Consider the following 129,272-nt stretch of genomic DNA (forward strand, 5'->3'; position numbering starts at 1 on the left):
CATTTGCCACCACTCAGCCCATTCACCCAATCTATCAATACCATGTTGTAGTTTCATGCTGTCCTCAAAACTAACGACAGAGCTGCCCGATTTTGTATCATCTGCAAACGTGAATGTGTCCATCAATCAACCCAATCGAATCCCTACTCTGAAACCCCTGGGGAAAAACCAAATCAACAAAAATGCATTAACTCAGATTAAAACAAACACCCCTTTATCTAAAATCAATTATTGGCCTGCATTCTCAGCATATCAGCTGCCTGGTGCAGGCAAATCAGCACCGTGTAAACAAGCTGATTTCTAAACATACCCCACATAAGAAACATAGTAAAAAAATATATGTCTTAAAGGAACAGAATCATCGCAGTGTGTTTGTGTGGGTGGGTGTATGTTTGTGTGTGGGTGTGTGAGTGTGAGTGTGGGTGTGGGTTTGTGTGTGTATGTGTGTGTTTGTGCGTGTGTGCGTGCGTGTGTGGGTGTGTGGGTGTGTGGTTGTGTGTGCGTGTGGGTGTGTGCGTGTGGGTGTTTGCGTGTGGGTGTTTGCGTGTGGGTGTTTGCGTGTGGGTGTTTGTGTGTGTGGGTGTTTGTGTCTGAGGGTGTGTGTGTGTTTGTTTGTGTGGGTGTTTGTATGAGTGTATGAGGGTGTGGGTTTGTGTGTGTGTGTTTGTGTGTGAGCGTGTGAGTGTGTGGGTGTGGGTGTGTTTGTGTGTGAGGGTGTGTGAGGGTGTGTGTGTGTGCATTTGTGTGTGTTTGTCTGGGTGTGGGTTTTTGTGTGTGAGTGTGTGAGGGTGTGGGTTTGTATGTGTTTGTGTCAGTGGGTGTGTGTGTGTGTGGGTGGGTGTGTGTTTGTGTGTGTGTGGGTGTGTGTGTGGGTGTGTGTGTGGGTGAGAGTGGGGACGGGTATGTGTTTGTGTGTGAGTGTTTGTGTGGGTGTTTGTGCGGGTGTTGTTGGGTGTGTGTGTGGGTGTGTGTGTGTGTGCGTGTGTGTGTGGGTGTGGTTTGTGTATGTGTTTGTGTGTGTGTGTGTTTCTGTGTGGTTGTGTGTGTGTTTGTGTGTGTGTTTGTGTGTGTGTTTGCGGGGGTGTTTGTGTTTGGGTGTGTGTGTAGTGGGTGTTTGTTTGTGTGGGTGTTTGTGTGTGTGTGGGGGGGTGTATTTGTGTGTGTTTTTGTGTGTGTGTGTGTTTGTGTGTATTTGTGTGTGTGTGTGGGTGTTTGTGTGTGTGGGTGCGTGTGTGGGTGTGTTTGTGTGTGTGTGTGTCTGTATATGTGTGTTTGTGTGGGTGTTTGTGTGGGTATTTGTGTGTTTGTGGGTGTGTGGGTGTGTGCGTGTTTGTGTGCGTGTTTGTGTGCGTGTTTGTGTGGGTGTTTGTGTGTGTGGGTGTTTCTGTGTGGTTGTGTGTGTGGGTATTTGTGTGAGAGGGTGTGTGTTTGTGTTTGTGTGGGTGTGGGTGTTTGTGTGTGTGTGTGTGTGTGTTTGTGTTTGTGTGTGTTTGTGTGTGTGTTTGGGTGTGTGTGTAGTGGGTGTTTGTTTGTGTGGGTGTTTGTGTGCGTGTGTTTGTGTGTATTTGTGTGTGTGTGTGGGTGTTTGTGTGTGTGTTTGTGTGGGTGTTTGTGTGTGTGGGTGCGTGTGTGGGTGTGTTTGTGTGTGTGTGTGTGAGAGTGGGTGTGTTTGTGTGTTTGTGTGTGTGTGTGTTTGTGTGTTTGTGGGTGTGGATGTGTGGGTGTGTGCGTGGGTGTCTGTGTGTGTGTTTGTGTTTGTGTGGGTGTGTGTTTGTGTGTGTTTGGGTGTGTGTGTTTGGGTGTGTTTGTGTGTGTGTGTGTGTGTTTGGGTGTGGGTGGATGTGTGTGTTTGGGTGTGTTTGGGTGTGTGGGTGTGTGTGTGTGTGTGTTTGGGTGTTTGGGTGTGTGTTTGGGTGTGTGTTTGGGTGTGGGTGTCAATTTGCGGCTGGGAATTATGTGAGGTGAGAGTGACTGTCCTTGACATCCAGGCAGCATTTGACCGATTGCGGTATCAAGGACCCGAGTAAAACTGGAGTCAATGGGAATCGGGGAGAAAACTCTCCACTAGTTGGAGTCATAGGGCGGCACGGTGGCACAGTGGTTAGCACAGCTGCTTCACAGCTCCAGGGACCTGGGTTCGATTCCCGGCTTGGGTCACTGTCTGTGTGGAGTTTGCACATTCTCCTCGTGTCTGCGTGGGTTTCCTCCGGGTGCTCCGGTTTCCTCCCACAGTTCAAAGGTGTGCGGGTTAGGTTGATTGGCCAGGTTAAAAATTGCCCTTAGTGTCCTGAGATGCATAGGTTAGAGGGATTAGTTGGGTAAATATGTAGGGATATGGGAGTAGGGCCTGGGTGGGATTGTGGTCGGTGCAGACTCGATGGACCGAATGGCCTCTTTCTGCACTGTAGGGTTTCTATGATTTCTATGATTTCATACCCGGCACAAAGGAAGATGGTTGTGGGGGTTGGAGGTCAATCATCTCAGCTCCAGGACATCACTGCAGGAGTCCCTCAGGGTCAGTGTCCGAGACCCAACCACCTCCAGCTGCTTCATCCATCACCTTCCTTCCATCATAAGGTCAGAGTGGGGATGTTCGCTGATGATTGTACAATGTTCAGCACCATTCGCAACTCCTCAGATACTGAAGCAATCCATGTTCAAATGCAGCACGACCTGGACAATATCCAGATTTGGGCTGACAAGTGTCAAGGAATATTCATGCCACATAAGTGCCAGGCATTGACCATCTCCAACTTTAGAGATCCAAACCATTGTTCCTGGAGATTCAATGGCATTGCCATTGTTGAGTCGCCCATTATCAATATCCTGGGGGTTACCATTGACAAGAAACTGAACTGGGCTCTTTATATAAATACTGTAACTACACAAGGAGGTCAGAGACAAGAATCCCATGGTGAGTAACTCACTTCCTGACTCCCCAAAGACCATCTACCAACCACATGGCATAGTTTTAAATTGAGGGGTGAGAGATATAGGACAGATGTTAGAGGTAGGTTCTTTCCTCAGAGAGTAGTAAGGGCGTGGAATGCCCTGCCTGCAGCAGTGGTGGACTCGTCAACGTTGAGAGCGTTCAAGTGGTTATTGGATAAACATATGGATGATATTGGAATAGTGTAGATTAGAGGGGCTTTAGATTGGTTTCACTGGTCGGCGCAACATCGAGGGCCGAAGGGCCTGTACTGCGCTGTAATGTTCTATGTTCTATGTTCTAAATCACGAGTGTGATGGAATATTTTTCACTTGCCTGGATGAGGGCAGCTCTAACAACACGGCGACGTGGTGGCACAGTGGTTAGCACTGCTGCCTCACAGCGCCAGGGACCTGGGTTCAATTCCGGCCTCGGGTGACTGTCTGTGTGGAGTCTGCACGTTCTCCCCGTGTCTGCATGGGTTTCCTCCGGGTGCTCCGGTTTCTTCCCACATTCTAAAGATGTGCAGGTTATGTTGATTGGTCATATTAAATTGCCCCTTAGTATCCCAAGATGTGTAGGTTAGATGGATTAACCATGGTAAATGTGTGGGGTTATGGGGTTAGGGTGGGGGGTGGATTTGGGTAAGATGTAGGAGAGTTGGTGCAGACTTGATGGGCCGAATGGCTACCTCTGCACTACAGAGATTCTATGAAGAAGCTTGATACCACCTAGGACTAATCAGCCCATTTGATTGGCATCTGTTCCAGAAACATTCATTCCCTCCACCACTGATGCACAGTGGCAGCCATGTGTACTGTTTACAAGATACACTGGAGGGAATCGCCAAGGCTCCTTCAACAGCACCTTCCAAACTCACAACCTCTACCATCTAGAAGGACAAGGGCAGCAGATACATGGGAACACCACCATCTGGATGTTCCTCTCCAAGTCACTCACCATCCTGACTTGGAAATATATCGCCGCTCCTTCACTGTCATTGGGTCTAAACTCTGGAACTCCCTCCCTAACAGCACGGTGGGTGTACCTACACCTCAGGGACTGCAGCGGTTCAAGGCGGCAGCGCACCATCACCTTCGCAAGAGTAATTAGGATGGGGATTAAATGCTGGCCCAGCCAGCGGCACCCACATCCCGTGAATGAATTTTTTAAAATGGCCGCTGAGACTGTGATATTGTGATATTGCAGAGAGAATGTTTGGGGGAGTGGGAGCTACCTTCAAATTCGCTTATTCAGGAGATAAGAACAAGACTCCCATCCTCTCGAAGAGATGCTGTTTGCTTTTATTTGGTGCTTGCTGGATTTTCCGCTGCTCTGTCTGATGTGTGGTTTCTGCATTGATCACATCTCTCTGAAAGTGATGAGTAATCTCTTTCAGTTGCTGAGAGTGGGATGTGGGTTTGGGCGATTTTATCAGACAAGTTACTGCGTCTATTCCAACAGAAATGATTCAATGACGCTCCAACTTTTCATTTCTGCTCCTTACTCAGCGGCATCTGACCATTCTTCAACTTCTCTTTCAAACACCTCAGGTTACTGTGTTCAGTGATCATTTCCAGGTGTGACATCTTGTTTACACAGATTCTCTTCTCTCCCCATTCCACACACATCTCTCGGCTCTGCTTCTCTCCCTCTCTCTCTGCTCTCCCTCTGTCTCTCTCTCTTTGTCTCTCCCTCTCTCTCTCTCTGTCCCTCCCTCTCTCTCTCCCTCTGTCTCTTTCCCACTCTCTCTCTCCCTCTGTCTCTCTCTCCCTCTCTCTCTCTCCCTCTGTCTCTCTCTTGCTCTCTCTCTTCCTCTCTCTCCCTCTGTCTCTCTGTCTCTCCCCCTCTCTCCCCCTCTCTCCCCCTCTCTCTCCCTCTCGCTCCCTCTCGCTCCCTGTCTCTCTCTGTCTCTGTCTGTCTCTCTCCCTCTCTCTCTGCTGGTGATTCTCCCAGCAGTGCAGCAGGCCAGGAAACTCAAGTGGAGGCCGTTTCGTGGGATCCCCACTGGACGCCACGGTCTCTGTGTATCTCCGGGCGCCAAATTTCCGATGTTGTCTCCTTCAGAAATCGGCATGGAACTGTATTTAAATTAGGATTTGCATCCCATTCGCATGCCCAGGGCGGAAGTCTCCGGGCCTGTTAACATCTCCCAACCCCTGCCAGGAGTGATTCACTCCAGCTCCCCCATGAGCAGGGAGTTGACAGCATGACCCCCCCCCTGGAGTGAAGGGGGGCCATGGAGACCCCCAGGAGGTCGGGGGTAAGGGGAGGGTTTCCCCTGGGCATTGCCTGCCTGGCTCGCTGGCACTTCCCACCAGGCATTGAGCAGTGCCAAGGGGTGGGGCCTAGGGGTGGGGACAAGGGGGTGAGGCCAGATGGGGTGGGACGTCCTGGGGCGGGGCTTATGGGGGAGGGCCTCTGGGGGAGGATCGTGGGGGTGCGGGGTCCCGCTGCCACAATGCACTAGGCAGTGACAGAGGAAGGGATGCCAGCGATTGGGGCTGGCTGCGATGGGGGTGGGGGGTGCGGGGGGTGGGGGTCGTCGGGACAGGGAGTGACAGTGGGGGGGGCAAGATCAGGATTGCATGGGGGGTTGGGAGATCGAGGCGGGCCTGGACACATCAGGGGGCCAGCGATCGGGCCGTGGGGGGAGTTGGCGGGACAGCGAGGTTTGTGGGGCTGGCCAGTGATCGGGAGGCCGGCAGTGCGGGGCCACTGCCTGCAGTGAGAGTGGAGTCAGACACTTTAGGAACATTTAAGCGGTTATTGGATAGGCACATGGAGCAGAACCAGGATGATAGGGAGTGGGATAGCTTGATCTTGGTTTCAGATAAAGCTCGGCACAACATCGTGGGCCGAAGGGCCTGTTCTGTGCTGTACTGTTCTATGTTCTATGTTCTATGTGCGCCAATCTCGGTGCTGCCAGATCAGCGCATGCGCAGTGGCGCACTCAGCGCTGTGCTGCCGGCCTCTCCAGCGGGAATAGACCCCGCACCCACTGATTTTCAGCGTGAGTCTCACTGAGGCACTCGGCAGCACAGACTGCGGGAGATTCATCCTGAAAATCCCGCTGAGAAAACCAGCGGGATTTACTCCAGTGTTCACGCAAATCCGACGCTCGGAATTTTTTTGGGAGAATTCCACCCTGCTCGAGTACCGTCCTCTGAATGAAGTCGGACCCTTTGTTGATGCCACAGCTTTCTGGGCATTTCTGCACCTTGGAGTTGGCCTCTGAGTGTTCGATTCCAGCAGTGTCTGCTCCATTCTCCTGACAGAATCACTCATCTTTTCAACGTTTTCTGATCTGATATTCCATGAATCTGTCCACTTGGAGCAGATGCTTAACATTGATAAATATTCCCAAGGCAAAGCCTCAGGGATCTCTCACATCCCCGTCACAACCCCTTTTCAAACATTTCAGACTTCCACTTTCAGAGGGAAGATGGCCACAATGAAAGAGAGATTTGTATTTATAAAATATCCATAAGATCCTCAGTGCCCTGGAGCTTCCGACAGACAATTAAATATTGTTGGAGTGGAGTCAAAACACAGGAGCCAATCAGAGCACAGCAAGATCCAGCTCTGGGGATATTGGTGGAGCAGCCATTTTGTGAGGAATACAGATCCATTTGGGAACAATTGTGGAGCCCACTGCCTGGATGCCGACTTCACTAAATCAAAGAAGCTTTACAGAAGGAGGCCATTCAGCCCATCAGGTGTACACTAGCTTTCTGAAAGAGCATTCCACCTAATCCCAATCGCCCCCACCTTATCCCTGTAATCTTGTACATTCCCTCTTTTCAGATAGCAATGCAATTCCATTTCAAATACCGTGATCAAGGCTGCCACCACCACCACTCTCTCACGTGCTTGTTTCAGCCTCATAGATACATAGAAACCAGAAGCAGGATGAGGCCATTCGGCCCTTCGAGCCTGCTCTGCCATTCATCTTGATCATGGCTCATCATCAAATTCAATATCCTGATCCCCCCCGTTCCCCCCATATCGCTTGATCCCTTTAGCCCCAAGAGCTATATCTAATTTCTTCTTGAAATCAGACAATGTTTTGGCCTCAACTATTTTCTGTGGGAGTGAATTCCACACATTCACCATCCTCTGGGTGAAGAAATTTCTCCTCACTTCAGTTCTAAAAAGTTTAGCCCTTATCCTCAAACTATGACCCCTAGTTCTGGACTCCCCCACCATTGGGAACATTCTTTCTGAATATATCCTGTCTAACCTTGTTAGAATTTTATAAGTTTCGATGATATCCTCTCTCACTCTTCTAAACTCCAGTGAATATAATCCTAACCGATTTAGTCTCTCCTCACATGACAGATCTGCCATCCCAGGAATCAGCCTGGTAAACCTTTGTTGTACCCCCTCTATAGCAAGGAGATCCTTCTTCAGATAAGGACACCAAAACTGCAAACAATACTCCAGGTGTGGCCTCACCAACACCCTATACAATTGCAGCAAAACATCCCTATCCCTAAACTCAAATCCTCTCGCTATGAAGGTCAACATACCATTTGCCTTCTTTACTGCCTGCTGTACCTGCACGCTTACTTTCAGCAACTGAAAGTAAGTGCACAAGGACTCCAAGGTCTCGCTGAGTATCCACCTCTTTCAATTTAAGTAATAATCTGTCTTCCTGTTATTGCTACCAAAGTGGATAACCTCACATTTATCCACATTATACTGTATCTGCCATGCTGATGCCCACACACTCAGCCTGTCCAAATCATGCTGAAGCATCTCTGCATCCTCCCCACAGCTCACCCTCCCACCCAACTTTGTATCATCTGCAAATTTGGAGATAATACATTTAGTTCACTATAATGTGAACAGTTGGGGTCCCAGCACAGACCCCTGCGGAACCCCACTAGTCACTGACTGCCAATCAGAAAAAGACCCATTTATTCCAACTCTTTGCTTCCTGCCTGCTCACCAGCTTTCTATCCATCTCAAGACATTACCTGCAATCCCATGTGCTTTAACTTTACATAGTAGTCTGTTATGTGAGACCTTGTCGAAAGCCTTCTGAAAGTCTAAATAAACCACATCCACGGGTTCTCCACGGTCAACTCTACTAGTTACATCCTCAAAAAATTCCAATAGATTCGTGAAGCATGATTTCCCTTTTGTAAATCCATGCTGACTTTGTCTGATTATACCACTGCCTTCCAGATGCTGAGTTATGAAATCCTTGATAATAGAGCAACTTCCCCTGTACCGACGTTAGGCTCACTGGTCTATAGTTCCCTGTTTTTTCTCTACCTCCCTTTTTGAATAGTGGGCTTACATTAGCTACCCTCCAATCTGTAGGAACTATTCTAGAGTCCAAGAATTTTGCAAAATAACCAGCAAGAATATACTATTTCCAGGACCACCTCCCTAAGTACTCTGGGATGAAGATTATCAGGACCTGGAGATTTATCCACCTTCAATCCCATCAATTTTCCCAAAACCATTTCTCTACTAATGCTGATTTCCTTCAGCTCCTCACTAAAACTTGTTTCTCTCAGAACTTCTGGTACATTATTCATGTCTTCCTTTGTCAAGACAGAAGCAAAGTATGAATTTAATTCTTCAGCTATTTCTTGATTCCCCGTTATGAATTCTCCTGTTTCTAACTGTAAGGGGCCTATCTATAGAAACTATACTTATACCTATAGAAACTATACCTATAGAAACTTTAACAGTCAGTTTTTATGTTCCCTGCTAGCTTACTTTCATATTCTATTTTCCCCAGAGAGAGAGAGCGAGAAAGAAACAGAGGGCAGGATTCCCAGCAGTGCTCAACCCAAAACCAAGCAATCCTGCCCAAGGTCAACAGACCATTGCATGGTCCATCAGCCCCCCCACCTCTCCCAACTCCCCCACCCCCCAACCCCCACCCACAACCGCCACCGCTATGATTCCCGGGGCAGGTGGTACAGAGAGAGAGAGAGACAAAGAGAGAAAGAGTGAGAGACAGAGAGAGAGACAAAGAGAGAGAGAGAGAGAGAGAGACAGAGCGAGAGTCAGAGAGAGAGAGAGACAGAGCGAGAGTCAGAGAGAGAGACAGAGACAAAGAGACAGAGTCAGAGAGGTATATCAGTGACTGGGATGCAGTGTGATTGGATGATGTGATTGTCATGGTTGAATATTCTGAGAAATGGGTGGGAGGTTTACAGACATCAAAACACTGAATGATTTATGGCCCAGAGACAGCCATTCAGCCCATCATGTGTGTGTTGGAAGACAGTGCTAGAATTATGCGAATGTGGGTCTGGTATGGCTCCTAATTGATAGAAGCTGTCTTGAGGTGGGAGACGTGGGTGCACCTTCTGTGGCTAGATGTTCAATTGTCTGTAAATGGCATTTGGAGATGTATTCACAGATTGTGACCACTTGTGTGAAGTTATTGAAATTCTTGCGGCAGTGCGGTAGACACAATGCAATGCTCCTCTATTGCATCGAGCTTCGCGTGGCAGCAGCAACTGAGAACATTGGGCCCCGTACTAATGCCTGTATCCAAAGCAGTGCAGTTCGAGTGGACTTACCTCAAATGTTTGAATAAGCAAACAGCAACAAGTTAGTTTGTAATCAGCATTTTCATCAGTCCATGGTTTAACCATCAGTACTGATCCTCTGACAGTGCGGCACTCCCTCAGTACTGATCCTCTGACAGTGCGGCACTCCCTCAGCACTGACCCTCTGACAGTGCGGCACTCCCTCAGCACTGACCCTCTGACAGTGCGGCACTCCCTCAGTACTGATCCTCTGACAGTGCGGCTCTCCCTCAGTACTGACCCTCTGAAAGTGCGGCACTCCCTCAGTACTGATCCTCTGACCGTGCGGCACTCCCTCAGTACTGACCCTCTGACAGTGCGGCCCTCCCTCAGTACTGACCCTCTGACAGTGCAGCACTCCCTCAGTACTGACCCTCTGACAGTGCAGCACTCCCTCAGTACTGAGCCTCTGACAGTGCGGCACTCCCTCAGTACTGACCCTCTGACAGTGCGGCACTCCCTCAGTACTGACCCTCTGGCAGTGCAGCACTCCCTCAGTACTGACCCTCTGACAGTGCGGCACTCCCTCAGCACTGACCCTCTGACTGTGTTTATTGGGATCGAATTGTGTTGCTGATTGACTTTAGCAGTGTCAATGTGATGGTGATATGATGATATCAATGTTCTGACTCTCCATTCACTCCTGTTGCTGTTGCAGACTCCTCAGTGGAACCTTTCATCCTGAGCTGTTACCGAAAGAGGAGCCACGTTGATGAACCCCTTCACTGCAGCTGGTCCGCGGGAACGAAGCTGGTACAGAGCAGATTGTGCTACTGGTCAGTGCCAAGGGTCAGCGGCGACAGAGGCAGACATTGGCCAGAGTGTCGCTGACACAGATCAGAGTTATAAACTCAGGAAGGGAGAATACCCCAAAGAGAGTCTCAGCGCTCTGACAGCTTCACGTAGTATTTACACAAGAGTCGCCTGGCTTGTCTCATTTACACCCCATTGGAGCCGGGCTCTGTGAGGATGAGGGGGCAGTGGGAGGGAGAGGGGCAGTGGGGGGGGTGAGGGGGCAGTGGGGGGGTGAGGGAGCAGTGGGAGGGTGAGGGGGCAGTGGGAGGGAGAGGGGCAGTGGGGGGTGAGGGGGGGTGAGGGGGCAGTGGGGGGTGAGGGGGCAGTGGGGTGGTGAGGGGGCAGTGGGGGGGGTGAGGGGGGAGTGGGGGGGGGTGAGGGGGCAGTGTGGGGGGGTGAGGGGGAAATGGGGGGGTGAGGGGGCAATGGGGGGGTGAGGGGCAGTGGGGGTTTGAGGGGCAGTGGGGGGGATGAGGGGGCAGTGGGAGGGAAAGGGGGCAGTGGGAGGGTGAGGGGGCAGTGATGGGGGTGAGGGGGCAGTGGGGGGGGTGAGGGGGCAAAGGGGGGGTGAGGGGCAGTGGGGGAGTGAGGGGGCAGTGGGGGGGTGAGGAAGCAGTGGGAGGATGAGGGGGCAGTGGGGGGGTAAGGGGGCAGTGGGGGGGTGAGGGGGCAGTGGGGGGGGTGGGGGGGCAGTGGGGGGGGGTGAGGGGGGCAGTGGGGGGGTGAGGGGGCAGTGGGGGGGTGAGGGGGCAGTGGGGGGGTGAGGGGGCAGTGATGGGGTGAGGGGGCAGTGGGAGGGGTGAGGGGGCAGTGGAGGGGGTGAGGGGGCAGTGGGAGGGTGAGGGGTCAATGGGAGGGTGATGGGGGCAGTGGGAGGGTGATGGGGGCAGTGGGAGGGTGAGGGGGCAGTGGGAGGGTGATGAGGGCAGGGGGAGTCCATTATTAAGGATGAGGTTCCGGAATATTTGGAAATGCATGGTAAAATAGGGCGAAGTCAGCATGGTTTCGTCAAAGGGGGGTCATGCTTGACAAATCTGTTAGAATTCTTTGAGGAGGCAATGAGCATGTTAGACAAAGGAGAGCCAGTGGATGTTATCTACTTGGATTTCCAGAAGGCCTCTGCACAGGAGGCTGCTAAGTAAGTTAAGAGCCCGGGGTGTTAGAGGCAAGGTACAGGAATGAATAGAGGATTGGCTGACTGGTAGAAGGCAGAGAATGGGGATAAAGGGGTCTTTCTCAAGATGGCAGCCGTTGATTAGTGGTGTGCCTCAGGTGTCAGTGCTGGGACCACAACTTTTCACAATATACATTAACGATTTGGAGGAAGGAATTGAAGGCACTGTTGCTAAGTTTGCAGATGATACAAAGATATGTAGAGGGACAGGTAGTATTGAGGAAGCAGGGGGGCTGCAGAAGGACTTGGACAGGTTAGGAGAGCGGGCAAAGAAGTGGCAGATGGAATACAATGTGGAAAAGTGTGAGTTTATGCACTTTAGTAGAAAGAAGAGTTGTCGGTTATTTTCTAAATGGGGAGAGAATTCAGAAATCAGAAGCACAAAGGGACTTGGGAGTCCTTGTTCAGGATTCTCTTAAGGTTAACGTGCAGGTTCAGTCGGCAATTAGTAAGACAAATGTAATGTTAGCATTCATGTCGAGAGGGCTAGAATACAAGAACAGGGATGTACTTCTGACGCTGTATAAGGCTCTGTTCAGACCCCATTTGGAATATTGGGAGCAATTGGGCCCCGTATCTAAGGAAGGATGTGCTGGCCTTGGAAAGGGTCCAGAGGAGGTTCATGAGAATGATCCCGGGAATGAAGAACTTGACGTATGAGGAGCGTTTGAGGACTCTGGGTCTGTACTCGATGGAGTTTAGAAGGATGAGGGGGATTGAAGCTTACATGATACTGAAAGGCCCTGGATAGAGTGGACGTGGGGAAGATGTTTCCATTAGTCGGAGAGACTCGGATCCGAGGGCTCGGCCTCAGAGTAAAGGGACGACCCTTTAAAACAGAGATGAGGAGGAATTTCTTCAGCCAAAGGGTGCTTAATCTGTGGAACTCATTGCCACAGAAGGCTGTGGAGGCCATGCCATTGAGTGTCTTTAAGGGGGAAATAAATAGATTCTGATACACTGATGATGTCAAGCGGCATGGTCAGAGCGAGAGAGTGGTGTGGAGATAGAGGAACAGCTATGATCGTGTTGAACACTGGAACAGGTTCGAGGGGCTGAATGGCCTCTTCCTGTTCCTATTTTCAATGTTTCTGTGTGTCCGAGGGGAGGTCCAAACTTAGGCTGGGAAGTGAATTTGTGGATGGAAATCAGTCCCCAACTCCTGAATCCCCAACTCAGCAACTCTCCACTTGGACCTCAAAAAGCCCAGCGAGAAAGTCTGGCACCCGGTGTGATAGACGGTGCAAGAGGGAGGGTGGACAGGGGGATAGAGAAGGGGGGAGCTCAGACCAAAGGATTGAGATGTGTTTACTTTAATGCCAGGCGTATAGTGAGTAAAGGGGATGAGCTCAGAGCGTGGATCGATGCCTGGAAGTGTGATGCGGTGGCCATTACGGAGACTTGGTTGTCTCAGGGACAGGACTGGATACCACAGGTGCCGGGATTCAGATGTTTCAGGAAGGACAGGGAGGGAGGCTAAGAGAGGGGGGGGGGGGGTGGAGTGGCACTGCTGATCAGGGATAGTGTCACAGCTGTAGAGAAGGTGTACGCTGTGGAGGGATTGTCTACAGGGTCTCTGTGGGTGGAAGTTCAGAGTGGGAAGGGGTCGATCACTTTGCTGGGAGTTTTCTATAGGCCGCCCAATAGTAACAGGGAGGTGGAGGAGCAGATAGGGAAACAGATCCTGGAGAGTTGCAATAATAGCAGAGTTGTTGTGATGGGAGACTTTAATTTCCCAAACATAGATTGGAATATCCCGAGGGTAAGGGGATTGGATGGGGAGGAGTTCATTAGGTGTGTTCAGGAGGGTTTCCTGACACAGCATGTGGACAAGCCTACAAGAGGAGAGGCTGTACTCGATCTGATACTGACCCAATGAACCTGGACAGGTGTCAGATCTCTCAGTGGGAGAGCATCTTGGGGATAGCGATCATAACTCTATCTCCTTTATGCTTGCATTGGAAAAAGAGAGGATCAAGCAAGCGAGGAAAGCATTTATATGGAGTAAGGGGAAATATGAAGACATAAGGCAGCAAATTAGAGGAGTAAATTGGAAGGAGGTATTCTCGGGGAAATGTACTGAAGAGAGGTGGCAGTTTTTCACAGAATGTCTGTCTAGAGTTCTACAGGACAACGTTCCGAGCAGACAGGGAGGAGTTGGTAGGTTAAAGGAACCGTGGTGCACAAAAGCTGTGCGGGACCTAGTCGAGAAGAAAAGGAAAGCATACAAAAGGTTCAGAGAGCTTGGCGAAGATAGGGATCTAGATGAGCATACGGCTTGTAGGAAGGGACTAAAGAAGGAAATTAGGAGAGCCAGAAGGGGTCATGAGAAGGCCCTGGCAGGTAGGATTAAGGAAAACCCTAAGGCGTTTGATAAATATGTGAAGAGTAAAAGGATGAGACGTGAAGGAATAGGGCCTTTAAAAGGTGAAGGCGGGAAAATCTGTACGGAACCAGTAGAAATGGCAGAGGTGCTTAATGAGTATTTTGCCTCGGTTTTCACAGAGGAGAAGGACCTGTGGGCTTGCGGTGGACTGAAAAGATTGAGTATGTGGACTTTAACAAAGAGATTGTGCTGGAATCTTTGAATGGCATCAAGATAGATAAGTCGCCGGGTCCGGATGGGATGTACCCCAGGTTTCTGTGGGAGGCGAGGGAAGAGATTGCAGAGCCTCTGGCGATGATCTTTGCATCGTCGATGGAGACGGGAGAGGTGTCGGAGGATTGGAGGATTGCAGATGTGGTTCCTATTTTCAAGAAGGGGAATAGGGATAGCCCAGGAAATTACCGACCGGTGAGTCTAACCTCAGTGGTTGGTAAACTGATGGAAAAGATTCTGAGGGACAAGATTTATGAGCATTTAGCGAGGTTTAGTATGCTCAAGAATACTCAGCATGGCTTTGTCAAGGGCAGATCGTGCCATATGAGCCTGGTGGAGTTCTTCGAAAATGTGACTAAACACATTGACGAAGGGTAAGTGGTAGATGTGGTTTATATGGATTTTAGCAAGGCGTTCGATAAGGTCCCCCATGCAAGGTTTCTTGCAAAAGTGAGAGGGCATGGGATCCAAGGGGCTGCTGCCCTGTGGATCCAGAACTGGCTTGCCCAAAGGAGGCAGAGAGTGGGTATAGATGGGTCTTTTTCTAAATGGAGGTCGGTCACCAGTGGTGTGCCCCAGGAATCTGTTCTGGGACCCTTGCTGTTTGTCATTTTCATAAATGACCTGGATGAGGAAGTGGAGGGATGGGTTGGTAAGTTTTCCGACGACACGAAGGTTGGTGGGGTTGTGGATAGTCCGGAGTGATGTCAGAAGTTACAGAGGGACATAGATAGGATGCAAGACTGGGCGGAGAAGTGGCAGATGGACTTCAACCCAGATAAATGCGTAGTGGTCCATCTTGGCAGGTCAAATGGGATGAAGGAGTACAATATAAAGGGAAAGACTCTTAGTACTGTAGAGGATCAGAAGGACCTTGGGGTCCGGGTCCATAGGACTCTAACATCGGCCCCGCAGGTGGAGGAGGTGGTTAAGAAGGCGTATGGTGTGCTGGCCTTTATCAATCGAGGGATTGAGTTTCGGAGTCCGGGGATAATGATGCAGCTATATAAGACCCTCGTCAGACCCCACTTGAAGTACTGTGCTCAGTTCTGGTCGCCTCATTCCAGGAAGGATGTGGAAAAGATTGAAAGGGTGCAGAGAAGATTTACAAGGATGTTGCCTGGATTGAGTGGCATGCCTTATGAGGATAGGCTGAGGGAGCTCGGTCTTTTCTCCTTGGAGAGACGTAGGATGAGAGGAGACCTAATAGAGGTACATAAAATGTTGAGCGGCAGAGATCGGGTGGACTCTCAGAGCCTTTTTCCCAGGGTGGAAATGGCTGCTACGAGAGGACACAGGTTTAAGGTGCTGGGGGGAGATAAAGGGGAAATGTTAGGGGCAAGTTTTTCACACAGAGGGTGGTGGGCGAGTGGAATCGGCTGCCGTCAGTGGTGGTGGAGGCAAACGCAATAGGGTCTTTTAAGAGACTCCTGGATGGGACATGGGACTTAATAGGATAGAGGGTTATAGGTAGGCCTAAAAGGTAGGGATATGTTCGGCACAACTTGTGGGGCCGAAGGGCCTGTTTTTGTGCTGTAGTTTTTCTATGTTTCTATAAGCCTCTCTTTATAACTCAAACCACCAAGTCCTGGTGGCATCCTAGTAAATCTTTTCTGCACTCTTTCCAGTTTAATAATATCCTTTCTATAATAGGGTGACCAGAACTGTACACAATATTCCAAGTGTGGCCTTACCAATGTCTTGTACAACTTCAACAAGACATCCCAACTCCTGTATTCAATGTTCTGACGAATGAAACCAAGCATGCTGAATGCCTTCTTCACCAGTCTGTCCAGCTGTGACTCCACTTTCAAGGAGCTATGAACATGTACCCCTCGATCTCTTTGTTCTGTAACTCTCCCCAACGCCCTACCATTAACTGAGTAAGTCTTGCCCTGGTTCAATCTACCAAAATGCATCACCTCGCATTTATCTAAATTAAACTCCATCTGCTATTCATCAGCCCACTGGCCCAATTGATCAAGATCCCGTTGCAATCGGAGATAAACTTCCTCACTGTCCACTATACCACCAACCTTGGTGTCATCTGCAAACTTACTAACCATGCCTCCTATATTCTCATCCAAATCATTCATATAAGTGACAAATGACAGTGGGCCCAGCACTGATCCCTGAGGCACACCGCTGGTCACAGGCCTCCAGTTTGAAAAACAACCCTCTAAAAGCACCCTAAGCCAATTTTGTATCCATTTAGATACCTCACCCTGGATCCCATGAGATTTAACCTTATGCAACAACCTACCATGTGGTACATTGTCAAAGGTCTTGCTAAAGTCCATGTAGACAACATCAACTGCACTGCCCTCATCTACCTTCTTGGTTACCCCTTTTAACAACTCAATAGCATGCAGAGACACTCGTAGTTTGCCTTGGGTTTTGAAGATCTCTTTTCTTTATTCATTCATTTATTGCCTAATTGCCTCTTTAGGAGATGATGGTGAGCTGCCTTCTTGAACCCGCTACAGTCCCTGAGGTGTTGGTGCACCCACGGCGCTGTTACAGAGGGAGTTCCAAGATTTTGACCCAGTGACAGTGAAGGAGCGGCGATATATTTCCAAGTCAGGATGATGAATGACTTGTAAAGGAACCTCCAGTTGGTGGTGTTCCCAGGTATCTGCTGCCCTTGTCCTTCTAGATAGTAGTGGTCACAGGTTTGGAAGGTGCTACCTCAGGAGTTGCTGCAGTGCATCTTGTAGATGGTACACATGGCTGCCATGGCGGTGGATGGTGATTGTTTATGGAAGGGGTAGCAATCAAGCGGGGCTGCTCTGTCCTGGATGGTGTTGAGCTTCTTGAGTGTTGTTGGAGCTGCACCCATCCAGGCAAGTGGAGAGTGTTCCACCACACTCCTGACTTCTGCCTTGTAGGTGGTGGACAGGCTTTGGGGATTCAGGAGATGAGTTACTCACCACAGGGTTTCTAACCTCTGATCTGCTCTGGCACGCCCAGTTCAGCTTCAGGTCAACAGTAACCCCCAGGATGTTGATAGTGTGGGGTTCAGAGATGGTGAATCTATTGAATGACAGGGGGTGATGCTTAGATCCCCCCTTGTTGGAGACGGTCATTGCCTGACACTCCTGTGTACCTGTTGGCGGGAATCAGGTTATCTATGATTTCCCCTCTTTGAGTCATAAAGTCATAGAGGTTTACAGCATGGAAACAGGCCCTTCAGCCCAACTTGTCCATGCCTCCCTTTTTTTTTAAACCCCTGAGCTAATCCCAATTGCGCGCATTTGGCCCATATCCCTCTATACCCATCGTACCCATGTAACTGTCTAAATGCTTTTTAAAAGACAACATTGTACCCGCCTCTACTACTACCTCTGGCAGCTTGTTCCAGACACTCCACCCTCTGTGTGAAAACATTGCCCTTCTGGACACTTTTGTATCTCTCCCCTCTCACCTTAAACCTATGCCGTCTAGTTTTAAACGCCCCTACCTTTGGGAAAAGATATTGACTATCTAGTTGATTTATGCCCCTCATTATTATATAGACCTCTATAAGATCACCCCTCAGCCTCCTACGCTCCGGAGAAAAAAATCCCAGTCTATCCAGCCTCTCCTTATAACTCAATCCATCAAGTCCCAGTAGCTTCCTAGTAAATCTTTTCTGCACTCTTTCTAGTTTAATAATATCCTTTCAACAAGACGTCCCAACTCCTGTATTCAATGTTCTGACCGATGAAACCAAGCATGCCGAATGCCTTCTTCACCACTCTGTCCACCTGTGACTCCACTTTCAAGGAGCTATGAACATGTACTCCTAGATCTCTTTGTTCTGTAACTCTCTTGTTGGTTCCCTCACCACCTGCCGCAGTCCCAGTCTAGCAGCGATGTCCATGCTGTACATGCCACCCTCAGTGCTTCCTCCAAGTGGCCAGGAGGTTTGCTAGTGTCACATGGGAGGATTTAAACTAGTGTCACACGGGAGGATTTAAACTAGTTTGGCAGGGGGGTGGGAACCAAAGCAAAGTTGAATTAGCTGAAGGGGAACCAGAGAGTAGGGCCAGTAAGACTCAGAGAAAGAGCAGGCAGGGTGGGATTGCTAATCAAAGAGGGTCTGGTGGACTGAAGTGCATTTGTTTCAATGCGAGAAGTGTAACAGGTAAGGCAGATGAATTTAGAGCTTGGATTAGCACTTGGAACTATGATGTTGTTGCCATTACAGAGACTTGGTTAAGGGAAGGACAGGATTGGCAGCTTAACATTCCAGGGTACAGATGTTTCAGGCAGGATAGAGGGGGATGTAAAAGGGGTGGGGGAGTTGCACTACTGGTTAAGGAGAATACCACAACTCAGTAAGCTTTAATGTACTGATGGATAAAGATAAGTGTAGTCCTCAAGTTAAGGTGCTAAATTGGGGGAAGGCTAATTACAACAATATTAGGCAGGAACTGAAGAATGTAGATTGGGGACAGATGTTTGAGGACAAATCAACATCTGGCATGTGGGAGGCTTTCAAGTGTAAGTTGATAGGGATTCAGGACCGGCACATTCCTGTAAGGATGAAGGATAAGTATGGTAAGTTTCGCGAACCTTGGATAACGAGAGATATTGTGAACCTCGTCAAAGAGAAAAAAGAAGCATTTGTCAAGGCTAGGAGGCTGGGAACACACGAAGCAAGTGTGGAATAAGAACATAAGAACTAGGAGCAGGAGTAGGCCATCTGGCCCCTCGAGCCTGCTCCGCCATTCAATAAGATCATGGCTGATCTTTTCGTGGACTCAGCTCCACTTACCCGCCCACTCACCGTAACCCTTAATTCCTTTACTGTTCAAAAATTTATCTATCCTTGCCTTAAAAAGGATACAAGGAAAGTAGAAAGAAGCTTAAACAAGGAGTAAGAAGGGCTAAAAGGGGTCACAAAAACTCATTGGTCAGCAGGATTAAGGAAAATCCCAAGGCTTTTTATACATATATAAAGAGCAAGAGGGTAGCGAGGGAGAGGGTTGGTCCACTCAAGGTCAGCGGAGGGAATCTATGCGTGGAGCCAGAGGAAATGGGCGAAGTATTAAATGAGTACTTTGCGTCAGTATTCACCAAAGAGAAGGACTCAGTGGATGATGAGTCTGGGAAAGGATGTGTAGATAGTTTAAAGTTAAAGTTAAAGTTAATTTATTAGTCACAAGTCGGCTTACATTCACACTGCAATGAAGTTACTGTGAAAATCCTCTAGTTTGAGTCATGTTGAGATCAAAAAGGAGGAGGTATTGGGGTTCTTGAGAAACATTAATGTAGACAAGTCCCCAGGGCCTGATGGGATATACCCCAGAATACTGGGAGAGGCAAGGGAGGAAATTGCTGAAGTCTTGAGAGAAATCTTTGTATCCTCACTGGCTACAGGGGAGGTTCCAGAAGATTGGAGAATAGCCAATGTTGTTCCTTTGTTTAAGAAAGGTAGCAAGAATAATCCAAGTAATTACAGGCCGGTGAGCCTTATGTCAGCTGTTGGGAAATTGTTGGAGAGGATTCTTTGCGACAGGATTTACTCCAACTTGGAAATAAGTGGACGTATTAGCAAGAGGCAACATGGTTTTGCAAAGGGGAGGTCGTGTCTCACTAACTTGATCGGGTTTTTGAGGAAGTGACGAAGATGATTGATGAGGGTAGGGCAGTGGATGTTGTCTACATGGACTTCAGTAAGGCCTTTGACAAGGTCCCTCATGGCAGACTGGTACAGATGGTGAAGTCGCATGGGATCAGAGGTGAGCTGGCAAGGTGGATACAGAACTGACTCAATCATAGAAGACAGAGGACAGCAGTGGAAGCGTGCATTTCTGAATAGAGGGCTGTGACAAGTGGCGTTCCTCAGGGATCAGTGCTGGGACCTTTGCTGTTTGTAATATAGATAAATGATTTGGAGGAAAATGTAACTGGTTTGATTAGTAATTTTGGGGGTGACACAAAGATTGGTGGATTTGCAGATAGCGATGAGGACCATCAGAGGATACAGCAGGATATAGATCAGTTGGAGACTTGGGCGGAGAGATGGCAGATGGAGTTTAATCTGGACAAATGTGAGGTAATGCATTTTGGAAGGTCTAATACAGATAGGAAATATACAGTAAATGGCAGAATCCTTAAGAGTATTGATGGGCGGAGGGATCTGGGTGAACAGGTACACAGGTCACTGAAAGTGGCAATGCAGGTGGAGAAGGTAGTCAAGAAGGCATACGGCATGCTTGCCTTCTTCGGCCGGGGCATTGAGTTTAAAAATTGGCAAGTCATGTTGCAGCTTTTTAAAACCTTAGTTCGGCCGTACTTGGAATATAATGTTCAATTCTGGTCACCACACTACCAGAAGGATGTGGCGACTTTGGAGAGGGTACAGAAAAGATTTACCAGGATGTTGCCTGGTATGGAGGGCATTAGCTGTGAGGAGAGGTTGGAGAAACTTGGTTTGTTGTCACTGGAACGATGGAGGTTGAGGGGAGACCTGATAGAAGTCTACAAGATTATGAGAGGCATGGACAGAGTGGATAGTCAGAAGCTTTTTCCCAGGGAGGAAGAGTCAATTACTAGGGGGCACAGGTTTAAGGTGCGAGGAGCAATGTTTAAACGAGATGTACAAGGCAGGTTTTTTACACAGAGGGTGATGGGTGCCTGGAACTCGCTGGTGGGGGAGATAGTGGAAGCAGATACGGTAGTGACTTTTAAGGGGCATCTTGACAAATACATGAATAGGATGGGAATAGAGGGATATGGTCCCCGGAAGGGTAGGAGGTTTCAGTTCGGTTGGGCAGCATGGTCGGTGCAGGCTTGGAGGGCCGAAGGGCCTGTTCCTGTGCTGTAATTTTCTTTGTTCTTTGGTGTTCAACATGGAGGAATACTGATTCATCAGCCAAAGGAGGATGGTACGTGGTAACCAGTAAGAAGTTTCATTGCCCATATTTGACCTGTGCCTCAAAGCTTCATAGAGTCCAGAGTCAATGTCGAGGACTCCCAGGGTAACACCCTCCCAACAGTATACCACTGTGCCACCACTTCTGGATGGAGGGTTGTGTCTGGGACATTACCGGCAACATTCCTTGGGGATGACTTTGTCAGGCTGTTGCTAGACCAGTCTGCGTGACCGCTCTCCCACAAGGAGGACTTTACCGCGTTGACAAGGCTGTGTTTGCCGTTTGTGTTCCCTGTGCCTGGGCCGATGTTGGGTGGTTCCTCGAGTTTTATTCCTTTGAGGGTTTGGAATGATATTTCAGAAGTATGTTAGAATGTTGCTGTGGACCTGGAATTCACATGTAGGCCAGCAGATTTCCTTCCTTTATTGAATTCAAATTTCACCATCTACCATGGTGGGATTCGAACCGAGATCCCGGAGCACTATCCTGGTTCTCTGGATTTCTGACCCAGCGACAATGTCACTGAGCCACTGTCTCCCAACCCCCTGTCCAATGAGTTACTGGTCGATTTGTGGAAAGGTCAGAGAAATGGTGTCGAGCAGAATGTGTCGGGGTGGCACAGTGGTTAGCTCTGCTGCCTCACAGCGCCAGGGACCCGGGTTCGATTCCCAGCTTGGGTCATTGTCTGTGCGGAGTCTACACATTCTCCCTGTGTCTGCATGGGTTTCCTCCGGGTGCTCCAGTTTCCTCCCACAGTCCAAAAGATGTGCTGGTTAGGTGCATCAGCCGTGCTAAATTCTCCCTCAGTGTGCCCGAACAGGCGCCGAAGTGTGGCGACTCGGGGATTTTCACCGTAACTTCAATGCAGTGTTAATGTAAACCATGGTTGTGATAATAAATATACTTTAAACATTGTTTCTATCCACAGACTACACCAAGGTCAACAAAGGATTTTCCTGATCAATAGCTGATTTAAGACGCTGGAACTCTGGCCACTTTTCTACTTTACTTTTTTCCTCTTCTTAGGCTTTCAATCTCTTATTTTTCAGTTGTGACATGTGCAAGACGTGCAAGTTGTTTGAGGCAGGCAATGAGAGCCGGTACACAGTGCCCCGTGATGACCTGTACCTGGCAAAGAACCTGACCTTCTGGGTGGAGGCAACAACCGGGGACTCAACAGTTAAATCGGAAAAGCTCTACATTGTACCGAAGACCACAAGTGAGTTGGACTCTTGTTGTTGTGTCAGGATCCATTCCTCTTGCTGTGGGTCAGTGGTTCAGGAATGGGACAATCGCCACTCGGGATTTCCGGATCAGTGGGAATCACTACTTAAAGCATGACCAAGTATTGCTGCATGGACAAGGCCTGTGATTGGCTGGATTCATTTATAGTCAAGTCTAAAGTGAGGTATAGTTATTTGGAAACTTGGAATTCATGGGTTGGCGGGGGTGCAATTTCCTAATTATCTTTGGGTTGTGGGTTTAAAACAAAAAGATGATGTAATTTGCACACATAGGTTCAAAATAATAACAGGTTTATTGAGGAGCTGCTGCCTGTACATGAATCAAAAAGCAGGAGCCTGTGAAACATCCCTTACGATATCACCATCAAATCATGTGACCCATCCTAACAGCAATCAGGCAACCACTTAAATATATAACTGGGGTGGGGGGGGGGGGGGGGGGGATGTAAACGCAGTGGTTGATGTCCAAAATCCACTTCACATGAGCTAGAACCTCTGTTGCCCCTCTCCAGATCCCTGTTGTAATTTTGCCAAAGGTTTCCTTAGATAGGAACATTGAAATTAGAAACAGGAAGAGGCCATTCGGCCCTTCGAGTCTGCTCCTCTATTCATCTTAATCATGGCTGATCATCTAATTCAATATCCTGACCCCGCCTTCCCCCCATATCCTTTGATCCCTTTAACCCCAAGAGCTTTTTTCTAATTTCTTCTTGAACTCAGACAATGTTTTGGCCTCAACTACATTCTGTGGGAGTGAATTCCAACATTCACCACCCTCTGGGTGAAGAAATTTCTCCTCACCTCAGTTCTAAAAGGTTTATCCCTTATCCTCAAACTATGACCCCCAGTTCTGGACTCCCCCATCATTGGGAACATTCTTTCTGAATCCACCCTGTCTAACTCTGCTAGAATTTTATAAGTTTCTATGAGATCCCCCTCACTCATCTAAACTCCAGTGAATATAATCTTAACCAACTTAATCTCTCCTCATGTGACAGACCTGCCATCCCAGGAATCAGCCTCGTAAACCTTCGCTGTAATCCCTCTATAGCAAGGACAACCTTCCTCAGATAAGGACACCAAAACTGCACCCAATATTCCAGATGTGGCCTCACGAACACCCTGTACAATTGCAACAAAGCATCCCTATACTCAAATCCTCTCGCTATGAAGGCCAACATACAATTTGCCTTCTTTACTGCCTGCTGTAGCTGCGCGCTTACTTTCAGCAACTGATGCACGAGGACTCCAAGGTCTTGCTGAGTATCCACGTCTCTTAATTTACATCCATTCAAGTATACTCTGTCTTCCTATTATTGCTACCAAACTGAATAACATCACATTTATCCACATTATACGGCATCTGCCTACATAGACAGCCTGTCCAAATCACACTGAAGGATCTCTGCATCCTCCTCACAGCTCACCCTCCCACCCAACTTTGTATCATCTGCAAATTTGGAGATAATACATTCAGTTCCCTCGTCCAGATCATTAATATATAATGTGAACAGTTGGGGTCCCAGCACAGATCCCTGCGGTACCCACTAGTCACTGCCTGCCAATCAGAAAAAGATCTATTTATGCCAACACTTTGCTTCCTGTCTGCTCACCAGCTTTCTATCCATCTCAAGACATTACCTGCAATCCCATGTGCTTTAACTTTACATAGTAGCCTGTTATGTGAGATCTTGTCGAAAGCCTTCTGAAAATCTAAATAAACCACATCCCCTGGTTCTCTTTGGCCAACTCTACTAGTTACATCCTCAAAAAATTCCAATAGATTCGTCAAGCATGATTTCCCTTTTGTAAATCCATGCTGACTTTGTCTGATTATACCACTGCCTTCCAGATGCTGAGTTATGAAATCCTTGATAATGGAGCAACTTCCCCAGTACCGACGTTAGGCTCACTGGTCTATAGTTCCCTGTTTTCTCTCTACCTCCCTTTTTGAACAGCGGGCTTGCATTAACTATTCTCCAATCTGTAGGAACTATTCCAGAGTCCAGAGAATTTTGAAAAATAACCAGCAAGAATATACTATTTCCAGGGCCACCTCCCTAAGTACTCTGGGATTATTTGGATGGGTGTAAATTGAGAGAGGTGGATACTCAACGAGACCTTGGAGTCCTTGTGCATCAGTCACTGAAAGTAAGCATGCAGCTACAGCAGGCAGTAAAGAAGGCAAATGGTATGTTGGCCTTCATAGCACGAGGATTTGAGTATAGGGATAGGGATGTTTTTTGCTACAATTATATAGGGTGTTGGTGAGGCCACACCTGGAGCATTGTGTGCAGTTTTGGCGTCCTTATCTGAGGAAGGATGCCCTTGCTATAGAGGGAGTGCAGAGAAGGTTTACCAGGCTGATTCCTGGGATGGCAGGTCTGTCTTAGAGGAGAGACTAATTCGGTTAGAATTATATTCACTGGAGTTTAGAAGAGTGAGAAGGGATCTCATAGAAACTTATAAAATTCTATCAGGATTAGACAGGGTAGATTCAGAAAGAATGTTCCCAATGGTGGGGGAGTCCAGAACTGGGGGTCATAGTTTGAGGATAAGGGGTAAACCTTTTAGAACTGAAGTGAGGAGAAATTTCTTCACCCAGAGGGGGGTGAATGTGTGGAATTCACTCCCACAGAAAGTAGTTGAGGTCAAAACATTCTGATTTCAAGAAGAAATTAGATATAGCTCTTGGGGCGAAAGGGATCAAGGGATATGGGGGAAGGGGGATCAGGATATTGAATTCGATGATCAGCCATGATCAAAATGAATGGCGAAGCAGGCTCGAAGGGCCGAATGGCCTCCTCCTGTTTCTAAGTTTCTATGTAAGTCAGTCAATGGTCCTCTTTTCCTCAGGCATTGTCTCGCTGGTATTGACTATTCTCATGGCAAAGGGAACATAAACTGATAAACTGAAATAGCCTCAACAACCACCTGTGGGGAGTGTGGCTCCATCATTGCCGATCTGAACAAATTGATGAACAGAGGCAGCTGGGAACAGGGAACAACATTATAAAGAAAAGCACAACTTGAATTAAGATTAATACTCCTTTATATAAACGCTTCCCGTTTCAGTCAGGTATGACGCACCTCGGAGAAAGGACATTTCACTGGCAAGGGCAGCAGGACGGCTTACACTGAGCTGGCAAAATCCGGAGCTCGGAAAGATCTCCAATCAAATTCGGTATCGAAAACTGCACTCAGGAAAGTGGAACCAGGTAAAAGGAAACATTGGGAGAATTTTCCCATCCTGCCTGCCATGGGAATCGCCGCGGGCAGAGGGTGGTCCATGCAAAGATCTGCTGACATCGGGCGGGAATTTTCTGGTTTTGGGGCGAGCACGGCCGGAAAACCCCGCCCTCTGTCTCCCAAATGATTTAACAAGGAACAGACTTTCTCCGTTCTCTGCCACAGTAATAGTTTACAAATCAGCACAGCAATGTTTTTCATTTTGTTTATACAACTGAAGGATATAAACAGGCCATCAAACACTCCCAGGACAGGCACAGCACACGGTTAGATACTGAGTAAAGCTCCCTCTACACTGTCCCCATCAAACACTCCCAGGACAGGTACAGCACGGGCTTAGCTACAGAGTAAAGCTCCGTCTACACTGTCCCCATCAAACACTCCCAGGAGAGGTACAGCACGGGGTTAGATACAGAGTAAAGCTCACTCTACACTGTCTCCATCAAACACTCCCAGGACAGGTACAGTACGGGGTTAGATACAGAGTAAAGCTCCCTCTACACTGTCCCCATCAAACACTCCCAGGACAGGTGCAGCACGGGGTTAGATACCGAGTAAAGCTCCCTCTACACTGTCCCCATCAAACACTCCCAGGACAGGTGCAGCACGGGGTTAGATACAGAGTAAAGCTCCCTCTACACTGTCCTCCATCAAACACTCCCAGGACAGGTACAGCACGGGGTTAGATACAGAGTAAAGCTCCCTCTACACTGTCCCCATCAAACACTCCCAGGACAGGTACAGCACGGGGTTAGATACAGAGTAAAGCTCCCTCTACACTGTCCCCATCAAACACTCCCAGGACAGGTACAGCACGGGGTTAGATACAGAACAAAGAACAAAGAGAATTACAGTACAGGAACGGGCCTTTCGGCCCTCCAAGCCTGCACCGACCACGCTGCCCGACTGAACTAAAACCCCCTTCCCTTCCGGGGACCGTATCCCTCTATTCCCATCCTATTCATGTATTTGTCCAGACACCCCTTAAAAGTCACTATCGTATCTGCTTCCACTACCTCCCCCGGCAGCGAGTTCCAGGTACCTACCACTCTCTGTGTAAAAAAGCTTGCATCATACATTTCCTTTAAACCTTGCCCCTCGCACCTTAAACCTGTGCCCCCTAATAATTGACTCTTCCACCCTGGGAAAAAGCTTCTGACTATTCATTCTGCCCATGTCACTCATAATCTTGTAGACTTCTATCAGGTCGCCCCTCAACCTCCGTCGCTCCCGTGAGAACAAATCAAGTTTCTCCAACCTCTCCTCATAGCTAATGCCCTCCATACTAGGCAACGTCCTGGTAAATCTTTTCTGTAGCCTCTCCAAAGCCTCCACGTTCCTCTGGTAGTGTGGCAACCAGAATTGGACACTATATTCCAAGTGCGGCCAAACTAAGGTTCTATAAAGCTGCAATATGACTTGCTAATTTTTAAACTCAATGCCCCAGCCGATGAAGGCAAGCATGCTGTATGCCTTCTTGACTACCTTCTCCACCTGCGTTGCCACTTTCAGTGACCTGTGTACCTGTACGCCCAGATCCCTCTGCCTATCAATATTCTGAAGGGTTCTGCCATTTACTGTATATTTCCTATCTGTATTAGACCTTCCAAAATGCATTACCTCACATTTCTCTGGATTAAACTCCATCTGCCATCTCTCTGCCCAAGTCTCCAACAGATCTATATCCTGCTGTATCCTCTGATGGTCCTCATCGCTATCTGCATATCCACCGACCTTTGTGTCGTCCGCAAACTTACTAATCAAACCAGTTACATTATCCTCCAAATCATTTATCTATATTACAAACTGCAACGGTCCCAGCACTGATCCCTGCGGAATGCCACTTGTCACAGCCCTCCATTCAGAAATGCACCCTTCCACTGCTACCCTCTGTCTTCTATGACTGAGCCAGTTTTGTATCCACCTTGCCAGCTTACCTCTGATCCTGTGTCTTCACCTTCTGCAACAGTATGCCATGACGGACCTTGTCAAAGGCCTTACTGAAGTCCATGTAGACAACTTCTACTGCCCTACCCTCATCAATCATCTTCGTCACTTCCTCGGAAAACTCGATCAAGTTCATGAGACACAACCTCCCCTTCACAAAACCATGTTGCCTCTTACTAATGCGTTCATTTCTTTCCAAGTGGGAGTAAATCCTGTCTCGAAGAATCCTCTCCAATAATTTCCCTACCACTGATGTAAGGCTCATCAGCCTGTAATTACCTGGATTATTCTTGCTACCTTTCTTAAACAAAGAAACAACATTGGCTATTCTCCAATCCTCCGGGACCTCCCCTGTAGCCAATGAGGATAGAAAGATTTCTCTCAAGACCCCAGCAATTTCCTCCCTTGCCTCTCTCAGTATTCTGGGGTATGTCCCATCAGGCCCTGGGGACTTGTCTACCTAAATGTTTCTCAAGGACCCCAATACCTCCTCCTTTTTGATCTCATTATGACTCAAACTATCTACAGAGCAAAGCTCCCTCTACACTGTCCCCATCAAACACTCCCAGGACAGGTACAGCACGGGGTTAGATACAGAGTAAAGCTTTCTCTACACTGTCCCCATCAAACACTCCCAGGACAGGTACAGCACGGGATTAGATACAGAGTAAAGCTCCCTCTTCACTGTCCCCATCCAACACTCCCAGGACAGGTACAGCACGGGGTTAGATACAGAGTAAACTCCCTCTACAAAACTGGCTTGGTCAAAGAAGACAGAGGATAGCAGTGGGAGAGTGCGTTTCTGAATGGAGGGCTGTGACTAGTGGCATTCCTCAGGGATCAGTGCTGGGACCTTTGCTGTTTGTAATATATATAAATGATTTGGAGGAAAATGTAACTGGATTGATGAGTAAGTTTGCGGATGACACAAAGGTTGGTGGACTTGCGGATAGCGATGGGGACCATCTGAAGATACAACAGGATATAGATCAGTTGGAGACTTGGGCAGAGAGATGGCAGATGGAGTTTAATCCGGACAAATGTGAGGTAATGCATTTTGGAAGGTCTAATACAGATAGGAAATATACAGTAAATGGCAGAACCCTTAGGAGTATTGATAGGCAAAGGGATCTGGGTGAACAGGTACACAGGTCACTGAAAGTGGCAACGCAGGTGGAGAAGGTAGTCAAGAAGGCATACGGCATGCTTGCCTTCATCGACCGGGGTTTTGAGTTTAATAATTGGCAAGTCATGCTGCCGCTTTGTAGAACCTTAGTTAGGCCGCACTTGCAATATAGTGTTCAATTCTGGTCACCACACTACCAGAAGGATGTGGAGGCTTTGGAGAGGATACAGAAAAGATTTACCGGGATGTTGCCTGGTATGGAGGGCATTAGCTATGAGGAGAGGTTGGGGAAACTTGATTTGTTCTCACGGGAGCGACGGAGGTTGAGGGGCGACCTGATAGAAGTCTACAAGATTATGAGGGACATGGGCAGAATGAATAGTCAGAAGTTTTTTCCCAGGGTGGAAGAGTCAATTACTAGGAGGCACAGGTTTAAGGTGCGAGAGGCAAGTTTTAAAAGAGATGTACGAGGCAGAGTTTTGACCACAGAGAGTGGTGGGTGCCTGGAACACGTTGCCGGGGGAGGTAGTGGAAGCAGATACGGTAGTGACTTTTAAGGGGCATCTTGACAAGTACATGAATAGGATGGGAATAGAGGGATATGGTCCTCCGAAGCGTAGGGGGTTTTACTTAAGTCGGGCAGCATGGCCGGTGCAGGCTTGGAGGGCCGAAGGCCCTGTTCCTGTGCTGTGATTTTCTTTGTTCTGTGTTCTTTCTTTGTTCTTTGCACACTGTCCCCATCAAACACTCTCTGGACAGGTACAGCACAGGGTTAGATACAGAGTAAAGCTCCCTCTATACTGTCCCCATCAAACACTCCCAGGACAGGTACAGCACGGGGTTAGATACAGAGTAAAGCTCCCTCTACACTGTCCCCATCAAACACTCCCAGGACAGGTACAGCACGGGGTTAGATACAGAGTAAAGCTCCCTCTACACTGTCCCCATCAAACACTCCCAGGACAGGTACAGCACGGGGTTAGATACAGAGTAAAGCTCCCTCTACACTGTCCCCATCAAACACTCCCAGGACAGGTACAGCACAGGGTTAGATACAGAGTAAAGCTCCCTCTTCACTGCCCCCATCAAACACTCCCAGGACAGGCACAGCACGGGGTTAGATACAGAGTAAAGCTCCCTCTACACTGACCCCATCAAACACTCCCAGGACAGGTACAGCACGGGGTTAGATACAGAGTAAAGCTCCCTCTACACTGTCCCCATCAAACACTCTCTGGACAGGTACAGCACAGGGTTAGATACAGAGTAAAGCTCCCTCTATACTGTCCCCATCAAACACTCCCAGGACAGGTACAGCACGGGGTTAGATACAGAGTAAAGCTCCCTCTACACTGTCCCCATCAAACACTCCCAGGACAGGTACAGCACGGGGTTAGATACAGAGTAAAGCTCCCTCTACACTGTCCCCATCAAACACTCCCAGGACAGGTACAGCACGGGGTTAGATACAGAGTAAAGCTCCCTCTACACTGTCCCCATCAAACACTCCCAGGACAGGTACAGCACGGGGTTAGATACAGAGTAAAGCTCCCTCTTCACTGCCCCCATCAAACACTCCCAGGACAGGCACAGCACGGGGTTAGATACAGAGTAAAGCTCCCTCTACACTGACCCCATCAAACACTCCCAGGACAGGTACAGCACGGGGTTAGATACAGAGTAAAGCTCCCTCTACACTGTCCCCATCAAACACTCCCAGGACAGGTACAGCACGGGGTTAGATACAGAGTAAAGCTCCAGAGAGAGAGAAACCCTACAGTGCAGAAAGAGGCCATTCGGCCCATTGAGTCTGCACCAACCACAATCCCACCCAGGCCCTACCCCCATATCCCTACATATTTTTACCCGCTAATCCCTCTAACCTACGCATCTCAGGACTCTAAGGGGCAATTTTTAGCATGCCCAATCAACCTAACCCGCACATTTTTGGACTGTGGGAGGAAACCAGAGCACCCGGAGGAAACCCACGCAGACACGAGGAGAATGTGCAAACTCCACACAGACATGACCCAAGCCGGGAATCGAACCCAGGTCCCTGGAGCTGTGAAGCAGCAGAGCTAACCACTGTGCTACCGTGCTGCCCTCTTCACTGCCCCCATCAAACACTCCCAGGACAGGTACAGCACGGGGTTAGATACAGAGTAAAGCTCCCTCTACACTGTCCCCATCAAACACTCCCGGGACAGGTACAGCACGGGTGCGTCATTCTAAAGCAAGTATATTCATTCTTGGCTAATAGCTGAACCCGCAGATCTGTCATCATTCCCTGACAGATAATTTTCACCATTAAATCTGCCTGTGCAAAAACTGATAGTCTTGAATAAAATTAAAATTCATTGATTTTTAACAGTAATTCCGTTTAATCTGATCTCTTTTTGCAGACAATCTGTAATTCGAGTGAATCGAAGGCACAAGGTAATGTCCTCAGAATCAAAATCAATTTCCCACTCCGAATTAAGCTTCTTGAGCAGTTTAACTCTGACAGAAAGAACCGCTGCGGTGGGAGGGTTCGGGGACCAGAAGGATTTGATAGTTTTTCAATTCAATGACTCTGTTTTTGACTCCTTTGTGATGTTTTCAGACAATTGCACAATACATCTGGAATCTCCTTCATTCTACACCCTCCAGATGCGAAGGATTCTCCAGGCCAACGGAAGCATCTGGAGTGAATGGAGTAAAATGATCTTCATTCCGGCAGGTTACAAAACTGGAAATATCTTCATCAGAAAACACAGCAGGACAGTGTGCTGGTTTGGTTGGGGTGGCGGGCAGTCAAGTCAGGGGTCATATGAGGTTGGGTTTGGTTAATGAGTCATTATTTGAATAAGTCCTGAATGTATTGTCATTGGCTACAAGTGCAGTTCGAGAGGATTGGAGAGTAGCCAATGCTGTTCCAGTGTTTAAGAAGGGCAGCAGGGATAATCCAGGAAATTACAGGCCGGTGAGCCTTATGTCAGTGGTAGGGAAACGATTGGAAAAGATTCTAAGGGACAAGATTAACTCACATTTGGAAACAATTGAATTTATTAGTCACAGACAGCATGGTTTTATGAAGGGGAGGTCTTTGTTCTTTGAATCACAAAATGAGGGGTCAGGGTGGAAAGCTCAGGGTGGTGGGGTCAGGGTGGGGGGGTCAGGGTGGGGGGGTCAGGGTGGGGGGGTCAGTGTGGGGGGGTCAGGGTGGGGGGGGTCAGGGTGGGTGGGTCAGGTTGGGTGGGTCAGGGTTAGAGGGTCAGGGGTGCGAGTCAGGGTGGGGGGATCAGGGTTGGGTGTCAGGGCAGGGGGATCAGGGTGGCCGGGCCAGGGTGGAAAGGTCGGGGTTGGAGGGTCAGGGTTGGGTGTCAGGGTGGGTGGGTCAGGGTTGGAGGGTCAGGGTTGGAGGGTCAGGGTTTGGTGGGTCAGGCTGGGTGGGTCAGGGTTAGAGGGTCAGGGGGCGAGTCAGGGTGGTGGGGGGGGCAGGGTGGAAAAGTCAGGTTTGGAGGGTCAGGGTGGATGGGTCAGGGTTGGAGGGTCAGGGTTGGAGGGTCAGGGTTGGAGGGTCAGGGTTGGAGGGTCAGGGTTGGAGGGTCAGGGTTGTGTGTCAGGGTGGAAAGGTCAGGGTTGGAGGGGTCAGGGTTGGAGGGGTCAGGGTTGGAGGGGTCAGGGTTGGAGGGGTCAGGGTTGGAGGGGTCAGGGTTGGAGGGGTCAGGGTTGGCTGGGTCAGGTTTGGGTGGGTCAGGGTGTGTGCATCAGGGTTAGAGGGTCAGGGTGGAAAGGTCAGGGTTGTGTGTCAGGGTGGAAAGGTCAGGGTTGGAGTGTCAGGGTTCGGGGTCAGTGTTCGGGGTCAGAGTTGGGGGGGCCGGGTGGGTGGGTCAGGGTTGGAGAGTCAGGGTGGGGGGGGCGGGGGGGGGGGGGGATGGGGGGGGGGGGTCAGGGGGGGGCGGGTCAGGGTGGAAAGGTCAGGGATAAGGTCAGGGTTGGGGGCTCAGGATGGGGGGCTCAGGATGCGGGGGGTCAGGGTGGAAAGGTCAGGGTTGGGGGTCAGGGTTGGAGGGTCAGGGTGGGGGTCAGGGGAGGTCAGGATTGGGAATCAGGTTGGAAAGGTCAGCGTGGGGGTTAGATTGTTTATAAACGTGAATAAACTGGCCGCTGACTGTCTTGGGAAGGCTGTTCCTGCACGGTTAATGTTCACAGTTTCTGACAGACAGGAATAACAATCAAGTGATTTTATTTCTTTATCAGAAATTATCCAAAGCCTGCGGCTTCACTGGGAATTTATCGATGAGGCCGGTCGTAACTGTCCTGGCCAGAGGAATGTGAAACTGCAATGGCAGGTGAGCTCGGCTGGTGAACTGACCTCTCCCTCTTTGCCTTTCCTTCTCCCTACTTGTCTCTCCTGTCTTTGTGGGTTTTCTCTTTCGGCGCAATTTTCCCGCCCAGCTTCACTGGCCGAGTAACGCAGTGGGGCAGGAAATATCAGCGGGAGTCGAAAAGTCCAGTTCCTGCCGGTAGCCGCGAGGTCGCGAATCTTCCGAACCATGTTTCTACACAATCAGCCTGGTGCCAGGGAACAGCGCAGGTTGATTTCAATATTCAGCATCTCATTTCAATGTGTTTAGCGAGCTCCAGACACGTTTGCTTGGGTTTACTTGGCACTCTGACCTTGCCGGTGAAGGCTCCCATCAGCGTGGATTTTCCCCAGCAGCGGGGACCAGATGTGATGGATTCGTTGGTAGGAATGGAGGTCATTGAGACCCCCCCCCAGGGCAGGGGGGCTGTGCCCCTTGGATGGTGCCAGCCTGGCATTGGGCAGTGCCAATGGGGCAGGACCAGATGGGGGGGAGGAAGGAGGGGAGGGCAGGAGGGAAATCTGCATCAGCCGGCGGGGGGGGGGGGGGGGGGGGGGGGGGTGAGGGCTAATGGCGGGGCTGGCGTTCAGGGGTTGGGTGACGATGTCCAGAATGCGCGACACTGGGAGATTGACACATGCCCACTGGCCTTCTGAGCAGTCTGCTACTGGTCTCTCGAGCGGGATTGGATCCCCCCCTCACTGCTGTGAGTCGCCTGACGGCCTCTGTATTGCAGAGAGTGCCATAAATTCGTGAAACTCAACTTGCTCAAAAAATGTGCGGCAAAACCTCCTGTTTTCCCACCCATTGAATCGTGCCGCCCCTCCCCCCCCCGACCCCATGTCTCTACCTCTCTCTCTGAATCTTCCTCCGTCTCTGAACATCGCTGCCCATCTCCCACTCTGTCTCTCTCTTTCCCCGTGTCTCACAGCTCAGGAGCAGAATCACAGATTCCTACAGTGCAGAGGGGTCCTTTGGCCCATCGAGTCTACATTGACGCACTGACCTACCCACCTAATGCCACTTGCCAGCACTTGGCCCATAGCCTTGAATGTGCAGGAAAAATAGGGTTGTTGTCGTGGGAGACTTCAATTTCCCTGGTATAGACTGGAAATCGTGTAGGGCTGGGACTCTGAATGGGGAGGAATTTGTAAAATGCGTACAGGAAGGTTCTTTGGAACACTATGTAGATAGCCCGACTAGAGAGGGGGCTATACTGGACCGAGTACTGGGGAATGAGCCCGGTCAGGTCTTCAAAGTTTCAGTAGAGGAACATGTGGCAAATAGTGACCACAATTCTGTTAGCTTTAGGATAGTAATGGAAAAGGATGAGTGGTGTCCCAAGGGTAAGGTGTTGGATTGGGGGAAGGCTAACTTTAGTGGGATTAGGCAGAAATTGGCAGCTGTTGATTGGGAGAGGCTGTTTAAGGGTAAATCCACATCTGGCATTTGGGAGTCTTTTAAGGAACAGTTGTTAGGGCTGCAGGATAGGCATGTTCTTGTAAAAAAGAAGGATAGGAAGGGTAGGATTCGAGAACCGTGGATAACCAGGGAAATTGAGGGATTGGTCAAAAAGAAAAGAGAGGCATACGTTAGGTCCAGGCAGCTAAAAACGGAGGGAGTTCTGGAGGAATACAAAGAAGACCATAAGACCATAAGACCATAAGACATAGGAGCGGAAGTAAGGCCATTCGGCCCATCGAGTCCACTCCACCATTCAATCATGGTTGATTTCAACTCCATTTACCCGCTCTCTCCCCATAGCCCTTAATTCCTCGAGAAATCAAGAATTTATCAATTTCTGTCTTGAAGACGCTCAACGTCTCGGCCTCCACAGCCCTCTGTGGCAATGAATTCCACAGACCCACCACTCTCTGGCTGAAGAAATTTCTCCTCATCTCTGTTCTAAAGTGACTCCCTTTTATTCTAAGGCTGTGCCTTAGAAAGTAGGAAAGAACTCAAACGAGGAATTAGAAGGGCAAAAAGGGGTCACGAAATGTCCTTGGCAGACAGGATTAAGGAGAATCCCAAGGCATTTTATTCATATGTTAGGAACAAAAGGGTTGTCAGGGAAAAAAATCAGACCTCTCAGGGACAAAAGTGGGGAATTATGCTTGGAGCCCAAAGAAGTAGGGGAGATCCTAAATGAATACTTTGCGTCGGTATTCACAAAGGAGAGGGATGTGTTGACTGGGAGTGTCTCAGAGGGGAGTGTTGAACCGTTAGAGAAATCTCCATTATAAGGGAGGAAGTGTTAGGTTTTTTAGAGAATATAAAGACTGACAAATCCCCAGGGCCTGATGGAATCTATCCAAGGCTGCTCAGGGAGACGAGACATGAAATCGCTGGGCCTCTGACACAGATCTTGGTCTCGTCACTGGACACAGGTGAGGTCCCAGAGGATCGGAGGATAGCTAATGTGGTCCCGTTATTTAAGAAGGGTAGGAAGGATAACCCGGGAAATTATAGGCCAGTGAGCTTGACGTCCATGGTAGGGAAGTTGTTGGAGAGGATTCTTAGAGATAGGAAGTATGCGCATTTGGAAAGGAATAAACTCATTAACGATAGCCAGCATGGTTTTGTGAGAGGGAGGTCATGCCTCACTAACCTGGTGGAGTTTTTTGAAGAAGTGACTAGAATGGTTGACGAGGGAAGGGCCGTGGATGTCGTCTATATGGACTTTAGTAAAGCGTTTGAAAAAGTACCTCAAGGTAGGTTGGTGCAAAAGGTTGGATTTCATGGGATAAAGGGGGAGGTGGCTGGATGGGTGGAGAACTGGCTTGGTCACAGAAGACAGAGGGTGGTTGTGGAAGGGTCTTTTTCCGGCTGGAGGCCTGTGACTCGTGGTGTTCACAGTAAGAGTTTTAACAACACCAGGTTAAGGTCCAACAGGTTTATTTGGTAGCAAATACCATTAGCTTTCGGAGCGCTGCTCCTTCGTCAGATGGAGTGGAAATGTGCTCCCAAACAGGGCACAGAGACACAAAATCAAGTTACAGAATACTGATTAGAATGCGAATCCCTACAACCAACCAGATCTTAAAGATACAGACAATGTGAGTGGAGGGAGCATTAAGCACAGGTTAAAGAGATGTGTATTGTCTCCAGACAGGACAGCCTGCAAGTCCAGGAGGAAGCTGTGGGGGTTACTGATAATGTGACATAAATCCAACATCCCGGTTTAGGCCGTCCTCATGTGTGCGGAACTTGGCTATCAGTTTCTGCTCAGTCGTGACACAACACACGACAGCGCAGAGTCGCTGAGCAGAAACTGATAGCCAAGTTCCGCACACATGAGGACGGCCTAAACAGGGATGTTGGATTTATGTCACATTATCAGTAACCCCCACAGCTTCCTCCTGGACTTGCAGGCTGTCCTGTCTGGAGACAATACACATCTCTTTAACCTGTGCTTAATGCTCCCTCCACCCACATTGTCTGTACCTTTAAGATCTGGTTGGTTGTAGGGATTCGCATTCTAATCAGTATTCTGTAACTTGATTTTGTGTATCTGTGCCCTGTTTGAGAGCACATTTCCACTCCATCCGACGAAGGAGCAGCGCTCCGAAAGCTAATGGTATTTGCTACCACATAAACCTGTTGGACTTTAACCTGGTGTTGTTAAAACTCTTCCTGTGTTCACCCCAGTCCAACGCCGGCATCTCCACATCATGACTAGTGGTGTTCCGTAGGGCTCTGTATTGGGACCTCTGCTGTTTGTGATTTATATAAACGATCTGGAAGAAGGTGTAACTGGGGTGATCAGTAAGTTTGCGGACGACACGAAATTGGCTGGACTTGCAGATAGTGAGGAACATTGTCAGAAGCTACAGATGGATATCGATAGGCTGGAAATTTGGGCAAAGAAATGGCAGATGGAGTTCAATCCAGATAAATGCGAAGTGATGCATTTTGGTAGAGCTAATGTAGGGGGGAGCTATACGATAAATGGCAGAACAATAAAGGGTGTAGATACGCAGAGGGACCTGGGTGTGCAAGTCCACAGATCCTTGAAGGTGACGTCACAGGTGGAGAAGGTGGTGAAGAAGGCATATTCCATGCTTGCCTTTATAGGATGGGGCATAGAGTATAAAAGTTGGGGTCTGATGTTGCAGATGTATAGAACGTTGGTTCGGCCGCATTTGGAATACTGCGTCCAGTTCTGGTCGCCACACTACCAGAAAGACGTGGAGGCTTTAGAGAGAGTACAGAGGAGGTTTACCAGGATGTTGCCTGGTATGGAGGGGCTTAGTTGTGAGGATAGATTGGGTAAACTGGGGTTGTTCTCACTGGAAAGACGGAGGATGAGGGGAGACCTAATAGAGGTGTATAAAATTATGAAAGGCATAGATAGGGTGAACGGTGGGAAGCTTTTTCCCAGGTCAGTGGTGACGTTCACGAGGGGTCATAGGTTCAAGGTGAAGGGGGGGAGGTTTAACACGGATATCAGAAGGACATATTTTACACAGAGGGCGGTGGGGGCCTGGAATGCGCTGCCAGGCGAGGTGGTGGAGGCGGGCACACTGGGAACGTTTAAGACTTATCTAGATAGCCACATGAACGGAGTGGGAATGGAGGGATACAAAAGAATGGTCTAGTTTGGAACAGGGAGCGGCGCGGGCTTGGAGGGCCGAAGGGCCTGTTCCTGTGCTGTATTGTTCTTTGTTCTTTGTTATGACATGCCAAGTACTCATTCAGGTACTTTCTAAAGGATGTGAGGTATCCCGCCTCCACCACCCTCCCAGGCAGCACATTCCAGACCGTCACCACCCTCTGGGTAAAAAGATTTTTCCTCAAATCCCCCCCAAGCCTCCCACCCCTCACTTTCAACTTTTGTCCCCTTGTAACTGACCTTTCAGCTAAGGGGAACAGCTGCTCTCTATCCACCCCCCTCATAACCTTGAACACCTCAATCAGGTCGCCCCTCAGTCTTCTCTGCTTGGTGGGCAGCACGTTGGCACAGTGGTTAGCACTGCTGCTTCACAGCGCCAGGGACCCGGGTTCGATTCCAGGCTTGGGTCACTGCCTGTGCGGAGTTTGCACGTTCTCCCCATGTCTGCATGGGTTTCCTCCGGGTGCTCCGAATTCCTCCCACAATCCGAAAGACGTGCTGGTTAGGTGGATTGAGCGTGCTAAATTCTCCCTCAGTGTACCCGAACAGGCGCCGGAGTGTGGAGACCCGGGGATTTTCAGAGTAACTTCATTGCAGTGTTAATGTAAGCCTACTTGTGACCTTACTAAATGAACTTTAATCTTAAACTTTAAAACAACCCAAGCCTCTCTTTATAACTTCAATGTTCCATCCCAGGCCTGTGTGAGTCTCCTCACACAGTGCAGAAGAGTCCTTTCGGCACACCGAGTCCGCACTGACACGTGAGAAACACCTGACCTCCCCCTAAACCCATTCACCAGTACATGGTCCATGGCCCTGAATGTTGTGACATGTCAAATGCTCATCCAGGTATTTTAAAAATCCTCTCTTGTTGGAGATGGTCATTGCCCGGCAATTGTGTGGCATGAAGGTAACTTGCCACTTGTCAGCCCGAGCCTGGATATTGTCCAGGTCTTGCTGCATTTGGACACGGACTGCTTCAGTATCTGAGGAGTCGCGAATGGTGCTGAACATTGTGCAGTCGCCAGCGAACATCCCCACTTCTGACCTTATGGTGGAAGGAAAGTCATTGGTGAAGCAGCTGAAGATGGCTGGGTCTAGGATGCTAGTAAGTTTACCCCAGTCCAACGCCGGCATCTCCACATCTAGGACACTACCCTGAGGAACTCCTGCAGTGATGTCCTGGAGCTGAGATAATCCAACCACCACAACCAGCTCCCTATGTACCAGGGATGACTCCAAGCAGCAGAGAGTTTCCCCCTGATTCCCATTGGTTCCAGTTTTGCTCGGGCTCCTTGATGCCACACTCAGTCGAATGCGGCCTTGATGTCAAGGGCTGTCACTCTCACCTCACCCCTGGAATTCAGCTCTTTTGTCCATGTTTGAACAAAGGCTGGAATGAGGTCCTTGGCGAAACCCAAGCTGAGTGTCCATTGGCAAATTTTACAGCTTTTCTTGCTGTTTTTTACATCAAAGGTGGCCATTAATAAATCCAAAAGGGAACTCAGAAGAAACATTTAACCAGGACTGTGAGAATGTGAAACCTGTTACCACAGGGAGTGATTAAGGTGAGTGACCTGGATATAGTTAAGGGGAACCTAGTTAAACACATGAGAGAAAAAGAAAGAGAAGATGTTTTCTTTTTGATTCTGGCTTCACTAACAATGGAACTGTTTTCTTCAGCCCCTCACTCAACCCAACGTCAGAGTGACCAGCTACAGCCTCATCTTCCAACCAGCTCTCAATGAAAGCAGCTTCACTCAAAAACTCCACAATAGTTCCAGCTACCAGACCGCTATCTCACTGGCACCGTACAACATATCAATCGTCGCCTTTAATGGAGTGGGAGCTTCACAGACTGAGACTGTCTCCATCCCTGCTGCACCTCCTAAAGGTACAAACCAGCCTACTGACACCAGGGGTTGAGGCATAATGGATAATTCGCAGGCAGGTTCCGATTCTTGATGCAGCTTGTTTACAGTATTGTAAATCTCTGACATAATCCAAGTGTGAAGATATCTTGCCATGCAAGACACATGTCAAAGTACAACATCTGTATGTCCCTAACTGAGCAGCTGTGAGGCCACAAAGTGGCTGCATTGAGCTATAGACAAGTGGGCCAGGATTTAACAGTCCAACCTGCCACTTCAGGAATCATCACAGGCCAGGTGGACTGTTAGTTTCAAACAGGACTTAGCATCTCGACGTGGTTGCTCCTGGAGAATTCCAGCCACGGGATGGGTGAGCAGCTGGGAGGCAGATGGAGTCTCAATTCTGGGAGTGTGAAGTTATTCACTTTGGCAATACGAAGAGAAAAGTCAAATAGTTTTAAAAGTAAGCAATTTCAAATATTTTCAGAGAGACTTGTGTGTGCTTGTACAAGAAACACAGAAAGATAACCGACAGGTAGAGCAAGCGATGAGCAAAGCCACTGGCTTGTTAAGTTTTATTGCAAGGAGATTTGAATACATGGATAAGATGTTTTGCCACAATTGTACAGCAGATTGGTGAGATCACACCGAGAATCCAGTCCATAGTTTTGATGTCTATATTTAAGGATGGATATATTTTCTTTCAAGGGGATACAACAAAGGGTCACTAGATTGGGTCCTAGGATAAGAGGCAGAGTGAACATATTCAACATGCTGAAGGGTTAGACCCTTGTTTCTCCTGGGGGGGAAATTGAGAAATTGCTGAACTCTTCCAGTCCACTCGTGCCAAGAATCATTCTGGACATGACCAGAAAATTCAAAAAGCAGTCAAAGGTCTGTTGACTTTGGGCAGGATTTTCCAGCCCCAGGAGTGTCGAGACTGGAAAATCTCATCGACTGTCTCAAGATAAGAAATCAAACATTTAGAACTGTGATGAGGAGGAGTCTCTTCACTCAAAAGAATCTTTGGAATTCTCTACCTCACAGGGTTGTGAATGCTTCATTGTTGATATATTCAAGATTGAAATAGAATTTTGGTCTCGGGGAATTAAGGAAAATGGGGAGCGGGCCGAATGGCCTACTCTTGCTCCTATTCCTTAGTTCTCATCATTTTCAATGACTCTTTAGGAATTGATACCTATTGACTGGAGAGTGGGGATGATGCCTGGGGATTTATGTGCCGTGTTAAGCCAAGGGCACTGCAATATAACAGACAGTTTGAGGTCACGTGGTTCCTACAATATCTCAGTTCATTAAAGGATTTTGAATCCAGGGCTGGCGGGCAGCTTAAACTCTCTCTGATGCTGGAAGTTGGGGCCACACAGGTGGTCAGGAGGATGACTTTCTGCCGGTCGTCCCCTTCTATCCCGTTTGCCCGGCAGAAATATCTCACTCTTTCAGCGTACCAGGGTCAACCCTCCAGACCCACAGCATATCTCCCCGTCACTGTCCTATTGGGTTCATTGAAAGATCAGGCCGTCTGAAACATTTCTTCTTCCTCGTGGCCGAGGTAGTGAGTCAGGGAACCCGACTGGAACACGGGGAGGTCAATCACTGATTTCCCATGTACCTTCTGGGGTTTATCACTGTGACCCGGGCCACACTGACACAGCTTATTATGGGTGAGTAACAGCCCATCTCAGCCCCTCTGTGCAGAGACGACACCCCAGCTTCTGTATCTCGATTTGTCAAAGGAATCAAATGAGCAATAAAATTTTTACTTGGGAACCACACAGAATTAAACTTCAAACACCAGAAATATCCCGTTTACTGAATATTACCCAGGAACACCCAGAAACCCACACCGTCCCAGCCCCAAACCCTAAGATCAGAAACTACTCCCCCCGTCATTGAGATCAGAGGTGTCCCACAACAATCCTTGGGATCAAAGAGCCTCTCCCACCTTCGGGATTATCCAGAGGTGATTTGGAACTCTGCTCCAACTGTTGTTCTTGTTTGTCGCTCACTTCCTTCACTGTCACACATTTGTACAGAAACGTTGCAGCTGAACCTTACAGTCCCGAATAATCGCACGCTGAAAGTGTCATGGATTGATCACAATGACAGATTCTATTGCGTTGTCGTGGAGTTGGTGTCAGTGAGAACTCTAAGCACCACCTGTCAACCCAGAAAGGAACTGAAAGACAGGAACAACAGAAGTAAGTGCATTTCGATCGCTACTGTCCCCAAACCCTAAAGCGAACACTAACTCCAAACCTAACCCTAACCCTAACCCTCACCCTAACCCGAACCCTAACGCAAATCCGAACTTTGCGATGAGCAAACCTAACCCTAACGCAAATCCTAACCCTAACCCTACCCTAATGCAAATCATAACCCTAACGCTAAACCTAACCCAAACCCTAACTCTAACCCAAACCCTAACTCTAACCCAAACCCTAAGCCTAACCCGAACCCGAAACGGAACCCTAAACCGAACCCTAACCCTAACCCCAATGTCCCCTAACCCTAAGCCCGAACCCTAACGCAAATCCGAGCCCTAAACCTACCTCTAACCCTAACCCCAAACCTAACCCGAACCTAACACCTAACCCTAACCCTGTCAATCTAGAAAGGAACTGAAAGACACGAACAACAGAAGTAAGTGCCTTTTGATCGCTACTGTCCCCTAACCTTAACCTTAACCCTAATGCAAATCCTAACCCGAAACCTAACCCTAACCCTAACCCAAACTCTAAACCTAACCCTAACCCTAACCCCAACCCTAACCCTAACCCTAACCCGAACCCTAAACCTAACCCTAATGGCTTTCAATCGCAACTGTCCCCTAACCCTAACCCAAATCCAAACCCTAACCCTAAGACTAATGTCCGCTATCCCTAACCCTAACCTGAACCCTAACCCTAACCCTAACCTGAACCCTAACACTAACCCGAATGGCTTTCAGTCGCAACTGTCCCCTAACCCTAACCCTAACCCTAAGACTAATGTCCGCTATCCCTAACCCGAACCTGAACCCTAACCCTAACACTAATGGCTTTCAATCGCAACTGTCCCCTAACTCTAATCCTAATCCAAACCCTAACCCTAAGTCTATTGTCCCCTAACTCTAACCCTAACCCTAAACCTAATACTAACCCTATCCCTAACCCTATCGCTAAGCCGATCCCGAACCCTAATTCTAACCCCCAACCCCAACCCTAACCCTAAACCTAACCCAACCCTAACCCTAACCCTAACGAAACCCTAACCCTAACGAAACCCTAACCCTAAACCTATCCCTAACCCAAACCATAACCAAAACCCGAACCCTAACTGGTCCCTAATCCTAATCCTAACCCTAATCCGAACCCAATCCCTAAACCAAACCCGAACCCTAAACCTAGTCCTAACCCTATCCCTCACCCAAAATCTAACCCCAAACCCGAACCCTAATTCAACCCTAATCCCTATCCCTAACCTTAACCCTAACCCTATCCCTATACCTAACCCCAAAACCTAACCCGAACCCTAACCCTAACCCTAAGCCTAACCCTAACCCAACCCTAACTCCAACCCTAACTCCAACCCTAACCCTAATGCCTTTCGATCGCTACTGTCCCCCAACCCTAACTCTAACTCTAAACCTAACCCTATCGCTAAGCCTATCCCTAACCCTGATTCTAACCCCTAATCCTAACCCTAACCCGAAACCGAACCCTAATCCTAACCTTAACCCTAACCTTAACCCTAACCTTACCCTTAACCCTAACCTTAACCCTAACCTTAACCCTAACCTTAACCCTAACTTTAACCCTAACTTTAACCCTAACTCTAACCCAAACTCTAACTATAACCCTAACCCTAACTATAACCCTAACCCTAACTATAACCCTAACCCTAACTATAACCCGAACCCTAAACCCAATCCTAACCCTAACCCGAACCCTATCTATCACCCAAAATCTAACCCCTAACCCTAACCATAAACCAAACCCGAACCCTATCCCTTACCCAAAATCTAACCCCTAACCCTAATTCAAACCCTACCCTATCCCTATCCCTAACCCAACCCTAACCCGAACCCCAAAAATAACCCCAAACCTAACGCTAATGCCTTTCGATCGCTACTGTCCCCGAACCCTAACCCTAACCCGAATCCCAACACTAACCCTAAGCCTAACCCCCCGATACCTAACCCGATACCGAACCCAAACCTGAACACTAACCCTAAGCCTAACCCGAACCCCAACCCAAACTCCAAACCTAACCCAAATGCCTTTCGATCGCTACTGTCTCCTAACCCTAACTCTAACCCTAAACCTAACCCTAACCCCATCCCTAAACCTATCGCTAAGCCTATCCCTCACCCTAATTCTAACCCCTACCTTAACCCTAACTCTAACCCTAACCCTAATCCTAACCCTAACTCTAACCCGAACTCTAACCCTAACCCTACACCTAACCCGAACCCTAACTCTAACCCTAACTCTAACCCTAACTCTAACTCTAACTCTCACCCTAACCCTAACCCTAGCCCTAACCCTACACCTAACCTGAACCCTATCTCTAACCCTAACTTTAACCCTAACTTTAACCCTAACTTTAACCCTAACTTTAACCCTAACTTTAACCCTAACTTTAACCCAAACTTTAACCCTAACTTTAACCGTAGCCATAACCGTAGCCATAACCGTAACCATAACCGTAACCATAACCCGAACCGGTCCCAACCCTAATCCTAACCCTCCCCCTAAACCTAACCCTAACCCGAATCCTAACCCGAAACCTAACCCTAACCCTAACCCTAACCCCTAACCCTAACCCTATCCCTCACCCAAAATCCAAGCCCTAACCCTAACCCTAACCCGAATCCTAACCCGAAACCTAACCCTAACCCTAACCCCTAACCCTAACCCTATCCCTCACCCAAAATCCAAGCCCTAACCCTAACCCTAACCCTAAACCTAACCCTAACCCTGTCCCTATCCCTATCCCTAACCCTAACGCCTTTTGATCGCTACTGTCCCCTGACCCATCCCTAACCCATCCCTAACCCTAAACCTAACCCTAAACCTAACCCTAACCCTATCGCTAAGCCTATCCCTAACCCTAATTCTAAACCCAAACCCTAACCCTAACTCTAACTCTAAACTGAGCCCTAACCCTAACCCTAAGCCTAACCCTAACTCTAGCCCCTAATATGAACCCAAACCCAAACCCAAACCCTAACCCTAACCCTAAACCCTAACCCAAACCCTAACCCTAACCCTAAGCTGAATGCTAACCTTAACTCTATCCCTCACCCTAACCCTAATCCTAACTCTAACCCGAACCTTAATGTCCCCTAATCGTAACCCTAACCCTAACTCTAACTCTAACCCTAACCCTGCCACTGACCCTAGCCCTAGCCCTGACTCTAACCTTAACCCTGACCCTAACCCTGCTCAGCTATCAAGATGTCTCACCATCTGTGTCAGTAAACTCATCCCACTATTCCCATCATTCTGTTCTGCTGTTGAGACATGGGGTAAATTTTCCCAGCCCGCCTGCCACGGGACTCGGAGAGGGGCAGAGGGGGAGGGGGGGTCCATGCAAAAGTCCATTGACCACGAGTGGAATTTGTTGGTTTTGGGGCAAGCGTGGCTGGAAAATCCCGCCGATAGTCTTCAACAGGCCTATTTCTTGCAGCGGGGAGTGTATTTGTCCCAGCAGGGGGTGTATTTCTCCCAGCGGGGGGGTGTATTTCCCGCAGCAGGGGGCATATTTCCCACAGCAGGGGGCATATTTCTCGCAGCGGGGGGCGTATTTCTCCCAGCAGGGGGCGTATTTCTCCCAGCAGGGGGCGTATTTCTCCCAGCAGGGGGTGTATTTCTCCCAGCGGGGGGGGGTGTATTTCCCGCAGCGGGGGGCATATTTCTCGCATGGGGAGGGTGGCCTGATGTTGACCGGTGGTGAGATCTTCTGGTGCTGCTGGTGTCAATTGGATTCCCCATTAGCTCCAGTGCATGTCATCTGGAAACCCACGGTGCGGGTGCACCGTCAACTGGAGCTGAAGATCGTGTCAGCATGAACAGTTAGAAAGTTCTGGACTAAGTATCTAAATCCCTTCATATTGCTGTGAATGTATTTTCTGGGATCTATCGTGTCTCTAACAGTGAGTTGTTATTTGCAGGGATGTTACAGAAGGTGTTTGAGGGCCTGGAACCCTTGAAGCTTTACCAGGTCACCATTCACACCAACGGTTCCAGGAAGGGCAGTAAGTGCCAAAGTATGAGTGGCTACACCATTGGATCAGGCACAGTCTGCACTCAGGAACTACGTAAGTTGCAAGCTATGTCATCAGCCCAAAGTCTTCCTGATGATGCAGCCTATTGTAGCCAGGGTCCATTGGGCAATGGCAGTAATGAATCAAGGGTTGTGTCTCTCAGTTGCCTTTGTGAAGAGTTTTTCCTCTGTGGGGAACACGTAGCTCAGGATCCTGGTTCTGTCCAGTTGCCCAAGATATCACCATGACTCTGTGTGAGGTGGGTAACTCCTAATTCCAATTCTCTTCCCGCATCGTAAGGCCGATAAAGCCCACTGGGTGAAGGGTGTCACAGAATGAGGTGGGACAATCTCAAGAATTCATTATAAAAGAGGGTAGAGTTAACTCATCCTCTCCAATCATAAACCCTTGGGACAGGCATATATTTCTCATTTTTGTTGGTTGAAAACCTGGAACTGGAGATCTTTAAAAATGGCAAGGTTGTGGAAAATCGCTCCTGGATTGTGGGTCGTCAGATCAGTAATCAGGGGGTGATGAATGCCTTGATCCTCCTCTGTTGGGCTTTGTTTTGTGGGTGGAATTTCTCCTCGTGCATTCGATGATTCGATGATCCTTTTTATTTTTAGCACCAACCCAAGGTCCCAGCAAAGTCAATCTGACCAAGATCAGGAAAAGCTCGATATACCTCGAGTGGGAGGAGTTGTCACTGGGACAGTGTCAGGGCAGCTTGCAGAAATACCTCATCATCTACAGAGACTACCGGAATCACACTCACAGTAAGAAACATTCGCACTTTCCAAAATAACTCCCATTGCAATACGGCCGAGAGAGAGCAGGGGCCCAGTGCACAGTCCACAGCAGGGCAGGTCCAACACTACACAGAGCACAAACCCAGCTCCCTGCCTCATGCCTCCTTCTGTTGGGTATGTGTGCAGGATTGTATCGGGTGTTTGTGTGTGTGTGCTGGATTATGCTGAGTTTTTATGTGTGTGTGCATATGGATGTGTGTGTGTGCGTACATGCGTGTGCAAATATACATGTGTGTGTAGGATTGTCAGGTGTCTGTGTGCATGCGTGTGTTTGTGGGTAATCAAGAGAAAAAGTACTGGGAAAATGAAGGGATTCGATCTGTCGGAGCTGATGTCTAGAACTGATGTTTGGAGCTGATATTAAGAGCATAAGAACTAGGAGCAGGAGTAGGCCATCTGGCCCCTCGAGCCTGCCCCGCCATTCAATAAGATCATGGCTGATCTTTTTGTGGACTCCGCTTCACTTACCCTGCCCGCTCACCATAACCCTTAATTCCTTTACTGTTCAAAAATTGACCTATTCTTGCCTTAAAAACATTCAATGAGGTAGCCTCAACTGCTTCACTGGGCAGGGAATTCCACAGATTCACAACCCTTTGTGTGAAGAAGTTCCTCCTCAACTCAGTCCTAAATCTGCTTCCCCTTATTTTGAGGCTATGCATCCTAGTTCTAGTTTCACCCGCCAGTGGAAACAACTTCCCTGCTTCTATCTTATCTATTCCCTTCATAATTTTATATGTTTCTATAAGATCTCCCCTCATTCTTCTGAATTCCTATGAGTATAGCCCCAGTCTACTCAGTCTCTCCTCATAAGCCAACCCTCTCAACTCCGGAATCAACCTAGTGAATCTCCTCTGCACCCCCTCCAATGCCAGTATATCCTTTCTCAAGTAAGGAGACCAAAACTGTACACAGTACTCCAGGTGTGGCCTCACCAGCACCTTGTGCAGCTGCAACATAATCTCCCTGTTTTTAAACTCCATCCCTCTAGCAATGAAGGACAAAATTCCATTTGCCTTCTTAATTACCTGCTGCACAGGTGCTGACTTGACGATAATGCTGATCTCCAGTGCTGATGTCCAGTGCTGACGTCCAGTGCTGGTGTCTAAAGCTACGTACTAAAGAAAGCTGCCGATTCTGGAATGGTGTCAGCGACCTGGAATTTAACAAATGTAACACAATTCAAGAAAGGAGGGAAGAGAAAAGCAGGAAGTACAAGCCATCAGCCTAAAGTCCATCATCAGGAAAATGCTGGAATTTATCACAGAATTCTCAACAATGCACTTGGAAAATCAGAGCAGAATTGGATAAATTCAACACGGTTTTACAAAAGTGAAGTTATGTTTGGTCAATTTGTTAGAGTTTTTTTTGGTAGATAAAGGGGGACCAGGAGATGTAGTATATTTGCATTTCTGAAGCCATTCGATAAGATTCTGCACAAAAGGTTAATAAACAAGATGAGGATTTGGGGGAGATATATTAGCATTGGTTGGAGAATTGATTAGCAAAGGTAGAGAGTGGGGATAATGGGGCACTTTCTAGTTGGCACGCTGTGTCTAGTGGAATGGCACAAGGATCAGTGCGAGGGACAAGTCATTTACAATCTCTCTTAATGACTGAGATGGAGAGACAGAGGCCGGGGTTTTACTGGATCACTCTGCCCATCGGTGGGCAGAGAGCGAGAATCAGGATTGCGCCTGATTTCTCCACTCTCACAGTTTTACGAGAGCTGGAAATGGGTGAGAGGCTGAATAGAACATAGAACATAGAACAGTACAGCACAGAACAGGCCCTTTGGCCCACGATGTTGTGCCGAGCTTTATCTGAAACCAAGATCAAGCTATCCCACTCCCTATCATCCTGGTGTGCTCCATGTGCCTATCCAATAACCGCTTAAATGTTCCTAAAGTGTCTGACTCCACTATCACTGCAGGCAGTCCATTCCACACCCCAACCACTCTCTGCGTAAAGAACCTACCTCTGATATCCTTCCTGTATCTCCCACCACGAACCCTATAGTTATGCCCCCTTGTAATAGCTCCATCCACCCGAGGAAATAGTCTTTGAACGTTCACTCTATCCATCGCCTTCATCATTTTATAAACCTCTATTAAGTCTCCCCTCAGCCTTCTCCGCTCCAGAGAGAACAGCCCTAGCTCCCTCAACCTTTCCTCATAAGACCTACCCTCCAAACCAGGCAGCATCCTGGTAAATCTCCTCTGCACTCTTTCCAGCGCTTCCACATCCTTCTTATAGTGAGGTGACCAGAACTGCACACAATATTCCAAATGTGGTCTCACCAAGGTCCTGTACAGTTGCAGCATAACCCCACGGCTCTTAAACTCCAACCCCCTGTTAATAAAAGCTAACACACTATAGGCCTTCTTCACAGCTCTATCCACTTGAGTGGCAACCTGGAACTCGTTGCCGGGGGAGGTAGTGGAAGTGGATACGGTAGTGACTTTTAAGGGGCATCTTGACAAATACATGAATAGGATGGGAATAGAGGGATATGGTCCCCGGAAGCGTAGGGGGTTTTAGTTCAGTCGGGCAGTTTATTTATTAGTGTCACAAATAGGCTGACATTAACACTGCAATGAAGTTACTGTGAAAATCCCCCAGTCACCACACTCCGGCACCTGTTCAGGTTACACTGAGGGAGAATTTAGCATGGCCAATGCATCTAACCTGCATATGTTTGGACTGTGGGAGGAAACTGGAGCACCCGGAGGAAACCCACACAGACACGGGGAGAACAGCCAATGGCGGGCTACCTCTGCCCCCGGCCAATGGCAGGGTGGGCTGTCCCTGCCTCTGGCCAATGGCAGGCTGTCCCTGCCTCCAGCCAATGGCAGGCTGCCCCTGCCCCTGCGGCTGGATGGTACACCACGGGAGAGGCCATGCTAAGGATCGATCTATGCTAAGGAAGCCTGTATCGATGCAGCCAGAGTTAATGTTTGGAGTCTGTATGACTCTTTTTTGAGAGAAACTCTCTGTTTCTCTCCCCACAGTCGCTGCCAGACCTGCCGAGTTTCTGTTTTTATTTCAGATTTCCTGTAGCCACACTATTTTGCTTTTACATAATTAACAGAAAATAACAGAATCACCATCAAAATACAAAATTAATTGTACTTAAAATAAACAAAATAGTAAATTCTAATGTTAAACATTCAGCTTTACTCTTCACTCTCCCCCAAGACACACCAACATTGAGGTTATTTACAGCTGCAGAGATTACAGCGTGCTGCTTTTAATTCTACTCAGTCCCAGCGATTGTCTCGTGTCTGTGACTCTGGATGTTTTCATCTCTTGTTCTCACGACTTTCCCAGTGCGTTGCTTCCTTTTGCCACAGGACACTGACGTCAGTGCAAATTCTTTTCACCAGTTGGAAGCTAGAACAATTCTTTCAACATCTGCTCCCTCCCAAAATCCAAACTGAGATTAAGCCTCACCCACATTCCACACAGTGAAAAATGAAGCCAGCCTCTGCTGAGACTGCACGCTGCACCAACTGCCTAACTACCTGTCATTTACTCTGGCGACATTCTCCCAGTGGCAACAAAACTATTTCTCATTTGGAGGATTACTAAAGGTTTTTTCTAACGAAACAAATCCTCCGTTTTTGAGTTTTGCCTTACACGGAAGAGCAGCTCCCATTTGCAGACTGCATCACGGAGGATAATTTAGCATTTATTCTACTTCAGGTGTGGGCCTGGCTTTAGCTCCTGATGTCCAAGGAGTTACAAACGATATCAGATCCAGCCTCCCGGCATTTCTCTCAGTCTTGCTTGCTGGCGATGCAAAAACTGAATTCAGAGATCATCTCAAAACAAAGAACCTTATTAAATACCCCCCATCTCCATGGCAATATGACATGCAAGGCAAATTAAATGCAAATGAACCACCTTTAATTACAAAGCTTCGCTTAATAGCTGGGAAACCACATGAATATTTCTTTACTGGAAATAGCCACAGACATTCTGGGTAGGATTTTCCAGTCTCACCAGTAGCACGCATCACAGAATCCTGACAGTCAGAAGGAGGTCATTTGGCCCATCAAGCCTGCACCGACTCTTCAACAGAGCGTGCCGCCTATCCCTATAACCCCATGTATTTACCCCGCTAATCCCCCTAACCTACACATCTTTGGACACTAAGGGACAATTTAGCATGGCCAATCAACCTAACCAGAACGTCTTTTGCACTGTGGGAGGAAAGCGGTGCACCCGGAGGAAACCCATGCAGACACGGGGAGAAAGTGCAAATTCCGCACAGGCGGTGACCCAAGCCGGGAATTGAACTGGAGTCCCTGGCACTGTGAGGCAGCCATGCTAACCACTGTGCCACCGGGAATGGAACTGGGGCCCCTGGCGCTGAGAGGAAGCCATGCTAACCACTGTGGCGCCCAGAAGATGAGGAAATTTAGAGAGTGGTCAAGAGTTGAATGCTCTACAAATGTTCCCATCCTGCCCCAGGTGCTGCCCCAGGTGCTGCCCCAGGTGCTCCCTCAGGTGCTCCCTCAGGTGCTCCCTCAGGTGCTGCCCCAGGTGCTGCCCCAGGTGCTGCCCCAGGTGCTCCCTCAGGTGCTCCCTCAGGTGCTCCCTCAGGTGCTGCCCCAGGTGCTCCCTCAGGTGCTCCCTCAGGTGCTCCCTCAGGTGCTCCCTCAGGTGCTCCCTCAGGTGCTGCCCCAGGTGCTGCCCCAGGTGCTCCCTCAGGTGCTCCCTCAGGTGCTCCCTCAGGTGCTGCCCCATCAACAGTAAACACGGCCACATGTCTCCAGTTCTTTAGCTGAGTAAAGGCCAATCGCTGTTTTCTGAATTTACCTGTCTGTTAATCTCTGAAGCCAACATGGCTCCTACCTTTTAACTGTAATAAACCCTATTGAATTGTAATCTTGTTCATCCGTTTCCCAATCAGATGTCTCCATTCTCCACAGTCAAAGCGTTAATTCCTAAAACTAAAAGTAATATTTGCAAACAAATGAACTAGACTTTCACGATACAGGAAATATTCCCCTTGGAGGCAGTATGGCAACTGGATTGGTCCCGAGGATAGTTGTGAATCTTTGGAATTTTCTACCCCGGAGGGTTGTGAATGCTGTATTGTTACATTTATGGCTGGGGTATTGTGATGAGGAGCGGGGCAGGAAAGTTTCAGCAGAAGTGCAGCCATGATCGTGTGAAGCAATGGATTGAACTCGGGGAAGTGAAACGTCCATTCCTATTTCCATTTCTTATGTTCTTGGATTGTGTCTGGTGTGTTTCTTGCTCAATGAATCTTCTCTGATTCTGTTTTGTTATCAGCTGCTACAGTTAACTCCTCAACTCTAAGTTTCACCTTGCTGAATCTAAATGCCTCGACTCTGTATACTGTGGAGATCTGTGGCGTCACCACTGCTGGAATAGGAGCCAAGACTCTCCGAAACTTCCAAACCAAGGAATACGGTAATGTAAACTGTAGCCTAGTGCCTGTGATTAATCCCTGTCTAATCGCACAACAAGGGCTGACTTACATCAGCCCATCCAGTTTGCACCTTCTCTGTGTAAAACCTATGTATACAAGCAGACCCAGTGTGTACAGGTATGTACAATCAGACCCAATATGTACAGGTGTGTACAAGCACTCTCAATGTGTACAGGTGTGTACATGCAATCTCAATGTGTACAAGCACTCTCAATGTGTACAGGTGTGTACATGCAGTCTCAATGTGTACAAGCACTCTCAATGTGTAAAGGTGCATACAAGCACACCCAGTGTGTGTAAGTGTGTACAAGCATTCTCAATGTGAACCGGTGTGGACAAGTTTGAAAGAACAGTTTCTCAGTGTAAGCTTCCCTGCCTGGTGGCAGTTTGTGTATCTTATAAGTCAGGCCACTCAGCCCCATGTCCATTCTGATATTAGAAATTCCAACATCCATCTAATTTCCCATATGACTATGCTGACAGTCACATGATATGATGATGATGGACTTAGTGACCACAGGAGAGAGGAGGAGAACACGCAGAGAGAAAAAGCTTTGGGAACGAGGACCCAAAATCCCTCTGAATCCCACCCCAAATTCCTCAGCTCATTGATTCCAAAGTGTGATTTGCTGAACTGTTCCTCCCCAAGGTCCTGCCTTCCCACCTCCCCCTGCAGCACGCCCTCCCCATTTTGGACTTTCCCTCAGGGAGAAAGCTTTCAGACACAATTTACTTCCACTGTTGCTCAGTCCCAACTCTGCTCAATCCTGATGACCGTCCCTCAGTCAATCCAGTCACAATAAACTGACAATTCATCCACTCACCCCATAGCCCCAGCCCCATCACAGCCTCACCCCATTAACATCTCACCCTGATTCCCCTTCACCCTGCTGACCCCTTCACCCTGATTCCCCATCACCCTGCTGACCCCTTCCAACTGCTGACCCCGCCCCCTGCTGACCCCGCCCCCTGCTGACACCTCCCCCTGCTGACCCCGCCCCCTGCTGACCCCTCCCCCTGCTGACCCCGCCCCCTGCTGACCCCGCCCCCTGCTGACCCCGCCCCATGCTGACCCCGCCCCCTGCTGACCCCGCCCCATGCTGACCCCGCCCCCTGCTGACCCCGCCCCCTGCTGACCCCGCCCCTGCTGACCCCTCACGCTGCTGACCCCTCACGCTGCTGACCCCTCACGCTGCTGACCCCTCACGCTGCTGACCCCTCACGCTGCTGACCCCTCACCCTGCTGACCCCTCACCCTGCTGACCCCTCACCCTGCTGACCTCTCACCCTGCTGACCTCTCACCCTGCTGACCTCTCACCCTGATACCCCCTCACCCTGATACCCCTCACCCTGATACCCCTCACCCTGCTGATCCCTCGCCCTGCTGACCCCTCGCCCTGCTGACCCCTCACCCTGCTGACCCCTCGCCCTGCTGACCCCTCACCCTGCTGATCCTTCGCCCTGCTGATCCTTCGCCCTGCTGACCCCTTGTCCTGCTGACCCCTCACGATGCTGACCCCTCACACTGCTGACCCCTCACGCTGCTGACCCCTCACGCTGCTGACCCCTCACCCTGCTGACCCCTCACCCTGCTGACCTCTCACCCTGCTGACCCCTCACCCTGCTGACCCCTCACCCTGCTGACCCCGCACCCTGCTGACCCCTCACCCTGCTGACCCCTCACCCTGCTGACCCCTCACCCTGCTGACCCCTCCCACATCAGATTACAACTTCTTCAGATTCCCCTCCCCATTGCTATCTGATCAAAGACAGAGGGTGGTGGTGGAAGGAAAATTTTCGGACTGGAGGCAGGTTGCTAGCGGAGTGCCACAGGGATCAGTGCTTGGTCCTCTACTATTTGTGATTTTTATTAGTGACTTGGAGGAGGGGGCTGAAGGGTGGATCAGTAAATTTGCTGATGACACCAAGATTGGTGGAGCAGTGGATGAGGTGGAGGGCTGTTGTAGGGTGCAAAGAGACATAGATAGGATGCAAAGCTGGGCTGAAAAATGGTAAATGGAGTTTAACCCTGATAAATGTGAGGTGATTCATTTTGGTAGGACTAATTTAAATGTGGATTACAGGGTCAAAGGTAGGGTTCTGAAGACTGTGGAGGAACAGATAGATCTTGGGGTCCATATCCACAGATCTCTAAAGGTTGCCACTCAAGTGGACAGAGCTGTGAAGAAGGCCTATAGTGTGTTAGCTTTTATTAACAGGGGGTTGGAGTTTAAGAGCCGTGGGGTTATGCTGCAACTGTACAGGACCTTGGTGAGACCACATTTGGAATATTGTGTGCAGTTCTGGTCACCTCACTATAAGAAGGATGTGGAAGCGCTGGAAAGAGTGCAGAGGAGATTTACCAGGATGCGGCCTGGTTTGGAGGGTAGGTCTTATGAGGAAAGGTTGAGGGAGCTAGGGCTGTTCTCTCTGGAGCGGAGGAGGCTGAGGGGAGACTTAATAGAGGTTTATAAAATGATGAAGGGGATAGATAGAGTGAACGTTCAAAGACTATTTCCTCGGGTGGATGGAGCTATTACAAGGGGGCATAACTATAAGGTTCATGGTGGGAGATATAGGAAGGATGTCCGAAGTAGGTTCTTTACTCAGAGAGTGGTTGGGATGTGGAATGGACTGCCTGTAGTGATAGTGGAGTCAGACACTTTAGGAACATTTAAGCGGTTATTGGATAGGCACATGGAGCACACCAGGATGATAGGGAGTGGGATAGCTTGATCTTGGTTTCAGATAAAGCTCGGCACAACATCGTGGGCCGAAGGGCCTGTTCTGTGCTGTACTGTTCTATGTTCTATGTCATCACTTCACTCCATTATCTGTTATCCCCTCCCTAATGCTCCCTCGCCACATGATACCCTCACCCTAGTAGCCCCTCCCCTCATGAACCCCTCACCCTATTTAGCCCCTCCCCTCATTAACACTGCACGCTATTAGCCCCTCCCCTCATTAACCCCTCACCCTATTAGCTTCTCCCCTCATTAACCTCTCACCCTATTAGCCCCTCCCCTCATTAACCCCTCACCCTATTAAATCCCTCATCCTATTAACGCCTTGCCTCATTTACCTCAACACAGACCCCATCAATCCCCCATCCAAAAACCCTGACTCCATTGAACTGGAGAATCCCTGCAGTGCAGGAGGAGGCCATTCGTCCATCGAGTCTCCATTGACTCTCTGAAAGAACACCTCCCATCCTATCCCCATACATTTAGCATGGCCAATCTCCCTAATCTACAGATCTTTGAACACTGCAGGGCAATTCAGCATGTCTAATCCCCCTAACCTGCACATCTTTGGTGAGTGGAGGAAACCGGAGCACCCGAAGGAAACCTATGCAGACATGGGGAGAACGTGCAAACTCCACACAGACAATGGCTCAAGGCTGGAATCGAACCCGGGTCCCTGGTACTGAGTCCAGTCAGTACTCTCATCACCTCACCAATGTTCTGGCACCCGGTATCCCAGTGAGCTTTGGGCCAGTGATTATAAGACGTTTGCTCCCAATTTCCCAGTGGATCACTGATCTTTGAAAAGTTTTCACCAAAGTTCCAGAGAACAATTTGGGCATGACCCATGACCCATGACCCACTCATATCTGACAGAATCGCCAAAACCTGGCAAAGCAAGATGGGCTTTTATTGGCTGAAGGCTGCTGGGTGATTAACTGATTGAATATTTTGGTGAATTCCAGATGAGAATGAGTTGGCGATGATGATCAGCGTGGCGTCGCTCGCCATCATGGCTGCCGTCTTCCTCACTGCTTCTCTGTGTCATTGCATCATCAGGAGGTAAAGCAGCCAATGGACATCTCCCTCCAAACACACACCCACACCCGCACACACACACACCCGCACACACACACACCCGCACACACACACACCCGCACACACACCCGCACACACACACCCCCACACACACCCCCACACACACCCCCACACACACCCCACACACACCCCCACACACACCAGCACACACACCAGCACACACACCCCCACACACACCAGCACACCCCCCCCCTGCACACACACCGCACGCACAGCCGCACACACGCCCCCACACACACCCGCACACACACCCCCACACACACACCCGCACACACACCCGCACACACACCCGCACACACACCCCCGCACACAACCCCCCACACACACACGCGCACACACACCCGCACACACACCCGCACACACACCCCCGCACACACCCCCGCACACACCCCCGCACACACCGCCGCACACACCGCCGCACACACCGCCGCACACACCGCCGCACACACCGCCGCACTCACCGCCGCACACACCCCCGCACACCACTCCGCACACCCCTCCGCATACCCCTCCGCACACACACCCGCACACACACCCGCACACACCCCCGCACACCCCTCCGCACACACCCCCGCACACACATCCGCACACACACCCACCCACACCCGCACACACCCACACTCACCCGCACACACACAAACCCACACACATACCCACCCACAAACACACACCCGCAGACACACCCACACTCACTCACGCACACAGACCCACACTCACACACGCACACTCACACACACACTCACACACTCACACACACTCTCACACACACACTCTCACACGCACACTCACACACACTCCCACACACACACTCTCACACACACACTCTCACACACACACTCACACACGAGATCCTAACATCATAAACTTTATTCTGTTTATTTTTTCAGGACAATTCAAAATCTCTTTCCAAAAATTCCTGATCCTGTCAACAGTCTCGCTGTCAAATCCATGCGCAGTTCTGTTAATGTCAATGTAAGTTTCAATCTTCATTAAAGTAGGAGCTCGATTAGAGACATTTCCATAAAGATCGGAAGATTCTACCTGACCTTCACATCAAAGCTTTCCCTGGATGCAGCGCGAGGGTACCGGGACACTGCCCCAAACCGGAGACTGAAAACTAGCTGTACCTGTCCTGGGAGTGTTTAATGGGGGACAGTGTAGAGGGAGCTTTACTCTGTATCTAACCCCGTGCTGCACCTGTCCTGGGAGTGTTTGATGGGAGACAGTGTAGAGGGAGCTTTACTCTGTATCTAACCCCGTGCTGTACCTGTCCTGGGAGTGTTTGATGGGGGACAGTGTAGAGGGAGCTTTACTCTGTATCTAACCCCGTGCTGCACCTGTCCTGGGAGTGTTTGATGGGAGACAGTGTAGAGGGAGCTTTACTCTGTATCTAACCCCGTGCTGTACCTGTCCTGGGAGTGTTTGATGGGGGACAGTGTAGAGGGAGCTTTACTCTTTCTCTAACCCTGTGCTGTACCTGTCCTGGGAGTGTTTGATTGGGTCAGTGTCGAGGGAGATTTACTCTGTATCTAACCCCATGCTGTACCTGTCCTGGGAGTGTTTGGTGGGGACAGTGTAGAGAGAGCTTTACTCTGTATCTAACCCCGTGCTGTACCTGTCCTGGGGGTGTTTGATGGGGGACAGTGTAGAGGGAGCTTTACTCTTTCTCTAACCCTGTGCTGTACCTGTCCTGGGAGTGTTTGATTGGGTCAGTGTCGAGGGAGCCTTACTCTGTATCTTACCCCATGCTGTACTTGTCCTGGGAGTGTTTGATGGGGACAGTGTAGAGAGAGCTTTACTCTGTATCTAACCCCGTGCTGTACCTGGGAGTGTTTGATGGGACAGTGTAGAATGAGCTTTACTCTGTATCTAACCCCGTGCTGTACCTGTCCTGGGAGTGTTTTCTGGGGACAGTGTAGAGGGAGCTTTACTCAGTATCTAACCCCATGCTGTACTTGTGCTGGGAGTGTTTGATGGGGACAGTGTAGAGTTAGCTTTACTCCGTATCTAACCCCGTGCTGTACCTATCTTGGGAGCTTTTCTGGGGACAGTATAGATGAAGCTTTACTCTGTATCTAACCCCGTGCTGTACCTGTCCTGGGAGTGTTTGATGGGGGACAGTGCAGAGGGTGCTTTACTCTGTATCTAACCCCGTGCTGTACCTGTCCTGGGAGTGTTTGATGGGGGACAGTGCAGAGGGTGCTTTACTCTGTATCTAACCCCGTGCTGTACCTGTCCAGAGTGTCTGTGGCTGATTTACACCTGGTAGAGTCTTGTGTGTGTGTGTGTGTGTGAGGGTGTGTGTGTGAGGGTGTGTGTGTGAGTGTGTGTGTGAGGGTGTGTGAGTGAGCGTGTGTGAGTGTGTGTGAGTGTGTGTGAGTGTGAGTGTGTGTGTGTGTGTGTGTGTGAGTGTGTGTGTGTGTGAGTGTGTGTGTGTGTGAGTGTGTGTGAGGGTGTGTGTGTGAGTGTGAGTGTGAGTGTGTGTGTGTGTGAGTGTGTGTGTGTGTGAGTGTGTGTGTGTGTGAGTGTGTGTGAGGGTGTGTGTGTGAGTGTGAGTGTGTGTGAGTGTGAGTGTGTGAGTGTGTGTGTGTGAGTGTGAGTGTGTGTGAGTGTGAGTGTGAGTGTGTGTGAGTGTGAGTGTGAGTGTGTGTGAGTGTGAGTGTGAGTGTGTGTGAGTGTGAGTGTGTGTGAGTGTGAGTGTGTGTGTGTGTGAGTGTGAGTGTGTGTGAGTGTGTGTGTGTGTGAGTGTGAGTGTGAGTGTGTGAGTGTGAGTGTGTGTGAGTGTGAGTGTGAGTGTGTGTGTGTGTGAGTGTGAGTGTGTGTGTGCGAGTGTGAGTGTGAGTGTGAGTGTGTGTGAGTGTGAGTGTGTGTGTGCGAGTGTGTGTGTGTGCGAGTGTGTGTGTGAGTGTGTGTGTGTGTGAGTGTGTGTGTGTGTGAGTGTGTGTGTGTGTGTGAGTGTGTGTGTGTGTGTGCGAGTGTGTGTGTGTGTGAGTGTGAGTGTGTGTGTGTGTGTGAGTGTGTGTGTGTGCGAGTGTGAGTGTGTGTGAGTGTGTGAGTGTGTGTGAGTGTGTGAGTGTGTGTGAGTGTGAGTGTGTGTGTGTGTGTGAGTGTGTGTGAGTGTGTGAGTGTGTGTGAGTGTGAGTGTGTGTGAGTGTGTGTGTGAGTGTGTGAGTGTGAGTGTGTGTGTGTGAGTGTGAGTGTGTGTGTGTGAGTGTGAGCTGGGTCTGATCTGTTTTTCCTGGCTGTATGTTATTCTCTCTCTAGTCGAAGCTTTCTGGGTTATTTTGAAATTCTGTAGACAGATTCCACGCAGCACCATTGGTTCCTGCGTTTACAGAACTTTCCGGTTACTGGAGACAAGGCAGATTTCCTGAGTGCAAACATGTGGATATTGTTTCAAAAACTGGAAATGCTGGGGGCAGCTTCTGTGGAGAGAGGAACAGAGTCAACGTTTTGAGTCTGTGGGAATCTTCTTCAAATACAGACTGGAAACATTAACTCTGTTTCTCTCACCACAGACCTGCTGTGTTTTCTGTTCCAGCAGAGGCAGTATTTTTGCTTTAGTTTGCGTGTGTGATGTTCTAACTGTGCAATAATCGCTGTGCTGTTGTAATCTGGTTCTCATAGAGTCATAGAGGTTAACAGCATGGAAACAGGCCCTTCGGCCCAACTTGTCCATGCCGCCCTTTTTTAAAAAAACTCCTAAGCTAATCCCAATTGCCCGCATTTGGCCCATATCCCTCTATACCCATCGTACCCATGTAACTATCTAAATACTTTTTAAAAGATAAAATTGTACCTGCCTCTACTACTGCCTCTGGCAGCTCGTTCCAGACGCTCACCACCCTCTGTGTGAAAAAATTGCCCCTCTGGACACTTTTGCATCTCTCCCCTCTCACCTTAAACCTATGCCCTCTAGTTTTAGACTCCCCTACCTTTGGGAAAAGATATTGACTATCTACCTTGTCTATGCCCCTCATTATTTTATAGACCTCTATAAGGTCACCCCTCAGCCTCCTGCGCTCCAGAGAAAAAAGTCCCAGTCTATTCAGCCTCTCCTTATAACTCAAACCATCAAGTCCCGGTAACATCCTAGTAAATCTTTTCTGCAATCTTTCTAGTTTAATAATATCCTTTCTATAATAGGGTGACCAGAATTGCACACAGTATTCCAAGTGTGGCCTTACCAATGTCTTGTACAACTTCAACAAGACATCCCAACTCCTGTATTCAATGTTTTGATGAAACCAAGTATGCCGAATGCCTTCTTCACCACTCTCTCCACCTGTGACTCCACTTTCAAGGAGCTATGAACATGTACCCCCAGATCTGTTTGTTCTGTAACTCTCCCCAACGCCCTACCATTAATTGAGTTGGTCCTGCCCTGGTTCAATCTACCAAAATGCATCACCTCGCATTTGTCTAAATTAAATTCCATCTGCCATTCGTCAGCCCACTGGCCCAATTGATCAAGATCCCGCTGCAATTGGAGATAATCTTCCTCACTGTCCACCATGCCACCAATCTTGGTGTCATCTGCAAACTTACTGACCATGCCTCCTATATTCTCATCCTAATCATTAATATAAATGACAATAAATGGTTCTGTTTAATTCCTGCAGCATTGGGCAGGTTTTTCGGATGACCATGATGTTACAGATGTCCTTGTGGTCCTGGTTAATGTACAGAGTGATGCTAACAACCCTCTGTCCAGCCAGCACACTGAGGATGAAATGAAGTCAATGCTGGAGGAAGTGGACCTTTGCACCAATCGCAGTTCCTTTAGCTCTGAGAGCAATGCCACATTCGCATATAAACGGCAAATGGGGAGTCCTGTGGGAACAGAGGATGAATCCAGTGAGAGAGAATTGAAGGAGGATCTGCAGACTGAAGCGGTTAATAATGACAATTCATCTCTCTGTCAGCACATTTACTCTGGATCGGCTCTGAATCTTTGTGGGAATATGATGTCACTGCTGACTCTGTATGATCAGAACCTCACCGAGGAAGTGCCAGTGAAGGACCCGGCCGATTGAACCTCCAACTCACTCTGTGCCAATGTGGCCAAGGGACAGATTGCTCCTGTTTCTAAATTCCAGCCTTTCTCAGTTACTCATCTCATTGCCAGGAGACATTGTTCTGAATGTTACTGACCATTCACAAAGAGGGAAGCAGTGGGGGCAGAATTACCCGTCACAGTCTCACTGCCAGGATTGTACAGGTAACAGGAGAGGCATCACCAGCCCGTGCCCCCATTGATAATTAAATGCCACTCAAGGGCTTTGTTCCAGCGCTGCTCGGGTTTACCAGGCACTGGGAGAGAGCTGTGCCCACCAGCTTAACACTGACACGTGCTGCTCTGTGGGAAAGAAGGCTTGGATTTGCCTGTTTAATGGGTTTACAAAGTGTTAAACAGAATTAAAAGCACAGAAACAGGAAACTCTGCTCGGTGCTGCTTTACTCCCACCCCCTCGACTCCTTATCTCTCTATTCCTCTCTCCCTCATTGGTTTATCCAGTTTCCTTTTAAGCTAATCAACATTTTTCACCCAAACCACTCCCTGTGGGAGCGAGTTCCACATTCTCAGCACTCTCCCAGTAAAGTTTCTGTAAATTCCGCCTTTATTGATTATTATATTTATAATCTCCAGTTTTGAATAAAGTAAAATCTCTTCATTACATTTACCATAAAAATCCTTTCATCCTTTTAAAGATTTCAATCAAATCATCCTTCATTCTTCTCTTCTCAAGAGCAAAGAGGTCAGTGATGTTGCAGGAGAGGTTAACAGGTTATGCAGAGTGAAACAGGTTGAGGGGGTGAATTTTGAGCCATTCACACCAACAGGATTTTCCAGTCCCGCTGCGATGAATGGAGATTTGGCTGAGTGCCAAATTCTCCATCCTCGCTGGCAGTGTGTGAGAGAGCGTCAGATCCATTGATAAGTTCGTTTTTCGTGAGACTCTTCTGTCCCTGATACAAAGGCAAACACCAACTGTTGTCCAATTCAAAAGTTCTTCATTTGTCTTACATATGCAAGCTGGCAAACTTTTGCTACGTAACTTCCACTCAGTGCTGGGAGTCAGTTAGCAAAAGCCCCCCGAAGCAACAAGACTGACCCCTTTTATACAGTTTACAATCCCATCAGGTAGATGTGATTTCAAACAAGACTTAAACACACATCACCCGATTCAATCAAAAACGAGTAGTTACAGGAATTGCTGCATAAGAAAGAACATCCTATTAAAATACACATTTACTACTTACAACCCCCACCAATCAGAACATAAGCATAATGTCTTTAGGATATGCCATTTGTTAGCACAAAAGAGAACATTATCACGTACTCAGCTAGACTCGCACCCCAGCCGGGCTCAGCAAGCTGGAGCCTGTGGTTAACCTGTTTTGTCAGTTTGCTCCCATGAGCTGTTTCTCTGCCGTTCTTGCAAGCCCAATAGTTCACCTTGCCCTCTACAGTGGACATTAACTCTTTAATATCTCACCACCAACCCAAAAGCAAAGTGAAGCTGGTCTCAGGCAGGCGAGTGCCGAGGTCGGCGGGTTCGAAGGTCCACCTCGGTTCTCTGGGACTTTATTCCAGCTGTGTCATAAGATTTTAGGTGTTCTTGCACTCACCCCTCACACCCTACCTTCCCCCCCCCTTCTCGTGCCTACAAGCCAACTGGGTGGCCAACTCATGCCAGCCTCCGCACGCCACCCACCCACCATGGCCTCTTATAGCCACCCGCCAACTCATGCCAGTTCACCCAGTATCTACCCTGGGCAGATCTCAGGAATCAAATGATGATGAAATAAAATAAAATTCTAAAAATTAAATACAGATTTCACTGAACGGATTTGATAATAAATAATACACCTCTTTATTAAAGCCCATTCTAAAAAATGTCAAGGCTTAATCTGTTATAAAGCCAAACAAAGTCAGTCAGGAGAGCATGAGCAGTTGGGAGAGACAGAGTCAGAGAGAAAGTGGTTCTGCCATCCTGCAGAGTACAAAGAACAAAGAACAAAGAACAATACAGCACAGGAATAGGCCCTTCGGCCCTCCAAGCCCGCGCCGCTCCCCGGTCCAGGATTGAATCCTGAATCCAGGATCCCCGCCCAATTTAGTAGAGGAAAGAGAGGAGAGTAGGAGTGGATACATTGATTTATCCACTTTCACACTACATTAACGTGGAGGGTGTGGCAGAGATACTAAATGAATACTTTGCTTCTGTCTTTACCAGATTAGAAGGATGGGACAATGGCCCAGTTGAAAATCTGGGTGTTGAGTAACTGAGCAGTATAGCGATAAATAAAGAAGAGGGGCTAAAAAGGCTGGCAGCTCCCAGTAGGGAAGTCACCAGCGTCGGATGGGATGCATCCCAGATTGCTGAGAGAGATAAGGGAACAAGTTGTGGAGCTGTTGACAGAAATGTTCCAGGCTTCTCAACATAGGATTAGTCTCGGGGGATTGGAGGATTGCAGACGCAATGCCATTGGTTAAGAAAAGGGCAAAGGAAACTCGGACCTGTCAGCTTGACATCAATAGCGGGAAAACTGATGGAGGCAATAACACCGGATAAATAAGTTCATGTAGACAGTCAACATGGCTTTGTTAAGGATGGGTCATGTCTAAGAAATTTAACTGAGTTCTCTGACGAGGTGACACAGGCAGTGGATGAGGGGAGTGCCGTGGATGTTGCATATTCGGACTTTCAGAAAGCATTGGATACGGTGCCACATGGTGGATTGTTTGGCAAATTAGAAATGTTTGGGATCATGGGTCCTTGGCAGCATGGATTAGAAGTTGTCTCAGAGATAGAAGCAGAGGGTCGGTGTAGGGGAGGCGATGGCCTCGAGGTGTTATTGCGAGACTGTGAGGTGAATTTCAATGCAGCAAAATGTGAAGTAATGCATTTTGGTAGAAGAAACATGGGGAGACGATCCAGGCTCAATCCAGGTACAACTTTGAGAGGAGTACAGGAGCAGAGGGACCTCAGGGTTCAAGAGCATCATTCTCTGAAGGTGGCCGGGCAAGTTGAAACACTTGTTAAGAAAGCTGATAGGATCCTTGGCCTTATATATAGATGGAAGTCATGATGTGAAGATGCCGGCATTGGACTAGGGTAAACAAAGTAAGAAGTCTCACCACACCAGGTTAAAGTCCAACAGGTTTATTTGGTAGCAAAAGCCACTAGCTTTCGGAACAGGCTGTTTCTTCGTCAGGTGGGTGGGAGTTCTGATCACAAACAGGGCACAAAGACACAAACTCAATTTACATGAATAATGATTGGAATGTGAGTCTTTACAGTGAGTCTCACATTGGAATGTGAGTCTTTTTTAAGATTAGCTGTAAAGATTAGCTGAATGAGCTTCATTAATCGAGGGATTGAGTTTAGGAGTTGGGAGATAATGCTGCAGCTTTATAGGACCCTGGTTAGACCCCACTTGGAGTACTGCGCGCAGTTCTGGTCACCTCATTACAGGAAAGATGTTGAAGCCATTGAAAGGGTGCAGAGGAGATTTACAAGGATGTTGCCTGGATTGGGGGGCATGCCTTATGAGGATAGGTTGAGGGAGCTTGGTCTCTTCTCCCTGGAGAGACGAAGGATGAGAGGTGACCTGATAGAGGTTTACAAGATGTTGAGAGGTCTGGATAGGGTAGACTCTCAGAGGCTATTTCCAAGGGCTGAAATGGTTGCTACGAGAGGACACAGGTTTAAGGTGCTGGGGGGTAGGTACAGAGGAGATGTCAGGGGTAAGTTTTTCACTCAGAGGGTGGTGGGTGAGTGGAATCGGCTGACGTCGGTGGTGGTGGAGGCAAACTCGTTGGGGTCTTTTAAGAGACTTCTGGATGAGTACATGGGATTTAATGGGATTGAGGGCTATAGATAGGCCTAGAGGTGGGGATGTGATCGGCGCAACTTGTGGGCCGAAGGGCCTGTTTGTGCTGTGGCTTTCTATGTTCTATGTTCTATGTTCCTGGGAGAGGGGTGGAGGCGGATTCCATTGGAGGCTGCAAAAGAGAGCTGGATAGATATTTGAAAGTGATGAATTTAGAGGGTATGGAGATAGTGCAGACACGATGGGCCCAATGGCCTCCTTTGCTGTAAAATTCTATGATTCTATAATGGAGTTGTAGCTTTTTTAAAAATCTGGCATAAAGTTAAGATGAAAGTCTTTTAACTAAAAGATGAATGCCGAGTTCAATGATAGAATGTTTCGAGGAGTGTGAGTGAGGGCAGTGCAGTTGATGCAGTCGACATGGACTTCAGTAAGGCTTTTGACAAAGTCTCGCTTGAGAGACTTACCAAGATGCTAAGAGCCCACAGGGTCCAGGACAAGTTGGCAAATTGGATTCAAAATTGTTTTAGTGACAGGAGGCAGAGGGTGATGGTCGAAGGTTGTTTTTGTGACTGGAAGCCTTTGTCCAGTGGTAGAAACATAGAAACTTAGGAGCAGGAGGAGGCCATTTGGCCCTTCGAACCTGCTCCACCATTCATTACGATCATGGCTGATCTTCCAACTCCATTGCCTAATCCTGCTTTCTCCCCATAACCTTTGATCCCATTCACCCCAAGTGCTATATCCAGCCGCCTCTTGAATACATTCAATGTTTTGGCATCAACTACTTCCTCTGGTAATGAATTCCACAGACTCACCACTCTTTGGGTGAAGAAATGTCTCCTCACCTCCGTCCTAAATGGTCTACCCTGAATCCTCAAACTGTGACCCCTGGTTCTGGAGTCCCCCACCATCGGGAATATCCTCCCTGCATCTACCCTGTCTAGTCTTGTTAGAATTTTATAAGTCTCTGAGATCCCCCCTCATTCGTCTCAACTCCAGCAAAAACAATCCTAACCTGGTCAATCTCTCCTCATACATCAGTCCCGCCATCCCCGGAATCAGCCTGGTAAACCTTTGCTGCGCTCCCTCGAGAGCAAGAACATCCTTCCTCAGAAAAGGAGACCAAAACTGCACACAATACTCTTGGTGTGGCCTCACCAAGGCCCTGTATAATTGCAACAACACATCCCTGCTCCTGTACTCCTGCTCCTAGTTCTTATGTACTCAAAACCTCTTGCAATGAAGACCAACATGCCATCTGCGTGTGTTCCGCAGGGATCGGTGCTGGGTCCCTTGCTGTTTGTAGTGAACATTAATGATCTAGACAGGAATGTGGGTACGATCAGTAAGTTGGCAGATCACACAAAAATTGGTAGTGTGGTAAATAGCGAGGAGGAAAGGCTTAGGTTACAGGACGATATAGACAGGCTGGTCAGATGGGCAGACCAGTGGCAAATGGAATTTAACCCTGAAAAGTGCGAGGTGATACATTTTGAGAGGACTAACAAGACAAGGGAATACACAATGAACGGTAGGATGCTAGGACAGAGGACCAGAGGGACATCGGGGTGCATGTCCAAAGATCCCTGAAGGTAGTAGGACAGGGGGATAAGGTGGTTAAGAATGCATTATGGGATACTTGCCTTTATTAGCCGAGGAATAGAATATAAGAGCAGGGAGGTTATGATGGAACTGTGTAAAATGCAGCATGGTAGCACTTGGCACAGTGGTTAGCACTGCTGCCTCACAGCGCCGGGGACCCGGGTTCAATTCCAGCCTTGGGTCACTGTCTGTGTGCATTTTCTCCCCATCTCTGCGTGGGTTTCCTCCGGGGGCTCCGGTTTCCTCCCACAGTTCTAAGATGTGTAGGTTAGGGGGGGATTGGCCATGCTAAATGTTAGGTCACAGCTGGAGTACTGTGTGCAATTCTGGTTGCCACATTATAGGAAGGATGTGACTGCACTGGAGGGGGTGCAGAGGAGGTTCACCAGGATGCTGCCTGGGATGGAGGGTTTCAGCTATGTAGGGAGACTGGTTAGGCTGGGATTGTTTTCCCTGGAGCAGAGAAGGCTGAGGGGGACCCAATCGAGGTGTACAAAATTATGAGGGACATAGATAGATGAGGGAGGACAGGAAGAAATCTTTCCCCTCAGTTGAAGGGTCAATAACCAGGGGGCAGAGATTTAAGCTAGGGAGATTTAGGGGGGATTTGAGGAAAAACTTTTTCACCCAGAGGGTGGTGGGAATCTGGAACTCTCTGCCTGAAAGGGTGGTAGAGGCAGGAACCCTCACAACATTTAAGAAGCATTTAGATGTGCACTTGAAACGCCATTGCACACATGGCTACGGAGCAACTGCTGGAAAATGGGATGGGAATAGAAAGGTACTTGATAGCCAGCACTGACACGATGGGCCAAAGGGCCTCATTCTGTGCTGTAAAACTCTATGACTTTATGGTTCTAACTTCTATTCAAAGCTCATATCAAAGACAGTTGATCCTTTAATAGGCTCTTCCACCTTTAATTAAGCTGTGAATAACATCTTTCCCCTCTCCCCCACCACACATCCCATCCCTGCCACCCCCCCACTGGCATCATTGTATCTTTTGGAAATCAGCCAAACATTCATAAAGATTCCTTAGGGAAATATCATTGAAATTGCTATGATGTGGAGATGCCGGCGTTGGATTGGGGTGGGCACAGTAAGAAATCTCACAACATCAGGTTAAAGTCCAACAGGTTAAAATTGTTAAAATTAAAATTGCTAGAACATAGTTTTTTAAACTCCTGCAGACACTAACAGCTGAATTCTTTTTCAATTTTAAAGGGCTGGAGATTTAAATAACTTCAGATCATGGCAGTTAAACAGACAATATCCACACTTCAAGAGCCATTACCTATACCTGATAAATTTGTGACTCCCCCATTGTGAGTTATGGCCAATAATAGGATCTTTGGAACTTACTGCTGAGTTCAAAAGGCGCAGCTGAGTACAGGTTTCTCTTGGATGTGAATCACATCCCGCCCCCTTTCCCCTGCCAACAGAAAATTGGATCTGTTAGAAATGGGGTCGGGACTCCCGTACAAAGCCCCAAGCTCCATTTCTGAAGGTTTACTGAGTCTTCCCGAATCCAGGAGAATCCAGCCAGTGATGCCTCATCGGAATTTTCAGCTCCAAATCCATTCCTCCTCCTCTTTAATATTCGCACCCATCATCCCAAACTCACCCTGAATAAACACCGATTTATCATTGGGTTGAGGGGATGCTTTGGGTTTAAGCCAATGCCCCCACCCCCTCCACCGCCCGTGTGGGGCAAGAGTTATGATGTTAATTGATTTATAAGAAACGTTAATTCTCGGAAAGGGTGAATCATTTCAATTGGTTCAAAGTTTAAACGCAACTGAAAGTTGAAACAAAATAGTGAAACCAATCTCATTTCAGAAAATGGAATCAACGCTGTGGTTGACGCTTGTGGTCTGACCCAGTTAATGAATTAATCTGATCAGCAACTCGCTGTCCCAGTATCTCTGCCTCTTTCTCACTCAACCAGTTCCTCTCACCGCGTTTCTCTCCTTAACAAGAAAGAGAAAGAAAATAAGGCAATTATAAACCGATCAGTTTAATATCTGTTGTAGGAAAGTGATTGGAATTTATAATTCATGACAAAGTGACTGGGGGTCGATTAGAGAGAGACATCAGGGTTCTGTAAAGGTGATTCTTGCGAGAAGTAGCTGACGTGGCCAGGGGAATGTTAATGGAAAATAAAAACAGAAGCTGCTGGATAGGTCAGCAGGTCTGGCGGCATCTGTGGAGACACAGGGTGGGATTTTCCAGCCACGCTCGCCTCAAGACCGGAAAATCCTGCCCGAGGTCAAGGGATCTTTGCACGGTCCGTGTCCGGCCCGCTCCCATTCCCGAGGCGAGCGGGGTGGGAAAATTCCAGCTAGAGAAACAGAGTTAATGTTTTCAATCCATATTCCCCTTCTACAGAACAGGAGAAATGTGGTGAATTCTGTAGCTGGAGAGGGGGTGGAGCTGGGGGACAGGGATAGGTCGGGGCAAAGGAAAGATTGACAAAAATGTCAGGGACACCAGGCAAAGGAGGTGTGAATGGCGCCATGAAGGAGTAAAGAGTGTGAATAGTGGCAAAAAGGTAGGAGAGCAAAAACAGGAGAGGCCAGTGCTCAGTGGAAACTAAACGAGGGATATGTGGCCAGGGTGGGGAAGGGGAGGGGGGGTGAAAGGGGGAGGGGAGAGGGGAGAGGGAGAGGGGAGGGGGTTGGAGGGGAGCGGTTGTGTTAGGCAAGCCAAGGGCACCAAAAAAAAAGTTGGTGGGGCAAGTTCACAAGTCGAAAGTGCTTGAACTCAATGTGGGGGCTGCAATGCGTAAACTTTGAGTGGGGTTGGGGGGTTCCAGGGGAGGAAAGTCCTCCCCCCTACCCACCTTTCCCGCTGTCAGGTCCCTCGATCAGGCTCCAAGTGCCTCTGAATGAGGGACTCTACCCCTCAGGCCCCACAAACCCTCCCACACCCCATCTTCACCCCCACCCCACCCCAAGGGACAACAGGAGGCCACGTGTGCTGCCCGGTGATGACAGGCCCAGCCACTGTTAATATCAAAGGCCTGAGTTCCTTAAATAGTCGTTAATTCCCCACTGATGCTGGGATGAAAAGTTAATCACGGGCTTTGCCGTCCCAGATTTCATTCTGGTGGAGATGGAAGGTAGCGGGAAGCTCGCACGCAGCCTCCAGCCTGATTAAATCCCTCCCCACCTCCAAACACGCCACAGAGAGGGCAGATGATTCTCCTCCAGACACTCGAATTGTTGATGAGTGATGCCCACATGGGGCAGTGTTTAGGTCTCAGGTGTTTATTTTATTTATTAACAACTTAAATAACTTGACAGAGAGTGATCGTTTCAGCTTACCCAATTCCACAAAGACTGCTGGAATACACAAGAACATTAGAAATAGGATAAGTAGACCATTTGGCCCATTGCACCTGCTCTGCCATTCAATTCCATCGCAGCCGATCTTGGGCTCCATGTCCATTTTCCCACCCACTCCCTGGATCCTTTAATTCCCCAAGAGACAAAAGCTCTGTCTGTCACAGTCTAAAATGTATTCACGGTGGAGTATCTACAACCCTCTGGGGTAGATATTTCCAAAAGTATTCTGTTTTTCTATTCTTGTGACCAAAGTTAATAACTTTGCACTTACCATAGAACCATAGAAAATTACAGCTCAGAAACAGGCCTTTTGGCCCTTCTTGTCTGTGCCGAACCATTTTTTGCCTCGTCCCACTGACCTGCACTTGGACCAAATCCCTCCACACCCCTCTCATCCATGAACCCGTCCAAGTTTTTCTTAAATGTTAAAAGTGACCCCGCATTTACCACTTTATCCAGTAGCTCATTCCACACTCCCACCACTCTCTGCATGAAGAAGCCCCCCCCCCCCCTAATATTCCCTTTAAACCTTTCTCCCTTCACCCTTAACCCATGCCCTCTGGGTTTTTTTCTCCCCTAGCCTCAGTGGAAAAAGCCTGCTTGCATTCACTCTATCTATACCCATCAAAATCTTATACACCTCTCTATAATCTTATACACTTCCCTACATTGTACACTTCTCTACATTATACTCCATCTCGCCCACTATCTCTGTATCTCTTTGCAGTCTCTGTGTGTTCTCCACACAGCTTACATTCCCATCTACCTTAGCATCATCATCATAGATACATTGCTCCCTGTCTCTGCAATGTCACTGACCCTATTCACTGAAAATGCCCCATTTACATCTACTCACTACCTTCTATCTGTTAACCAATGATTTCTCTGATAATATTAAAATATTATCCCCAGTTCCACGAGCCCTTTTCTTCCTTATGAACCTTTTCAAAAGCTTTTTGTAAATCCAGGTATATTACACCTACTTATTTCCATTTATCACCCTTCCTCGTTACATCCCCAAAAAACTCGAATAAATTTGTCAAGCAGGATTTCCCTTCAGTAAAACCACGATTTGTTCCAATCATTTTGAACTTTTCTCAGTCCCATTGAAATGTAATAGATTTAAAAAATAATCAGAAAGGTTGGTGGAATGTCTGACTGACAGCTAAAGAGCTGGAATATGAAGCGGTTTTGGTCTTGCTTCAATTTAGACCACGTTAGACAACAACAAACAAAGAACAAAGAACAATACAGCACAGGAACAGGCCCTTCGGCCCTCCAAGCCCGCGCCGCTCCCCGGTCCAGGATTGAATCCTGAATCCAGGATCCCCGCCCAATTTTCCAGCCTATCTACATACCAATATCCTATCCACCGAGCTGTCCCTCACAGCTACGATGCTTTGTTCATTACAACCTATTAACTTACCCCCACCCCCCCATTCCAGACCATGTGATCTCCAGGGAGAGGCGAAAACCCAGAGTGAAAAACCCCAGGGCCAATATGGGGAAAAAAAATCTGGGAAATTCCTCTCTGACCCCCTGAGGCGATCGAAACTAGTCCAGGAGATCACAATGGCCCCGATCGGAAAATGCTTCCCAACGCTAGTCATTTCCACTTCCACGAACACCATATGAATTCCCTGCCCCCGAGACAGGTTCCCAACTATCCGCAGTCTCACTCTGTACTGGCACCAGCAAGATGATCATAGAATGAAGCCTTGAAACGAGAAACCAGGAACAATTAGCCCGCGCCGCTCCCTGGTCCAAACTAGACCACTCTTTTGTATCCCTCCATTCCCACTCCGTTCATATAGCTGTCTAGATAAGTCTTAAACGTTCCCAGTGTGTCCGCCTCCACCACCTTGCCCGGCAACACATTCCAGGCCCCCACGACCCTCTGTGTGAAATATGTCCTTCTGATATCTGTGTTAAACCTCCCCCCCTTCACCTTGAACCTATGACCCCTCGTGAACGTCACCACCGACCCGGGGAAAAGCTTCCCACCGTTCACCCTATCTATGCCTTTCATAATTTTATACACCTCTATTAAGTCTCCCCTCATCCTCCGTCTTTCCAAGGAGAACAACCCCAGTTTCCCCAATCTCTCCTCATAACCAAGCCCCTCCATACCAGGCAACATCCTGGTAAACCTCCTCTGTACTCTCTCCAAAGCCTCCACGTCCTTCTGGTAGTGTGGCGACCAGAACTGGACGCAGTATTCCAAATGCGGCCGAACCAACGTTCTATACATCTGCAACATCAGACCCCAACTTTTATACTCTATGCCCCGTCCTATAAAGGCAAGCATGCCATATGCCTTCTTCACCACCTTCTCCACCTGTGACGTCACCTTCAAAGATCTGTGGACTTGCACACCCAGGTCCCTCTGCGTCTCTACACCCTTTATGGTTCTTCCATTTATCGTGTAGCTCCTCCCTACATTATTCCCACCAAAATGCATCACTTCGCATTTATCAGGATTGAACTCCATCTGCCATTTCCTTGCCCAAATTTCCAGCCTATCTATATCCTTCTGTAGCCTCTGACAATGTTCCTCACTATCTGCAAGTCCTGCCAGTTTTGTGTCGTCCGCAAACTTACTGATCACCCCAGTTACTCCTTCTTCCAGATCATTTATATAAATCACAAACAGCAGAGGTCCCAATACAGAGCCCTGCGGTACACCACTAGTCACAGGCCTCCAGCCGGAAAAAGACCCTTCCACTACCACCCTCTGTCTTCTATGACCAAGCCAGTTCTCCACCCATCTAGCCACCTCCCCCTTTATCCCATGGGATCCAACCTTTTTCACTAGCCTACCATGAGGGACTTTGTCAAATGCTTTACTAAAGTCCATATAGACAACATCCACGGCCCTTCCTTCGTCAACCATTTTGGTCACTTCTTCAAAAAACACCACCAGGTTCGTGAGGCATGACCTCCCTCTCACAAAACCATGTTGACTATCGTTAATGAGTTTATTCCTTTCTAAATGCGCATACATCCTATCTTTAAGAATCTTCTCCAACAACTTCCCCACCACGGACGTCAAGCTCACCGGCCTATAATTACCCGGGTTATCCTTCCTACCCTTCTTAAATAACGGGACCACATTGGCTATCCTCCAATCCTCTGATTCTATGTTTCTATAGCATGCACTGTCCACGCCTTAGAAAGGATATATTGGCTTTGGAAAGATGTAGCATAAATTCACCAGAACGTTACTGGGGCTCCAATGGTTAAATGATGAGAAGTTTGTATTCCATGTTTTGTCCTCCCTCCTCACACACCCCACCCCATAACCCCCACACACCAATCCCCACACCCACTTCCAACCCCCCACACACCCACTTCCAATCCCCAATGCACTCCCACCTCCCCAGCTCAACTCCACTAACACTCACCCCCCCACACCCGTCACTATATACCCTATACACACCCCCAAACCATTCTACACAACGCCCAAGCTCCAGATACACCCACATTAGGCACATACAAGTCCCAACTCTCACCACGTACACAGACCCAACCCTATCCCCACCTTCGATCTGACCTGTTAGTTGCTGCATTGCTTTGTTTTCTCATATGCTGCTTCCACTGTTTAACCTGAATATAATCCTGTCAGCTTCACCAGCTCGACACCACAGTTTTCAGATTTGCCTGGTGCAATTCCTGGCAAGACAAACTACACTTTTAGAGTCGTAGAGATTTACAGCATGGAAACAGGCCCTTCGGCCCAACTTGTCCATGCTGCCCGTTTTTTAAAAAACCCCTAAACTAATCCCAATTGCCTGCATTTGACCCATATCCCTCTATACCCATCGTATCCATGTAACTGTCTAAATGTTTTTTAAAAGATAAAATTGTACCCGCCTCTACTACTACCTCTGGCAGCTTGTTCCAGACACTCACCGCCCTCTGTGTGAAAAAATTGCCCCACTGGACACTTTTGTATCTCTCCCCTCTCACCTTAAACCTATGCCCTCTAGTTTTAGACTCCCCTACCTTTGGGAAAAGATATTGACGATCTACCTTGTCTGTGCCCCTCATTATTTTATAGACCTCTATAAGGTCACCCCTCAGTCTCCTACGCTCCAGAGAAAAAAGTCCCAGTCTATTCAGCCTCTCCTTATAACTCAAACCATCAAGTCCCGGTAGCATCCTAGTAAGTCTTTACTGCAATCTTTCTAGTTTAATAATATCCTTTCTATAATAGGGTGACCAGAATTGCACACAGTATTCCAAGTGTGGCCTTACCAATATCTTGTACAACTTTAACAAGACGTCCCAACTCCTGTATTCAATGTTCTGACCGATGAAACCAAGCATGCCAAATGCCACCTTCACCACTCTGTCCACCTGTGACTCCACTTTCAAGCAGGGTTCATTGTCTGGTTTGATGGCATTGGTAGAATGTGTGGATACAGAATATGGTTATATATGTTGTAATCTGCCTTTAAGGGATAACAGCGTGACATCACTAGAAGGGAGGTGTGTCATGTGATCCAGTCTCAGTTTTACTTTGGCCTGTAAGCAGAGCGCAGCACACACAGCTCTGCTGCTGGTGGCTTCAAGCTTTCTTTCCATGTATATGTGTTCTCATGTGCCCCATCTTAATAAACAAATCCGTAAAGTATTTACTCAATCCCTTGTGAATGATTGGTGTCTTTATATTTTTATAGAAACCTAGTACAGTACACGTCCACTTCCGCTGATGGTCCACAGCTCTTCATGAATGCCCAGCTGCTGGAGATGTTTGTTCTGAATCCATTGTGTGATCTTAAGAACATTAGACTAGGAGCAGGAATAGACCCAATGGCCCATTGAACCTTCTCCACTATTCAACTTTCCCGTCCGCTCTCCAAATCCCCTCTGAGAGCAAAACGCCGTCTATCCCAGTTTTAAATGTATTCAATGATGGCACATCCCCAAACCTCTGGGATGGAGAATTTCAAAGATTCGCAATGCTTAGAGTGAAGAACCTAGTACCACACATCACCATGAAAATGGCCTTCAGTGGGAAGATGGGGCTTCATCGCTACAAGGACGGTGCAATGGTTACTCCTGCCAATACCACCATGGGCACAAATCCACAACAGGTAGATTGGTGAGGGTATGGTCAACTCACTTGTCCTTCTTGTTGGTTCTCTCATCACTTGCCGCAAGTCGTATCTGGCAGATATATTCCCCAGGACTCAGCCTACTCAGTCAGTAATGACACAACTGAGCCACTTCTGGTGATTGGCATCGAGAACCTTCACCCAGAGGATGTTCTGCACCCTTCCAATTAATATTCAACATCGAGGGATACTGATTCATTCGCTGAGGGGGCGGCAAAATGAATAGGAGGAAAGCAGCATGAGGTTTCCTTGCCCAAGTCTGACCTGGTGCCATAAAACATTGTGAGATCTGGAGTCAATGTTGTGGACTCCTGGGGCAATTCCCTCCCCACTGTGTAGCACTGTGTTGGGTCTGTCCTGCTGGTGGAATGGTGGAGGAGGGAGAGAATAGTGAACGTTTGTGGATGGGGTGCCAATCAAGCGGGGCTGCTTTGTTCTGGATGGTGTTGAGTTTTATGAGTGTTGTTGGAGCTGCACCCATCCAGGCAAGTGGAGAGTATTCCATCACACTCCTGACTTGTACCTTGTAGATGTTGGACAGGCTGTGGGGAGTCAGGAAGTGAGTTATTCCCCACAGAATTCCCAGCTTCTGACCTGCTCTTGAAGCCATAGTATTTACATGGCTAGTCCCGTTCAGTTTCTGGTCAATGATAACCCCTTCAGGATGTTGATAGCAGAGGATTCAGTGATGATAATGTCATTGAATGTGAAGGGGAGATGGAAAGGCAAAACGCTATCCATCAGAGGCAGCGTGGTTTTATGAAGGGCAAATCATGTTTGACTAATTTGCTAGAGTTCTTTGAGGATGTAACAAGCAAAGTGGATAATGGGGATCCTGTAGATGTAGTATATCTGGACTTCCAGAAGGCGTTTGATAAGGTGCCACACAAAAGGTTAATTCACAAGGTTAGATCACATGGGATTAGGGGTAATTTATGAGCTTGGATAGGTGACTGGCTGATGGACTGAAGACAGAGAGTCGGGATAAATGGGTTGTTTTCTGGATGGCAGAAAGTAACTAGTGGGGGAGTCACAGGGTTCTGTCCTTGGGCTCCAGCTATTTACAATCTATATTAATGACTTCATAGAATCATAGAACCCCTACAGTGCAGAAGGAGGCCATTCGGCCCATCGAGTCTGCACCGACCACAATCCCACCCAGGCCCTACCCCCACATATTTACCCACTAATCCCTCTAACCTACACATCTCAGGACTCTAAGGGGCAATTTTTAACCTGGCCAATCAACCTAACCCGCACATCTTTGGACTGTGGGAGGAAACCGGAGCACCCGGAGGAAACCCACGCAGACACGAGGAGAATGTGCAAACTCCACACAGACAGTGACCCGAGCCGGGAATCGAACCCGGGACCCTGGAGCTGTGAAGCAGCAGTGCTAACCACTGTGCTACCGTGCCGACTTGGATACAGGGATAGAGGCTCTGTAGCCAAATTTGCCGATGACACAAAAATAGGCGGGACAGTAAGTTGCAGTGAGGAAATAAGAACCTTACAAATGGATAGAGATAGGTTAGGAGAGTGGGCCAAAATGTGGCAGATGGAGTTTAATGTGGATAAGTGTGAGGTCAGGCATTTTGGTTGGAAAAATGGGAAGGCGACTTATTATCTAAATGGGAGAGACTTCGTGGTGCTCCGGTGCAGAGGGATCTGGGTGTCCTTGTTCATGAGTCACAGAAAACTAGCAGCAGGTACAGCAGATAATAAAGAAAGTGAATGGAATGTTGGCATTTATAGCTAAAGGAATAGAATATAAAGGTGAGGAAGTATTGCTGCAACTATACACGGCATTGGTGAGGCCGCACCTGGAGTATTGTGTACAGTTTTGGTCCCCGTATTTGAGGAAAGATGCAGTGGCATCGGAGGCAGTTCAGAGGAGGTTCACTAGACTGATTCCAGAGATGAGGGGTTTGTTGTATGAAGAGAGATTGAACAGTTTAGGCCGATACGCGCTGGAATTTAGAAGAATGAGGGGACATCAAATTGAGGGATACAAGATGATAAACGGTCTGGATAAAGTAGACGTGGAGCGGATGCTTCCTCTTGTGGGACATTCTAGGACGAGAGGCCATAGTCTTAGGATAAGGGATAGCAAATTTAAAACAGAGTTGAGGAGAAACTACCTCTCCCAAAGGGTTGTGAATCTGTGGAATTCGCTGCCCCAAAGTGCGGTGGATGCAGGGACAGTGAGTAAGGAGGAGTGAGACGGATTTTTAATTGGTAATGTGTTGAAGGGTTATGGGGAGAAGGCAGGAAAATGGGGATGAGCCATTCGAATGCTGGAGCAGACTCGATGGGCCGAATGGCCTAATTCTGCTCCTATATCTTATGAATTTGAACTTCTTTTCTGGAAGAAAAACAACCCCAACTTCTCTGATCTATCTCGCTAACTGAAGCTCTTCAATCCTGGGACTGTTGTCCTGAATCTTTCCTGCGCTCTCTCTACAATGAGTTTATAATCCAGCTGCTTCACATCTCTACCCAGTCCAGGTGTTAACGGCTGGGAATTTGACCACTGTCACACCCCCACACAAGCTGAGATAGCTCCAGGCCAACAAACTCTTTCAACTTTCAATGCAACTCAGGCTCCAAAGATCAGCTTTAAAATATTCACAAATATTCACGTAGCTTTGATGAAAGCATTTCAGTGTTCCCCTTGCAAATGCTTTCTTGCTGCGTTTTATCTTGCTTCAACATGTGCCCTCAGACTGCCAGCCTCTCTGGGAATCGCTTGGAGCTCTGCTCCTTCACTGACCGCCTTTATTGACACGCTTACCCAGTGTTTTGTTTGTGCAGATTAGCTCGTACTGGGTGGATATCTCGCTGGAGGAGTTCCCACCTCCTGCTCACTGTAACCAAGAATCTTCCCGAGGAAAACATTTCTTTGTTGTTTGAGAGTTGAACTGAATCGATCCCTGATTGGACCTCATACCTGCAGCAACAAATCGCTAAATAAGGGAACTAAAGCCACATAAACTAAAGAGGAATAAAAAAAGAAATTATCGATGTCAAAGCACGCTCACACTCGCTCACGCTCACACGTGCTCACGCTCACACTCGCTCACACTCGCTCATACACGCTCATGCTCACACTCGCTCACACACTCGCTCATGCTCACTCACACTCACGCACACTTGCTCAAACACACTCGCTCACACTCGCTCACACACACTTGCTCAAACACACACTCGTTCACACTCACGCACGTTCGCTCATGCTCACGCTCGCTCACACTCACACACTCGCTCACACACACTCGCTCACACACACACACTCGCTCACACTCACACACACACACACACACACTCACTCACACACACACTCACTCACACACTCACTCACACACACACTCACTCACACTTGCTCACACTCACACACACACTTGCTCATACACACTCACTCACGCACACTCTCACTCACGCACACTCGCTCCGCACACACACGCTCACTCGCTCACTCACACTCGCTCACTCAGACTCGCTCACGCACACACTCGCTCACACACGCACACTCGCTCACACACGCACACTTGCTCACACTCACTCGCTCTTCACACACACACTCACTCACGCACACACTCGCTCACTCACACACACTCGCTCACTCACACACACTCACTCACTCCGCGCACAGACGCTCACTCACACACACTCACTCACGCACACTCTCGCTCATGCACACACTCGCTCACGCACACACTCGCTCACGCACACACTCGCTCACGCACACATACTTGCTCACTTACACACACACTCACTCACACACTCTCACTCACTTACACACTCTCACTCACTTACACACTCTCGCTCACGCACACACACACACTCGCTCATTCACTCACTTGCTCACTCACACGCTCGCTCACACTCGCTCCGCACACAGTCACTCACACACACTCACACTTGCTCACACACATGCGCACTCGCTCACTCACGCACACACTCGCTCACTCACACACTTGCTCACTCACACGCTCGCTCACTCACACGCTTACACTCACACCCGCTCTGCACACACTCGCTCACACACCCGCACACTCGCTCACGCACACACTCGCTCACCCGCGCACACACACACACCCGCTCACACACGCACACTCGCTCACTCACACGCTCGCTCACACACTCGCTCACACACACGCACACTCGCTCACTCACGCACACACTCGCTCACACACGCACACACTCGCTCACACACGCACACACTCGCTCAAACACGCACACACTCGCTCACTCACTCACACATGCACACTCGCTCACTCGCTCACACACTCGCTCGCTCCGCACACACTCACTCACACGCACTCATGCACACTCGCTCACTCACGCACACACTCGCTCACACACGCACGCTTGCTCACTCACACGCACACACTTGCTTGCAAGCACTCGCTCTCACGCACACTTGCTCACTCACACGCTCGCTCACAATCACACTCGCTCCGCACACACTTGCTCACACACACACGCACTCGCTCAGACACACACTTGCTCACTCAAATGCTCGCTCACACACTAGCTCACACTCACACTTGCTCTGCACACACTCGCTCACACACACGCACACTCGCTCCGCACACACTCGCTCACACACACGCACACTCGCTCACACACACGCACACTCGCTCACACACACGCACACTCGCTCACACACACGCGCACTCACTCACACACACGCGCACTCACTCACACACATGCGCACTCGCTCACACGTGCACACTTGCTCACACACTCGCTCGCAAGCACTTGCTCACACACACACACGCTCACACACGCGCACACTCGCTCACACACGCGCACACACTCACTCGCACACACTCGCGCGCAAGCACTTGCTCGCACGCACACACACCCGCTCACACATGCACACACATTCGCTCACGCACACGCTCATGCACATGCTCACACTCGCTCACGCGCACACTCGCTCGCACTCACCTACTCGCTCACACACTCGCTCACACACTCACACTCACTCACTCACACACACACTTACGCTCATACTCGCTCACAAGCACACACACTCGCTCACACTCCATATCTCCAGGCTAATACTCTGGGGTCAGAGGTTCAAATCTCACCCCAGCTGATGGAATTTAAATTCAATTAATAAAACTGGAACTGAAAGCGAGTTTCAGTAACAGCGACCAGGAAACTGTCAGCAACTGTTGTCAAAACCCATCTGGGTCACTAATGTCCTTTAGGGAAGGAAATCTGCTGTCCTTACCCGGTCTGGCCTATACGTGACTCCAGAGCCACAGCAATGTGGTGATTCTGAAACAGCTGAGTGGGACTCTCAGGTCAAGGGGCAATTAGGAATGGGCAACAAATTCAAGCCTGGGCACAAGAAAAACATTCACAAACACACAGCATTTAACACTCACTCTGACACACTCTCCCTCACACACTCACTCTGACACACTCTCCCTCACACACTCACTCTGACATACTCTCCCTCACACACTCACTCTGACATACTCTCCCTCACACACTCACTCTGACACACACTCCCTCACACACTCACTCTGACACACTCACTCACACACTCCCTCTGACACACTCACTCACTCTGACACACTCTCCCTCACACACTCACTCTGACATACTCTCCCTCACATACTCACTCTGACATACTCTCCCTCACACACTCCCTCACACACTCACTCTGACACTCACTCTGACACACTCACTCCCTCTGACACACACTCACTCTGACACACACTCCCTCACACACTCACTCTGACACTCACTCTGACACACTCACTCTCCCTCTGACACACACTCACTCTGACACACTCTCCCTCACACACTCACTCTGACACACACTCACTCACACTGACACACACACTCTGACACACACTCACTCACACACTCACTCTGACACACACTCACTCACACACTCACTCTGACACACACTCCCTCACACACACACCCTCACACACTCACTCTGACACACACTCCCTCACACACACTCCCTCACACTCTCACTCTGACACACACTCACTCTGACACACTCCCTCACACACACTCACTCTGACACTCACTCTGACACACTCACTCACACACTCCCTCTGACACACACTCACTCTGACACACTCTCCCTCACACACTCACTCTGACACACACTCACTCACACACTCCCTCACACACAGCATTAAACTCACTCAGTCTCCTTTGTGTCGGAATGGTTTTATTCCATTCTCGGTCGGGAGTGGGAATTCCGTTGGGAAGAGTTGAGAGGATCCTTCCTGTGCCAGTGAGTCTGACAGCAGAAGGAAAGTGTGTCACTGAGAGGAAGAGGAAACGGGACTGAAGCAGTGAGAATCCTTCAGTAAAAGTTCGGCAATGCTGAGAGTGAGTGAGTCAGAGTGGAGCCTCCCACCCAGCCTGACTCCACCTGCTTCGGATCAGAGGGATCCGCTCCTGCAGGTAGCGAGAGGGACCCTCCATCCACACCCAGGGAATGGGAATGTGTCCCGTGTCCCCACAAAGCAGCGCCTGAGCCCCGGGATTCAGGCAGGATCGGCTGCAGCTCCCCCCCGGCTGCAATGCCTCTGCTCTGGGTTACTGCCTGGCTGCTCCTCGCTGCCACAGGTGTCCAGACAGGAGCCCAGGAGCAGCACAGAAAATGGTTGCAGATTGAAGCTGTGAAAAGGGGAATTCTGGAGGCGCTGGGATTGGAAGAGCCGCCAGTAATCAGAAAACATGGGAAGAGGGGGGAGGAGGAGAGGATGTACCAGCTTTTCCTGCAGAGAGGAAGCAGCAGCCAGCGGAACTCCTCCAGCTCCGGCAGATCACTTCATGTCCTCCCAGTGCAGAGTGAGTACTTCACCCAACAAATCCACATCCTGCATTCCATCAACTCAGTTACTGCACAGTCAGAGAGAGAGAGAGTGTGACAGAGAGAGAGTGACAGTGAGAGACAGAGTGTGACAGAGAGAGAGAGACAGAGAGAGTGTGACAGAGAGAGAGTGTGTGACAGAGAGAGAGTGTGTGACAGAGAGAGAGAGAGAGTGTGACAGAGAGAGTGTGACAGTGAGAGAGAGTGTGACAGTGAGAGAGAGTGTGACAGTGAGAGAGAGGGAGTGTGACAGAGAGAGCGTGACAGAGAGAGAGAGAGAGAGTGTGACAGTGAGAGAGAGAGTGTGACAGAGAGAGAGTGTGTGACAGAGAGTGTGTGACAGAGAGAGAGAGTGTGACAGTGAGAGAGAGTGTGACAGTGAGAGAGAGGGAGTGTGACAGAGAGAGAGAGTGTGACAGAGAGAGAGAGAGAGTGTGACAGTGAGAGAGAGAGTGTGACAGAGAGAGAGAGTGTGACAGAGAGAGAGAGTGTGACAGAGAGAGAGTGTGACAGAGAGAGAGAGAGTGTGACAGAGAGAGAGAGAGAGTGTGACAGAGAGAGAGAGAGTGTGACAGAGAGAGAGTGACAGAGAGAGAGAGTGACAGAGAGAGAGAGTGACAGAGAGAGAGAGTGACAGAGAGAGAGAGTGACAGAGAGAGAGAGAGAGTGACAGAGAGAGAGAGTGACAGAGAGAGAGAGTGACAGAGAGAATGACAGAGAGAGAGTGTGACAGAGAGAGAGTGACAGAGAGAGAGTGTGACAGTGAGAGAGAGTGACAGAGAGAGAGAGAGTGTGACAGAGAGAGAGAGAGAGAGTGTGACAGTGAGAGAGTGTGACAGAGAGAGAGTGACAGAGAGAGAGAGAGTGTGACAGTGAGAGAGAGTGACAGAGAGAGAGTGACAGAGAGAGAGAGAGTGTGACAGTAAGAGAGAGTGACAGAGAGAGAGAGTGTGTGACAGTGAGAGAGTGTGACAGAGAGAGAGAGTGTGTGACAGAGAGAGAGTGTGACAGAGAGAGAGTGTGTGACAGAGAGAGAGAGTGTGACAGTGAGAGAGAGAGTGCGACAGAGAGAGAGAGTGCGACAGAGAGAGAGAGTGTGACAGTGAGAGAGAGAGTGTGACAGTGAGAGAGAGAGTGTGACAGAGAGAGTGTGACAGAGAGAGAGAGAGAGTGTGACAGAGAGAGAGAGTGTGTGACAGAGAGAGAGAGTGTGTGACAGAGAGAGAGAGTGTGACAGAGAGAGAGAGTGTGACAGAGAGAGAGAGTGTGACAGAGAGAGAGAGTGTGACAGAGAGAGAGAGAGTGTGACAGAGAGAGAGAGTGTGTGACAGAGAGAGAGAGAGAGAGTGTGTGACAGAGAGAGAGAGAGTGTGTGACAGAGAGAGAGAGAGTGTGACAGAGAGACAGAGAGAGAGAGTGACAGAGAGAGAGAGAGAGTGACAGAGAGAGAGAGAGTGACAGAGAGAGAGAGAGTGTGACAGAGAGAGTGTGACAGAGAGAGAGAAAGTGTGACAGAGAGAGAGAGAGTGTGACAGAGAGAGAGAGTGTGACAGAGAGAGAGAGAGTGTGACAGAGAGAGAGTGTGTGTGACAGAGAGAAAGAGAGTGTGTGACAGAGAGAGAGTGTGTGTGACAGAGAGAGTGTGACAGAGTGTGTGACAGAGAGAGAGAGAGTGTGTGACAGAGAGAGAGAGAGTGTGACAGAGAGACAGAGAGAGAGAGAGAGTGACAGAGAGAGAGAGAGAATGACAGAGAGAGAGAGAGTGACAGAGAGAGAGAGAGTGTGACGGAGAGAGTGTGACAGAGAGAGAGAAAGTGTGACAGAGAGACAGAGAGAGAGAGAGAGTGACAGAGAGAGAGAGAGAATGACAGAGAGAGAGAGAGTGACAGAGAGAGAGAGAGTGTGACAGAGAGAGTGTGACAGAGAGAGTGTGACAGAGAGAGAGAAAGTGTGACAGAGAGAGAGAGAGTGTGACAGAGAGAGAGAGTGTGTGACAGAGAGAGAGAGTGTGTGACAGAGAGAGAGAGTGTGTGTGACAGAGAGAGTGTGACAGAGTGTGTGACAGAGAGAGAGAGTGTGTGACAGAGAGAGTGTGTGTGACAGAGAGAGTGTGACAGAGTGTGTGACAGAGAGAGAGAGTGTGTGACAGAGAGAGAGAGAGTGTGACAGAGAGAGAGAGAGAGAGAGTGTGTGACAGAGAGAGAGAGAGAGTGACAGAGAGAGAGAGAGTGTGACAGAGAGAGTGTGACAGAGAGAGAGAAAGTGTGACAGAGAGAGAGAGAGTGTGACAGAGAGAGAGAGTGTGACAGAGAGAGAGAGAGTGTGACAGAGAGAGAGTGTGTGTGACAGAGAGAAAGAGAGTGTGTGACAGAGAGAGAGTGTGTGTGACAGAGAGAGTGTGACAGAGTGTGTGACAGAGAGAGAGAGAGTGTGTGACAGAGAGAGAGAGAGTGTGACAGAGAGACAGAGAGAGAGAGAGAGTGACAGAGAGAGAGAGAGAATGACAGAGAGAGAGAGAGTGACAGAGAGAGAGAGAGTGTGACGGAGAGAGTGTGACAGAGAGAGAGAAAGTGTGACAGAGAGACAGAGAGAGAGAGAGAGTGACAGAGAGAGAGAGAGAATGACAGAGAGAGAGAGAGTGACAGAGAGAGAGAGAGTGTGACAGAGAGAGTGTGACAGAGAGAGTGTGACAGAGAGAGAGAAAGTGTGACAGAGAGAGAGAGATGTGACAGAGAGAGAGAGAGTGTGACAGAGAGAGAGAGAGTGTGACAGAGAGAGTGTGACAGAGAGAGTGTGACAGAGAGAGTGTGACGGAGAGAGAGTGACAGAGAGAGAGAGTGTGTGACAGAGAGAGAGAGTGGACAGAGAGTGTGACAGAGAGAGTGTGACAGAGAGAGTGTGACAGAGAGAGTGTGACGGAGAGAGTGTGACAGAGAGAGAGAGTGTGACAGAGAGAGAGTGTGTGACAGAGAGAGAGAGAGTGTGACAGAGGAGAGAGAGTGTGTGTGACAGAGAGAGTGTGACAGAGTGTGTGACAGAGAGAGAGAGTGTGTGACAGAGAGAGTGTGTGTGACAGAGAGAGTGTGACAGAGTGTGTGACAGAGAGAGAGAGTGTGTGACAGAGAGAGAGAGAGTGTGACAGAGAGAGAGAGAGAGAGAGTGTGTGACAGAGAGAGAGAGAGTGTGACAGAGAGAGAGAGTGTGTGTGACAGAGAGAGTGTGACAGAGTGTGTGACACAGAGAGAGAGAGTGTGTGACAGAGAGAGAGAGTGTGACAGAGAGAGAGAGAGAGTGTGTGACAGAGAGAGAGAGTTGTGTGACAGAGAGAGTGTGACAGTGTGTGTGACAGAGAGAGAGAGTGTGGGTGTGACAGAGAGAGAGAGTGTGACAGAGAGACAGAGAGAGAGAGAGTGACAGAGAGAGAGAGAGAATGACAGAGAGAGAGAGAGTGACAGAGAGAGAGAGAGTTGTGACAAGAGAGAGTGGTGAAGAGAGTGTGACAGAGAGAGAGAGAGTGTGACAGAGAGAGTTTGTACAGAGAGAGTGTGACAGAGAGAGAGAAAGTGTGACAGAGAGAGAGAGAGTGTGACAGAGAGAGAGAGAGTGTGACAGAGAGAGAGTGTGTGACAGAGAGAGAGAGAGTGTGTGACAGAGAGAGAGAGTGTGACAGAGAGAGTGTGACAGAGAGAGTGTGACAGAGAGAGTGTGACAGAGAGAGGAGAGAGTGTGACAGAGAGAGAGAGTGTGTGACAGAGAGAGAGTGTGTGACAGAGAGAGTGTGTGACAGAGAGAGAGAGAGTGTGTGACAGGAGAGAGTGTGACAGAGTGTGTGACAGAGAGAGAGAGTGTGTGGTGACAGAGAGAGAGAGTGTGTGACAGAGAGAGTGAGACAGGTGTGTGACAGAGAGAGAGAGAGAGAGTGTGACAGAGAGAGAGAGTGTGTGACAGAGAGAGAGAGTGTGTGACAGAGAGAGTGTGACAGAGTGTGTGACAGAGAGAGAGAGAGAGTGTGACAGAGAGAGAGAGAGTGTGGACAGAGAGAGAGAGTGTGTGACAGAGAGAGTGTGACAGAGTGTGTGACAGAGAGAGAGAGGTGTGTGACAGAGAGAGAGAAGAGTGTGTGACAGAGAGAGAGAGTGTGTGTGACAGAGAGAGTGACAGAGTGTGTGACAGAGAGAGAGTGTGTGTGTGACAGAGAGAGAGAGTGTGACAGAGAGACAGAGAGAGAGAGTGAACAGAGAGAGAGAGTGACAGAGAGAGAGAGTGTGACAGAGAGAGAGAGTGTGACAGAGAGAGAGAGTGTGACAGAGAGAGAGATGTGTGACAGAGAGAGAGGAGAGAGTGTGACAGAGAGAGTGTGACAGAGAGAGAGAGGTGTGACAGTGAGAGAGAGGAGAGTGTGACAGAGAGAGAGAGTGTGACAGAGAGAGAGAGAGTGTGACAGAGAGAGAGAGAGTGTGACAGAGAGAGAGTGGTGGACAGAGAGAGAGTGTGACAGAGAGAGAGAGAGTGTGACAGAGAGGAGTGTGACAGTGGAGAGAGAGTGGTGACAGTGAGAGAGAGGGAGTGTGACAGAGAGAGAGAGTGTGACAGAGAGAGAGAGAGTGTGACAGTGAGAGAGGAGAGAGAGAGTGTGACAGAGAGAGAGAGTGTGACAGAGAGAGAGTGTGACAGAGAGAGAGAGAGTGTGACAGAGAGAGAGAGAGAGTGTGACAGAGAGAGAGAGTGTGACAGAGAGAGAGTGACAGAGAGAGAGAGTGACAGAGAGAGAGAGTGACAGAGAGAGAGTGACAGAGAGAGAGAGTGACAGAGAGAGAGAGTGACAGAGAGAGAGAGTGACAGAGAGAGAGAGTGACAGAGAGAGAGAGTGACAGAGAGAGAGAGTGACAGAGAGAGAGAGTGACAGAGAGAGAGTGTGACAGAGAGAGAGTGACAGAGAGAGAGTGTGACAGTGAGAGAGAGTGACAGAGAGAGAGAGAGTGTGACAGAGAGAGAGAGAGAGTGTGTGACAGTGAGAGAGTGTGACAGAGAGAGAGTGACAGAGAGAGAGAGAGTGTGACAGTGAGAGAGAGTGACAGAGAGAGAGTGACAGAGAGAGAGTGTGACAGTGAGAGAGAGTGACAGAGAGAGAGAGTGTGTGACAGTGAGAGAGTGTGACAGAGAGAGAGAGTGTGACAGAGAGAGAGAGTGTGACAGAGAGAGAGAGTGTGACAGAGAGAGAGTGTGACAGAGAGAGAGAGTGTGACAGAGAGAGAGAGTGTGACAGTGAGAGAGAGAGTGTGACAGAGAGAGAGAGTGCGACAGAGAGAGAGAGTGTGACAGTGAGAGAGAGAGTGTGACAGTGAGAGAGAGAGTGTGACAGAGAGAGTGTGACAGAGAGAGAGAGAGAGTCTGACAGAGAGAGAGAGTGTGTGACAGAGAGAGAGAGTGTGTGACAGAGAGAGAGAGTGTGACAGAGAGAGAGAGTGTGACAGAGAGAGAGAGTGTGACAGAGAGAGAGAGTGTGACAGAGAGAGAGAGTGTGTGACAGAGAGAGAGAGAGTGTGTGACAGAGAGAGAGAGAGTGTGACAGAGAGACAGAGAGAGAGAGTGACAGAGAGAGAGAGAGAGAGTGACAGAGAGAGAGAGAGTGACAGAGAGAGAGAGAGTGTGACAGAGAGAGTGTGACAGAGAGAGAGAAAGTGTGACAGAGAGAGAGAGAGTGTGACAGAGAGAGAGAGTGTGACAGAGAGAGAGTGTGACAGAGAGAGAGTGTGTGTGACAGAGAGAAAGAGAGTGTACCAGCTTTTCCTGCAGAGAGGAAGCAGCAGCCAGCGGAACTCCTCCAGCTCCGGCAGATCACTTCATGTCCTCCCAGTGCAGAGTGAGTACTTCACCCAACAAATCCACATCCTGCATTCCATCAACTCAGTTACTGCACAGTCAGAGAGAGAGAGAGTGTGACAGAGAGAGAGTGACAGTGAGAGACAGAGTGTGACAGAGAGAGAGAGACAGAGAGAGTGTGACAGAGAGAGAGTGTGTGACAGAGAGAGAGTGTGTGACAGAGAGAGAGAGAGAGTGTGACAGAGAGAGTGTGACAGTGAGAGAGAGTGTGACAGTGAGAGAGAGTGTGACAGTGAGAGAGAGGGAGTGTGACAGAGAGAGCGTGACAGAGAGAGAGAGAGAGAGTGTGACAGTGAGAGAGAGAGTGTGACAGAGAGAGAGTGTGTGACAGAGAGTGTGTGACAGAGAGAGAGAGTGTGACAGTGAGAGAGAGTGTGACAGTGAGAGAGAGGGAGTGTGACAGAGAGAGAGAGTGTGACAGAGAGAGAGAGAGAGTGTGACAGTGAGAGAGAGAGTGTGACAGAGAGAGAGAGTGTGACAGAGAGAGAGAGTGTGACAGAGAGAGAGTGTGACAGAGAGAGAGAGAGTGTGACAGAGAGAGAGAGAGAGTGTGACGAGAGAGAGAGAGTGTGACAGAGAGAGAGTGACAGAGAGAGAGAGTGACAGAGAGAGAGAGTGACAGAGAGAGAGAGTGACAGAGAGAGAGAGTGACAGAGAGAGAGAGAGAGTGACAGAGAGAGAGAGTGACAGAGAGAGAGAGTGACAGAGAGAATGACAGAGAGAGAGTGTGACAGAGAGAGAGTGACAGAGAGAGAGTGTGACAGTGAGAGAGAGTGACAGAGAGAGAGAGAGTGTGACAGAGAGAGAGAGAGAGAGTGTGACAGTGAGAGAGTGTGACAGAGAGAGAGTGACAGAGAGAGAGAGAGTGTGACAGTGAGAGAGAGTGACAGAGAGAGAGTGACAGAGAGAGAGAGAGTGTGACAGTAAGAGAGAGTGACAGAGAGAGAGAGTGTGTGACAGTGAGAGAGTGTGACAGAGAGAGAGAGTGTGTGACAGAGAGAGAGTGTGACAGAGAGAGAGTGTGTGACAGAGAGAGAGAGTGTGACAGTGAGAGAGAGAGTGCGACAGAGAGAGAGAGTGCGACAGAGAGAGAGAGTGTGACAGTGAGAGAGAGAGTGTGACAGTGAGAGAGAGAGTGTGACAGAGAGAGTGTGACAGAGAGAGAGAGAGAGTGTGACAGAGAGAGAGAGTGTGTGACAGAGAGAGAGAGTGTGTGACAGAGAGAGAGAGTGTGACAGAGAGAGAGAGTGTGACAGAGAGAGAGAGTGTGACAGAGAGAGAGAGTGTGACAGAGAGAGAGAGAGTGTGACAGAGAGAGAGAGTGTGTGACAGAGAGAGAGAGAGAGAGTGTGTGACAGAGAGAGAGAGAGTGTGTGACAGAGAGAGAGAGAGTGTGACAGAGAGACAGAGAGAGAGAGTGACAGAGAGAGAGAGAGAGTGACAGAGAGAGAGAGAGTGACAGAGAGAGAGAGTGTGACAGAGAGAGTGTGACAGAGAGAGAGAAAGTGTGACAGAGAGAGAGAGAGTGTGACAGAGAGAGAGAGTGTGACAGAGAGAGAGAGAGTGTGACAGAGAGAGAGTGTGTGTGACAGAGAGAAAGAGAGTGTGTGACAGAGAGAGAGTGTGTGTGACAGAGAGAGTGTGACAGAGTGTGTGACAGAGAGAGAGAGTGTGTGACAGAGAGAGAGAGAGTGTGACAGAGAGACAGAGAGAGAGAGAGAGTGACAGAGAGAGAGAGAGAATGACAGAGAGAGAGAGAGTGACAGAGAGAGAGAGAGTGTGACGGAGAGAGTGTGACAGAGAGAGAGAAAGTGTGACAGAGAGACAGAGAGAGAGAGAGAGTGACAGAGAGAGAGAGAGAATGACAGAGAGAGAGAGAGTGACAGAGAGAGAGAGAGTGTGACAGAGAGAGTGTGACAGAGAGAGTGTGACAGAGAGAGAGAAAGTGTGACAGAGAGAGAGAGAGTGTGACAGAGAGAGAGAGAGTGTGACAGAGAGAGAGAGAGTGTGACAGAGAGAGTGTGACAGAGAGAGTGTGACAGAGAGAGTGTGACGGAGAGAGAGTGACAGAGAGAGAGAGTGTGTGACAGAGAGAGAGAGTGTGACAGAGAGAGTGTGACAGAGAGAGTGTGACAGAGAGAGTGTGACAGAGAGAGTGTGACGGAGAGAGTGTGACAGAGAGAGAGAGTGTGACAGAGAGAGAGTGTGTGACAGAGAGAGAGAGTGTGTGACAGAGAGAGAGAGTGTGTGTGACAGAGAGAGTGTGACAGAGTGTGTGACAGAGAGAGAGAGTGTGTGACAGAGAGAGTGTGTGTGACAGAGAGAGTGTGACAGAGTGTGTGACAGAGAGAGAGAGTGTGTGACAGAGAGAGAGAGAGTGTGACAGAGAGAGAGAGAGAGAGAGTGTGTGACAGAGAGAGAGAGAGTGTGACAGAGAGAGAGAGTGTGTGTGACAGAGAGAGTGTGACAGAGTGTGTGACACAGAGAGAGAGAGTGTGTGACAGAGAGAGAGAGTGTGACAGAGAGAGAGAGAGAGAGTGTGTGACAGAGAGAGAGAGTGTGTGTGACAGAGAGAGTGTGACAGTGTGTGTGACAGAGAGAGAGAGTGTGTGTGACAGAGAGAGAGAGTGTGACAGAGAGACAGAGAGAGAGAGAGTGACAGAGAGAGAGAGAGAATGACAGAGAGAGAGAGAGTGACAGAGAGAGAGAGAGTGTGACAGAGAGAGAGAGAGTGTGACAGAGAGAGAGAGAGTGTGACAGAGAGAGTTTGTACAGAGAGAGTGTGACAGAGAGAGAGAAAGTGTGACAGAGAGAGAGAGAGTGTGACAGAGAGAGAGAGAGTGTGACAGAGAGAGAGAGTGTGTGACAGAGAGAGAGAGTGTGACAGAGAGAGTGTGACAGAGAGAGTGTGACAGAGAGAGTGTGACAGAGAGAGTGTGACGGAGAGAGTGTGACAGAGAGAGAGAGTGTGACAGAGAGAGAGTGTGTGACAGAGAGAGTGTGTGACAGAGAGAGAGAGTGTGTGTGACAGAGAGAGTGTGACAGAGTGTGTGACAGAGAGAGAGAGTGTGTGACAGAGAGAGAGAGTGTGTGTGACAGAGAGAGTGTGACAGAGTGTGTGACAGAGAGAGAGAGAGAGAGTGTGACAGAGAGAGAGAGTGTGTGACAGAGAGAGAGAGTGTGTGTGACAGAGAGAGTGTGACAGAGTGTGTGACAGAGAGAGAGAGAGTGTGTGACAGAGAGAGAGAGAGTGTGACAGAGAGAGAGAGTGTGTGTGACAGAGAGAGTGTGACAGAGTGTGTGACAGAGAGAGAGAGAGTGTGTGACAGAGAGAGAGAGAGTGTGTGACAGAGAGAGAGAGTGTGTGTGACAGAGAGAGTGACAGAGTGTGTGACAGAGAGAGAGTGTGTGTGTGACAGAGAGAGAGAGAGTGTGACAGAGAGACAGAGAGAGAGAGTGACAGAGAGAGAGAGAGTGACAGAGAGAGAGAGTGTGACAGAGAGAGAGAGTGTGACAGAGAGAGAGTGTGACAGAGAGAGAGAGTGTGTGACAGAGAGAGAGAGAGAGTGTGACAGAGAGAGTGTGACAGTGAGAGAGAGTGTGACAGTGAGAGAGAGGGAGTGTGACAGAGAGAGTGTGACAGAGAGAGAGAGAGTGTGACAGTGAGAGAGAGAGTGTGACAGAGAGAGAGTGTGTGACAGAGAGTGTGTGACAGAGAGAGAGAGAGAGTGTGACAGAGAGAGTGTGACAGTGAGAGAGAGTGTGACAGTGAGAGAGAGGGAGTGTGACAGAGAGAGAGAGTGTGACAGAGAGAGAGAGAGTGTGACAGTGAGAGAGAGAGTGCGACAGAGAGAGAGAGTGCGACAGAGAGAGAGAGTGTGACAGTGAGAGAGAGAGTGTGACAGTGAGAGAGAGAGTGTGACAGAGAGAGTGTGACAGAGAGAGAGAGAGAGTGTGACAGAGAGAGAGAGTGTGTGACAGAGAGAGAGAGTGTGTGACAGAGAGAGAGAGTGTGACAGAGAGAGAGAGTGTGACAGAGAGAGAGAGTGTGACAGAGAGAGAGAGTGTGACAGAGAGAGAGAGAGTGTGACAGAGAGAGAGAGTGTGTGACAGAGAGAGAGAGAGAGAGTGTGTGACAGAGAGAGAGAGAGTGTGTGACAGAGAGAGAGAGAGTGTGACAGAGAGACAGAGAGAGAGAGTGACAGAGAGAGAGAGAGAGTGACAGAGAGAGAGAGAGTGACAGAGAGAGAGAGAGTGTGACAGAGAGAGTGTGACAGAGAGAGAGAAAGTGTGACAGAGAGAGAGAGAGTGTGACAGAGAGAGAGAGTGTGACAGAGAGAGAGAGAGTGTGACAGAGAGAGAGTGTGTGTGACAGAGAGAAAGAGAGTGTGTGACAGAGAGAGAGTGTGTGTGACAGAGAGAGTGTGACAGAGTGTGTGACAGAGAGAGAGAGAGTGTGTGACAGAGAGAGAGAGAGTGTGACAGAGAGACAGAGAGAGAGAGAGAGTGACAGAGAGAGAGAGAGAATGACAGAGAGAGAGAGAGTGACAGAGAGAGAGAGAGTGTGACGGAGAGAGTGTGACAGAGAGAGAGAAAGTGTGACAGAGAGACAGAGAGAGAGAGAGAGTGACAGAGAGAGAGAGAGAATGACAGAGAGAGAGAGAGTGACAGAGAGAGAGAGAGTGTGACAGAGAGAGTGTGACAGAGAGAGTGTGACAGAGAGAGAGAAAGTGTGACAGAGAGAGAGAGAGTGTGACAGAGAGAGAGAGAGTGTGACAGAGAGAGAGAGAGTGTGACAGAGAGAGTGTGACAGAGAGAGTGTGACAGAGAGAGTGTGACGGAGAGAGAGTGACAGAGAGAGAGAGTGTGTGACAGAGAGAGAGAGTGTGACAGAGAGAGTGTGACAGAGAGAGTGTGACAGAGAGAGTGTGACAGAGAGAGTGTGACGGAGAGAGTGTGACAGAGAGAGAGAGTGTGACAGAGAGAGAGTGTGTGACAGAGAGAGAGAGTGTGTGACAGAGAGAGAGAGTGTGTGTGACAGAGAGAGTGTGACAGAGTGTGTGACAGAGAGAGAGAGTGTGTGACAGAGAGAGTGTGTGTGACAGAGAGAGTGTGACAGAGTGTGTGACAGAGAGAGAGAGTGTGTGACAGAGAGAGAGAGAGTGTGACAGAGAGAGAGAGAGAGAGAGTGTGTGACAGAGAGAGAGAGAGTGTGACAGAGAGAGAGAGTGTGTGTGACAGAGAGAGTGTGACAGAGTGTGTGACACAGAGAGAGAGAGTGTGTGACAGAGAGAGAGAGTGTGACAGAGAGAGAGAGAGAGAGTGTGTGACAGAGAGAGAGAGTGTGTGTGACAGAGAGAGTGTGACAGTGTGTGTGACAGAGAGAGAGAGTGTGTGTGACAGAGAGAGAGAGTGTGACAGAGAGACAGAGAGAGAGAGAGTGACAGAGAGAGAGAGAGAATGACAGAGAGAGAGAGAGTGACAGAGAGAGAGAGAGTGTGACAGAGAGAGAGAGAGTGTGACAGAGAGAGAGAGAGTGTGACAGAGAGAGTTTGTACAGAGAGAGTGTGACAGAGAGAGAGAAAGTGTGACAGAGAGAGAGAGAGTGTGACAGAGAGAGAGAGAGTGTGACAGAGAGAGAGAGTGTGTGACAGAGAGAGAGAGTGTGACAGAGAGAGTGTGACAGAGAGAGTGTGACAGAGAGAGTGTGACAGAGAGAGTGTGACGGAGAGAGTGTGACAGAGAGAGAGAGTGTGACAGAGAGAGAGTGTGTGACAGAGAGAGTGTGTGACAGAGAGAGAGAGTGTGTGTGACAGAGAGAGTGTGACAGAGTGTGTGACAGAGAGAGAGAGTGTGTGACAGAGAGAGAGAGTGTGTGTGACAGAGAGAGTGTGACAGAGTGTGTGACAGAGAGAGAGAGAGAGAGTGTGACAGAGAGAGAGAGTGTGTGACAGAGAGAGAGAGTGTGTGTGACAGAGAGAGTGTGACAGAGTGTGTGACAGAGAGAGAGAGAGTGTGTGACAGAGAGAGAGAGAGTGTGACAGAGAGAGAGAGTGTGTGTGACAGAGAGAGTGTGACAGAGTGTGTGACAGAGAGAGAGAGAGTGTGTGACAGAGAGAGAGAGAGTGTGTGACAGAGAGAGAGAGTGTGTGTGACAGAGAGAGTGACAGAGTGTGTGACAGAGAGAGAGTGTGTGTGTGACAGAGAGAGAGAGAGTGTGACAGAGAGACAGAGAGAGAGAGTGACAGAGAGAGAGAGAGTGACAGAGAGAGAGAGTGTGACAGAGAGAGAGAGTGTGACAGAGAGAGAGTGTGACAGAGAGAGAGAGTGTGTGACAGAGAGAGAGAGAGAGTGTGACAGAGAGAGTGTGACAGTGAGAGAGAGTGTGACAGTGAGAGAGAGGGAGTGTGACAGAGAGAGTGTGACAGAGAGAGAGAGAGTGTGACAGTGAGAGAGAGAGTGTGACAGAGAGAGAGTGTGTGACAGAGAGTGTGTGACAGAGAGAGAGAGAGAGTGTGACAGAGAGAGTGTGACAGTGAGAGAGAGTGTGACAGTGAGAGAGAGGGAGTGTGACAGAGAGAGAGAGTGTGACAGAGAGAGAGAGAGTGTGACAGTGAGAGAGAGAGTGTGACAGAGAGAGAGAGTGTGACAGAGAGAGAGAGTGTGACAGAGAGAGAGAGTGTGACAGAGAGAGAGTGTGACAGAGAGAGAGAGAGTGTGACAGAGAGAGAGAGAGAGTGTGACAGAGAGAGAGAGTGTGACAGAGAGAGAGTGACAGAGAGAGAGAGTGACAGAGAGAGAGAGTGACAGAGAGAGAGTGACAGAGAGAGAGAGTGACAGAGAGAGAGAGTGACAGAGAGAGAGAGTGACAGAGAGAGAGAGTGACAGAGAGAGAGAGTGACAGAGAGAGAGAGTGACAGAGAGAGAGAGTGACAGAGAGAGAGTGTGACAGAGAGAGAGTGACAGAGAGAGAGTGTGACAGTGAGAGAGAGTGACAGAGAGAGAGAGAGTGTGACAGAGAGAGAGAGAGAGAGTGTGACAGTGAGAGAGTGTGACAGAGAGAGAGTGACAGAGAGAGAGAGAGTGTGACAGTGAGAGAGAGTGACAGAGAGAGAGTGACAGAGAGAGAGTGTGACAGTGAGAGAGAGTGACAGAGAGAGAGAGTGTGTGACAGTGAGAGAGTGTGACAGAGAGAGAGAGTGTGACAGAGAGAGAGAGTGTGACAGAGAGAGAGAGTGTGACAGAGAGAGAGAGTGTGACAGAGAGAGAGTGTGACAGAGAGAGAGAGTGTGACAGAGAGAGAGAGTGTGACAGTGAGAGAGAGAGTGTGACAGAGAGAGAGAGTGCGACAGAGAGAGAGAGTGTGACAGTGAGAGAGAGAGTGTGACAGTGAGAGAGAGAGTGTGACAGAGAGAGTGTGACAGAGAGAGAGAGAGAGTCTGACAGAGAGAGAGAGTGTGTGACAGAGAGAGAGAGTGTGTGACAGAGAGAGAGAGTGTGACAGAGAGAGAGAGTGTGACAGAGAGAGAGAGTGTGACAGAGAGAGAGAGTGTGACAGAGAGAGAGAGTGTGTGACAGAGAGAGAGAGAGTGTGTGACAGAGAGAGAGAGAGTGTGACAGAGAGACAGAGAGAGAGAGTGACAGAGAGAGAGAGAGAGAGTGACAGAGAGAGAGAGAGTGACAGAGAGAGAGAGAGTGTGACAGAGAGAGTGTGACAGAGAGAGAGAAAGTGTGACAGAGAGAGAGAGAGTGTGACAGAGAGAGAGAGTGTGACAGAGAGAGAGAGAGTGTGACAGAGAGAGAGAGAGTGTGACAGAGAGAGAGTGTGTGTGACAGAGAGAAAGAGAGTGTGTGACAGAGAGAGAGTGTGTGTGACAGAGAGAGTGTGACAGAGTGTGTGACAGAGAGAGAGAGAGTGTGTGACAGAGAGAGAGAGAGTGTGACAGAGAGACAGAGAGAGAGAGAGAGTGACAGAGGGAGAGATAGAATGACAGAGAGAGAGAGAGTGACAGAGAGAGAGAGAGTGTGACAGAGAGAGTGTGACAGAGAGAAAGTATGTCAGAGAGAGAGAGAGAGAGAGAGAGAGTGACAGAGAGAGAGAGAGAATGACAGAGAGAGAGAGAGTGACAGAGAGAGAGAGAGTGTGACAGAGAGAGTGTGACAGAGAGAGAGAAAGTGTGACAGAGAGACAGAGAGAGAGAGAGAGTGACAGAGAGAGAGAGAGAATGACAGAGAGAGAGAGAGTGACAGAGAGAGAGAGAGTGTGACAGAGAGAGTGTGACAGAGAGAGTGTGACAGAGAGAGAGAAAGTGTGACAGAGAGAGAGAGAGTGTGACAGAGAGAGGGAGAGTGTGACAGAGAGAGAGAGAGTGTGACAGAGAGAGTGTGACAGAGAGAGTGTGACGGAGAGAGAGTGACAGAGAGAGAGAGTGTGTGACAGAGAGAGAGAGTGTGACAGTGAGAGAGAGGGAGTGTGACAGAGAGAGTGTGACAGAGAGAGAGAGAGAGAGTGTGACAGTGAGAGAGAGAGAGTGTGACAGAGAGAGAGTGTGTGACAGAGAGTGTGTGACAGAGAGAGAGAGAGAGTGTGACAGAGAGAGTGTGACAGTGAGAGAGAGTGTGACAGTGAGAGAGAGGGAGTGTGACAGAGAGAGAGAGTGTGACAGTGAGAGAGAGAGTGTGACAGTGAGAGAGAGAGTGTGACAGAGAGAGAGAGTGTGACAGAGAGAGAGTGTGACAGAGAGAGAGAGAGTGTGACAGAGAGAGAGAGAGAGTGTGACAGAGAGAGAGAGAGTGTGACAGAGAGAGAGTGACAGAGAGAGAGAGTGACAGAGAGAGAGAGTGACAGAGAGAGAGAGTGACAGAGAGAGAGAGTGACAGAGAGAGAGAGTGACAGAGAGAGAGAGAGAGTGACAGAGAGAGAGAGTGACAGAGAGAGAGAGTGACAGAGAGAGAGAGTGACAGAGAGAGAGTGTGACAGTGAGAGAGAGTGACAGAGAGAGAGAGAGTGTGACAGAGAGAGAGTGATAGAGTGTGACAGTGAGAGAGAGTGACAGAGAGAGAGTGACAGAGAGAGAGAGAGTGTGACAGTGAGAGAGAGTGACAGAGAGAGAGAGTGTGTGACAGTGAGAGAGTGTGACAGAAAGAGAGAGTGTGACAGAGAGAGAGAGTGTGACAGAGAGAGAGAGTGTGACAGAGAGAGAGTGTGACAGAGAGAGAGAGTGTGACAGAGAGAGAGAGTGTGACAGTGAGAGAGAGAGTGTGACAGAGAGAGAGAGTGCGACAGAGAGAGAGAGTGTGACAGTGAGAGAGAGAGTGTGACAGTGAGAGAGAGAGTGTGACAGAGAGAGTGTGACAGAGAGAGAGAGAGAGTGTGACAGAGAGAGAGAGTGTGTGACAGAGAGAGAGAGTGTGTGACAGAGAGAGAGAGTGTGACAGAGAGAGAGAGTGTGACAGAGAGAGAGAGTGTGACAGAGAGAGAGAGAGTGTGACAGAGAGAGAGAGTGTGTGACAGAGAGAGAGAGAGAGAGTGTGTGACAGAGAGAGAGAGAGTGTGTGACAGAGAGAGAGAGAGTGTGACAGAGAGACAGAGAGAGAGAGTGACAGAGAGAGAGAGAGAGTGACAGAGAGAGAGAGAGTGACAGAGAGAGAGAGAGTGTGACAGAGAGAGTGTGACAGAGAGAGAGAAAGTGTGACAGAGCGAGAGAGAGTGTGACAGAGAGAGAGAGTGTGACAGAGAGAGAGTGTGACAGAGAGAGAGTGTGTGTGACAGAGAGAAAGAGAGTGTGTGACAGAGAGAGAGTGTGTGTGACAGAGAGAGTGTGACAGAGTGTGTGACAGAGAGAGAGAGAGAGTGTGTGACAGAGAGAGAGAGAGTGACAGAGAGACAGAGAGAGAGAGAGAGTGACAGAGAGAGAGAGAGAATGACAGAGAGAGAGAGAGTGACAGAGAGAGAGAGAGTGTGACAGAGAGAGTGTGACAGAGAGAGAGAAAGTGTGACAGAGAGAGAGAGAGAGAGTGACAGAGAGAGAGAGAGAATGACAGAGAGAGAGAGAGAATGACAGAGAGAGAGAGAGTGACAGAGAGAGAGAGAGTGTGACAGAGTGTGACAGAGAGAGAGAAAGTGTGACAGAGAGACAGAGAGAGAGAGAGAGTGACAGAGAGAGAGAGAGAATGACAGAGAGAGAGAGAGTGACAGAGAGAGAGAGAGTGTGACAGAGAGAGTGTGACAGAGAGAGTGTGACAGAGAGAGTGTGACAGAGAGAGAGAAAGTGTGACAGAGAGAGAGAGAGTGTGACAGAGAGAGAGAGAGTGTGACAGAGAGAGAGAGAGTGTGACAGAGAGAGTGTGACAGAGAGAGTGTGACGGAGAGAGAGTGACAGAGAGAGAGAGTGTGTGACAGAGAGAGAGAGTGTGACAGAGAGAGTGTGACAGAGAGAGTGTGACAGAGAGAGTGTGACGGAGAGAGTGTGACAGAGAGAGAGAGTGTGACAGAGAGAGAGTGTGTGACAGAGAGAGAGAGTGTGTGACAGAGAGAGAGAGTGTGTGTGACAGAGAGAGTGTGACAGAGTGTGTGACAGAGAGAGAGAGTGTGTGACAGAGAGAGAGAGTGTGTGTGACAGAGAGAGTGTGACAGAGTGTGTGACAGAGAGAGAGAGTGTGTGACAGAGAGAGAGAGAGTGTGACAGAGAGAGAGAGAGAGTGTGTGACAGAGAGAGAGTGTGACAGAGAGAGAGAGTGTGTGTGACAGAGAGAGTGTGACAGAGTGTGTGATACAGAGAGAGAGAGTGTGTGACAGAGAGAGAGAGAGTGTGACAGAGAGAGAGAGTGTGTGACAGAGAGAGAGAGTGTGTGTGACAGAGAGAGTGTGACAGTGTGTGTGACAGAGAGAGAGAGTGTGTGTGACAGAGAGAGAGAAAGTGTGACAGAGAGACAGAGAGAGAGAGAGTGACAGAGAGAGAGAGAGAATGACAGAGAGAGAGAGAGTGACAGAGAGAGAGAGAGTGTGACAGAGAGAGAGAGAGTGTGACAGAGAGAGAGAGAGTGTGACAGAGAGAGTGTGACAGAGAGAGTGTGACAGAGAGAGAGAAAGTGTGACAGAGAGAGAGAGAGTGTGACAGAGAGAGAGAGAGTGTGACAGAGAGAGTGTGACAGAGAGAGTGTGACAGAGAGAGTGTGACAGAGAGAGTGTGACGGAGAGAGTGTGACAGAGAGAGAGAGTGTGACAGAGAGAGAGTGTGTGACAGAGAGAGTGTGTGACAGAGAGAGAGAGTGTGTGTGACAGAGAGAGTGTGACAGAGTGTGTGACAGAGAGAGAGAGTGTGTGACAGAGAGAGAGAGTGTGTGTGACAGAGAGAGTGTGACAGAGTGTGTGACAGAGAGAGAGAGAGTGTGACAGAGAGAGAGAGTGTGTGACAGAGAGAGAGAGTGTGTGTGACAGAGAGAGTGTGACAGAGTGTGTGACAGAGAGAGAGAGAGTGTGTGACAGAGAGAGAGAGAGTGTGACAGAGAGAGAGAGAGTGTGTGACAGAGAGAGTGTGTGTGACAGAGAGAGTGTGACAGAGTGTGTGACAGAGAGAGAGAGTGTGTGTGACAGAGAGAGAGAGAGTGTGACAGAGAGACAGAGAGAGAGAGAGAGTGACAGAGAGAGAGAGAGTGACAGAGAGAGAGAGTGTGACAGAGAGAGAGAGTGTGACAGAGAGAGAGTGTGACAGAGAGAGAGTGTGACAGAGAGAGAGAGTGTGTGACAGAGAGAGAGAGTGTGTGACAGAGAAAGTGTGACAGAGTGTGTGACAGAGAGAGTGTGACAGAGAGACAGAGAGAGAGAGAGAGTGACAGAGAGAGAGAGAGAGTGACAGAGAGAGAGAGAGTGTGACAGAGAGACAGAGAGAGAGAGAGAGAGTGACAGAGAGAGAGAGTGTGTGACAGAGAGAGAGAGAGTGTGACAGAGAGACAGAGAGAGAGAGAGAGAGTGACAGAGAGAGAGAGAGAGTGACAGAGAGAGAGAGAGTGACAGAGAGAGAGAGAGTGTGACACAGAGAGTGTGACAGAGAGAGTGTGACGGAGTGAGAGTGACAGAGAGAGAGAGTGTGTGACAGAGAGAGAGAGTGTGACAGAGAGAGAGAGATTGTGACAGAGAGAGAGAGAGTGTGACAGAGAGAGAGAGTGTGACAGAGAGAGAGAGAGTGTGACAGAGAGAGAGAGAGTGTGACAGAGAGAGTGTGACAGAGAGAGTGTGACAGAGAGAGTGTGACGGAGTGAGAGTGACAGAGAGAGAGAGTGTGTGACAGAGAGAGAGAGTGTGACAGAGAGAGAGAGAGTGTGACAGAGAGAGAGAGTGTGACAGAGAGAGAGAGAGTGTGACAGAGAGAGAGAGAGTGTGACAGAGAGAGAGAGTGTGACAGAGAGAGAGAGAGTGTGACAGAGAGAGAGAGAGTGTGACAGAGAGAGTGTGACAGAGAGAGTGTGACAGAGAGAGTGTGACGGAGTGAGAGTGACAGAGAGAGAGAGTGTGTGACAGAGAGAGAAACTGTGACAGAGAGAGAGAGAGTGTGACAGAGAGAGAGAGAGTGTGACAGAGAGAGAGTGTGACAGAGAGAGAGAGAGTGTGACAGAGAGAGAGAAAGTGTGACAGAGAGAGAGTGCGACAGAGAGAGAGAGTGTGACAGAGAGAGAGAGAGTGTGACAGAGAGAGAGAGAGTGTGACAGAGAGAGTGTGACAGAGAGAGTGTGACAGAGAGAGTGTGACGGAGTGAGAGTGACAGAGAGAGAGAGAGTGTGTGACAGAGAGAGTGTGTGTGACAGAGAGAGAGAGTGTGACAGAGAGAGAAAGAGTGTGACAGAGAGAGAGAGAGTGTGACAGAGAGAGTGTGACAGAGAGAGTGTGACAGAGAGAGTGTGACAGAGAGAGTGTGACGGAGTGAGAGTGACAGAGAGAGAGAGTGTGTGACAGAGAGAGAGTGTGTGTGACAGAGAGAGAGAGTGTGACAGAGAGAGAGAGAGTGTGACAGTGAGAGAGAGAGTGTGACAGTGAGAGAGAGAGTGTGACAGAGAGAGAGAGTGTGACAGAGAGAGAGTGTGTGACAGAGAGAGAGAGTGTGACAGTGAGAGAGAGAGTGTGACTGAGAGAGAGAGTGTGACAGAGAGAGAGAGTGTGACAGAGAGAGAGTGTGTGACAGAGAGAGAGAGAGTGTGACAGTGAGAGAGAGAGTGTGACAGAGAGAGAGAGTGTGACAGAGAGAGAGTGTGTGACAGAGAGAGAGAGAGTGTGACAGTGAGAGAGAGAGTGTGACAGAGAGAGAGAGAGAGAGAGTGTGACAGAGAGAGAGTGTGTGACAGAGAGAGAGAGAGTGTGACAGAGAGAGAGAGAGTGTGACAGTGAGAGAGAGAGTGTGACAGAGAGAGAGAGTGTGACAGTGAGAGAGAGAGTGTGACAGAGAGAGTGTGACAGTGAGAGAGAGAGTGTGACAGAGAGAGAGAGAGTGTGACAGTGAGAGAGAGAGTGTGACAGAGAGAGAGAGAGAGAGAGTGTGACAGAGAGAGAGTGTGTGACAGAGAGAGAGAGAGTGTGACAGAGAGAGAGAGAGTGTGACAGTGAGAGAGAGAGTGTGACAGAGAGAGAGAGTGTGACAGTGAGAGAGAGAGTGTGACAGAGAGAGTGTGACAGAGAGAGTGTGACAGAGAGAGAGAGAGTGTGACAGTGAGAGAGAGAGTGTGACAGAGAGAGAGAGTGTGACAGAGAGAGTGTGACAGAGAGAGTGTGACAGAGAGAGAGTGACAGAGAGAGAGTGACAGAGAGAGTGTGACAGAGAGAGAGAGAGTGTGACAGAGAGAGAGAGTGTGACAGAGAGAGAGAGTGTGACAGAGAGAGTGTGACAGTGAGAGAGAGAGTGTGACAGTGAGAGAGAGAGTGTGACAGTGAGAGAGAGAGTGTGACAGTGAGAGAGAGAGTGTGACAGTGAGAGAGAGAGTGTGACAGAGAGAGAGTGCGACAGAGAGAGAGTGCGACAGAGAGAGAGTGCGACAGAGAGAGAGTGCGACAGAGAGAGAGTGTGACAGAGAGAGAGTGTGACAGAGAGAGAGTGTGACAGAGAGAGAGTGTGACAGAGAGAGTGTGTGACAGAGAGAGAGTGACAGAGAGAGAGAGAGTGTGACAGTGAGAGAGAGAGTGTGACAGAGAGAGAGAGTGCGACAGAGAGAGAGTGCGACAGAGAGAGAGTGCGACAGAGAGAGAGTGCGACAGAGAGAGAGTGTGACAGAGAGAGTGTGTGACAGAGAGAGAGTGACAGAGAGAGAGAGAGTGTGACAGAGAGAGAGAGTGTGACAGAGAGAGAGAGTGTGACAGAGAGAGAGTGTGACAGAGAGAGTGTGTGACAGAGAGAGAGTGACAGAGAGAGAGAGAGTGTGACAGAGAGAGAGTGTGACAGAGAGAGAGAGAGTGTGACAGAGAGAGAGTGTGACAGAGAGAGAGAGTGCGACAGAGAGAGAGTGCGACAGAGAGAGTGTGTGACAGTGACAGAGAGAGTGTGACAGAGAGAGTGTGACAGAGAGAGTGTGACAGAGAGAGTGTGACAGAGAGAGTGTGACAGAGAGAGAGTGACAGAGAGAGAGAGAGTGTGACAGTGAGAGAGAGAGTGTGACAGAGAGTGACAGAGAGAGAGTGACAGAGAGAGAGAGAGTGTGACAGTGAGAGAGAGAGTGTGACAGAGAGAGAGAGTGCGACAGAGAGAGAGTGTGACAGAGAGAGAGTGTGACAGAGAGAGAGAGTGTGACAGTGAGAGAGAGAGTGTGACAGAGAGAGAGTGTGACAGAGAGAGAGAGTGTGACAGAGAGAGAGTGTGACAGAGAGAGAGTGTGACAGAGAGAGAGAGTGTGTGACAGAGAGAGAGAGAGTGTGACAGAGAGAGAGAGTGTGACAGTGAGAGAGAGAGTGTGACAGAGAGAGAGTGTGACAGAGAGAGAGAGTGTGACAGAGAGAGAGTGTGACAAAGAGAGAGTGTGACAGAGAGAGAGAGAGTGACAGAGAGAGAGTGTGACAGAGAGAGAGTGTGACAGTGAGAGAGAGAGTGTGAGAGAGAGAGAGTGTGACAGAGAGAGAGTGTGACAGAGAGAGAGTGTGACAGTGAGAGAGAGTGTGTGACAGAGAGAGAGAGAGTGTGACAGAGAGAGAGAGTGTGACAGAGAGAGAGAGTGTGACAGAGAGAGAGAGAGAGTGTGACAGTGAGAGAGAGAGTGTGACAGTGAGAGAGAGAGTGTGACAGTGAGAGAGAGTGTGTGACAGAGAGAGAGAGTGTGACAGAGAGAGAGGGAGTGTGTGACAGAGAGAGAGTGTGTGTAACAGTGAGAGAGAGAGGGTGTGACAGAGAGAGAGAGAGTGTGTGACAGAGAGAGAGTGTGTGTAACAGTGAGAGAGAGAGGGTGTGACAGAGATAGAGAGAGTGTGACAGTGAGAGAGAGTGTGACAGTGAGAGTGTGACAGAGAGAGAGAGAGTGACAGAGAGAGAGTGTGACAGAGAGAGGGAGTGACAGAGAGAGAGTGTGACAGAGAGAGGGAGTGACAGAGAGAGAGTGTGACAGAGAGAGGGAGTGACAGAGAGAGGGAGTGACAGAGAGAGAGAGAGTGTGTGACAGAGAGAGAGAGTGTGTGACAGAGAGAGAGAGTGTGTGACAGAGAGAGAGAGTGTGACAGAGTGAGTGAGTGTGACAGAGAGAGAGAGTGACAGAGAGAGTGTGACAGAGAGAGAGTGTGACAGTGAGAGTGTGACAGAGAGAGAGAGTGTGACAGAGAGAGAGTGAGTGTGACAGTGAGAGAGAGAGTGTAACAGAGAGGGTGTGACAGAGAGAGAGAGTGAGTGTGACAGAGAGAGAGAGAGTGTGACAGAGAGAGAGAGAGTGTGACAGTGAGAGAGAGTGTGACAGAGAGAGAGAGTGTGACAGAGAGAGAGAGAGAGTGTGACAGAGAGAGAGAGAGAGTGTGACAGAGAGAGAGAGTGTGACAGAGAGAGTGAGTGTGACAGAGAGAGTGAGTGTGACAGAGAGAGAGAGAGAGTGTGACAGAGAGAGAGAGAGTGTGACAGAGAGAGTGAGTGTGACAGAGAGAGAGTGTGACAGTGAGAGAGAATGTGACAGAGAGAGAGAGAGAGTGTGACAGTGAGAGAGAGTGTGACAGAGAGAGAGAGTGTGACAGAGAGAGAGAGTGTGACAGAGAGAGAGAGAGAGTGTGACAGAGAGAGAGAGAGAGTGTGACAGAGAGAGAGAGAGAGTGTGACAGAGAGAGAGAGAGAGTGTGACAGAGAGAGAGAGAGTGTGACAGAGAGAGTGAGTGTGACAGAGAGAGTGAGTGTGACAGAGAGAGAGTGAGTGTGACAGTGAGAGAGAGAGTGACAGAGAGAGTGAGTGTGGCAGAGAGAGAGTGAGTGTGGCAGGGAGAGAGAGAGTGTGGCAGGGAGAGAGAGAGTGTGGCAGGGAGAGAGAGAGTGTGACAGTGAGAGAGAGTGACAGAGAGAGAGAGTGTGGCAGAGAGAGAGTGAGTGTGGCAGAGAGAGAGTGAGTGTGGCAGAGAGAGAGAGAGTGTGACAGTGAGAGAGAGAGTGTGACAGTGAGAGAGGGTGTGACCGTGAGAGAGAGAGTGTGACAGAGAGAGAGAGAGAGAGTGTCACAGTGAGAGAGAGAGTGTGACACAGAGAGAGAGTGTGTAACAGTGAGAGAGAGAGGGTGTGACAGAGATAGAGAGAGTGTGACAGAGATAGAGAGAGTGTGACAGAGATAGAGAGAGTGTGACAGAGAGAGAGAGTGTGACAGTGAGAGAGAGTGTGGCAGAGAGAGAGAGAGTGTGACAGTGAGAGAGAGAGTGTGACAGTGAGAGAGGGTGTGACCGTGAGAGAGAGAGTGTGACAGAGAGAGAGAGAGAGAGTGTAACAGTGAGAGAGAGAGTGTGACACAGAGAGAGAGTGTGTAACAGTGAGAGAGAGGGTGTGACAGAGATAGAGAGAGTGTGACAGAGATAGAGAGAGTGTGACAGAGAGAGAGAGTGTGACAGTGAGAGAGAGTGTGACAGTGAGAGAGAGTGTGGCAGAGAGAGAGAGAGTGTGGCACAGAGAGAGAGAATGTGACAGTGAGAGAGAGTGACAGAGAGAGAGTTGCCACCTTCAGGGAACTGTGGATTTGCATGCCTATATCCCTCTGTATGCTAATATCTCTAAGGGCTCTACCAGAGTGGGGGTAAATGGGTGTTTTTCTGGTTGGCGATCAGTGACTATTGGTGTGCCTCAGGAATCAGTGTTGGGACCGCAATTGTTTACGATTTACATAGATGATTTGGAGTTGGGGACCAAGCGTAGTGTGTCAAAATTCACTGATGACACTAAGATGGGTGGAAGAGCAAAGTGTGCAGAGGACGCTGAAAGTCTGCAAAGGGAAATAGATAGTCTAAGTGAGTGGGCGAGGGTCTGGCAGATGGAGTACAATGTTGGTAAATGTGAGGTCACCCATTTTGGTCGGAATAACAGCAAAATGGACTATTATTTAAATGGTAAAAAATTGCAGCATGCTGCTGTGCAGAGGGACCTGGGTGTCCTTGTGCAGGAATCTCAAGGAGTTGGTTTGCAGGTGCAGCAGGTAATTAAGAAGGCAAATGGAATTTTGTCCTTCATTGCTAGAGGGATGGAGTTTTAAAACAGCGAGGTTATGTTGCAGCTGTATAAGGTGCTGGTGAGGCCACACCTGGAGTACTGTGTACAGTTTTGGTCTCCTTACTTGAGAAAGGATATACTGGCACTGGAGGGGGTGCAGAGGAGATTCACTAGGTTGATTCCGGAGTTGAGAGGGTTGGCTTATGAGGAGAGGCTGAGTAGACTGGGGCTATATTCATTGGAATTCAGAAGAATGAGGGGAGATCTTATAGAAACATATAAGATTATGAAGGGAATAGATAAGATAGAAGCAGGGAAGTTGTTTCCACTGGCGGGTGAAACTAGAACGAGGGGGCATGGCCTCAAAATAAGGAGAAGCAGATTTAGGACTGAGTTGAGGAGAAACTTCTTCACACAAAAGGTTGTGAATCTGTGGAATTCCCTGCCCAGTGAAGCAGTTGAGGCTACCTCATTGAATGTTTTTAAAGACAAGGATAGATAAATTTTTGAACAGTAAAGGAATTAAGGGTTATGGTGAGCGGGCGGGTAAGTGGAGCTGAGTCCACAAAAAGATCAGCCATGATCTTATTGAATGGCGGAGCAGGCTCGAGGGGCCAGATGGCCTACTCCTGCTCCTCGTTCTTATGTTCTTATTTACTGTAAACTTTGCTTCTCACGTCATCTCACATTTAAATTCCATCTGCCATCTTTCGGCCCAGGTCTCCAGGTGATTTATATCCTGCTGTATCCTCTGACAATCCTCCTCACTATCTGCTACTCACTCAATTTTTATATCATCTGCAAATTTACTAATCAGACCACCTAGATTTTCCTCCAAATCATTTCTATATTTAACAAACAACAGAGGCCCCAGCACTGACCCTTGTGGAACACAGCCTGTCACCGACCTCTAGTTAAAAAAGTCCCCTTCCACTGCTACTCTCTGCTTTCTATGCCCAAACCAGTTTTGTATCCATCTTACCAGCTCACCTTGGATCCCATATGACTTCACCTTCTGTATCAGCCTGCCATGAGGAACCTTATCGAAGGCTTTATTAAAGTCCATGTATACAGCATCCTGCCCTCGTCAATGTTTCTTGTCACTTCCTCAAAGAACTCAATCAAGTTTGTCAGGCACGACCTCCCCTTCACAAAACCATGCTGCCTTTCGCTAATAAGCCTATTCTCTTCCAGGTGTGAGGTACATCCTGTCCCTAAGAATCTTCTCCAATAATTTCCCCACCACTGATGTAAGGCTCACAGGCCTGCAATTTCCTGCATTGTCTCTTCTGTCCTTCTTAAACAGAGGAACAATGTTAGCTACTCTCCAATCCTCTGGTACCTCGCCCGTGGCTAAAGAGAATACAAAGCTTTTGGCCAAGGCCTCAGCAATTTCTTCCCTTGCCCCTCTCAGTATTCTGGGATAGATCCTATCTGGCCCTGGGGACCTTGATGTTTTTCAAAATCTCCAATACCTCCTCCCTTCTTATCTCTGATGTGGAGATGCCGGCGTTGGACTGGGGTAAGCACAGCAAGAAGTTTCACGACACCAGGTTAAAGTCCAACAGGTTTATTTGGATTCACAAGCTTTTGGAGCACTGCTCCTTCATCAGGTGAGTGGAGAGTTGGGTTCACAAACACGGCATATATAGACAGAGACTCAATTACAAGATAATGATTGGAATGCGAGTCTTTACAGGTAATCAAGTCTTTACAGGTACAGACAATGTGAGTGGAGAGAGGGATAACCATAGTTTAAAGAGGTGTGAATTGTTTCAAGCCAGGACAGTTAGTAGGATTTTGCAATTGAGTTTGTGTCTATATATGCCGTGTTTGTGAACCCAGCTCTCCAGTCACCTGATGAAGGAGCAGTGCTCCGAAAGCTCGTGATACCAAATAAACCTGTTGGACTTTACCCTGGTGTTGTGAGACTGTCTTTTTATCTCAACTTGTCCTAGAATGTCAACATCAACTTTTCGACACTCACCATCCACCACATCCTTCTCCTTTGTGAATACTGATGCAAAGTACTCGTTAAGGACCTCACCCACCTCATCTGGCTGCACACACAGATTCCCTCCACTGTCCTTGAGTGGGCCCACCCTTTCCTTGGCTACCATCTTCCTCCTTATATACACATAAAAAGCCTTGCGATTCTCCTTAATCCTGCCTGCCAAGGACATTTCATGGCCCCTTTTTGCCCTCCTAAGTCCCTGTTTAAGCTCCTTCCTGCTATCTTTGTGTTCCTCATCAGCCTTATGCATTTTCAATTTCTTGATATTTATGTATGCCTCCTTCTTCTTTTTCACTAAGCTCACAATCTCTCTCATCATCCAGGGTTCATGAATCTTGACATCTTTATCCTTCATTTTTGCAGGGACATACTTGTCCTGAATTGTTAACAACTGAGTTTTAAAAGACTCCCACATATCGGATGTGGGTTTACCCTCAAACAACCACCCCCAGTCTACACTCCCGAGCTCCTGCCTAATACTGTCGTAGTCAGCCTTCCCCCAGTTTAGTACTTTCACTCTGGGACTACGCCAAGTCTACAAGTATCTTGAAACATGTAGAATTGTGATCCCTGTTCCCAAAATGGTTCCTCACTGAGACATCAATCACCTGTCTGGGCTCGTTTCCCAGAACCAGGTCTAAGAAAGTCCAGCTCAGGATGGGGCTATCTACATATTGCCTCAAGAAGCACTCTTGGACACACTGAACAAACTCTGCCTTGTCCAAGCCCCTGGCACTAAAGGAATCCCAGTCTATGTTGGGGAAGTTAAAATCGCCCATCGCAACAACCCTGTTGTTTTTACATCGTCCCATAATCTGCTGACATATCAGTTCCTCCACTTCACGCTGGCTGTTGGGAGGACTGTAGTACAACCCCAACAGTGTGATTGCACAGCTCCTGTTCCTGAGTTCTACCCATGTGGCCTCACTGCATGATCCAACCAAGTGTCCTCCCTCTGTATAGCTGTAACATTCTCCCTAATCTGTAAAGCCACACCCCCACCTGTTTCGTCACCCTCTCTATCTCGCCTGAAGCATCTAAATCCTGGAATGCCAACCTGTCAGTCCTGTCCTTCTTTCATCCTAGTCTCCGTAATTGCCACATCATAGTTCCATGTAATAATCCAAGCTTTAAGTTCATCCACCTTACCTGTCATGTTCCTTGCGTTAAAGCAAACACACCTCAGACCATCTGTCCTGTCATATTTTGTACACTCTCCCTATGTTTTATTTCTCTGAGCCTTATTGGACCCATTCACTGAGTTCTCCACAGTCTCTGTACTCCGTACTGGGGCCCTTTTTGATTTTTGTCTTTGGTTTCTCTGCCTTTCACTTTTCCCCTTACTGCCTTTTGTTTCTGTCCCCACTTTACTTCCCTCTGACTTCCTGCATCGGTTCCCATCCCCCCTGCCACATTAGTTTAAACCCTCCCCAACAGCACGAGCAAATACTTCCCAGTGACATGTCCAGTGAAATTTCCACTACACCACGGTCATTGAAAGAGTGTAAGAGAAAGGAGTGAGTGTGGGAGAGTATCTCACTGAGTGTGTGTGAGTGTGAGAGCCATGATGTGGAGATGCTGGCATTGGATTGGGGTGGGCACAGTAAGAAGTTTAACAACACCAGGTTAAAGTCCAACAGGTTTATTTGGTAGCACGAGCTTTCGGAGTGTTATCCAACCATTATCTTGTAATTGGGTTTGTGTCTGTATATGTCCTGTTTGTGAACCGAACTCTTCCCTCACCTGATGAAGGAGCAGCGCTCCGAAAGCTCGCGCTACCAAATAAACCTGTTGGACTTTAACCTGGTGTTGTGAGGCTACTTACTGAGTGTGACAGTGTGAGTGAGTGAGTGAGTGTGATGTGGAAATGAGAATAACTCAGTCCTAACCAGAGTTGACATGAACATCCCGATACTTTGATGAATGGAACAGGTTGGATTCACTGACACTGTGTCCCTGTGAGATTCCCAAAGGTTTTTGTGGCACTCCCTATCCCGGGAATAACACATCATCCGTCGCACACCTGACCGGTGCCACATCATTGGTGGAGAGTTTTGTGTGGTCAGGAACTGAGTTTATCAGAGAACAAAGAAAAGTACAGCACGGAAACAGGCCCTTCGGCCCTCCAATCCTGTGCCGATCATGATGCCTTAACTAAACTAAAAAAAACCTTATGCCCTTACTCAGTCCGTATCCCTCTATTCCCTCCCTATTCATGGACCCATCCAGATGCCTCTTAAATGTTGCTAATGTGCCCGCTTCCACCACCCCCTCTGGCAGCGCATTCCAGGCACCCACCACTCTGTGTGAAAAACCTCCCCCGCACATCTCTATCCACTCTGTCCAAGCCTCATAATTTTGTAGACCTCTGTCAGCTCTCCCCTCAGCCTCCATCTTTCCAGTGAAAACAATCCTAGTTTATTCAACCTCTCCTCATAGCCAATGCCCTCGAGACCAGGCAACATCCTGGTGAACCTTCTTTGCATTCTCTTCAAAGCTTCCATGTCCTCCTGGTAGTGTGGTGACCGGAACTGCATGCAATACTCCCAAATGCGGCCTAACCAAGGTTTCATATAGCTGCAACATGGTTTCCCAACTCCTGTACTCAGTGCCCCAGTCGACAAAGGTAAGCATGCCATATGCCTTCTTAATCACTCTGGCCACCTGCGTTGCCTCTTTTAGAGAACTGTGAACCACACGCCCAGATCCTTCTGTTAATGTTCCTAAGGGTTCTGCCATTTATAGTATAATTACAGATCACCTGACCTCTGACCTGTCCTTGTAGCCACAGTATTAATGTGGTCATTTCTGACCGGCAAGACACCAGGATGTTACAAACTGGCTGTTCTTCTGCCAGAGACGGTCGTTGCCTGACCATTATCCAGTGTCACTATCCCTCAGTAAAAGGCCAGATTTAAAAGGGCCGGCACGGTAGCACAGTGGTTAGCGCTGCTGCCTCACAGCATCAGGAACCCGGGTTCGATTCCCGGCTTGGGTCATTGTTTGTGCAGAAACCGCACTTTCTCCCCGTGTCTGTGTGGGTTTTCTCCAGGTGCTCCAGTTTACTCCCTCAGTCCGAAAGATGTGCTGGTTAGGTGCATTGGCCATGCTAAATTAGAGTCATTGTCATAGATGTTTACAGCATGGAAACCGGCCCTTCGGCCCAACTTGTCCATGCTGCCCCTTTTTGAAAACACTAAGCTCGTCCCAATTTCCCGCATTTGGCCCATATCCCTCTATACCCATCTTACCCATGTAACTGTCTAAACGCTTTTTAAAAGACAAAATTGTACCCGCCTCTACTACTGCCTCTGGCAACTTGTTCCAGACATTCACCACCCTCTGAAAAAATTGCCCCTCTGGACCCTTTTGTATCTCTCCCCTCTCACCTTAAACCTATGCCCTCTGGTTTTAGACTCCCCTACCTTTGGGAAAAGATATTGACTATCTAGCTGATCTGTGCCCCTCATTATTTTATAGACCTCTATAACATCACCCCTCAGCCTCCTACGCTCCAGAGAAAAAAGTCCCAGTCTATCCAACCCCTCCTTTTAACTCAAACCATCAAGTCCCAGTAGCATACTAGTAAATATTTTCTGCACTCTTTCTAGTTTAATAATATCCTTTCTATAATAGGGTGACCAGAACTGTACACAGTATTCCAAGTGTAGCCTTACCAATGTCTTGTACAACTTCAACAAGACGTCCCAACTCCTGTATTCAATGTTCTAACCAATGAAACCAAGCATGCTGAATGCCTTCTTCACCACTCTGTCCACCTGTGACTTCACTTTCAAGGAACTATGAACCTGTACCCCTAATTCTACTGAGGTAATATAGGCTGAAGTTAGAAATAGGAAAGGAGCGGTCACATTGTTAGGAGTTGTCTATAGGTCCCCAAATAGTAATAGAGATGTGGAGGAAGAAATTGCAAAGCAGATTATGGATAGGTGTGGTGGTCACAGGGTACAAAGAACAATACAGCACAGGAACAGGCCCTTCGGCCCTCCAAGCCCGTGCCGCTCCCTGGTCCAAACTAGACCATTCTTTTGTATCCCTCCATTCCCACTCCGTTCATATGGCTGTCTAGATAAGTCTTAAACATTCCCAGTGTGTCCGCCTCCACCACCTTACCTGGCAGCGCATTCCAGGCCCCCACCACTCTCTGTGTAAAATATGTCCTTCTGATATCTGTGTTAAACCTCCCCCCCTTCACCTTGAACCTATGACCCCTCGTGAACGTCACCACCGACCTGGGGAAAGCCTTCCCACCGTTCACCCTATCTATGCCTTTCATAATTTTATGCACCTCTATTAAGTCTCCCCTCATCCTCCGTCTTTCCAGGGAGAACAACCCCAGTTTACCCAATCTATCCTCATAACTAAGCCCCTCCATACCAGGCAACATCCTGGTAAACCTCCTCTGTACTCTCTCCAAAGCCTCCACGTCCTTCTGGTAGTGTGGCGACCAGAACTGGACGCAGTATTCCAAATGCGGCCGAACCAACATTCTATACATCTGCAACATTAGACCCCAACTTTTATACTCTATGCCCCGTCCTATAAAGGCAAGTATGCCATATGCTTCTTCACCACCTTCTCCACCTGTGACGTCACCTTCAAGGGTCTGTGGACTTGCACACCCAGGTCCCTCTGCATATCTACACCCTTTATGGTTCTGCCATTTATCGTATAGCTCCTCCCTACATTATTTCGACCAAAATGCATCACTTCGCATTTATCTGGATTGAACTCCATCTGCCATTTCTTTGCCCAAATTTCCAGCCTATCTATATCCTTCTGTAGCTTCTGACAATGCTCCTCACTATCTGCAAGTCCTGCCAATTTTGTGTCGTCCGTAAACTTACTGATCACCCCAGTTACACCTTCTTCCAGATCGTTTATATAAATCACAAACAGCAGAGGTCCCAATACAGAGCCCTGCGGAACACCACTAGTCACAGGCCTCCAGCCGGAAAAAGACCCTTCCACTACCACCCTCTGTCTTCTGTGACCCTGTAATCCGTATTCATGGTTGTCATGGGTGACTTTAACTTTCCAAATATTGATTGGAACCTTTATAGGTCGAATAGTTTGGATGGGGCAGTTTAGGAGAGCTAGGAGGGGACATGAGAAGTCCTTGGTGGGTTGGATCAAGGAAAACCCCAAGGCTTTTTACTCTTATGTGAAGAATAAAAGAATGACCAGGGTGAGGTTAGGGCCGGTCAAGGACAGTATGGGAACTCGTGTATGGAGTCAGAAGAGATAGGAGAGGCGATGAATGAATACTTTTCTTCAGTGTTCACCAAGGAGAGGGGCCATGTTTTTGAGGATGAGAGTGTGATACAGACTGATAGGCTGGAGGAGGTAGATGTTCTGAGAGAAGATGTATTAGCAATTTTGAAAAACCTGAAGGTCGATAAGTCCCCTGGGCCAGATGAGATATATTCTAGGATTCTTTGGGAGGCAAGGGATGAGATTGCAGAGCCTTTGGCTTTGATCTTTGGGTCCTCACTTTCCACGGGGATAGTGCCAGAGGACTGGAGAGTGGCGAATGTTGTTCCTCTGTTCAAGAAAGGAAATAGGAATGACCCTGGTAATTATAGGCCGGTTAGTCTTACTTCGGTGGTCGGCAAGTTAATGGAAAAGGTCCTGTGGGATAGGATTTATGACCATTTAGAAAGATGCAGCTTAATTCGGGATAGTCAACATGGATTCGTGAAGGGTAAGTCTTGCCTCACAAATTTGATTGAATTTTTTGAGGAGGTAACTAAGTGTGTTGATGAAGGTTGAGCAGTTGATGTCATATACATGGATTTTAGTAAGGCGTTTGATAAGGTCCCCCATGGTCGGCTCATGAAGAAAGTAAGGAGGTGTGGGATAGAGGGAAATTTGGCCAATTGGATAAGTAACTGGCTATCTCATAGAAGACAGAGGGTGGTGGTGGATGGAAAATTTTCAGACTGGAGACCAGTTACCAGCGGTGTACCACAAGGATCAGTGCTGGGTCCTCTGCTATTTGTGATTTTTATAAATGACTTGGAGGAAGGGGCTGAAGGGTGGATCAGTAAATTTGCAGATGACACCAAGGTTTGTGGAGTAGTGGATGAGGTGGAGGGCTGTTGTAGTCTGCAAAGAGACATTGATAGGATGTAGAGCTGGGCCGAAAAATGGCAGATGGAGTTTAACCCTGATAAGTGCGAGGTAGGACAAATTTGGTAGGACAAATTTGAATGCGGATTACAGGGCCAAAGGTAGGGTTCTGAGGAATGTGGAGGAACAGAGAGATCTTGGGGTTCATATCCACAGATCTCTGAAGGTTGCCACTCAAGTGGATAGAGCCGTGAAGAAGGCCTATAGTGTGTTAGTGTTTATTAACAGGGGGTTTGAGTTTAAGAGCCGTGGGGATATGCTGCAACTGTACAGGACCTTGGTGAGACCACATTTGGAATATTGTGTGCAGTTCTGGTCACCTCACTATAAGAAGGATGTGGAAGCACTGGAAAGAGTGCAAAGGACATTTACCAGGATGCTGCCTGGTCTGGAGGGTAGGTCTTATGAGGAAAGGTTGAGGGAGCTAGGGCTTTTCTCTTTAGAGCGGAGGAGGTTGACAGGCGACTTAATAGAGGTTTATAAGATGATGAGGGGGACAGATAGAGTGGACGTTCAGAGACTATTTCCTCGGGTGGATGTAGCTGTTACTAGGGGGCATAACTATAAAGTTCGTGGTGGGAGATATAGGAGGGATGTACGAGGTATGTTCTTTACTCAGAGAGTGGTTGGGGTGTGGAATGGACTGCCTGCTGTGATAGTGGAGCCGGACACTTTAGGAACTTTCAAGCAGTTATTGGATAGGCACATGGAGCACACCAGGATGATAGGGAGTGGGATCGCATGATCTTGGTTTCGGAAAAGGTTCAGCACAACATCGTGGGCCGAAGGGCCTGTACTGTGCTGTACTGTTCTATGTTCTATGTTCTATTAGTTCTATAACTCTCCCCAACGCCCTACCATTACCTGAGTAAGTCCTGCCCTGGTTCGATCTACCAAAATGCATCACCTCGCATTTATCTAAATTAAACTCCATCTGCCATTCGTCAGACCACTGGCCCAATTGATCAAGATCCCGCTGCAATTGGAGATAACTTTCTTCACTGTCCACTATACCATCAATCTTAGTGTCATCTGCAAACTTACTAACCATGCCTCCTATATTCTCATCCAAATCATTAATATAATTAACAAATAACAGTGGACCCAGCACCAATCCCTGAGGCACACTGCTGGTCACAGTTCTCCAGTTTGAAAAACAACCCTCTATAACCACCGTCTGGCTTCTGTCATCAAGCAATTTTGTATCCATTTAGATCCCTCACCCTGGATCTCATGAGATTTAACCTTATGCAACAACCTACCATGCGGTACCTTGTCAAAGGCCTTGCTAAAGTCCATGTAGACAACATCAACTGCACTGCCCTCATCTACCTTCTTGGTTACCCCCCTCAAAAAACTCAATCAAATTTGTGAGACATGATTTTCCACTCACAAAGCCATGTTGACTGTCCCTAATCAGTCCTTGTGACTCTAAATGCCTGTAGATCCTGTATCTCAGAATACCTTCTAACAACTTACCCACTACAGATGTGAGGCTCACTGGCCTGTAGTTCCCAGGCTTTTCCCTGCAGCCCTTTTTAAACAAAAGGCACAACATTTGCCACTCTCCAATCTTCAGGCACCTCACCTGTGACTATCGATGATTCAAATATCTCGGCTAGGGGACCTGTAATTTCCTCCCTAGCCTCCCACAATGTCCTGGGATCACTTCATCAGGTCCTGGGGATTTACCTACATTGATGCGCTTTAAGACTTCTAGCACCTCCTTCTCTGTAATATGTACACTCCTCAAGACATCACTATTTATTTCTCCAAGGTCCCTAACATCCAGGCTTTTCTCAACAATGAATACTGATGCAAAATATTAATTTAGGATCTCACCCATCTCTTGTGGATCCGCACATTGATGACCTTGTTGATCCTTAAGAGGTCCTACTCTCTCCCTTGTTACTCTTTTGCCTTTTATGTATTTGTAGAAGCTCTTTGGATTCTCCTTTGCCTTATCTGCCAAAGCAATCTCGTGTCCCCTTTTTGCCCTCCTGATTTCTCTCTTAACTCTACTCCTACACCCCCTGTACTCTTCAAAGCATCCATTTGATCCCAGCTGCCTATGCATGTCATGTGCCTCCTTCTTCTTCTTGACCAGGGCCTTAATATCCCAAATCACCCAGGGTTCCCTACTTCTATCAGCCTTGCCCTTCACTTTAAGAGGAATGTGCTTACCCTGAACCCTGGTTGACACACTTTTGAAAGCCTCCCACTTTCCAGACATCCCTTTGCCTTCCCACAGATTCCCCCAATTAACTATTGAAAGTTCCTGCCTGATACCATCAAAATCGGCCTTGCCCCAATTTAGAATTTTAACTTTCCCCCAGTGTCTAAATTCTCCCTCGGTGTAGCCGAACAAGTGCCGGAGTGTGGCAACTAGGGGATTTTCACAGTAACTTCATTGCAGTGTTAATGTAAGCCTACTTGTGACACTAATAAAAAAACAAGGATATCCTCCTGTTGAATTCTGTTTTGCTTCTGAACCCGGTGTTATCCAATTGTTCTCCCAACAGTTGAAGCAACCAGAGGCAGTGGAGTGGACACTGAAGAGGAGGTAGACTTTGTTGGAAGATTAACCATGAGTATCTCCAGGAATAAGGCCATCTACCCGGGCTTAAAGATTCTTTGCGCTGAACTAAAATTTTATAAACATCTCCGAATGAGTGAACATCTGCAAAGGGCGAATGGCAGCTCAGGGTGGCAGGTTAATGTCTACAAGATATTGGAGACCAGGAGTCAGGGTGAAGAAAAGTCCCAGCTGATTGATTCCAAGACCATAAACCCTGGACCCATCCTTAGCTTCAGTCTGAATGTCAAGCCCACTATCCAGGCCTGGGCAGACAGTGAGCAGCAGCAAGTTCGTCTGCAGCTCAACATTAACCCACCTCACCCTGAGATTTTACTGCTGATCGCACGGCAGAGTGATTATTTGAGATTGGAAGTTGAGACTGAGAAAGTGCAAAGCGTCAGGAGACCACGTCGAGCGACAGATTCTGCTGAGGATTGTCTGAGAAAACAGAAAAGCTGCTGCAGGAAATCTCTGCTGGTGTCGTTTAAGGAGATCGGGTGGAATGATTGGATCAGAGCACCAGAGTCCTACAATATGTATAGTTGTGGAGGTTCCTGTGCTGCCAATTATAAACCTGCCAACATGCATGCCATGATTAAATCTGCAATGCATCAACTCTCTGGAGCTGCCGGGACCAGGCTCTGCTGCAGCCCTGCAGCCTATGAACCAATGACACTGCTCCACTACAGCAGTGAGGGCAAGCTCACACTCACAGCCTTTGATGATATGATTGTCACCAATTGTCACTGTTCCTGAAATCCCAGAGACATCTTTACATCCCCAACCATCGCAGTCCAACTGTCCAATCACCGCCCAGCATTCACACTGCCCAATCACCGCCCAGCGTTCACACTATCCAATCACCGCCCAGCGTTCACACTATCCAATCACCACCCAGCGTTCACACTGTCCAATCATCTCCCAGCATTCACACTGTCCAATCATCTCCCAGGATTCACACTGTCCAATCACCTCCCAGCATTCACACTGTCCAATCACCACCCAGCATTCACAATGTCCAATCACCACCCAGTATTCACACTGTCCAATCACCGCCCAGCGTTCACACTGTCCAATCATCTCCCAGCATTCACACTGTCCAATAGGCACCAGGAGATTAGGGAGGTGAGCTGGTTAGAGAAAGATCTCAAACTACTGAGAGGGACCTAAAACTGGGGGTGTGGCTCAAGTCTGGGGGCAGGAGCATCAGGATGTGGAGATGCCGATGTTGGACTGGGGTAAACACAGTGAGGAGCATCAGGCCAGGGAGTGGGACATCAGGCCAGGGGGAGTGGCATCAGGTCAGGTGGAGGGTTATCAGGCCAGGGGGAGGGACATCAGAGGAGGAGGTCATGAGACAGGGGGAGGGACATCAGGCCAGGGGGAGGGGCATGAGACCAGGGGGAAGGACATCAGACCAGAGGGAGGAACATCAGGCCAGGGGAGGAGCATCCGGTGAGGAGGAGGAGCAACTGGCCAGGGAGAGGGACATCAGGCCAGAGGGAGGGGAATCAGGCCAGGGGGAAGGGAATCAGTCCAGGGGGTGTGGCATCAGACCAGGGGGAGGGACATCAGACCAGGGGGAGGGACATCAGACCAGGGGGAGGGGCATCAGGCCAGGAGGAGGAGCATCCGGTGAGGAGGAGGAGCAACTGGCCAGGGAGAGGGACATCAGGCCAGAGGGAGGGGAATCAGGCCAGGGGGAAGGGAATCAGTCCAGGGGGCGTGGCATCAGACCAGGGGGAGGGACATCAGACCAGGGGGAGGGACATCAGAACAGGGGGAGGGGCATCAGGCCAGGAGGAGGGTCATGAGACAGGGGGAGGGTCATCAGGCCAGTGGGAGGGACATCAGGCCAGGAGGAGGTACATCAGGCCAGGGGGAGGAGCATCTGGCCAGGGAGAGGGACATCAGGCCAGGGGGAGGGACATCAGGCCAGGGGGAGGGACATCAGGCCAGGGGGAGGGACATCAGGCCAGGAGGAGGTACATCAGGCCAGGGGGAGGAGCATCCGGCCAGGGGAAGGAGCATCCGGCCAGGGGGAGGGACATCAGGCCAGGGGGAGGGACATCAGGCCAGGGGTATGAAGATAGGGCAAGGGGGCTTCAGTTAGGGGGGGAATTCCCCGGCTCACATCAGTAACCAGATTAAATAAATTCTGATGAAGGGTCACCCAGACTCGAAACGTTGGCTCGATTCTCTCCCCAGTGACACTGTCAGACCCGCTGAGATTTTCCGACATTTTCCCATTTTGTTGAATAACATCCCAGTCTGATTTACATATTTAAAAGATCCCACCATCTTATCAACCAATAGCAGCAGGTTAAACTAGTGGACAGGACGGTCTGTCCATTGCGGGGGGGAGGTCAACCACACAGGGTCAGGGGTCAGCCACACAGGGTCAGTCACATGGGGTCAGGGGTCAGTCATACAGGGTCAGTCCTGACACACAATGCACCATATTGCATTTTATATTTATTTAAACAGATTATTTATTGTTAACCTTTAATTTATTGGAATGTTTCTTGGCTGATAAATCAAACATTTTGTGATGGGACGTGTTTGCAAATTATGCATATTTTGAATGTATTTTGTACATTTATACAATAAAATATTTAAGTAAATGATAAAGTCCCCATTGTTCTTTTCCATCTGAGAAAAGGCAAAAGACTCTCCAAATGTTACGTTTTAGTTTAATAATGAAATGTTTCTCAGATGAACCTTGGGACCGATTAAGGACCAAAGAATGATTAATGATTGAAGGCGGAAGCACGACTGCGTATTAAATAATCATTTTGCCTTGGTATTTGGAGAAAAGGAACCTTACCAAAGCAATTCTAAAAAAGGAGGTCGCTGAGAGACAGAACAGGACAGATATTAATAAAGAGGAGGTATTACAAAGGCTGGCTGTACTCACAATGGAATCACCAACATCGGAGGAGATGTATCCAAGGATCCTGAGAGAAATCAGGGTGGAAATTGCAGAGGCAATGGCCATAGTCTTTCAAACCCACGCAGGTACAGGAAGTACAAATTAGGAGCAGGTGTTGGGCACGAAGGGAACTGACAGATGGGAGCCAGTTCTTGAAGATGCATGGGAGCCTGATTTGGATGTTAATTTTGACTGGAAACTAGAAGAAAACAAGAGCTATTGACTTAATGTGTGTTATAAATACCTTGGTCATGCACTAAGGTTTTCTTCTTAATTCCCCCAAGAATTCCCTTAAAAGACGCAACAATTTTGTCAGGATCACCCACAGTCCTCTGGAGAGTTCCTTTAGGCGCCAGGTTTTCTGGAGGTAAACCTTTCATCTCCCCTCTCCTCACTGCGGAGGCCTCAGTCCCTCCCTCAGGTTACTTTTCCAATACTTCCAAACTAATTTTCGCACAAAATTCTGAGATTCTTCCATGAGTTTCAAACTAGACAATCTTCCAGCTTTGCAGCTAACTCTCTCAGCTCACACTCAGCTGAATTGAAAGTTGAGAAACCCTCGAAGTTCCACTATCTCCTGCTTTGTGATGCTCTCAAACCGAACGCTAGCTTCATTATCCCTCATTTCCAATTTCTGTTTTGATCTAGAACATAGAACATAGAACAGTACAGCACAGAACAGGCCCTTCGGCCCACGATGTTGTGCTGAGCTTTATCTGAAACCAAGATCAAGCTATCCCACTCCCTATCATCCTGGTGTGCTCCATGTGCCTATCCAATAACCGCTTAAATGTTCCTAAAGTGTCTGACTCCACTATCACTGCAGGCAGTCCATTCCACACCCCAACCACTCTCTGCGTAAAGAACCTACCTCTGATATCCTTCCTATATCTCCCAACATGAACCCTATAGTTATGCCCCCTTGTAATAGCTCCATCCACCCGAGGAAATAGTCTTTGAACGCTCACTCTATCTATCCCCTTCATCATTTTATAAACCTCTATTAAGTCTCCCCTCAGCCTCCTCCGCTCCAGAGAGAACAGCCCTAGCTCCCTCAACCCTTCCTCATAAGACCTACCCTCCAAACCAGGCAGCATCCTGGTAAATCTCCTCTGCACTCTTTCCAGCGCTTCCACATCCTTCTTATAGTGAGGTGACCAGAACTGCACACAATATTCCAAATGTGGTCTCACCAAGGTCCTGTACAGTTGCAGCATAACCCCACGGCTCTTAAACTCCAACCCCCTGTTAATGGAAGCTAACACACTATAGGCCTTCTTCACAGCTCTGTCCACTTGAGTGGCAACATTCAGAGATCTGTGGATATGAACCCCAAGATCTCTCTGTTCCTCCACAGTCTTCAGAACCCTACCTTTGACCCTGTAATCCACATTTAAATTAGTCCTACCAAAATGAATCACCTCACATTTATCAGGGTTAAACTTCATTTGCCATTTTTCAGCCCAGCTTTGTACCCTATCTATGTCTCTTTGGAGTCTACAACAGCCCTCCACCTCATCCACTACTCCACCAATCTTGGTGTCATCTGCAAATTTACTGATCCACCCTTCAGCCCCCTCCTCTAAGTCATTAATAAAAATCACAAATAGCAGAGGGCCAAGCACTGATCCCTGTGGCACTCCGCTAGCAACCTGCCTCCAGTCCGAAAATTTTCCATCCACCACCACCCTCTGTCTTCGATCAGATAGCCAGTTACCTATCCAATCGGCCAACTTTCCCTCTATCTCACACCTCCTTACTTTTATCATAAGCCAACCATGGGGGACCTTATCAAACACCTTACTAAAATCCATGTATATAAACAAAGAACAAAGAACAATACAGCACAGGAACAGGACCTTCGGCCCTCCAAGCCCGTGCCGCTCCCTGGTCCAAACTAGACCATTCTTTTGTATCCCTCCATTCCCACTCCGTTCATGTGGCTATCGAGATAAGTCTCAAACGTTCCCAGTGTGTCCACCTCCACCACCTTGCCTGGCAGCGCATTCCAGGCCCCCACCACCCTCTGTGTAAAATATGTCCTTCTGATATCTGTGTTAAACCTCCCCCCCTTCACCTTGAACCTATGACTCCTCGTGAACGTCACCACTGACCTGGGAAAAAACTTCCCACCGTTCACCCTATCTATGCCTTTCATAATTTTAAACACCTCTATTAGGTCACCCCTCACCCTCCCTCTTTCCAGTGAGAACAACCCCAGTTTACCCAATCTATCCTCATAACTAAGCCCCTCCATACCAGGCAACATCCTGGTAAACCTCCTCTGTACTCTCTCTAAAGCCTCCACGTACTTCTGGTAGTGTGGCGACCAGAACTGGGCGCAGTATTCCAAATGCGGCCGAACCAACGTTCTATACAACTGCAACATCAGACCCCAACTTTTATACTCTATGTCCCGTCCTATAAAGGCAAGCATGCCATGTGCCTTATTCACTACCTTCTCCACCTGTGACGTTACCTTCAAGGATCTGTGGACTTGCACACACCGGTCCCTCTGCGTATCTACACCCTTTATGGTTCTGCCATTTATTGTATAGCTCCCCGCTACGTTAGTTCTACCAAATCACTTCGCATTTATCTGGATTGAACTCCATCTGCCATTTCTTTGCCCAAATTTCCAGCCTATCTATATTCTTCTGTAGCCTCTGACAATGTTCCTCACTATCTGCAAGTCCAGCCATTTTCGTGTCGTCCACAAACTTACTGATCACCCCAGTTACACCTTCTTCCAGATCGTTTATATAAATCACAAACAGCAGAGGTCCCAATACAGAGCCCTGCGGAACACCACTAATCACAGGCCTCCAGCCGGAAAAAGACCCTTCCATTACCACCCTCTGTCTTCTGTGACCAAGCCAGTTCTCCACCCATCTAGCCACCTCCCCCTTTATCCCATGAGATCCAACCTTTTGCACCAACCTACCATGAGGGACTTTGCCAAACGCTTTACTAAAGTCCATATAGACGACATCCACGGCCCTTCCCTCGTCAACCATTCTAGTCACTTCTTCAAAAAACTCCACCAGGTAAGTGAGGCATGACCTACCTCTCACAAAACCATGCTGACTATTGTTAATGAGTTTATTCCTTTCCAAATGCGCATACACCCTATCTCTAAGAATCCTCTCCAACAACTTCCCTACCACGGACGTCAAGCTCACCGGCCTATAATTACCCGGGTTATCCTTCCTACCCTTCTTAAATAACAGGACCACATTAGCTATCCTCCAATCCTCTGGGACCTCACCTGTGTCCAGTGACGAGACAAAGATTTGCATCAGAGGCCCAGCGATTTCATCTCTCGTCTCCCTGAGCAGCCTTGGATAGATTCCATCAGGCCTTGGGGATTTGTCAGTCTTTATATTCCCTAAAAAACCTAACACTTTCTCCCTTGAAATTGAGATTTTCTCCAACGGTTCAACACTCCCCTCCGAGACACTCCCAGTCAACACATCCCTCTCCTTTGTGAATACCGACGCAAAGTATTCATTTAGGATCTTCCCTACTTCTTTGGGCTCCAAGCATAATTCCCCACTTTTGTCCCTGAGAGGTCTGATTTTTTCCCCTGACAACCCTTTTGTTCCTAACGTATGAATAAAATGCCTTGGGATTCTCCTTAATCCTGTCTGCCAAGGACATTTTGTGACCCCTTTTTGCCCTTCTAATTCCTCGTTTGAATTCTTTCCTACTTTCTTTGTACTCCTCCAGAGCTCCCTCCGTTTTTAGCTGCCTGGACCTAACGTATGCCTCTCTTTTCTTTTTGACCAATCCCTCAATTTCCCTGGTTATCCACGGTTCTCGAATCCTACCCTTCCTATCCCTCTTTTTTACAGGCACATGCCGATCCTGCAGCCCTAACAACTGTTCCTTAAAAGACTCCCACATGCCTGATGTGGATTTACCCTCAAACAGCCTCTACCAATCAACAGCTGCCAATTTCTGCCTAATCCCACTCAAGTTAGCCTTCCCCCAATCCAACACCTTACCCTTGGGACACCACTCATCCTTTTCCATCACTATCCTCAAGCTAACAGAATTGTGGTCACTATTTGCCACATGTCTCTGTGGGTGGAGGTTAGGAACAGGAAGGGGTCGGTAACGTTGCTGGGTGTTTTCTATAGGCCGCCCAATAGTAACAGAGATGTTGAGGAGCAGATGGGGAAACAGATCCTGGAGAGATGTAGGAATAACAGAGTTGTCATGATGGGAGATTTTAATTTCCCAAACATAGATTGGAATATCCCTAGGGCTAGGGGTTTGGATGGAGAGGAGTTTGTTAGGTGTGTCCAGGAGAGTTTCCTGACACAGTATGTGGATAAGCCGACTAGAGGAGAGGCTGTACTTGATCTGGTGCTGGCTAATGAACCTGGACAGGTGGAGGATCTCTCGGTGGGTGAGCATCTTGGGGATAGCGATCATAATTCTATCTCCTTCACGATAGCATTGGAAAGAGATAGGATCAGGCAGGCTAGGAAAGTGTTTCTCTGGAGTAAAGGGAAATACAGTGTCATCAGGGAGGAAATTAGACGGGTAAATTGGAAGGAGGCATTCTTGGGGAAAAGTACCGAAGGAAAGTGGAGGATTTTCAAGGAATGTTTGTCTGGAGCTCTGCATGACAACGTTCCGATGAGACAGGGGGGTGTTGGTAGGGTACGGGAACCGTGGTGCACGAAGGTTGTGATGAACCTGGTGAATAAGAAAAGAGAGGCGTACAGAAGGTTCAGAGAGCTAGGAGGTGTTAAGGATTTAGAGGAGTATACGGGATGTAGGAAGGAGCTTAAGAAGGAAATTAGGAGAGCGAGAAGGGGTCATGAGAAGGCCTTGGCGGGTAAGATTAAGGAGAATCCCAAGGCTTTCTACAAATATGTCAAGAGTAAAAGGATGAGATGTGAAGGCATAGGACCCTTAAAAGGTGAAGGGAGAAAAGTTTGTGCGGAACCGTTAGAAATGGCGGAGCTGCTTAATGAATACTTTACCTCGGTATTCACGGTGGAAAGGGATCTGGGTGGTTGTACTGCTGGTTTGCGGTGGACAGAAAGGATCGAGCATGTGGACATAAAGAAAGAGGATGTGTTGGAACTATTGAATGGCATCAAGGTTGGTAAGTCGCCGGGACCGGATGGGATGTACCCCAGGTTACTGTGGGAGGCGAGGGAGGAGATTGCGGAACCTTTGGCGATGATCTTTGCATCGTCGATGGAGACGGGAGAGGTTCCGGAGGATTGGAGGATTGCAGATGTGGTCCCTATATTCAAGAAAGGGAACAGGGACAGCCCGGGAAATTACCGACCGGTGAGTCTAACCTCAGTGGTTGGTAAGTTGATGGAGAGGATCCTGAGAGACAGGATTTATGATCATCTAGAGAAGTTTAGTATGATCAAAAGTAGTCAGCACGGCTTTGTCAAGGGCAGGTCGTGCCTTACGAGCCTGGTTGAGTTCTTTGAAAATGTGACCAAACACATTGACGAAGGAAGAGCGGTGGATGTGGTCTATATGGACTTCAGCAAGGCGTTCGATAAGGTCCCCCATGCAAGACTTCTTGAGAAAGTGAGAGGGCATGGGATCCAAGGGGCTGTTGCCTTGTGGATCCAGAACTGGCTTGCCTGCAGAAGGCAGAGAGTGGCTGTGGAGGGGTCTTTCTCTGCATGGAGGTCAGTGACCAGTGGAGTGCCCCAGGGATCTGTTCTGGGACCCTTGCTGTTTGTCATTTTCATAAATGACCTGGATGAGGAAGTGGAGGGATGGGTTGGTAAGTTTGCTGACGACACCAAGGTAGGTGGTGTTGTGGATAGTTTGGAGGGATGTCAGAAGTTGCAGCGAGACATAGATAGAATGCAAGACTGGGCGGAGAAGTGGCAGATGGACTTCAACCCGGATAAGTGTGTGGTGATCCATTTTGGCAGATCCAATGGGATGAAGCAGCAGTATAATATGAAGGGTACCATTCTTAGCAGTGTAGAGGATCAGAAGGACCTTGGGGTCCGGGTCCATAGGACTCTTAAATCGGCCTCGCAGGTGGAGGATGCGGTCAAGAAGGCGTACGGCGTACTGGCCTTCATTAATCGAGGGATTGAGTTTAGGAGTCGGGAGATAATGCTGCAGCTTTATAGGACCCTGGTTAGACCCCACTTGGAGTACTGCGCGCAGTTCTGGTCACCTCATTACAGGAAAGATGTTGAAGCCATTGAAAGGGTGCAGAGGAGATTTACAAGGATGTTGCCTGGATTGGGGGGCATGCCTTATGAGGATAGGTTGAGGGAGCTTGGTCTCTTCTCCCTGGAGAGACGAAGGATGAGAGGTGACCTGATAGAGGTTTACAAGATGTTGAGAGGTCTGGATAGGGTAGACTCTCAGAGGCTATTTCCAAGGGCTGAAATGGTTGCTACGAGAGGACACAGGTTTAAGGTGCTGGGGGGTAGGTACAGAGGAGATGTCAGGGGTAAGTTTTTCACTCAGAGGGTGGTGGGTGAGTGGAATCGGCTGACGTCGGTGGTGGTGGAGGCAAACTCGTTGGGGTCTTTTAAGAGACTTCTGGATGAGTACATGGGATTTAATGGGATTGAGGGCTATAGATAGGCCTAGAGGTGGGGATGTGATCGGCGCAACTTGTGGGCCGAAGGGCCTGTTTGTGCTGTGGCTTTCTATGTTCTATGTTCTATGTTCCCCTACCGAAACTTTGAAGACCTGACCAGGCTCATTCCCCAGTACTAGGTCCAGTATAGCCCCCTCTCTAGTCGGGCTATCTACACATTGTTCCAAAGAACCTTCCTGTACGCATTTTACAAATTCCTCCCCATTCAGACTCCCAGCCCTACGCGATTTCCAGTCTATACCAGGGAAATTGAAGTCTCCCACTACCACAACCCTATTTTTCCTGCACCTATCCATTATCTCCTGACATATCTGTTCTTCCACTTCCCTTGGGCTGTTGGGAGGCCTGTAGTATGCCCCCAACATAGTGACTGCGTCCTTCCTGTTTCTGAGCTCCACCCACAGTGACTCGTTACACGACCCCTCTGAATTGTCCTCCCTCTACACTGCTGTAATATGCTCTCTAACTAATACTGCTACTCCCCCACCTCATTTGGCCCCTCGTCTGTCTCGCCTAAAACACTTGTACCCCGGAATATTCAGCTGCCAGTCCTGTCCCTCTTTCAACCAAGTCTCTGTCACCGCAACCACATCCAAATTCCTCATAAGCATTAAGGCCCTAAGTTCGTCTGTCTTACCTGCTACGCTCCTTGCATTGAAGTAGATGCACTCCAGACCTCCAGGCCCAGTGAGGTCATCCTCCCCCAGAGTGCTCTTCTTCTTTGCCAGCCTTGATCTGGCCCCAAGCTCATCCCCAGCCTCTACACTTGTTGACCTAATTTTTTGATCCCCACCCCCCCTGCCATATTAGTTTAAACCCACCCGAACTGCACTAGCAAAACTCCTAGCCAGGATATTCGTGCCCTTCCAATTTAGTTGTGACCAGTCCTTCTTGTACAGGTGCCCTCCTCTCTTGAAAACTTTCCAGTGATCCAGGAATATGAAGCCCTCCCTCCTGGACCAGTCCTTTAGCCAAGCGTTCAATTGTACTATCTCCCTATTCCTAGCCTCACTGGCCCTAGGCATTGGGAGCAGCCCAGAGATTGCCAACCTGGAGGCCCTACTTTTTAGCCCATTTCCCAACTCCCTGAATTGCTCTCGTAGGATCCCCCTGATCTTCCTATGTACGTCATTTGCACCAATGTGTACAATGACATCCCTTTCTTTATCCTCCCCTTTTAATCTGCCTCCTATCCGCTCGGAGACATCCAGACCCCAGCACCAGCTCGGAGACTACCATCCTGGAGTCCTGTTCGCACCCACAGAATCGCCTGTCCGTGCCTCTAACCGACGCATCCTCCACCACGATATGACATCAACTGCCCTACCTTCATCAACACACTTAGTTACCTCCTCAAAAAATTCAATCAAATTTGTGAGGCACGATTTGCCCTTCACAAATCCGTGCTGACTATCCCGGATTAATCCGCATCTTTCTAAATGGTCGTAAATCCCATCCCTAAGGACCTTTTCCATCAATTTACCAACCACCAAAGTAAGACTAACCGGTCTATAATTACCAGGGTCATTTCTATTCCCTTTCTTAAACAGAGGAACAACATTCGCCACTCTCCAGTCCTCTGGCACCATCCCTGTGGACAGTGAGGACCCAAATGATCTGGCCACATTCCCCCCCCCGCCTCCCCAGAGAATGATCTGGCCTCACTCCCCCCCCCCTCCCCCCCTCACCCCCCCGAGAATGATCTGGCCTCATACCCACCCGCCCAGGGTATGATCTGGCCTCACTCCGCCCCCCCCCCCCCCCCCCCCCCCCAGAGTATGATCTGGCCTCACTCCCCCCCTCCCCTCCAGAGGATCATCTGATCCACCTCCCCCTACCTCCCCACCCCCTCACCAGAGAATGATCTGGCTCACCTTCCTCCCCACCCCCCTCAACCAGACAACGATCGGGCTTCCCTCCCTCTCCCCCTCCCCACCAGAGATACATCTGACCCGCCTCCTCTTCCTATCCCCCCAACCAGACAACGATCTGGCCTCAGTACCGCCCCCCCCCCCCCCACCCCCCCCCCCCTCCCGCTCCCCAGGGAATGATCTGGCCTCACTCTCCCCCACCCAGAGAATGATCTGGCCTCACTCCCCTCCCCACCTCAACCAGGGAATGATCTGAATCGCCTCCCCCCACCACTGATCTGAGTCAGGGAGCCGTTGGAAGCTCTGAACTCTCCTCTTCAGCAGCTGGAGCGCCCGATTCAGACTTTTATTCAGCAGGTCCATTTCAGCGCGATTCCGGATCGGCGAACGCGATGGTAAAGAGGGAAATGCTGATAAAGTTGGGCGGGCAGTTCATTAATTCAATTTAAATACATGCAAATACATTTAAATCGCCGTTGCACCCGTTTCGGGCGTGATTCGGATCGCGGCCATTCCTGGGTCTCGGTAAAGTGGCCACCTGTGCGGACGCGGGCGTGGATCACTTTAAGGCCTCACACCCGACTTTACCACGTTTTCGCGCCCGAAAACGGGCACGACGCAATGGTAAAATAGGGCCCTGTGTGTCTGTTTGGGGTCACAGTACCGATTAACCCCCCTGCCACCGCTATAAACAAATTAAAACATGCTACCGTGCAAAGGGACCTGGGGGTCCTTGTGCATGAGACGCAAAAGCCCAGTCTGCAGGTACAACAGGTGATCAAGAAGGCAAATGGGATGTTGGCCTATATTGCGAGGGGGATAGAATATAAAAGCAGGGATGTCTTGATGCACCTGTACAGGGCATTGGTGAGGCCACAGCTGGAATACTGTGTGCAGTATTGGTCCCCTTATATGAGGAAGGATATATTGGCATTGGAGGGAGTGCAGAGAAGGTTCACCAGGTTGATACCGGAGATGAGGGGTTTGGATTATGAGGAGAGGCTGAGGAGATTGGGTTTGTACTCGTTGGAGTTTAGAAGGATGAGGGGGGATCTTATGGAGACTTATAAGATAATGCGGGGGCTGGATAGGGTGGAGGCGGAGAGATTCTTTCCACTTAGTAAGGAAGTTAAAACTAGAGGACACAGCCTCAAAATAAAAGAGTTGAGGAGGAACTTCTTCTCCCAGAGGGTGGTGAATCTCTGGAATTCTCTGCCCACTGAGGTGGTGGAGGCTACCTCGCTGAATATGTTTAAAGCGCGGATGGATGGATTCCTGATCGGTAAGGGAATTAAGGGTTATGGGGATCAGGCGGGTAAGTGGTACTGATCCACGTCAGATCAGCCATGATCTTATTGAATGGCGGGGCAGGCTCGAGGGGCTAGATGGCCTACTCCTGCTCCTATTTCTTATGTTCTTATGTAACCCGAGTTCCGCACACATGAGGACGGCCTCAACCGGGATCTTGGGCTCATGGAGTTACTATTTGTAACTCCCACGACTTGTCTGGGCTTGCAAAATCTCACTAACTGTCCCGGCTGGAGACAATACACACCTCTTTAACCTGTGCTTAACCCTCTCTCCACTCATATTGTCTGTACCTGTAAAGCCTTGATTACCTGTAAAGACTCGCATTCCAACCATTATCTTGTCATTGAGTCTGTATCTTTATATGCCCTGTTTGTGAACCCAATCCTGCACTCACCTGATGAAGGAGCAGCGCTCCGAAAGCTCGTGCCGTTAAATAAACCTGTTAGACTTTAACCTGGTGTTGTGAGACTTCTTAAAGTATCAGAACGTCACATTTGACGCACAATGCAGCAATCTGATGTCCAGTTTGTGTCAGTGGCCAGCGAATAGATTCCATCTTTAAATCAGGAATCACAAATCAGATGACATTGTAAAAAGGAAACCACCTTTTCAAACACAAATTCAGTTGATATCTGTGGGTGCACAGGAACCACCAGAGATTGGAATAATGCTGAGTATTCATATTTTGAATCTGTGTCATGTGTGTTCCAAAACAGGAAAGATAATGGTTCCACAAACTGTGCAGATAACCACAGGAGATAAGCGGTGTACAATCTAATCACATTCTACTTTACAATGACATCAGTTAGTGTT

General features: G+C 48.8%; 1 protein-coding gene across 1 annotated transcript; it reads left to right on the top strand.

Moving 5' to 3' along the window:
* The first annotated feature begins 81,089 nt into the window (after window positions 1-81,089).
* LOC144479761 (growth/differentiation factor 15-like) lies at window positions 81,090-116,488 on the top strand. The gene is made up of 2 exons (XM_078198796.1): window positions 81,090-81,452; window positions 115,677-116,488. The coding sequence occupies exons 1-2, from the start codon at window positions 81,182-81,184 to the stop codon at window positions 116,486-116,488; spliced, it is 1,083 nt and encodes a 360-aa protein (XP_078054922.1). The 5' UTR covers window positions 81,090-81,181.
* Window positions 116,489-129,272: the final 12,784 nt, after the last annotated feature.

Source organism: Mustelus asterias, chromosome 26 (genome assembly GCF_964213995.1).
Source record: "Mustelus asterias chromosome 26, sMusAst1.hap1.1, whole genome shotgun sequence".
In the NCBI taxonomy this organism is placed as follows: Eukaryota; Metazoa; Chordata; class Chondrichthyes; order Carcharhiniformes; family Triakidae; genus Mustelus; species Mustelus asterias.

Excerpts from the sequence above, each read along its gene's own strand:
- LOC144479761 (XM_078198796.1), top strand. The coding sequence starts at position 81,182 with ATGCCTCTGCTCTGGGTTACTGCCTGGCTGCTCCTCGCTGCCACAGGT. Across the intron at positions 81,453-115,676 it reads TCATGTCCTCCCAGTGCAGA|TTGAAGCAACCAGAGGCAGT; the intron begins GTGAGTACTTCA and ends TTCTCCCAACAG.